General features: G+C 39.2%; 2 protein-coding genes across 3 annotated transcripts in view; one reads left to right on the forward strand and one right to left on the reverse strand.

Moving 5' to 3' along the window:
- Positions 1–21,496, forward strand: part of LOC128694655 (zinc finger protein 830) — a 247,741-nt gene extending 226,245 nt beyond the window's left edge. For both annotated transcript variants that reach the window (XM_070081596.1, XM_070081591.1), the window contains one exon: positions 20,027–21,496. In XM_070081596.1, coding sequence (XP_069937697.1) covers positions 20,027–20,165 — 139 coding nt within the window. In that variant the 3' untranslated portion in view covers positions 20,166–21,496. The remainder of the gene's footprint in view (positions 1–20,026) is intronic.
- Positions 21,497–66,736: 45,240 nt separating this feature from the next.
- Positions 66,737–121,017, reverse strand: Rae1 (ribonucleic acid export 1). The gene is made up of 4 exons (XM_053775815.2): positions 120,811–121,017; positions 100,407–100,589; positions 80,890–81,084; positions 66,737–67,874 (listed from the first exon to the last, which is right to left on the reverse strand). Exons 1-4 carry the CDS (start codon positions 120,958–120,960, stop codon positions 67,791–67,793), a joined length of 612 nt encoding a protein of 203 aa, XP_053631790.1. The 5' UTR covers positions 120,961–121,017; the 3' UTR covers positions 66,737–67,790.
- Between the last annotated feature and the right edge of the window lie 23,162 nt (positions 121,018–144,179).

The following is a 144,179-nucleotide window of genomic DNA, read 5'->3' on the forward strand; positions in this document are numbered from 1 at the left end:
ACAGAACTAGAAACATAGAACTACACTGACACAGAACTAGAAACATAGAACTACACTTACACAGATCTAGAAACATAGAACTACACTTACACAGAACTAGAAACATTGAACTACACTTACACAGAACTAGAAACATAGAACTACACTTACACAGAACTAGAAACATAGAACTACACTTACACAGAACTAGAAACAGAACTACTCTCACACAGAACTAGAAACATAGAACTACACTTACACAGAACTAGAAACAGAACTACACTCACACAGAACTAGAAACATAGAACTACACTTACACAGAACTAGAAACAGAACTACACTCACACAGAACTAGAAACATAGAACTACACTTACACAGAACTAGAAACAGAACTACACTCACACAGAACTAGAAACATAGAGCTACACTTACACAGAACTAGACATAGAACTACACTCACACAGAACTAGAAACATAGAACTACACTTACACAGAACTAGAAACAGAACTACACTCACACAGAACTAGAAACAGAACTACACTTACACAGAACTAGATTCATAGAACTACACTTACACAGTACTAGAAACATAGAACTACACTCACACAGTACTAGATTCATAGAACTACACTCACACAGAACTAGAAACAGAACTACACTTACACAGAACTAGAAACATAGAACGACACTTACACAGAACGAGAAACATAGAACTACACTTACACAGAACTAGATTCATAGAACTACACTTACACAGAACTAGATTCATAGAACTACACTCACACAGAACTAGATTCATAGAACTACACTCACACAGAACTAGAAACAGAACTACACTTACACAGAACTAGATTCATAGAACTACACTTACACAGAACTAGAAACATAGAACTTCACTTACACAGAACTAGATTCATAGAACTACACTTACACAGAACTAGATTCATAGAACTACACTTAAACAGAACTAGATTCATAGAACTACACTCACACAGAACGAGATTCATAGAACTACACTCACACAGAACTAGAAACAGAACTACACTCACACAGAACTAGAAACAGAACTACACTTACACAGAACTAGAAACATAAAAGTACACTCACACAGAACTAGGAACATAGAACTACACTTACACAGAACTAGAAACATAGAACTACACGTACACAGAACTAGAAACAGAACTACACTTACACAGAACTAGAAACAGAACTACACTTACACAGAACTAGGAACATAGAACTACACTTACACAGAACTAGAAACAGAACTACACTTACACAGAACTAGGAACATAGAACTACACTTACACAGAACTAGAAACATAGAACTACACAGACACAGCAGACAGAACTAGAAACATAGAACTACACTTACACAGAACTAGAAACATAGAAGTACACTTACACAGAACTAGAAACATAGAACTACACTTACACAGAACTAGAAACATAGAACTACACGTACACAGAACTAGAAACAGAACTACACTTACACAGAACTAGAAACAGAACTACACTTACACAGAACTAGGAACATAGAACTACACTTACACAGAACTAGAAACAGAACTACACTTACACAGAACTAGGAACATAGAACTACACTTACACAGAACTAGAAACATAGAACTACACAGACACAGCAGACAGAACTAGAAACATAGAACTACACTTACACAGAACTAGAAACATAGAAGTACACTTACACAGAACTAGAAACATAGAACTACACTTACACAGAACTAGAAACATAGAACTACACTTACACAGAACTAGAAACATAGAACTACACTTACACAGAACTAGAAACATAGAACTACACTTACATAGAACTAGAAACATAGAACTACACTTACACAGAACTAGAAATATAGAACTACACTCCCTAACACCCTTCTGACAAAAGTGAAGGTAAGGTCTATTATCCACAATTATGAATTTTTAGATAATTTATCATAAGTGTTCAGCATGAACATGGTAAACAATTGAAACTGGATATGTTCTTTATACTTGCTCATTTTTCAACATCTCAGCCATTGATGTCTTCTCAGTCATCTGTTTCCTCAGTTATCCACGTCTCCTCAGTCTTCTGTGTCACCTCAGTCATCTACGTCTTCTCAGCCACACTGAGGTTCAGAGATGAAATCTGCAGTATGGCTGGAAAACATTAGGACATGTTTCCTTAACTCTTTCAGGGTTTTTGACGTACTAGTACATCTTACGCACCAGGGTTATTGACATACTAGTATGCATAAATTCTAGCGTCCTCAAATCAAGCAGGAAAAGGCTGGTAGGCCTAGATGTGAGAGAATTGGTCTGCATGGTCCTTGTGTGCAGTACAAAAGAAATCGGGGACCCAGTGGTGCATTGTGTGAAAGCCATTTTATTACACCTTGTTCACCATGTCTAGCGCAAGAAACTCCTCACTCCTCGGCTAATTGGGGCTCTTTTGTTCCCAAGTGACAGTTCGAGCACAGATAGAAGTGTCAGTGAAGATGAATTTCATGGTTTTGAAAAGCTTGTGATGGAAAGCAATGCCCAGGAAACCAGAAGGAAGGAAGAGATGAGAGGTAGGAAGGAAGAATGGAAGAGATGGGAGAAAGGAAGGAAGAAGGAAGGTAGGAAGTAAGGAAGGAAGGAGACCATCAACCTAGGATAACCCACAAAAATTCAGACAGTGACTTATTTCCATGTGGGTTGGTGGGGTGGGGAGGAAGGGATGGGTGTTGACAGGCAGTGAGGGTGGTGAGTGATGGTGTAATTTGTCTTTGTGACATTATGCCAGTGTCCACCCACACACAGCAACTACAAGCTTACAGAAGCTATAGCAGTTCTGGGAAGTGTTCAGTCACTTTATATGTGTATATATGTGATAGAAAAATAGTAATAAACAACATTTTTTATTGTTGGTTTGTGTAAATATGTTTCGTAAACAATATAATGACAATGTTTGTGTGGCTGTTGTGTAGCATACAATGAGTGAATACACATTCAACATACCTTATATTGGTCTCACAGGCCAGAAAAGTTACTTGAAGAAAGGATGAAGAAAGGAGGGAAGGTAGGTAGGAAGAGATGAGAAGGAAGGAAGGAGGGAAGGTAGGTAGGAAGAAGGGAAGGTAGGTAGGAAGGAAAGAAAGAAGGTAGGTATGTGGGAAGGAAGGGATGTGTTGTGGAAGGCAGTGAGGTTAGTGAGTGGTGGTATGATGCATCTTTGTGACACAAGACATGCCGGTGACTCGCCATATTTACAAGTCCACCCCCACACTACTACAAGCTTTCACAACCTCTTGTAGTTACAAGAACCTGTCCTGTGACTCTATATGAGTATATATATGATAGAAAAATAGTAATAAACAACATTTTTTATTGTTGGTTTGTGTAAACATGTTTTGTAAACAATATAATGTCAACAAAGTTTGTGCTGTTACTGTGTAGTATACAGTGAGTGAATACAGTGGACCCCCGTTATTCGATATTAATCCGTTCCTGAGAGCTCATCGAATACCAAAAATATCGAAAAGCGAATCAATTTTCCCCATAAGAAATAATGGAAATCAAATTAATCCGTGCAAGACACCCAAAAGTATGGAAAAAAAAATTTTACCACATGAAATATTAAGTTTAATGCAGTAGAATAATTACAATAACAACAATAACAATAGAATAATTGACACTTACCTTTAATGAAGATCTGGTGATGATTGATGGGATGAGAGGAGGGGAGAGTGTCGAAGTTGCTACTGTTTAGAAGGGGAATCCCCTTCCATTAGGACTTGAGGTAGCAAGTCCTTTTGCAGGGTTACTTCCCTTCTTCTTCTAATGCCACTAGGACCAGCTTGAGAGTCACTGGACTTCTGTCGCATAACATATCTGTCCATAGAGGCCTGTACCTCTCGTTCCTTTATGACTTTTCTAAACTGATTCACAACATTGTCAGTGTAATAGTCACCAGCACGGCTTGCAATACCTGTGTTAGGGTGATTGTCATCAAAAAGGTTTGCACTTTAAGCCACATTGCACACATTTCCTTAATCTTTGAAGTAGGCAACTTCTTCAATTTCTCTATCCCCTCCTCCGAAGCAGTTTCCTCGGGTCTGGCCTCTCGCTGTTGAAGATGATCTAGCAGCTCATCAGTGGTTAGTTTGTCATTGTCCTCCTCCACCAACTCTTCCACATCCTCCCCACTAACCTCCAACCCCAAGGACTTCCCCAATGCCACAGTGGATTCCTCAACTGGCATAGGATTCCCAGGGTTAGCCTCAAACCCTTCAAAACCCCTTTTGTCTACACATTCTGGCCACAATTTTTTCCAAGCAGAGTTCGAGGTCCTCTTAGTCACTCCCTCCAAAGCCATACCTGTAAGATTTATACAATTGAGGATATTAAAGTGATCCTTCCAAAACTCTTTTAGAGTCAGTTGAGTTTCTGTGGTCACTACAAAGCACTTTTGAAACAGCTTTTGTGTACAGTTTCTTGAAGTTGAAAATGACCTGCTGGTCCATGGGCTGCAGGAGAGGAGTGATATTAGGAGGCAAAAACTTGACCTTAATGAAACTCATGTCCCCAGAAAGTCGCTCTGCCAAGTCTGTAGGATGACCAGGGGCATTGTCTAATATCAGGAGGCACTTAAGGTCTAATTTCTTTTCAATTAGGTAATTTTTCACAGTGGGGGCAAATGCATGGTGTAACCAGTCATAGAAAAAGTCCCTAGTGACCCATGCCTCACTGTTTACCCTCCACAGCACACACAAATTAGCCTTGAGGACATTGTTTTTCCTGAACACTCTGGGAGTTTCAGAGTGTTACACCAATAAAGGCTTCACTTTGCAATCACCACTAGCATTGGCACACATCAACAGAGTAAGCCTGTCTTTCATAGGCTTATGTCCTGGGAGTGCCTTTTCCTCCTGAGTAATGTAGGTCCTGCTTGGCATTTTCTTCCAAAACAGGCCTGTTTCGTCGCAATTAAACACTTGTTCAGGTTTAAATTCTTCACTGTCTGTGTACTCCTTGAATTCCTTCACATATTTTTCAGCTGCTTTTTGGTCCGAACTGGCAGCCTCACCATGCCTAATCACACTATGTATGCAACTACGATTCTTAAATCTTTCAAACCAACCTTTGCTGGCCTTAAATTCACTCACATCAGCACTAGTTGCAGGCAATTTCTTTACCAAATCGTCATGCAACTGCCTAGCCTTTTCACAAATGATCGCTTGAGAGATGCTATCTCCTGGTATCTGTTTTTCATTTATCCACACCAATAACAGTCTCTCAACATTTTGTAACACTTGTGGTCGCTGTTTCGTAATCACAGTTGCACCTTTTGCAAGAACAGCTTCCTTGATTGCCGTTTTCCTGGTCACTATAGTAGAGATGGTTGATTGGGGTTTACTATACAACCTGGCCAGCTCCGACACACGCACTCCACTTTCGTACTTTGCAATTATCTCTTTCTTCATTTCAATAGTCATTAGCACCTTTTTTCTCGAAGGGTTAGCACTAGAAGCTTCCTTGGGGCCCATGGTGACTTATTTTGCAGAAACAAGAACCAAAAACAGTGATAATATGGAATGTACCGAATGTATCCTTAGATGCACGCACACTGCCTGGCTTGTAAACACTGGCACACATGGGGCAGTTCAGGCCACACATGGACACGTCTCGTACGAATCGCATCAAATACCGAGGCGAAATTTTTGCGTTAAAATGCATTGAATACCGGATTTATCGAATACCGGGGGTCCACTGTAGTAGTACAGTGGACCCCCGCATACCGTTGGCATCACATAACGTTAAATCCGCATAGTGATACATTTTATCACTAAAATTTTGCCTCGCATAGCGCTAAAAAACTCGCTCAACGCTATTCATCCAAGACGCGTCTATGTGAGGCCTGAGCCAGCCTCACATGTTCCGCCGGTGGCATTGTTTACAAGCCAGCCTCCGCGGTAACATCCAAGCATACAATCGGAACATTTCGTATTATTACAGCGTTTTTGGTGATTTTATCTGCAAAATAAGTGACCATGGGCCCCAAGAAAGCTTCTAGTGCCAACCCTGTGGTAAAAAGGGCGAGAAATATTATCGAAATACTGTGTTACCATGGTCAACTGCTGCTGCTGTAGCACTGTCAGCTGCTGCTGTAGCACCATCAGCTGCTGCTGCTGCTGTAGCACCATCAGCTGCTGCTGCTGTAGTACCATCTGCTGCTGCTGTAGCACCATCTGCTGCTGCTGTAGCACTGTCAGCTGCTGCTGTAGCACTGTCAGCTGCTGCTGCTGCTGCACTGTCTGCTGCTGCTGCTGCTGCTGCACTGTCTGCCTGCTGCTGCTGCACTGTCAGCTGCTGCTGCTGTAGCACTGTCAGCTGCTGCTGCTGTAGCACTGTCAGCTGCTGCTGCTGCTGTAGCACTGTCAGCTGCTGCTGCTGCTGCTGTACCACCGTCAGCTGCTGCTGCTGCTGTAGTACCATCTGCTCCTGCTGTAGCACCATCTGCTGCTGCTGTAGCACTGTCAGCTGCTGCTGCTGCTGCTACTGTAGCACTGTCAGCTGCTGCTGCTGCTGTAGCACCGTTGTTGGTGTGGCTTATTGAGAATACCAAGAAACAATTAACCCCAGAGGGTTAGCCACCCAGGATAACCCAAAAAAGTCAGTGTCATCGAAGACTGTCTAACTTATTTCCATTGGGGTCCTTAATCTTGTCTCCCAGGATGCAACCCACACCAGTCGACTAACACCCAGGTGAACAGGGAAAAATGCCTGGAACTAGTGCTTATATTGGTGAATTTAAAGCCAGCAAAGGTTGGTTTGAGAGATTTAAGAATCGTAGTGGCATACACAGTGTGATAAGGCCTGTTCTGGAAGAAAATGTGAAACAGGACCTACAGTACTCAGGAGGAAAAGGCACTCCCAGGACACAGTGTCTCATCAGCCATTGCTGCATCTTCAATAAAGGTAAGTGTCATTTATTCTTCATTTAGTAGAGTAGTACATGCACAATATATATTGTGCATGTACTACTCTACTATTGTGCATGTATCCTTCTCTTTGTGTGTAGGAAAATGTATATTTCATGCGGTAAAAATTTTTTTTTTCATACTTTTGGGTGTCTTGCACGGATTAATTTGATTTCCATTATTTCTTATGGGGAAAATTCATTTCGCATAACAATGAGCTCTCAGGAACGGATTAATATCGTTATGCGGGGGTCCACTGTTTGTCATTGATGTCAGCAAGGCCTGTATACCTTGTACATGTTTTTTTTTTTTTCCTTTCAACAAACCGGCCGTATCCCACCAAGGCAGGGTGGCCCAAAAAGAAAAACTAAAGTTTCTTTTTTTAAATTTAGTAATTTATACAAGAGAAGGGGTTACTAGCCTCTTGCCCCCGTCATTTTAGTCGCCTCTTACAAAACGCATAGCTTACGGAGGAAGAATTCTGTTCCACTTACCCATGGAGATAAGAGGAAATAAGCAAGAACAAGAACTAGAAAGAAAATAGCAGAAAGGCCAGAGATGTGCATATATAGTATATGCTTGTGCATGTATGTGTAGTGTGACCTAAGTGTAAGTAGAAGTAGCAAGACGTACCTGAAATCTTGCATGTTTATGAGAGAAAAAAGGACACCAGCATTCCCACCAATTACAGGCTTTCGTTTTACACTCGCTTGGCAGGATGGTAGTACCTCCCTGGGTAGTTGCTGTCTACCAACCTACTACCTATAACCTTGTACATGTACAGTGGACCCCCGGTTAACGATATTTTTTCACTCCAGAAGTATGTTCAGGTGCCAGTACTGACCGAATTTGTACCCATAAGAAATATTGTGAAGTAGATTAGTCCATTTCAGACCCCCAAACATACACATACAAACGCACTTACATAAATACACTTACATAGTTGGTCACATTCGGAGGTAATCGTTATGCGGGGGTCCACTGTACTTGTAGAAATAAAGATATTATTATTATAATTTTTTTTTTTTTAGCAAACTGACTGTATCTCACCAAGGCAGGGTGGCCCAAAAAGAAAAACAAAAGTTTCTCTTTTTAAATTTAGCAATTTATACGGGAGAAGGGGTTACTAGCCCCTTGCTCCCGGCATTTTAGTCGCCTCTTACAACACGCATGGCTTACAGAGGAAGAATTCTGTTCCACTTCCCCATGGAGATAAGAGGAAATAAACAAAAACAAGAGCTAGAAAGAAAATAGAAGAAAACCCAGAGGGGTGTGTATATATGTATATGCTTGTACATGTATGTGTAGTGTGACCTAAGTGTAAGTAGAAGTAGCAAGACGTACCTGAAACCTTGCATGTTTATGAGACAGAAAAAAGGACACCAGCAATCCTACCATCATGTAAAACAATTACAGGCTTTCGTTTTACACTCACTTGGCAGGACGGTAGTACCTCCCTGGGTGGTTGCTGTCTACCAACCTAATACCTATACATGTAATTTTTTTTTTTTTTTAACAAGTCGGCCGTCTCCCACCGAGGCAGGGTGACCCAAAAAATAAAGAAAATCCCCAAAAAGAAAATACTTTCATCATCATTCAACACTTTCACCTCACTCACACATAGAAAATACTTTCATCATCATTCAACACTTTCACCTCACTCACACATAATCACTGTTTTTATTGTTATTATTATTATTATTATTATTATTATTATTATTATTATTATTATTATTATTATTATTTCAACACACCGGCCGTATCCCACCGAGGCGGGGTGGACCAAAAGGAAAAACAAAAGTTTTTCCTTTTACATTTAGTAATACAGTGGACCCCCGGTTAACGATATTTTTTCACTCCAGAAGTATGTTCAGGTGCCAGTACTGACCGAATTTGTTCCCATAAGGAATATTGTGAAGTAGATTAGTCCATTTCAGACCCCCAAACATACACGTACAAACGCACTTACATAAATACACTTACATAATTGGTCGCATTCGGAGGTGATCGTTATGCGGGGGTCCACTGTATATACAGGAGAAGGGGTTACTAGCCCCTTGCTCCCGGCATTTTAGTCGCCTCTTACAACACACATGGCTTACGGAGGAAGAATTCTGTTCCACTTCCCCATGAAGGTAAGAGAAAATAAACAAGAACAAGAACTAGAAAGAAAATAGAAGAAAACCCAAAGGGGTGTGTATATATATGCTTGTACATGCATGTGTAGTGTGACCTAAGTGTAAGGAAGGAGTCAGGTGAAACATATCGACTTCTTTATTTTTCAACCGATTACGTTCATTTTTGGTGTACTATTAGAAGCTTATATAAAACCTCCTGTGCTGAAGTTTCAATCATATCGGCCAAAAACTAATGAAATATGCAAAATTTACGAAAAATTGCATTTGGCAGCGGAGTCCTACTCAGTGGTACTTGGAAAAGTGGTTTTGACACTTGCTGCTGATAGAACACCTCTAATTCCATCACGAATTACGTACCTATTCTAAAATAAACCTTATCTTCATGCTAAAAAAAAATAAGTTTCATAACTTTTTTGTCATATTGGAAGATGTCGGTCTTGTTGCCCACATAAATCTAAAAATATTTGGGATAGTTCAGAAAGGTACGTAATTTCTTGTAAATCAAATCATTCTCCTATGTTTGTTGTGAAAATCAAGTCAATTCATTCATAAATAAGGATGCAATCCCCCTAAATAGGTAAATAACTTACTTTCGAGATATAGGCCGAAGCGCGCGGCACCCCAGGTGCCCGGGAAATATTTTTTTCCCCCGAAAAATTCGCCTTATTTTACACTTTTTCCGCGACCTACGAGTGTTTATTACAGTTAACCATTGTAAATCCGTTTTCTCTCGTCACTGATGAGAGTGGGCGGACCCTCTCTTCACCTTCAGGGGAAATATCGATAGAAATTTTTTCCTCGGGGCATCATATTATGCTATATATTATTTTTTAAGGTGTACTTTTTATGTTTATATGCTATTATTATATTGCATTATGTCATAATAGATCAATTGTGATAGATAAATAAGCCTTATAATTGATATTAGCGTGGGTATGGAATATTTTGTTGGCTGGAGGTGTCGGCCATTTTATGCAATATACCCAGGGTACCTTGATTGGTTCCTTGATCATATTATCTCCGCCCACTCTGGCATGATCTCAGATGGTGAATTTGTATTATATTAGACATAAAGATATAAGAAAACGATAAAAATAACACGGGGAAAAACGTAACAAAAACGTAAACAAAGCCGAGTCAGCGCTTCTTACGCAATATGACGCGTCAGCACTGTCACCATGCCTGTTATAAATGGCTGTAATTCCTTTTAGAAACATCGTACGAGGATAATAATTATACCAGAGTGTAGCCAGAAAGTTCAGCTATTTTTTGGTAACAATAACTCCATTTTCATATTTTTTCTATTTTTTTTTCTTTGCACCGCGCGCGTGAACCTGAGGACTATTTTGTAAATATTCACTCTTTCTGTATTACACAATCACTGCACAAACACTGTTGTCATTATATAGTTTACAAAACATGTTTACACAAATGAACAAAATAAAATGTTGTTTATTACAATTTTTCTATATTATATATACAGTCACTGGACATGTTCTTAGAAGTTCTGCAGCCTGTGGAAGTCTTTGAAACATGGTGTCATGCACAATAATGTTTCACACTCCGCACACATAAAACGAGTGTCTCTGTATTGTTGTGGGCATTTTTTTGTATGTCCATAGACGTGACATCTCTTCTGAGCCTTTTTCCTGAGAGGTGATCGTTATGCGGGGGTCCACTGTATATACAGGAGAAGGGGTTACTAGCCCCTTGCTCCCGGCATTTTAGTCGCCTCTTACAACACGCATGGCTTACGGAGGAAGAATTCTGTTCCACTTCCCCATGAAGGTAAGAGGAAATAAACAAGAACAAAAACTAGAAAGAAAATAGAAGAAAACCCAAAGGGGTGTGTATATATATGCTTGTACATGCATGTGTAGTGTGACCTAAGTGTAAGTAGAAGCAGCAAGACATACCTGAAATCTTGAATGTGTACGATACAAAAAAAAAAAGACACCAGCAATCCTATCATCATGTAGAACAATTACAGGCTTCAGTTTTACACTCACTTGGCAGGGCGGTAGTACCTCCCTGGGCGGTTGCTGTCTACCAACCTACTACCTAGGATTGTTATTATTTTTTTTTTTTTTTTTTTAACAAGTTGGCCGTCTCCCACCGAGGCAGGGTGACCCAAAAAAGAAAGAAAATCCCCGAAAAGGAAATACTTTCATCATCATTCAACACTTTCACCTCACTCACACGTAATCACTGTTTTTATTATTATTATCTTCTAAGCCATCCATGTCTTCTCATCCCTGTGCATCATCTCAGCCATCTACGTCTTCTCAGTCATCTCCCCTCAAGGAAGGTTCCTTGATGTTGGTGAGGGGCTCTTGATTTAGGGAATTGGATCTGTGCTCCAGTTCCCCGAATTAAGCCTGAATGCCTTCCACATCCCCCCCCCCAGGTGCTGTATAATCCTCCGGGTTTAGCGCTTCCCCCTTGATTATAATAATAATTCTCAGTCATCTATTTTATTTTCACTAGTAGAACTTTACAGCTCATCTGACTCTGAATAAAAGAATGAAAGTTATCACTTCAATCACAGCAGTTTACACCTCATCTGGCCACCACAAATAGGTAAATAAAATTACTGTAAATTACATAGAGTACCATAAAATTGCTATACAGTACAGTACTGCATCATAGTACTACAGGTTACAACACCTGTATTCTTGGTTGTCGTCTGCATCATCAGACCAAGTCCAGTACTTCAGAAGACAACCAGGCGATTATGAATTATTAATTTCATAATTTGGGAGTTGTGGACAATCAGCATTATTGTACACCCCTTACTCTTATTAGTCCATTAATGAGAGGCATCACTATGGTACACTTCTAGTTCTTCGATATGAGAATAACTTTAGTGCCAGTGCAACGGATGAGTTATGTAAAACAAACTTTCACAATGTTGTGAATGAACTGAAAGAAACTCAGGAGAGAATTCAGCAGCTCAAGAATTCAGAGTGTAGCTGGTTTGTGAGCAGCAGAGAGTCTTGTAAAGAAAATCATGATGATGTAACAGGGATTGAAGCATGTGACAGGTTTGATGAAGATAAACGTTACGATGAATCTGTGGCCAGCATTCCTAACAGCAGCACAGACACCTTCCTTGGGATCCTTTTCCAAATCACAATAAGCTGCAATCAAAAATAAATGTGCCTGTATTTGTGTAACCTCAAACATGAAAGCAGAAATAGACAATTACAGTGGACTCAAATTTTGTAATTAATCTGTTCCAGAGAGTCTGACGAAAGGCGAAATTTATGAATGGCAAAAACCATTTTCCCCATAAGAAATGATGTGAATCCAATTAATCCATTCCAGACACCCAAAAGTATTAACAAAAATTATTTTTTTTATAGATTAAATATAGATTTACATACGGAAAAGAATCAGAAATCAAGTATAAAACAATAACATCACACTTACCTTTGTTGAAGACTCTTGTTGGTGTATGGAAGACAGGAGGAGGGGAGAGGGTTAAGGTGATGTTCCTTCACAAATGTTTGTACGTCACTCCACTTTGCACAAATGTCCTTAATCTTTGAAGAAGGCACCTTCTTCCCTCTCTCTTCCTCCTCCTCTGAAACAAGTTTCCTCAGCTGGTGTACATAAAAACATAAGAAAGCAGGAACACTGCAACAGGCCTGTTGGCCCATACTAGGCAGGTCCTTCACAAACCATCCCACTAACAGAATATTTGCCCAACCCAATTTTCAATGCTCCCCAAGCAATAAACTTTGATAATTCTATTCACTCATGCGCAAGTCCCACTCAAATCAAATCGTGTATGTGGGGAAGTACCCTGACTGGTTTGTGTGGGGAAGTACCCTGGCTGGTGTGTGGGGAAGTACCCTGGGTGGTGTGTGGGGAAGTACCCTGGCTGGTGTACGTAAGAACATAAAGCAGGAACACTGCAGCAGACCTGCTGGCCCATACTAGGCAGGTCCTTTACAAACCATCCCACTAACAGAATATTTGCCCAAACCAATTTTCAATGTTTCCCAAGCAAAAAGCTTTGATAATTCTATTCACTCATGCACAAGTCCCATTCAAATCAAATCGTGTGTGTGGGGAAGTACCCTGGCTGGTGTGTGGGGGGAAGTACCCTGGCTGGTGTGTGTGTGGGGAAGTACCCTGGCTGGTGTGTGTGTGGGGAAGTACCCTGGCTGGTGTGTTCTTTCTTGAATTCTATCTTGTTTCTCATCTTCTTCACCAAAGGGCTGGCACCAGTAGCTTTCTTTTGGCCCATGGTGGCTTATTTAGCAGTTGCAAGCAAAAAAACAAAGGATTAATATGAAATTTATCGTATGAACGCGTGGGGTGATGGTCACTCGCCAATAAACAAACAAGTTTTATTTCTTTGCAAGATTACATTGAGATTATGAAATTACAATAATGAGTTGCAGTGCAAAGAGAGCCACTATCATTCCTAGACATTATGGGCAGACTTAATTTAATGGCTCACAGACTGTTTAATGCTAAAGAAATTGATCATTGTTTAATAAGTTGTACATCTTTTTTTATTTATAGTAGACAGTAATTTACTCTAATTACAATAGTTTCAAAAATAAATATTGAAATTATATTATGGGAATATAACATTGTGAGTTGTTGAAAGTATGAGAATGCTACAATTGGATGTAAGGCAGTATTGTTTTGGGTAGGTATTTATACTACAATGTAGTATTAATAATGTATGAACCTTGGGCATCTAGATTTGAAGTTTTGAGATTTAGTTAATTAGAAGATTTTTGGTAAAGTTAATGCCACACTGACTGGGAATGGTGTGTGGGGCACCTTTGTGTGGCGTAGATGCTGGGAGGCCACTCGTATGTGTTCCGGATGAGTGACAAATACCAAGGCAAATTACAAACTGCGAGGCTATATTTTGACGAAAAAACTTGTCGAAAGGCGAAATTTATGAAGCGCAAGGCTTACGAAACTCGAGGGTCCACTGTATATGGCAATGGCATTATTGCACACAAAAGGAAATCCACTAGGGTAGTAGTAATTAAATATGATAGCTCTTCCATTTCTGGCAAACCTAGCCAATAAATATAGGAGTTCAATCATCCTTCCCTCTTCAATAGAGTAAAAGATTGTTCAACATTGGAGGGAACATCTACTCTCCTCATAGGAACAGTTTAACTTCCAAAACTGAGATGTTGGTGTTCTTCATGGGCATTGGAGAATTTTTAATTTTAGCTGTTGGAATAATGTAAGTATGTACATGTACAGTGGACCCCCGCTTAACGAACTTTTTTCATTCCAGTAGTATGTTCAGGTTCCAGTACTGACCGAATTTTTCCCCATAAGGAATATTGTGAAGTAGATTAGTCCATTTCAGACCCCTAAACATGCACGTACAAACGCACTTACATAAATACACTTACATAATTGGTCGCATTTGGAGGTGATCGTTAAGCGGGGGTCCACTGTATATTATTTTTAATTTCAGGTACTGTATTAGTATAATGTATGTTTTTTTTTTATTTTTAATGTTCTTCAGAATTTAAAATTTTAACCTTTAAACTGTATAATGAACGTATGTCATTTTATTCAGTTTAATGATGGAGATACGATGTTCAAGTTCTCAATAATAATTTTAGATTTTCCATTTTTTTCACATTTCAGAAAGTTTTTTAACCTTTTCAGGGTTGGTGCCGTACTAGTATGGCTTATGCGCCAAGGTTGGTGCTGTACTAGTACACGTAAATTCTAGCGGCTTCAAATTAGAGGGAAACGACTGGTAGGCCTAGATGTGAGAGAATGGGTCTGCGTGGTCATTGTGCGCGGTAGGAAAAAATTCAGGGACCCAGTGGTGCATTGTGGGAACGCCATTTTAGTACACCTTGTTCACCATTCCTCGCGGTAAGAAACACCTCACTCCTCGGTGAATTGGGACACTTTTGTTCCCCAGTGACAGTTCTAATACAGATGGAAGTGTCAGTGAAGAAGACTTTCAAGGTTTTCAGGAGGTTGTGACCGAAACTAATGACCATAATACCGGTAATAGTGAGGAAAATCCAGATGACCCTGAACCTTCCACCTCTGGTGCTGGGCCGTCTTGTTCACGTTCAGTTGTACCAGAACGAAAGAGGAAACTTATATTTTCCCATATCTTGGACTCAAATGTGAGAAATGGTGATGATAGTGATAGTGTATATGAACTCCAAGCTCTTGAAAACAGTTCCAGTAGCGAAAGTTAAGTAGAATATTCTCCAGTGAAGCATCAGTATATACAATGGTATTTGAGCTCTGGTAGTGTGCCATATACTATTCCAAGGGTAAGAAGTACATCTCGGAGTACATCCCGTGGCTGTACAACAGAAACGGATGGTGAAAATGAAGATGATGGTGTTGCAGTTGGGATGGAAAATGTGCATGCATTTGTTGGTGGTAGTGGTGGTGCCAGCCGTGAGGCACCAGCAGTGGGCCATGCTGCAACCCACGCCGCTGACTCAGCTGAACTACAACAAAGGCCACCATCCCCCACCCACCCACCACACCAACCTCCACAACCACAACCTCTACAACCACAACCACCTGTCAGTATCCAGTACTCACCAGCAGACCACACCTGGGTTTTGCAGGAAGCTGACAGTTTTGTTCCCAATCCCCATCACTTTGATGACAGTCAAAGTGGAATACGGCCATCTTGTACACTTGGGAACAATGCCACCGAACTGGAATGTTTTGAGTTATTCTTTGACGAACCCCTGATGGAAATTATTGTCAGGGAAAGCAACAGATACTTCGATTACACCATGGCAAACACAATACTTTCACCAAAATCATGCCTACACCAGTGGAAGGACACAACTGTGGCTGAGATGTATCTTTTGTTTGCCACAATAATTCTTATGCCACGTGTGTGTAAGCACAGTGTCAATTCATACTGGTCAGCAGACCGCCTGATTGCAACCCCAGGTTTCAGTGATATAATATCGGTGAATTGATTTGTGCTGCTGTTACGTATGCCACACTTCTCAGACAAAACCAGGCCTGACAGAAATGACAGGTTATACAGTGGACCCCCGGTTAATGATATTTTTTTACTCCAGAAGTATGTTCAGGTGCCAGTACTGACCGAATTTGTTCCCATAAGGAATATTGTGAAGTAGATTAGTCCATTTCAGACCCCCAAACATACACGTACAAACGCACTTACATAAATACACTTACATAATTGGTCGCATTCGGAGGTGATCGTTATGCGGGGGTCCACTGTATAAGATTAGGAATGTGTTTGTGTATCTGAAACAGAAATTCAATATGTATTTTTATCCCTTCAGGAAGCTTGTTATTGATGAGTCTTTGATTCTGTTCAAAGGAAGACTCTCATTCAAGCAGTATATACCAAGCAAGAGGAAATGCTTTGGTATAAAGTTTTTTGTGCCTTGTGATTGCTACAGAAGTCTTGTATTGGATATAATTGTGTACACTGGAAATAATACATTGCGAGATACTAGGAAGTTACTGGGTATCTCTGGTGATGTGGTTAGAACAATGATGGAACCATATCTTGGTAAGGGGCATATATTCTATACTGATACCTGGTACACAAGCCCCTTACTCAGTGATTTCTTGCGAGTGAACATGACAGATGTGTGTGGCATAGTGCATGGAAATCATAAACATATGCCCAGGTTTGACACTGGCACTTGTAGAGGTGAGGTACAGGCGTTTGCTGCCAATGACATCATGGCATTTCAGTGGCATTACAAACGAGATGTCACACTGTTGTCATCAGTTCACCCTAACGCAATGGCAGACACTGGCAGGCAGCATAGAGAGAGCAATGAACCCATTCTAAAACCTGCAGCTGTGATGGACTACACTCTCAATATGCATTCAGTGGACAAATGTGACATGCAGATTGGGTTTGCTGATTGTGTTCACGAGTTATAGGTGGTACATAAAGCTCTTTTTCCATATTCTGGACATTTCCATGCTCAATGCTTATAATATGTATAAGATGAGGACCAGAAACAAACCACCATATGGCAAATTTTGTTTGTCTGTCATCAGACAAATAATAATCAAGTACCAAGGAACAACACCTGCAATAGAAAACCGCCCACGAAATTAACAACAGCTACCTTCTCGTCTGAGGCCTGGTGATCACTTCCTAATGAAACTGCCTGCTACTGCTTTCAAGAAAAAGGCTCAGAAGAGATGTCACGTCTATGGACATACAAAAAAATGCCCACAACAATGCAGAGACACTCGTTTTATGTGTGCGGAGTGTGAAACATTATTGTGCATGACACCATGTTTCAAAGACTTCCACAGGCTGCAGAACTTCTAAGAACATGTCCAGTGACTGTATATATAATATAGAAAAATTGTAATAAACAACATTTTATTTTGTTCATTTGTGTAAACATGTTTTGTAAACTATATAATGACAACAGTGTTTGTGCAGTGATTGTGTAATACAGAAAGAGTGAATATTTACAAAATAGTCCTCATGTTGGTCTCACAGGCCATAAAAGTTACTTGAAAAGAAAAATAATAAAAAATAAAAGAAAAAGGTAGAAAAAACAAAATAAATGATTACCGGGTGACCGGCAATTGGCGATGTTGCCGTATGCGGTTCAATTTCTGTCAACTTCATGCCTCCATATCTCGGTAAGTATCGATGGCATTTTTTTTTTTTTTCCTATAAAATTTAGAAAAAAAAACTATCTTTTCATAAGAAAAAACAATTTTTTTTTTTCCAATATTTTTTGACCCTGAGAACAAGTTCAGGAGAGAGCCTGTCAACCCTGAAAGGGTTAAAAGCTTTAACCCTTTCAGGGTTTCTGGCGTACTAGTACGGCTTACGCACCAGGGCTTTTGACGTACTAGTACGCCTAAATTCTAGCGCCTTCAAATCTAGTGAGAGAAAGCTGGTAGGCCTATATATGAAAGAATGGGTCTATGTGGTTAGTGTGCACAGTATAAAAAAAAATCCTGCAGCACACAGTGTGTAATGAGAAAAAAAAAACTTTGACAGTGTTGTTGGTTTAAAACAGCGACTTTGCACTGTATTTTCGTATGGTATTTATGATGGTATTCTAGTTTTCCTGGTCTCATTTTTTAGAATGGAAGACATATTACAGAAATTGAGATGATTTTGATTGGTTTTACAATGAAAAGTACCTTGAAATTGAGCTAAAAGTAGCAGAAATCTTCGATTTTTGCTAAAGTTCAAAAGTAAACAAATTAAGCTACGCGTCTAATACACGTCAACTGGTGAGTCTAATATTCTTTCACAAATGCACTGATATTATTTATATCATTTCTACATAAATGCAGTAGTCTGCATAACAGTAAATCTTCTATTTTTTGTGAGAATAAAAATTCAAACTGGAAAGTAAAAGAATGTAAGAGGGGCGTGAGGACATGACTAATGAACAGAGGAAATGTTATTTTAGTGCCAGGAATGTCTTTCTTGTTTATTCTGGACCCTGTTTGGATATTGACATCTTTTGAAATTTGTGTGAAATTGGCAAAATTGCTAAATTCTGATCACTTTATTAGATAGCTGAAGTTGGTAAGTGGGTGGTTTCTTGTAAACATTCGATAGAAAAAATGAAGTTCTAGTGAAATAGTTATGATTTTTGTCAACTAGTACACTGGAATTGGCCGAAAATAGGGCTCAAAGTGGGCAAAATCGCTGATGCGTAAACATCGCAAGACTGCTTAGTTCATGAGAGCATAATTCTGTAAGTTTTCCATCAAATTTCATACTTTTGGTGTCATTATGATCAGGAAAAGATTGTCTATCTTTTCATAAGATTTTTTTTTTTTTTTTTTTTTTTTTAATTTGTCGACCCTGAGAACAAATCTGGTGGAGGGCCTGTCGACCCTGAAAGGGTTAAATAAACATTATTATTAGAGTGTTGGATGTTTTAGTTACGTGTTTAATATAACAGGAAATTATTCTGACATATTTTGTTAAATAATTTCTGATTATGTCTTCATGAGATTGCTAAATATGTAAATAGGTTCAGAAATTTTGTTTTCTTTTTTCAGTTCGTAAACTTTGCAGGAGAGCCTGTAATGCTTGTAATGAGTAATGATCTTGGCATCTCAGAGAAATTAGGCCACAGTATTTAATATTTAACATCCTTCGATTATTTAACAACTATTGAGCAATAAGCATTCCCTTATGTATTGACCGTAGTAATATAATTTTTTTTTTTTTTTAGTATCAGTATTGGCCTAATTCTGTACTACATAATATTCACACTGCCCACTGGTCTCAAATATGACCTCTCTTCTGCCTCTAGCCTCCTTGCTGCAATGTGTAAAGCCCATATCTCACCATAATAAGTGTGCTAATACCAATATACTCTGGTACATTTCTAAATAGATTAGCTACTTTCCACACGTGCCTCAGCACACCACCTGTGATCTTTTTTCCCTCATCAGTTTTATGGTTCACTTCATCTTTCATAGATTCATTTCCCAACATGTCCACTTCTAAATATCTAAATACATAAATTTCTCCCATACTTTCTCCCTCCAGGCTGATGTCCAGTACTTCACTGTCTAAGCTTTTTATTACTCTAATCACCTTGATCTTATCTATGTTTGCTTTTGATTATTAATCTTTCTTTTACAGGCATTCCAAACTCCACCAATCTCTGCAACTTCTCTTCAGAATTTCACACATCATTGGCAAAGAGTAACTGCAACAATTCCTACTTCGTATTACTTCTTTTTTTTTTTTTATCTTCCTTCCCACACTTTGCCATACCCTGGCATTCACTTCTTTTACAACCCCATCTATAAGTATATTGAACACAAATGGTGACATCATACATCCCTGTCTAAGACCTACTATGCTTTTACTGTAATGTAGTCCCATTCTCTCCACACCCTAATTTGAACATCACTTTCTGTATATAAATTTGCCTCTTAATTGTTATATACTTTTCTTCAGAGTCGTGGAACTGGATAAGAAAAAGACAACACAGCTTAAAGAAAGAGGAAATCAGAAAGCTGATTCAGATGATAGTGAAGATTCCAGTGATGAAGAATTTGCTCCTGTCATATGGAGAACAAAAAATTCTCTCATTTAATGACATTTAAATGCTCTATACCAAAACTATCAAGATTCCTTTCTAAAGTCTTGTAAATATTTTTCATATGTATCAGGACAGTGCATTGAAATATATATTTTGCAAAAGTCATTTATTTTATTTCTATATTTTTGTTTATATAATTTTGGAGGGCAATATCAAGTTGCTAATGCATACCTTTGTATGCAATAAGATAACAGTTAACAAGTAATATTACAATATGCAAAATAACCATAGTGAAAAAATAGTGAAATTCCAAGTGCTTGAGAATCACAAAAGTGGTTGGAATTTCACTTTCTTTTTCCTGGTTATTTTGCATATCTTTGTATATGTACATATACAAAAATAAAGCATGCATACCTGTGTATGTGGATTTTCACATACATTATTTAAATACACATACTTGGCCTAAATTGTATTGGCGCTTACAACCCAGTGATATCCTGTTGCCCAGGAATGTACAGTATCTGTTTTCACTTGCTCCATACCAGCCATGGCTCAAGTGATACAACTAATGCAATCCTTACTGGCAAGATTCCACATTCACATCCCATTTGGGACTAATATGTGTGTTTTCACTTACATCATTGAGCAGTCTAGTTTAGACTTATAAATTGGGCAGTCCATTTAGTCCAATCATTAGTTCTGTGGGATCAGCAGCATACAATTTTTTTACTTTTTTTTTTAAGTTGCTACTTTATTAGGTATCCCAAATACTGTATTATGAATGTTTTGTTGGAGGGAAATTAAACTTTCTATAATAACTAAGATAATTCTGGAAAAGTGAGGTTCTTCATTAAAGCTGTGTAGGGAGCAGCTATACTTTTTTCTATTTATACAGTATTAATGTAATCTTCCGTGACAGTATAATAATTGTATTTTATGAAATACTATATATACCATGTAGTGTCTTACATATTCTTCTATAAACATTGTTAATTTATAATTTACCTAAATTAATATAGCACATGCTGTATAATTTTGAAAAATTATTTTCAGTGATTGTAATAGTTAATTTCAAGTGTGCATCATATTGCTGGTCTGTTTAATTAAACCTGTTGGCCTCCATGACTACCTAACCTTCCTCTACCAGACAACTCATCATAGTATACTGCTCAACATTGCTTGCTTTTTCTCTTGTTCATGAATTTACTGCCTTCCTAAAATGATCCCCTCTGCTCAGGAATCATATATGTATTCTGTATAGAGAATGGGGTTCCAAAAATACACCCCAACCTTGAGTAAGAAATAAAGCTTCCATGGATTATGAGAATATATCTATATTATTGTCATATGTATTATTTTCTTTAAATAAAGTGATAAATGATTAATTTACCTGTTTTATCATGTTAATTACAGTAATTACAGAAGTCCAGTTGATTACTCATTACCTAATCAGTTACTGGCATTTAGTGCTTTCCCTCCTTGGGAAAGCATGAAACACTGTGGTGGGTGAGGCATTAACTCTTTTGGTGTTAGTCCCTTTGTACTATGCCTTTGAAGCCAATGTCGTTCCCATAGTACTACACCATGAACTCAGCTCACTCAGATTAGCTGTAAGCTGTAAATTTGGACCTAGATACAAGAGAATAGGTCTGTGCAGTAAATGTGCACCATATAAAAAATTCTGCAGTATACAGTGCATAATGAGGATAAAAACTGCGACTATGTTTTTCGTTTAAAACAGCAACTTTGTGATGTATTTTCATAAGGTTTTATGGTTGTTTTCTTGGTTTCTTGGTCTCATTTGATAGAAGGGAACATACGTTACAGAAATAGAGATGATTTGATTGGTTTTAGGACTGAAAATAGAAGGCTGAAGCTTCGCCTAGATGGGTTTGGGAGTGAGTGTGAGATGGTTGGTGCTAGTAAGGAGGAAAAGGAAACCAGCAGTGAGTTAAAGAGTTGTAGCCACTTTAACCCTTTGAGGGTTTTGGTCGTACTAGTACGTCTTACGTGTAGGGGTTTTTGACGTACGAGTACTCATAAATTCTAGCGGCCTCAAATCTAGTGGGAGAAAGCTGGTAGGCCTTCACATGAAAGAATGGGTCTATGTGGTCAGTGTGCACAGTCTAAAAAAAATCCTGCAGCACACAGTGCATAATGAGAAAAAAAAACTGACCATTTTTTTTTAATAAATCAGCGACTTTGCAGTGTATTTTCGTATGGTATTTATTGTTGTATTCTTGTTTTCTTGGTCTCATTTTATAGAATGGAAGACATATTACAGAAATTCAGATGATTTTGACTGGTTTTACAATGAAAGGTGCCTTGAAATTGAGCTCAAAGTAGCAGAAATGTTCGATTTTTACCAAACTTCAAAAGTAAACAAATAGTGCCAAGCGTGCAATACACGTCAACTGGTGAGTCTAATATTCTTTCACAAGTGCACCAATAATATTTATACCATTTTTTTACACTAATGCAGTAGTCTGCATAACAGTAAATCTTATATTTTTTGTGAAAATAAAAATTCAAAGTGGAAAGCAAAAGAATATAAGAGGGGCCTTGAGACGTGACTAATGACTAGAGGAAATGTCATTTTAGTGCCAGGAATGTCTTTCTTGTTTATTTTGGACCCTATTCGGAAATTGGCATCTTTTGAAATTTGTGTGAAATTGGCAAAATTGCTAAATTCTGACCACTGTACTGGATAGTTGAATTTCATAAATGGGTGGTTTCTTGCACCCATTCGATAGAAAAAATGAAGTTCTTTAAGTTGCAAGTGGTTCACAATTCAGGAAGAAGGAAGATAAGGAAGGTTAATAGAGAAGATAAGGTAGGGAATCGATTCTCTGTTCTCCAGGACAAGTGTACTTCAGTGGTTAGTGAGGTTAAAGGTACTACTGACTTCCCTGCTAATCAGGGTAAGAATATTCTAATTGTGGGAGACTCAGGTAAGATATATAAACCGTGCTTTTTGTAACAGAGATAGGAAGGTCAGAGGGTGTGCCTCCCAAGAGCTGGTGTTGGTGACATAGTCAGCAGGTTGGATAATATTATGTCAGGTAATGGGAACAAGCCCATTATCTGTCTTGGTGCTGGTGGAAATGACATCGGGAGGGGCAGGAGACAGGAGCTGCTGGATAAGTACAGGTCAGCCATAGAAGTAGTCAGGTCTGATCATATGAAGCATCTTGCCTAGATGGGGAGTGGGCAATGAATAGATGTCTAGGGCAGTTGGTATAAATTGCTGGCTAGACAGGTACTGCAAGGAACTTTCAATCCCATTCATTGATAAGCGGGACAAATTCTGTGGCAAACATGATATGTATGCAAGGGATGGGATTCATCTCTCTGGGGTTGGAGTGGTTGCATTAGCCAATTCAATTGATGGGGTCATTGATGACTTGCAAAGTAAAGCAAAGCTTTATTTCTTTGTAAAGGTTATAATATGTAATTACACATTTGGTTTGCTAAGTAGAAAGAAAGCCACTATCATGCTGGGGCATTTCAGGCAGCCTAATCCTAACACATAGTAACTACTTAAAACTAGGCAAGATGATAGTATATAGTAATTACTTGAAGCTAGGAATTTAAACTGATAGATTATAGAGGTATAGGTGTTTGTGGGAAACAATCAGGCTGTAGTTCTAGGGTTGAAAACAGCAGATATTACCAGGATACCCCAGGGATATGTTTAAAAGACAATGGTAGCAGCGGCATCCTACCAGCACTTATTCTTCAAGAAACCATCGCTCATCAAAGCTTGTGATGGCCTAATTGAAGGTATAACTACATGAAGCCATGTAGACCACAAAATGACCCAAGAATACTAAGAATGTAACCCAAATCTTGACAAAATAGAAGATCTAAGGAAGACAGCCCTGCTATCCCAAACACCACCTCCGCTGCCAGACGATCACTTAACCCAAGCTCATGGAAATAAAGCCTTCTCCATAGCTTCACAGTATCTATTTTAGTGATACTATGAAAGGAAACTGCAGAAGAAACAACAGCAGTAACAAAAGAATAACACCAAGGGCTCTACAACTCAACTTGTCTACCCAGCAGGATGCTGGTGTATCATCAACCCCCCCCTCACCACCGCCCAGGGAACATCAACAACAAACATAGCTGACTCCCCCTCCAACTCCACTCCCTTCAAAGGATTCACTCATGATCACCCAGGTATGATTATTCCTGACAATATTAGGGACTACATCGTCGCTCTAGAAAATGAAAACAAAGATATTAAAGCAACACTTGCGCGACACGAATCCAAGATAACCAACCTCGAGAACAAGAACCAAAACCTTGAAGAGAAGATTACATCGGGAAGTGCTGACACAGAAAATACTCTGAAAACAGCTATAGCCAGTCACACTGAGCAAATAACAACCCTAAATATGAAGGTTGAAGAAGCAATCAAGGACTGGAATCAGAACATGCACACTCGACTGAATGAATACCTTGATTTCCAAGATGACAAAACTGAACAAGATAAGTTGTCTGATGCAGTTAAAATAAATGACCCACACATTCCTTGTGGCATAACCCAAGCCGAGTGCAAAGAGACTGCTATCAGGATAATACATGAACACGTAAAGTTATCCTGCAAAACAATGAAATCAAAGAAACACGTTTGCTAGGAAAACAAGGTAGTAGACACAGTATTATGATCAGACTACATTCATATGACCCCTCAGGGAAGGTTCCTTGATGTTGGTGAGGGGCTCCTGATTTAGGGAATTGGATCTGTGCTCCAGTAACCCAAATTAAGCCTGAATGCCTTCCACATCCCCCTCCCCAAGCGCTGTATAATCCTACGGGTTTAGCACTTCCCCTTGATTATAATAATAATAATACATTCATATGATAAAAGAAAGGACCTAATTAAATCAGCAGTTACAATGAAAAATGAAGTGTTCATCAATGAGTGTCTAACAAGAAAACGTCAAAACCTTCTGTTCAGGTTGAGAAAACTTTACAGGAAAACAAAATACATCAGTGTTTCACTCGAGATGGGAAAATACTAATTAGGAAAACATCAACAGGACAACAATATACCATCTCAAATGAACATGATTTCTTTACCTTCCTTAGAAAAGCTGACATTTCCCTAACAGATTAGATAAGGGTCCTTAACACACATATACGTGTGGTACATATAGTGTACATTCCTATTACATTGTTGTGCATTATTGTGCATCTTTTTTACTAGCTAATACCAGCTACCTCAAATACTTTTTACTTCTTTTTAATTGCTATTAAATGCTCAAATTTTGTGTTGCAAGTCAAATCTTAGTCCTAAATTAATGTTATTCATGGTTGCTACCTGTCCATTTAATTTTGTTTACCACTACTTATTTTAGTCCCATTTATATGGTGTGGTGCAATTAGTGTATATTCCAATTACATTATTGTGCAATTCCCAGAACTATCATTTACTAGCTAGTACCAACTACCTCTTTTTTTTTTTTTTTACTTTTTATAGTGCCATTAATTGCTCAAACTTATTACATATTACAAGTCAGATCTTACTCCTAAATCAATATTATATCATAGTGACTATCTGTCCATTTAGCTTTGTTTACCATTACTTAGTTTAGTCCCTTGTATATTTTCTCCTTTATTTTAGCTTTAAATAACTTCCTTAGTTCATATATTCACAATTGTTAAAATAATCAAGGTGCTATTTTCTGGTGCTGAAGTGTAATACGTTCATTATTTTACTATTATATTCCTTAGCTCCCTTATTTGATTACCACTTTATTTGTTCACCAATACTTATTTTAGTCCCTTTTATATTGTCTCCTTTATTTTAGCTTTAACCCTTAAACGGTCCAAACGAATATTTTGAAAAAAAAAAAAATATTTCATAGAAAAAAAGGGGCACATTTTTTTAAGTGTTTTAGAATAAAAACAAAATTAGAGTCAGTACGTACTTACAGAGATATGAGGCCGAGAAGTTGGCACTGGATGCTCATGTGACGGCAACATGGAGTCCTGCCGCTTGCAGAAGTGTTGCCAATATACCTTTTTTTTTATTTTTCATATTTTATATAATCTTTATGTTCTGATAATTACAATTTGTAGTAGCTCTTGTCATTTCATAACCAACCTTCACTCTGACTCTAGTATTAGGCACTGAAATTGTACTCAAATTGTCACAAAAACATTGACAGGTGGACATTTACACCTGCCTTGGTCATTTACTATTGTCTTGGAATATAAACAAAGTATTTATAGGTCCCAGCAATGTTTTGGATATGTGGAAATATATAATAATAATGAGGAAGAGGAGGCGGAGAAGGAGGAGGAGGAGGAGAAGGAGGAGGAGGAGAATAGTAATAATAGTAATAATAATACGTAATAATAATAATGCCTAATAATAAGTTGCCTTGAAGCATGAAAAACAAAGTCCACCCCTGACAGTGACATGATAAGATGAGATAACATCTGATAAGAGCTGACGTTTGATGAGCATACACAAGGGTGGGGGAGGGTGCAGCTGATAAGAAAAGATTAGATGACCATCCCCCTGGCTTTGTTTTTGCTGGTACACAAACATTTCTGTCTATTTGTCTGTCTGTCAAGCTCCCTGTCTATCCGTCTAGCTCTCTGTCTCAGAGAGAGCCACAAGACTGCATCATCACCTTTACTCACATCTTCAGGCAGAGTATAGCACATTGTCTGGATTTTTGGGTTATCCTAGGTAATTTGTACTACGTATACTTGTATTTATGTGTACCTGTGAGACAGATAGACAAAGACAGATTGAAAGAGATAGAGACTGATAGACAAAGCCAGAGACAGACAGACACAGATAGAGATAGACAGAGATTGACAAACCCTAAACTTGGGGTTAACATCAGTTTCCTCTTAAAAGAGAAGTGTTAATATGACATTACATCAGTGAATCCTTGGTGTTTGCCGCACTGTTTGCCCTAGCTGGCGCTCAATATAACTGGCACTCCCACAAGGTACTAAGTGGTCCCAGATTTTTTTAATACTGCGCACACCGAGTGTTAAGATCAATTCTATGCTGACCAGGCATCTCAGGCCAATCGTGCCAAATTTGGAGGCAGGAAAAATAAAACGTGCATATACGTTTGGGACGCTACGTGTAAGAACGTATATATACGTTTGGACTGTTTAGGGGTTAAAGAACTACCTTAGTTCATATATTTACACCCCTCATGGAAGGTTCCTTGATGTTGGTGAGGGGCTCTTGATTTAGGGAATTGAATCTGTGCTCCAGTTCCCCGAATTAAGCCTGAATGCCTTCCACATCCCCCCCTGGGCGCTGTATAATCCTACGGGTTTAGCGCTTCCCCCTTGATTATAATAATAATAATCATATATTTACATTTGTTTAAATAATTCAGGTGCTTTGTCCTATACTTGAGTCTAATTATAGATCCACTATAAATCTTATGGTTACAAGCATTGATTCTGATACCAACCTCTTACTGAATGACTTAAATTAATCAAACAGTAACTGTAATTACTACACAGCAGAACAAACAAAGGCACTTCTCAGAGCCAACAACAACATAACTGTCTTTAACTACAATGTCAGATCTTTAAGCAAACATTACGATGACCTCACAGCATTACTAAATTCCCTGCATGCCAGTATATCCATCATTACTCTCACCAAAACCTGGCTAAAGCCAGATACTACAGATGTCTATGCCATTCCTGGTTACACAGCCATTCACAACTGTAGACCAGATCAACAAGGGGGTGGCACAGCTATATACTACTCAGACCAACTAGAATGTATCAATAATACTTGCACAAGGGATGAACATGGGGAATATATAATAGCTAAATTCAAACCCAAATACCTACAAAAAACCTCTCACAGTGATAAACATCTACAGAGTACCACAGTCAAACATTAGCCATTTTAGTGATAACCTAGGAAGTATGATAACTGATGCACATATGACTAAAGATCACTTGCTACTCTCAGGTGACTTCAATATAAATCTCCTGCAAGACCAGGACCCACACATTACTGAATTCACAAACACTATGAGCAACTGCTTGTTGCTACCAACAGCAACAAAACCTACAAGAATTACAGAGACTAGTGTTTCCCTGTTAGACCACATCTGGACCAACACCATATCCCCTTTAAAATCAGGCATAATCACAGATAATACCACAGACCACTACCCTACCTTCCTCATAACCAGTCTAGGTAAATTACCCCAAGGCACTACTAAAGTAACCTTCAGACTTCATAATGAGGCAGCCATTAATAACTTCACAACAGCTATGACAAACATCGACTGGCAAATTGAGCTAGAAATCTATACTGTTATTGACGAATGTATTAATAATTTTCCCAATACCTCTATAACAAGCACTGCCCTAAAAAAACAAACAGATCACAGCTAAGAGACTGAACAGTCCCTGGCTAACACCCAGCATTCTCAAATCCATAAACATAAAGCACCTATATGAAACCAGTACAGAATGGGTCACATAACCAGAGACCAAACAAAATGTTACTCATCATTCCAAACCAGCCTGATAAGAAAGGCAAAAAAAATTGTGTTATGAGAACAGATTATCCAACTTAAAAGGTGATATAAAAAAGACCTGGAAAACCTTATCTGAAATTCTAGGAACAAAACAGATGTCAGGAAACAGAGCAATCAAACTAACAAAACCAGATGAACCCCAACTCCCACCAACTGAAACAGCAAACAGACTCGATGTTTTCTCCACCATAGGAAAAAAACCTTGCCAATAAAATCCCAAGCTCAAATACCCCACCCGATGACTACCTCACTGGCAACTACCCGAACTCACTGTTCCTAGCTTCGACTAACCCAACAGAAGTCTCCCTTATTAGCAACACTAAAAAACAAGACAGGAGATTTAAATACCTTATCACCCTTTATATACAAAAAAGCTTCGCAAGTGCTGTCACCAATCATTGCAACACTTCAGCAAATCCATCGAATCCTCTACCTTCCCTACAGTTCTCAAAATAGTGAGGGTCTCCCCGATACATAAAGGAGGAGATCAAACAGACCTGAATAACTACAGGCCAATATCCAACTTACACCCTCTCTCTAAAATCTTTGAAAAATTAATTCATAAGCAAATCTATTCCTACCTCATCTCCCACAACATACTCAACCCCTGTCAGTTTGGGTTCAGGCCTAATAAAAATACGAATGATGCTATTATGCACATGCTAGCACAAATATACATTGCACTCAAGAAAAAAGAAGTCTCATTGGGGATCTTCATTGATTTACATAAAGCTTTTGATACAGTTGGCCATGATTTGCTGCACATAAAATTGTCACACTATGGTATAAGAGGGCACTCCCTCAACTACTTAAAGTCATACCTCAGCAACAGAAGCCAATATGTGTACACAAATGGAGCAAACTCTTCCACACAGCCAATTACAGTTGGTGTCCCACAGGGAAGTGTCCTTGGCCCTCTTCTCTTTCTCATTTACATAAATGACCTGCCAAATGCATCGCAACTGCTCAAACCCACACTGTTTGCAGATGACACTACATACGTCTTCTCTCACCCAAGCCCAGTCATGCTAGCCAATACTGTAAATACCGAATTACAGAAAATATCTACCTGGATGATGACTAACAAACTTACTCTCAATATTGACAAACCCTACTTCATTCAGTTTGGAAACAGAACTACAGATGTCCCTCTTAACATAATGATAAACGGATCACCTATCACGAAGCTCACAGAGGGAAAATTCTCAGGAATCCATCTTGATAATAGACTCAAATTTCAAACACATGTACAACACATTTCCAAGGAAATCTCCAAAACCGCAGGCATACTATCGAAGATATGGTACTATGTTCTACAGTCAGCCCTCCTGGTCCTATATCACTCACTCATTTACCCCTATCTCACCTAAGGAATTTGTGCATGGGGCTCAACAACAATAAACCATCTCAGACCATTAATTACCCAACAAAAGGCTGCAGTCAGAATGATAACAAATTCCAACTACAGGCAGCATACTCCACCAATATTCAAAACACTAAACCTACTCACCATACAAAACATCCATACTTATTACTGCACCTATTACATACATAGAACACTTAACTCAGATATAAACCCTCCCCTCAAACTTCTCCTTACTAACCTCAACAGAACACATGACCATAACACAAGGCACAGATCACTCTTTGATGTTCCTCGTGTCCATCTCACACTATGTAAAAATGCAATGCACATAAAAGGTCCAAAAATCTGGAATTCATTGCCTGTGAATATAAAAGAAATACTGTCTGTTTATCAATTCAAGACTCTTCTGAAAAACCACTTACTCACCCACAACTAAATAAATACTGAATAACTGTGTCTCTATCAAACTATGTTTTTTGTAATTACATTACTTAATAGAATACTCCATTCTCTTGAATGTACAGTAACTCATCAAACAACCATATGACCTATTTCTGCACTACAAATCATTGATTTTATTCGATTTGGCCAATTATTTTTTATTATTTTTTATTATCACACCGGCCGATTCCCACCAAGGCAGGGTGGCCCGAAAAAGAAAAACTTTCACCATCATTCACTCCATCACTGTCTTGCCAGAAGGGTGCTTTACACTACAGTTTTTAAACTGCAACATTAACACCCCTCCTTCAGAGTGCAGGCACTGTACTTCCCATCTCCAGGACTCAAGTCCGGCCTGCCGGTTTCCCTGAATCCCTTCATAAATGTTACTTTGCTCACACTCCAACAGCACGTCAAGTATTAAAAACCATTTGTCTCCATTCACTCCTATCAAACACGCTCACGCATGCCTGCTGGAAGTCCAAGCCCCTCGCACACAAAACCTCCTTTACCCCCTCCCTCCAACCCTTCCTAGGCCGACCCCTACCCCGCCTTCCTTCCACTACAGACTGATACACTCTTGAAGTCATTCTGTTTCGCTCCATTCTCTCTACATGTCCGAACCACCTCAACAACCCTTCCTCAGCCCTCTGGACAACAGTTTTGGTAATCCCGCACCTCCTCCTAACTTCCAAACTACGAATTCTCTGCATTATATTCACACCACACATTGCCCTCAGACATGACATCTCCACTGCCTCCAGCCTTCTCCTCGCTGCAACATTCATCACCCACGCTTCACACCCATATAAGAGCGTTGGTAAAACTATACTCTCATACATTCCCCTCTTTGCCTCGAAGGACAAAGTTCTTTGTCTCCACAGACTCCTAAGTGCACCACTCACTCTTTTTCCCTCATCAATTCTATGATTCACCTCATCTTTCATAGACCCATCCGCTGACACGTCCACTCCCAAATATCTGAATACGTTCACCTCCTCCATACTCTCTCCCTCCAATCTGATATTCAATCTTTCATCACCTAATCTTTTTGTTATCCTCATAACCTTACTCTTTCCTGTATTCACCTTTAATTTTCTTCTTTTGCACACCCTACCAAATTCATCCACCAATCTCTGCAACTTCTCTTCAGAATCTCCCAAGAGCACAGTGTCATCGGCAAAGAGCAGCTGTGACAACTCCCACTTTGTGTGTGATTCTTTATCTTTTAACTCCACGCCTCTTGCCAAGACCCTCGCATTTACTTCTCTTACAACCCCATCTATAAATATATTAAACAACCACGGTGACATCACACATCCTTGTCTAAGGCCTACTTTTACTGGGAAAAAATTTCCCTCTTTCCTACATACTCTAACTTGAGCCTCACTATCCTCGTAAAAACTCTTCACTGCTTTCAGTAACCTACCTCCTACACCATACACTTGCAACATCTGCCACATTGCCCCCCTATCCACCCTGTCATACGCCTTTTCCAAATCCATAAATGCCACAAAGACCTCTTTAGCCTTATCTAAATACTGTTCACTTATATGTTTCACTGTAAACACCTGGTCCACACACCCCCTACCTTTCCTAAAGCCTCCTTGTTCATCTGCTATCCTATTCTCCGTCTTACTCTTAATTCTTTCAATTATAACTCTACCATACACTTTACCAGGTACACTCAACAGACTTATCCCCCTATAATTTTTGCACTCTCTTTTATCCCCTTTGCCTTTATACAAAGGAACTATGCATGCTCTCTGCCAATCCCTAGGTACCTTACCCTCTTCCATACATTTATTAAATAATTGCACCAACCACTCCAAAACTATATCCCCACCTGCTTTTAACATTTCTATCTTTATCCCATCAATCCCGGCTGCCTTACCCCCTTTCATTTTACCTACTGCCTCACGAACTTCCCCCACACTCACAACTGGCTCTTCCTCACTCCTACAAGATGTTATTCCTCCTTGCCCTATACACGAAATCACAGCTTCCCTATCTTCATCAACATTTAACAATTCCTCAAAATATTCCTTCCATCTTCCCAATACCTCTACCTCTCCATTTAATAACTCTCCTCTCCTATTTTTAACTGACAAATCCATTTGTTCTCTAGGCTTTCTTAACTTGTTAATCTCACTCCAAAACTTTTTCTTATTTTCAACAAAATTTGTTGATAACATCTCACCCACTCTCTCATTTGCTCTCTTTTTACATTGCTTCACCACTCTCTTAACTTCTCTCTTTTTCTCCATATACTCTTCCCTCCTTGCATCACTTCTACTTTGTAAAAACTTCTCATATGCTAACTTTTTCTCCCTTACTACTCTCTTTACATCATCATTCCACCAATCGCTCCTCTTCCCTCCTGCACCCACTTTCCTGTAACCACAAACTTCTGCTGAACACTCTAACACTACATTTTTAAACCTACCCCATACCTCTTCGACCCCATTGCCTATGCTCTCATTAGCCCATCTATCCTCCAATAGCTGTTTATATCTTACCCTAACTGCCTCCTCTTTTAGTTTATAAACCTTCACCTCTCTCTTCCCTGATGCTTCTATTCTCCTTGTATCCCATCTACCTTTTACTCTCAGTGTAGCTACAACTAGAAAGTGTATTGTGCTACAAATTTGTACAACTATAAAGCTTCTTTTTTGAAATAGTACTCATTTGTACTTTATGCTGTAATTTGTTTACTGTAATTTTTACCACTGAATATATCATTGCTTAGTTAATCTTAAGTTAATTTTAAGCTGCCCACAATGCTCTGCATACAAGGCACTTTTGGCATGTATGCTCAACCACTGTATTTCTTTGTACAACTATGTATCATGTCCAAATAACAATAAATAAATAAATATTCAAAATAAAGTTGCTAGTAAAGGCAAAGCAATTGCTCAACAAACAAAAAGAGATAGTAGAGGGCAACAAGTGACTAGCTCTCTTAAGGTTTACTATACAAACAGTAGGAGTCGAAGAAATAAGATAGATGAGCCAAGATTACTTGCAAGTGCAGGTAATGTAGATATTATTGCTATAACAGAGACCTGGTTCAACATGAAAGATGGGGAAATGCCTTCTGAATGCAACATACAGGGTTATAAACTATTCCATACTGATAGGGTCAACAGGAAGGGTGGTGGAGTGGCGATGTATGTCAGAGATAATTTAAATTGCTGTGTTAAACAAGATATAAGATTAGAAACATTGGACACAGAATCTGTGTTAATGGGAGATTTTAACTTAAGACAAATTGATTTGAACAATGTGACAGGAAATTTTGAGTCTAGTGACTTTCTTGATATGGTTCAGGATTACTTTTTCAAACAGTTTGTGACAGAACCAACTAAAGGAAACAACCTGCTTGACTTGGTTCTTGCCAACAAAGAATTACTAGTTAATAATCTTGAGGTTAATGATGAGCTTGGAGAAAGCGATCACAAATCACTTAGTTTCAGTATATCATGGAATTACCCAGATAACTGCAATTAAGTCTCTGTCCCAGATTTCCGCTTGGCCTACTTCATGGGACTGAGAAATTACCTGGATGGGCTAAATTGGGATAACCTGACTATGGGTCAGGTAGCTGGTGTTGGATGCATTATGATATGTTTCAGAGCATAGTGCTAGCTGCCCAGACTTTTGTTCTGAGTAGGGAAATTAGATCTAACAAAAATGATCCCTAACCCCTTCTGTATATACATGCATTACTAAATTTAAGAGGAGAAACCTTTGTTTTTCCTTTTGGGCCACCCTGCCTTGGTGGGATACAGCCGGTTTGTTGAAAGAAGAAAAAGCAATCCCAAATAGATAAACCCTTTGACTGTTTCGGCCATATATATACGTCTTACGAGCCAGCGTTTTGGATGTACATGTATATACACCTACTATCCGACTTACGACCTGCTCGACTTATGACCACTCGACTTACGACCGTGTTTTTTATGCCAAATTTCTGGGAAATAAACAACTATTTGTGTTGTACACAGTGTTTATCCTAAACCTTACAGTATAAAATACAGTACTAACAACATAAAAAGTAAAGTAAAACATGAAATACCAAAATAAAACAATAAAATAAAGTCATTACAAAAATGTTTTGCTGATATTCAGTAGTAAAGTTCGACTTACGACCATTTCGACTTACGACCGGTTTCTCGGAACTGAACTCGGTCATAAGTCGGATGGTAGGTGTATATACTCAATAATTCCAGCAGCTTCAAATCAAGCAGGAGAAAGCTGGTAGGCCCACATGTGAGAGAATGGGTCTGTGTGGTCATTGTGCACTGTATAAAAAAATCCTGCAGCATGGAGTACATAATGAGAAAAAAAAGCTCCGATGTTCAAGAGTAAGCCAATCACACCACACGTCCAATACACGTCAACTGGGGAGTCACTAGTGCACTGATATTATTTATACCATTTTTACAATAATGCAGTAGTATGCGTAACAGTATATTTTCTATTTTTTGTGTGAATAAAAAATCAAAATAGAAAGTAAGAGTAGTATAAGAGGGGCCTAGAGACATGACTAATGAACAGAGAATATGTTATTTTAGTGCCAAAAATGTCTGTATTGTTTATTCTGGACCCTGTTTTGAAATTGGTATTTTTTTTAATTTGCATGAAATTGGCCAAATTGCCAATTTCTGATCACTTTAGTGGGTAGTTGAAATCAGTAAATGGGCAGTTTCTTGTACTCAATTGATAGAAAAAATGGAGTTCTAAAGAAATAGCTATGAGTTTGTTCGACTGGAACAATGGAATTGGCCACAAATATGGTTCAAAGTTGGTAAAATCGCCGATGCGTATATATCATCAAGATCGCTAACTTCGTGGGAGCGTAATTTCGTAAGTTTTTGATCAAATTTTGAACTTTTGGTGTCATTAACATTGGGAAAAGATTCTCTATCATTTCATAAGAAAAATAATTTTTTTTTTCCAAAAAATTTTCGATATAGAACACAGTTTCAGAAAGGGGCTTGTGACAGTCAAAGGGTTAAAACATCTCATTGGTCAAAAGAGAGGCACATATAGGCATATCAAAAGAGGGGATGGACAGTTAAGAAATCAATATACTCAATTAAAGAGAGATACAAAAAAAGGAACAAGAAAAGCAAAATGGGATTATGAGGTTAAAGTCGCAAGGGATTCGAAGACTAGCCCAAAAGGGTTCTTTCAGGTATACAGAAGTAAGATTAGGGACAAGATAGGCACACTTAAGAGTAACTCAGGTAACATCACTGACAGTGATAAGGAAATGTGTGAACTTTTCAATGCCTACTTCCTCCCAGTTTTTACTCGGGAAGATACTAGCGAAATTCCAGAAATAAATTATGTAGAACAGGACGATAATAAACTATGCACTATTGGGGTAACAAGTGACATGATCCTCAGACAAATAGAGAAATTAAAACCTAACAAATCCCCAGGCCATGATGAACTGTTTGCAAGGGTTTTAAAGGAATGTAAAAAGGAACTTAGCATACCTTTGGCTAATCTTTTCAATATATCACTACAAACTGGCATAGTGCTAGACAAGTGGAAAATGGCAAATGTAATACCTGTTTACAAGGCAGGCAACAGGTCCTTAGCTTTGAACTATAGACCAATAAGCCTTACCTCCATAGTTGGAAAATTTATGGAAGCAATAATTGCCAAAGCAATTCATAGTCATCTTGAAAGGCATAAATTGATTAATGAATCTCAGCACAGTTTTACAAAGGGGCATTCCTGTCTTAAGAATTTACTAAATTTCTTCACTAAGGTATCTGAGGAGGCAGATCATGGTACTGAACGTGATACTGTGTATATGGACTTCAGTCAGGCTTTCAACAGAGTTACACATCAGAGGCTATTGAGGAAACTTAAGGCACATGGAATAGGAGAAATTTTTTCCTGGGTAGAGGCATGGCTGACAAATAGGCAGCATAGAGTTTGCATAAATGGGGAGAAATCAGAATGGGGGCACGTCACAAGCGGTGTTCCTCAGGGGTCAGTGTTGGGCCCGTTGTTGTTCACAATTTACATAAATGACATAGATGAGGGAATAAATAGCAACATAAGCAAATTTGCTGATGACACCAAAATAGGCCATTCAGTTCATTCTAATGAGGACATTAGGGCACTCCAGGATGATTTGAATAGACTGATGCAGTGGTCAGAGAAGTGGCAGATGCAGTTTAATATTGACAAATGCAAAGTTCTTAATGTTGGACAGGAAAATAACTATGCCACATATAAACTAAATAATGTAGATCTTGCAAAAGTATCTTGCAAAAATGATTTAGGAGTTCTGGTTAGCAGTAATCTGAAACCAAGACAACAGTGCATAAGTGTTCACAGTAAAGCTAACAGAATCCATGGCTTCATATCAAGAAGTATAAATAATAGAAGTCCACAGGTTGTTCTTCAACTTTATGTATCTTTGGTTAGGCCTCATTTAGATTATGCTGCACAGTTTTGGTCACCATTTTAAAGGATGGATATAAATGCACTGGGAAATGTACAAAGGAGGATAACAAAGTTGATCTCATGTATCAGAATTCTTCCCTATGAGGACAGACTGTGGGCCCTGAATCTGCACTCTCTAGAAAGGTGTAGAATTAGGGAGGATATGATTGAGGTGTATAATTGGAAAACAGGAATTAATAAAGAGGATATAAATAGCGTGCTTAAAGTATCTAGCATAGACAGGACTCACAGCAATGGTTTTAAGTTGGAAAAAATTAGATTCAGGAATGATATAGGAAAGCACTGGTTTGGAAATAGAGCTGTGGATGAGTGGAACAAACTCCCGAGTACCATCTTAGAAGCTAAGACGTTGTGTAGTTTTAAAAATAAGATGGATAAATACATGAGTGGGTGTCGGTGGGTGTGAGTTGGACCTGATTAGCTTGTGCTACTAGGTCAGATACCGTACTCCTCCTTTAACGATATTTACGAATCGGCGATTTTGCCGACTTTGACTCCCATTTTAGGCCAATTACATTATTCCAATCAACCAAATTCTTAGCTATTTCACTAGTATTACTTCTATTCTATCGACTGAGCACAAGAAATCGCCAAGTCAACTGTTTCAACTACAAAATAAAGTGATCGGAAATTGTCAATTTGGCCAATTTAACACAAAGTTCAAAATATTTCAATTTCAAAATAGGGTCAAGAATAAACAATGTAGGCATTCCTGGCACTAAACTAACATTTCCTCTGTTCGTTAGTTATGTTTTGAGGCTTTACAAATAAATTCCATTTTGATTTTTTATTCACATAATGAATTTTTATTCACACCAAAAAATAGAAGATTTACTGTTATGCAATACTGTAATAATTGTATAAATATCATCACCATATTTGTGAATGTATATTAGACCCACCAGCTGGTGTGTATTAGACGTGTGAGGTCGTTTGTTTACTCTTGAATATCTGCAAAAATTTAACATTTCCGCTACTTTGAGCTCAGTTTCAAGCCATTTCCAGTGCTAAAACCAATCAAAATCATCTCTATTTCTGTAATATGTCTTCCATTCTATCAAATGAGACCAAGAAATCGCAAATACAACTATAAAAAACATACGAAAAAACACTGCAAAGTTGCTGTTTTAATCAAAAAATCATGATTTCAGTTTTTTTCTCTCATTATACACAGTGTGCTGCAGGATCTGTTTTATGTGGTGCACACATACCACATAGATGTATTCTCTCATATCTAGGCCCAAATGTACCACTCAGTGAATGTGGCTCAACTGACAAGGTTAAGGCATTGGTTTTAAGCCAGTGGAAGAATTGGACCTGCCTTGCATGGCCCAGTAGGCCTGTTGCAGCGTTTCTTCTTTCTTATATTCTTATGTTCTTATAATAGTAAATCTTCTATTTTTTGTGTGAATAAAAATTCAAAATGGAAAGTAAGCGTAATGTAAGAGGGGTCCAGAGACATGACTAAGGAACAGAGTTTTTTTTTTTTTTCAGTGCCAGGAATGTTTACATTGTTTATTCTGGACCCTATTTTTAAATTGGCAATTTTTTAATTTTGTGTGAAATTTGCCAAATTACTGATTTCTGATCACTTTATAATAGAAGGAATACTAGCAAAACAGCTATGAGTTTGCACGGCTGGGACAATGGAATTGCCCAAAAAATAGGGTGCAAAGTGGGTGGAATCCCCGGTGAATAAATATTGCTGAGACTGTTAACTTTGCTAGACCGCAATTCTGTAAATTTTTCCATCAAGTTTTATACTTTTGGTTTCATTACCTTTGGAAAAACGTTCTCTGTCATTTCATAAGATTTTTTTTTTTTTTTTTAAATTCTTCGACCCTGAGAGTAAATTTGAGATCAGGGGTTCCGACCCTGAAAGGGATAATGAAATGAGCTTTCAACACCATTTCTCATGAATATTATTACAGTAATAACCTTCCCGGCTCCAGACCATCCTTGAGTAGGATTCCAGCTTTTCCTAAAATACATTTGCACTGTGTGACCAATGAAGGTTTAGTACACATTTTAAATATTTTTTTTCAAGACATTGACCGTTTCCCACCAAGACAGATCTTGCAATATTCAGTACAACAAATCTTACTTAGCCACTGTAAGCACCGAATGGCCCATAAAGGTTAGATACTTTTTGTAAATATAATAATACAGTTGGTGGTTTAATACTTAGTTTTGATAATATATTTATAATAATAATACTAATACTAATAATAATAATAATAATAATAATAGTAATAATAATAATAATTTTTTTTTTCAACATACCAGCCATCTCCCACCAAGGCAAGGTGACCCAAAAAAGAAAGACACATTTTCATCATCTTTCACACATAATCACTGTCTTTGCAGAGGTGCCCAGATACGATGGTTCAGATGTTACTCCTAACAGCAAATATTCCAAACCCCTCCTTTAAAGTGCAGGCATTGTACTTCCTACCTCCAGGACTCAAGTCCAGCTAACCGGTTTCACTGAATCCCTTCACAAAATATTGCCCTGCTCACACTCCAACATCTTTTCAAGTCCTAAAAATCATTCATCTCCATTCACACCTATCTAATATGATCACACATGCCTGCTGCATGTCCAAGCCCCTTGCGCAGAAAACCTCATTTACCCTCTCCCTCCATCTCTTTCTTGGATGACCACTACCCCTCCTCCCCACTGATTTATACACCCTCCAAGTCATCCTATTTTCCTTCATTCTCACTAAATGACCAAACCATCTCAACAACCCCTCGGAAGTCACCGCGATCATAAAGTCACTTAAAAATAACTCTGGGAATCTGTCTCACGTCCCACCATTATTGTACAAGTGAGCGGCCCATGTCCTTTCACATGTTATTACATTATTTTTTAACAAGTGACTAGACACTAGCACTTTCCCGACACTACTCAAGACAGCAAGGGTTACACCATTACATAAAGGTGGTGACCCTACAGATGTAAACAACTATAGGCCAATATCAAACTTACCATTGCTATCCAAAATCTTCGAGAAACTCGTGCACAGGAGACTATATTCATTTATAACGTCACAAAACATACTCAACCCCTGCCAATTTGGATTCAGGGAAAATAAAAGCACTAATGATGCAATTATAAAAATGCTAGACCTGCTTTACACAGCATTGGAAAATAAGGAATATCCGCTAGGAATTTTTATTGACCTAAGAAAAGTGTTTGACACAGTAGACCATGGCATCCTACTCCACACACTTGACCACTATGGTATAAGAGGCCATGCACTTGCATATTTTAAATCCTACCTTTCTAATAGATATCAGTATGTCACCATTGAAGACACAGCCTCATCAATATGGCCACTTGATACTGGAGTTCCACAGGGAAGTGTCCTTGGACCCCTGCTCTTCCTCATTTGCATCAATGATCTTCCAAACATATCCCAACACCTTAAACCCAATCTCTTTGCTGACGACACGAGTTATGTCATCTCTCACCCTAATCTTGCCACCCTCAACACCATTGTTAATGAGGAGCTGCTCAAAATATCGACTTGGATGACAGCAAATAAACTTACACTTAACACTGGCAAAACCTACTATATTATGTTTGGTAGCAGAGCAGGTGTTGCGCAACTTAACATTAAGATCGACAACACTCTAATTGCCAAACATAATGAGGGCAAATTCCATGGCCTATACCTTGACAACAACCTAAATTTCAGTCCCCATATCCAACACATAACAAAAAAAGTATCCAAAATGGTGGGGATCCTCTCCAAGATACGATACTACGTGCCGCAAACTGCCCTTCTCACACTATACCATTCACTTATATATCCATACCTCACCTATGCTATCTGTGCTTGGGGTTCAACTGCAGCAACACACCTAAAGCCAATAATAACCCAACAAAAAGCCGCTGTAAGAATAATCACTAAATCCCATCCCTGGCAACACCCCCCCCCCCTACTCTTCATAGATCTAAACTTACTCCCTGTTCAGAACATCCACACTTACTACTGTGCAATCTATATCTACAGGACCTTAAATTCCAATATTAACCTTGGCCTAAAATGCTTTCTTGATAGTTGTGACAGGATCCACAGGCATAACACCAGACACAAACATCTCTATGACATTCCCGGTGTTCGACTAAACCTTTACAAAAATTCAATGTGTTTCGAAGGACCTAAAATCTGGAACACCCTACCTGAAAACTCTAGAACTGCAGACACATTCATCACTTTCAAAACTACAGTTAGAAAACATCTTATCTCCCTGATACACCCCGACAACTAACTACATGATAACCACCTGGTGGTTCACAAATACACTCACTCACCCACTGACTATAAACCCAGAAATACTAACCTTAATCTTAAAATAATAAATCCTAACTAGTCATAAGTTTGCCTATGATACTCCAATATAGACACTTTGTATTGTGCCAAAACAAAAGCATTCACATTGCTAAACTCACAAATTATGATTCAAATTCAAATTCAAAGTTTATTCTCTATAAGCATTACAATGCTGAGTTTACAGAATTTGGTTATTGTGTGGTTTACATGTAGTAAAATAATTATTACAAAGTGTACCACTAGAACACCTAGCATGGCTAGGCATTTCAGGCAGACTTAGATTAAATCTTAAGTTTAAAATATTACAAAATTATGAGGTAAGTTGGTATTATGGCTAAGTGACTAAATAGTAGTTTGTGAGTTTAGCAATGTGAATGCTTTTGTTTTGGCACTATACATAGTTTCAGTATTGGAGTATCACAGGCCAACTTATGACTAGTTAAGATTCATTATTTTGAGATTGAGATTGATATTTCTGTTTATGGTCAAATGGGTGAGTGAATACAAGTGTGAACCACCAGGTGGTATTCGTATAATTAGTTGACAGGGTGTATCAGGGAGATAAGATGTTTTCTGATGGCAGTTTTGAAGGTGATGAATGTGTCTGCAGTTTTAGAATTTTCAGGTAGGGTGTTCCAGATTTCAGGGCCTTTGACATACATTGAATTTTTGTAACGGTTGAGTTGGACACAGGGAATGTCATAGAGATGTTTGTGTCTGGTGTTGTGCCTGTGGGTTCTGTCATATCAAGGAAGGTCAAGGTTAATATTGGAATTTAAGGTCCTGTAGATGTAGATTGCACAGTAGTAAGTGTGGATGTTCTGAACAGGGAGTAAGTTTAGATCTATGAAGAGTGGGGGGGGTGTGTTGCCAGGGATGGGATTTAGTGATTATTCGTACTGTGGCTTTTTGTTGGGTTATTATTGGCTTTAGGTGTGTTGCTGCAGTTGAACCCCAAGCACAGATAGCATAGGTGAGGTATGGATATATAAGTGAATGGTATAGTGTGAGAAGGGCAGTTTGCGGCACGTAGTATCATATCTTGGAGAGGATCCCAACCGTTTTGGATACTTTTTTGGTTATGTGTTGGATATGGGTGCTGAAGTTCAGGTTGTTGTCGAGGTATAGGCCTAGGAATTTGCCCTCATTATGCCTGGCAATTAGAGTGTTGTCGATCTTAATGTTAATTTGCGCATCTCCTGCTCTGCTACCAAACATAATGTAGTAGGTTTTGTCAGCGTTAAGCGTAAGTTTATTGGCTGTCATCCAAGTCGATATTTTGATCAGCTCCTCATTAACAATGGTGCTGAGGGTGGCAAGATTAGGGTGAGAGATGACATAAGTTGTGTCGTCAGCAAAGAGAATGGGGTTCAGGTGTTGAGATACGTTTGGAAGATCATTGATGTATATGAGGAAGAGCAGGGGACCAAGGACACTTCCCTGCGCAACTCCAGTATCAAGTGGCTGTGTTGTTGATGCTGTGTCTTTAATGGTGACATACTGATACCTATTAGTAAGGTAAGATTTGAAATATGCAAGCGCATGGCCTCTTATACCATAATGGTCAAGTTTGTGGAGTAGGATGCCGTGGTCTACTGTGTCAAAAGCTTTCTTAGCCTTAATACCATAATTTGTAAGGATTTAATATTAAGAATTAATCTAAGTCTGCCCGAAATGCCTAGCCATGCTAGGTGTCCTAGTGGCCCCCTCTGTAATTAGTATTTTATAACATGTAAACCACACAATACCCAAAACCTGTAGACCCCACATTTTAACCCTTATAGAGAATAAACTTCAATTGAATTGAATTGAATTTTATTAACTCCACACCTCCTCCTAATTTCCACACTACGAATTCTCTGCAAAATATTTACACCACACATTGACTGTAGACATGATGTCTCCACTGCCTCCAGCCTCTTTCTCACTGCAAGATTCACAACCCATGCTCCACACCCATATAAGAGTGTTGGTACCACTATTCTCTTTTACACTCCCTTCTTTGCCCCCATAGAAAATGTCTTTTGTCTCCACAGATACCTCAGTGCACCACTCACCTTTTTTCCTTCATCAGTTCTATGGTTAACCTCGTCCTTCATAAACCCATCTGCTGACAAATCTATTCCCAAATATCTGAACACATTCACTTCTTCCATACTCCTCCCTCCAATATGATATCCAATTTTTCTTTACCTAACTCGTTTTATACCTTCATCACCGTTCTCTTATCTATGTTCACTTTCAACTTTCTACCTTTACATGTCAGCAGATAGGTCTATGAAGGATGAGGTGAATCATAGAAATGACGAGGGAAAGAAGGTAAGTGGTGCACTGAGGAGTCTGTGGAGACAAAGAACTTTATCCATGAAAGCAAAGAGGGGAATATATGAGAGTATAGTTATACCAATGCTCTTGTATGGGTGTGAGGCATGGGTTGTGAATGTTGCAACAAGGAGAAGGCTGAAGGCAGTGATGTCATATCTGAGGGCAATGTGTGGTGTGAATATAATGCAGAGAATCTATAGTTTGGAGATTAGGAGAAGGTGTGGCATTACCAAAACTATTATCCAGAGGACTGAGGAGGGGTTATTGAGGTGGTTTGGACATGTAAAGAGGATGGAACAAAATGGAATGATTCTGAGATTGTATAAATCTGTAGTGGGGGAAAGGCAGGCTAGGGGTCAGCCTAGGAAAGGTTGGAGGGAGGGGGTAAAGGAGGTTTTGTGTGCGAGGGGCTTGGACTTCCAGTAAGCGTGTGTGTTCATGTTAGATAGGAGCGAATGGAGGCAAATGGTTTTTAGGACTTGATGTGCTATTGGAGTGTAAGCAAGGTAACATTCATGAAGGGATTCAGGGAAACTGGCAGGCCAGATTTGATTCCTGGAGATGGGAAGTGCAGTGCCAGCACTCTGAAGGAGGGCTGTTAATGTTGCAGTTTAGTAACTGTAGTGTAAGCATGCCTCTGGTGAGAGTAATGGAGTGAATGATGAAAGTTTTTCTTTTTCGGGCCACCCTGCCTTGGTTGGAAATGGCCAATGCGTTAATAATAAAAATAATAATAAAAGTACCAACCACTCCAAGACTATAATATCCCCATCTGCTTTTAACATTTCTGTCATGATCCCATCAGTTCCAGCTGCTTTATCCCCCTTTCCTTCTACCCAATGCCTCATACACCTCTCTCACACTCAGATCCAGCTCCTCTTCACTCCTAAAAGATGTTATACCACCTTGGCCAATGCATAAAATTTCTGCCTCCCTCTCTTCATCAATATTTAATCCTTTGACTGTCGCAAGCCCCTTTCTGAAACCGCCATTCTATGTTGCAAAATTTTTGGAAAAAACAAATTATTTTTTCTTATGAAATGATAGAGAATCTTTTCCCGATGGTAATGACACCAAAAGTACGAAATTTGGTCGTAAACTCACGGAATTATGCTCCTGCGAAGTTAGCGGTCTTGGCGACACATACGTATTGGTGATTTCGCTGATTTTGAGCCCTGTTTTTGGCCAATTCCGTTGTTCCAGTTGACCAAACTCATAGCTATTTCTTTAGAATTCCATTTTTTCTATCAGTTGAGTACAAGAAACTGCCTATTTACTGATTTGAACTATCTAACAAAGTGGTCAGAAATTGGCAATTTGGCAAAATTCATGCAAATTTAAAAAGATGCCAATTTCAAAATAGGGCCCAGAATAAACATTGTAGACATTCTTTGCACTAAAATAACATATCCTCTGTTCATTAGTCATGTCTCTAGGCCCCTCTTATATTACTATTGCTTTCTATTTTGATTTTTTATTCATACAAAAAATAAAAAATTTACTGTTATGCAGACTACTGCATTATTGTAAAAATGGTATAAATAATATCAGTGCACTAGTGAAAGAATATTAGACTCCCCAGTTGATGTGTATTGGACATGTGGTGTGATTTGCTTACTCCTGAACATTGGTAAAAATCAAACATTTCCACTACTTTGAGCTCAATTTCAAGGTCGTTTTCATCATGAAACTAATCAAAACCATCTCTATTTCTGTAATAAGTTCTCCATCTTATCACATGAGACCATGAAAATGAGAATACAACGATAAATACTATACGAAAATACACCTCAAAATCGGCGTTTTAATCCCAAAAAACGGTCAATTTTTTTTTCTCATTATGCACCACATGATGCAGAATTTTTTTTATGTGGTGCACACTGACCACACTGACCCATTCTCTCACATGCAGGCCTACCAGCTTTCTCCTGCTTGATTTGAAGCTGCTAGAATTTACGCGTATAAATACGTCCGGAACAGTGGCACGTAAGACGTATATGACCAAAACAGTCAGAGGGTTAACCCCTTGACTGTTGAAACCCCAAATCCTGAAGTGTCTCCTGGTGTCGAAAAATGTTCAAAAAAAAAAATTATTTTTTATGAAAATGTTAAGATTTTTTCTGATTGTTTTAGTCGAAAAAAACAAATTTTGCCATCAGTACTTACTGAGATATAGAGGCATGAAGTTGGCAGAAAATGAGCTGTGTGTGCCAACAGCAGCGACTGCCACTCACCCGGTAAACTTTGGTTTACTTGTATTCGAAGGTTTCTTGTTTTTTTCACTGTTTTATTTTTTTCACAAAACTTATATGGCCTGTGAGTCCAAAGTAAGGTGAAATGTACATATATACACTCGTTGTATACAACACAATAAGCGCACAAACATAATTACCAATATGTTGTTTACAAAACTTGTTTACACAAACAATACAAAAAATTGTTTATTACTATTGTTTTATAATATATGTATATATTTTTTTTCAACAAGTCAGCCGTCTCCCGAGGCAGGGTGACCCAAAAAGAAAGAAAATCCCCAAAAAGAAAATACTTTCATCATCATTCAACATTTTCACCTCACTCACACATAATCACTATTTTTGCAGAGGTGCTCAGAACACAGCAGTTTAGAAGCATATACATATAAAGATACACAACATATCCCTCCAAACTGCTAATATCCCGGAATCCCTCCTTTAGAGTGCAGGCATTGTACTTCCCATTTCTAGGACTCAAGTCTGGCTATATAAAAATAACCGGTTTCCCTGAATTCCTTCACTAAATGTTACCCTGCTCACACTCCAACAGAATTTATAGGTAGTAGGTTGGTAGACAGCAACCACCCAGGGAGGTACTACCATCCTGCCAAGTGAGTGTAAAACGAAAGCCTGTAATTGTTTTACATGATGGTAGGATTGCTGGTGTCTTTTGTCTGTCTCATAAATATGCAAGATTACTGGTATGTCTTGCTACTTCTACTTACACTTAGGTCACACTACACATACATGTACACGTTTATTTGTACACACGCATCTGAGTTTTCTTTGATTTTATCTTACTAGTTCTTGGTATTATTACTTTTCTTTTTATATCCATGGGGAAGTGGAATAAGAATCTTTCCTCCGTAAGCCATGCCTGCTGTAAATGTCAACTAAAATGCCGGGAACAATGGGCTAGTAACCCCTTTTCCAGTAAAGATTACTAAAAAGAATAATATATATATATATATATATATATTATTTTTTTATTATTTCTGCTACTCATACAATTTGCAATATGCCACAGCTGCCTTCATTCATCTTCAAAATCATACAAGCCTTTTTCAGTTCATAAATGGCCATAGTTACTTTGCCTTGTCTAAACATTGTTCATTATAGCAGCTCACTGTACTGTTCACTTGGCCTTTCAAAGTCTTCCTTGTGCTCACTGTTATCCGCCCATTTAATTTTCAATTTAATTTGTTGACATCTTCATTAGGCAGCACTAACATTTATCTCTCCCAGCAGTGCACTCTTCTTATTTTCTCTTGTTTTATACAAAGAATTATGTGATACTTCAAGCCACCCTCTGTAGCCTACTTCTTCCACATTTATGCCAAATATTGCACAATCACTTCCAAACATATCTTCACTCAGTGCTTAACATTTAGCCTATCTCATTGCCCAAGCACTTCATTTGTCACGGTCATTTTAATTTTCTTCATTACCAGCACTGGCTTTTCTCACCCTACAAGATGTTATGCTCTTCCTGCAGGAGAGTTTCAGTGGGGGGAAATAAATGGGATTAAATCTGGAGTATCTGAGAGAGTTAGAGCAAAGGAAGGGGTAGCAGTAATGTTAAATGATCAGTTATGGAAGGAGAAAAGAGAATATGAATGTGTAAATTCAAGAATTATGTGGATTAAAGTAAAGGTTGGATGCGAGAAGTGGGTCATAATAAGCGTGTATGCACCTGAAGAAGAGAGGAATGCAGAGGAGAGAGAGAGATTTTGGGAGATGTTAAGTGAATGTATAGGAGCCTTTGAACTAAGTGAGAGAGTAATTGTGGTAGGGGACCTGAATGCTAAAGTAGGAGAAACTTTTAGAGAGGGTGTGGTAGGTAAGTTTGGGGTCCCAGGTGTAAATGATAATGGGAGCCCTTTGATTGAACTTTGTATAGAAAGGGGTTTAGTTATAGGTAATACATATTTTAAGAAAAAGAGGATAAATAAGTATACACGATATGATGTAGGGCGAAATGACAGTAGTTTGTTGGATTATGTATTGGTAGATAAAAGACTGTTGAGTAGACTTCAGGATGTACATGTTTATAGAGGGGCCACAGATATATCAGATCACTTTCTAGTTGTAGCTACACTGAGAGTAAAAGGTAGATGGGATACAAGGAGAATAGAAGCATCAGGGAAGAGAGAGGTGAAGGTTTATAAACTAAAAGAGGAGGCAGTTAGGGTAAGATATAAACAGCTATTGGAGGATAGATGGGCTAATGAGAACATAGGCAATGGGGTCGAAGAGGTATGGGGTAGGTTTAAAAATGTAGTGTTAGAGTGTTCAGCAGAAGTTTGTGGTTACAGGAAAGTGGGTGCAGGAGGGAAGGGGAGCGATTGGTGGAATGATGATGTAAAGAGAGTAGTAAGGGAGAAAAAGTTAGCATATGAGAAGTTTTTACAAAGTAGAAGTGATGCAAGGAGGGAAGAGTATATGGAGAAAAAGAGAGAGGTTAAGAGAGTGGTGAAGCAATGTAAAAAGAGAGCAAATGAGAGAGTGGGTGAGATGTTATCAACAAATTTTGTTGAAAATAAGAAAAAGTTTTGGAGTGAGATTAACAAGTTAAAAAAGCCTAGAGAACAAATGGATTTGTCAGTTAAAAATAGGAGAGGAGAGTTATTAAATGGAGAGATAGAGGTATTGGGAAGATGGAGGGAATATTTTGAGGAATTGTTAAATGTTGATGAAGATAGGGAAGCTGTGATTTCGTGTATAGGGCAAGGAGGAATAATATCTTGTAGGAGTGAGGAAGAGCCAGTTGTGAGTGTGAGGGAAGTTCGTGAGGCAGTAGGTAAAATGAAAGGGGGTAAGGCAGCCGGGATTGATGGGATAAAGATAGAAATGTTAAAAGCAGGTGGGGATATAATTTTGGAGTGGTTGGTGCAATTATTTAATAAATGTATGGAAGAGGGTAAGGTACCTAGTGATTGGCAGAGAGCATGCATAGTTCCTTTGTATAAAGGCAAAGGGGATAAAAGAGAGTGCAAAAATTATAGGGGGATAAGTCTGTTGAGTGTACCTGGTAAAGTGTATGGTAGAGTTATAATTGAAAGAATTAAGAGTAAGACAGAGAATAGGATAGCAGATGAACAAGGAGGCTTTAGGAAAGGTAGGGGGTGTGTGGACCAGGTGTTTACAGTGAAACATATAAGTGAACAGTATTTGGATAAGGCTAAAGAGGTCTTTGTGGCATTTATGGATTTGGAAAAGGCGTATGACAGGGTGGATAGGGGGGCAATGTGGCAGATGTTGCAAGTGTATGGTGTAGGAGGTAGGTTACTGAAAGCAGTGAAGAGTTTTTACGAGGATAGTGAGGCTCAAGTTAGAGTATGTAGGAAAGAGGGAAATTTTTTCCCAGTAAAAGTAGGCCTTAGACAAGGATGTGTGATGTCACCGTGGTTGTTTAATATATTTATAGATGGGGTTGTAAGAGAAGTAAATGCGAGGGTCTTGGCAAGAGGTGTGGAGTTAAAAGATAAAGAATCACACACAAAGTGGGAGTTGTCACAGCTGCTCTTTGCTGATGACACTGTGCTTTTGGGAGATTCTGAAGAGAAGCTGCAGAGATTGGTGGATGAATTTGGTAGGGTGTGCAAAAGAAGAAAATTAAAGGTGAATACAGGAAAGAGTAAGGTTATGAGGATAACAAAAAGATTAGGTGATGAAAGATTGAATATCAGATTGGAGGGAGAGAGTATGGAGGAGGTGAACGTATTCAGATATTTGGGAGTGGACGTGTCAGCGGATGGGTCTATGAAAGATGAGGTGAATCATAGAATTGATGAGGGAAAAAGAGTGAGTGGTGCACTTAGGAGTCTGTGGAGACAAAGAACTTTGTCCTTGGAGGCAAAGAGGGGAATGTATGAGAGTATAGTTTTACCAACGCTCTTATATGGGTGTGAAGCGTGGGTGATGAATGTTGCAGCGAGGAGAAGGCTGGAGGCAGTGGAGATGTCATGTCTGAGGGCAATGTGTGGTGTGAATATAATGCAGAGAATTCGTAGTTTGGAAGTTAGGAGGAGGTGCGGGATTACCAAAACTGTTGTCCAGAGGGCTGAGGAAGGGTTGTTGAGGTGGTTCGGACATGTAGAGAGAATGGAGCGAAACAGAATGACTTCAAGAGTGTATCAGTCTGTAGTGGAAGGAAGGCGGGGTAGGGGTCGGCCTAGGAAGGGTTGGAGGGAGGGGGTAAAGGAGGTTTTGTGTGCGAGGGGCTTGGACTTCCAGCAGGCATGCGTGAGCGTGTTTGATAGGAGTGAATGGAGACAAATGGTTTTTAATACTTGACGTGCTGTTGGAGTGTGAGCAAAGTAACATTTATGAAGGGATTCAGGGAAACCGGCAGGCCGGAGTTGAGTCCTGGAGATGGGAAGTACAGTGCCTGCACTCTGAAGGAGGGGTGTTAATGTTGCAGTTTAAAAACTGTAGTGTAAAGCACCCTTCTGGCAAGACAGTGATGGAGTGAATGATGGTGAAAGTTTTTCTTTTTCGGGCCACCCTGCCTTGGTGGGAATCGGCCAGTGTGATAATAAATGTAGGCATACTATCGAAGATACGGTACTATGCTCCACAGTCAGCCCTCCTGGCCCTATATCACTCTCTTATTTACCCCTATCTCACCTATGGAATTTGTGCATGGGGCTCAACAACAAGTAACCATCTCAGACCACTAATTACCCAACAAAAGGCTGCAGTTAGAATGATAACAAATTCTCACTATAGGCAGCACACTCCACCAATATTCAATACACTAAACCTACTCACCATACAAAACATCCATACTTATTACTGCACCTATTACATACATAGAACACTTAACTCTGATATTAACCCTCCCCTCAAACATCTCCTTGCCAACCTCAACAGAACACATGACCATAACACAAGGCACAGATCACTCTTTGATGTTCCTCGTGTCCATCTCACACTATGCAAAAACTCAATGCACATAAAAGGCCCTAAAATCTGGAATTCATTACCTGTAAATATAAAAGAAACACTACCTGTTTATAAATTCAAGTCTCTTCTCAAAGATGACTTACTCACCCAAAACCAAATAAATACTGAATAACTGAACCTTATAAATTGTATATCTTAAATGTTTCTCACAATTATATCACATAAATGTTAAACCTAAAACCCAATCTAACTTTATTATTTTTTAAATACACTACCTAACAGAATACTCCATTCTACTGAATGTACAACAATGCATACAACCATATGACCTGTCTTTGTAATACTCACTTGTGCTTTATAGTAATCTGTTTACATTAATGTTTTATCACTGATTTCATCATTGCTTAGTTAATCTTAAGTTAATTTTAAGCCAGCCCGTAATGCTATGCATAGTATAAGTGGCTTTGGCATGCTGCTCTTATCTGTATTTTTTGTACCTCTCTATGTGTGCTCAAATTTTTAAATAAATAAATAAATAAATAAAACCGGCAGGCCGGACTTGAGTCCTGGAGATGGGAAGTACAGTGCCTGCACTCTGAAGGAGGGGTGTTAATGTTGCAGTTTAAAAACTGTAGTGTAAAGCACCCTTCTGGCAAGACAGTGATGGAGTGAATGATGGTGAAAGTTTTTCTTTTTCGGGCCACCCTGCCTTGGTGGGAATCCGCCAGTGTGATAATAATAAAATATAAAAAAAAATATATATATATACAGTGGACCCCCGCATACCGATTTTAATCCGTGCAAGAGGGGTCATTGTTATGCGAAATAATCGGTATGCGAATGAATTTTCCCCATAAGAAATAATGGAAATCAAATTAATCCGTGCAAGACACCCAAAAGTATGAAAAAAAAATTTTTTTACCACATGAAATGTTAATTTTAATACACACAAACTGAAAAAGGCATGCACACTTACATGACACTTACTTTTATTGAAGATCTGGTGATGATTGATGGGATGGGAGGAGGGGAGAGAGTGTGTTAATGTTTAGAAGGGGAATCCCCTTCCATTAAGACTTGAGGTGTCGAGTCCTTTTCTGGGGTTACTTCCCTTCTTCTTTTAATGCCACTAGGACCAGCTTCAGAGTCACTGGACTTCTTTCGCACAACATATCTGTCCATAGTGGCCTGTACCTCTCGTTCCTTTATGACTTCCCTAAAGTGTTTCACAACATTGTCAGTGTACAGGTTACCAACACGGCTTGCAATAGCTGTGTGAGGGTGATTTTCATCAAAAAAGGTTTGCACTTCAAGCCACTTTGCACACATTTCCTTAATCTTTGTAGTAGGCAACTTCTTCAATTTCTCTCTCCCCTCCTCTGAACCAGTTTCCTCAGGTCTGGCCTCTTGCTGTTGAAGTTGATCTATCAGCTCATCAGTGGTTAGTTCTTCATTGTCCTCCTCCACCAACTCTTCCACATCCTCCCCACTAACCTCCAACCCCAAGGACTTTCCCAATGCCACAATGGATTCCTCAACTGGCATAATCCTCTCAGGGTTAGCCTCAAACCCTTCAAAATCCCTTTTGTCTACACATTCTGGCCACAGTTTCTTCCAAGCAGAGTTCAAGGTCTTCTTAGTCACTCCCTCCCAAGCCTTACCTATAAGGTTTACACAACTGATGATATTAAAGTGCTCTCTCCAAAACTCTCTTAGAGTCAGTTGAGTTTCTGAGGTCACTACAAAGCACCTTTCAAACAGAGCTTTTGTGTACAGTTTTTTGAAGTTTGCAATAACCTGCTGGTCCATGGGCTGCAGGAGAGGAGTGGTATTAGGAGGCAAAAACTTGATGTTAATGAATTTCATGTCCCCATAAAGTCGCTCTGCCACGTCTGTAGGATGACCAGGGGCATTGTCTAACACCAGGAGGCACTTAAGTTCTAATTTCTTTTCAGTTAGGTAATCTTTCACATTGGGGGCAAATGCATGGTGTAACCAGTCATAGAAAAAGTCCCTAGTGACCCATGCCTTACTGTTTGCCCTCCACAGCACACACAAATTCTCCTTGAGGACATTCTTTTGCCTGAACGCTCTGGGAGTTTCAGAGTGATACACTAATAAAGGCTTAACTTTGCAATCACCAGTAGCATTGGAACACATCAACAAAGTAAGTCTGTCTTTCATAGGCTTATGTCCTGGGAGTGCCTTTTCCTCCTCAGTAATGTAGGTCCTGCTTGGCATTTTCTTCCAAAACAGGCCTGTTTCATCACAATTAAACACTTATTCAGGTTTCAGTCCTTCAGTCTCTATGTACTCCTTGAATTCATGCACATATTTTTCAGCCGCTTTGTGGTCCGAACTGGCAGCCTCACCATGCCTTATCACACTATGTATGCCACTACGCTTCTTAAATCTCTCAAACCAACCTTTGCTGGCCTTAAATTCACTCACATCAGCACTAGTTGCAGGCATTTTTTTAATTAAATCCTCATGCAACTTCCTAGCCTTTTCGCTTATGATCGCTTGAGAGACGCTATCTCCTGCTAGCTGTTTTTCATTTATCCACACCAATAAGAGTCTCTCAACATCTTCCATCACTTGCGATCTTTGTTTCGAAAACACAGTTAAACCTTTGGCAAGAACAGCTTCCTTGATTGCTTTTCTGGTGCCCACAATAGTAGCGATGGTTGATTGGGGTTTCTTGTACAACCTGACCAGGTCGGCGATACACACTCCACTTTCATACTTATCAATGATCTCTTTCTTCATCTCTATTGGAATTCTCACCCTTATTGCTGTAGGGTTGGCACTAGAAGCTTTCTTGGGGCCCATGGTCACTTATTTTCCAGAAAAAGCACCGAAAACACTGTAATAATACGAAATATTCCGATTGTATGCTTGGATGTTACCGCGGAGGCTGGCTGGTAAACAATGCCTCCGGCGGCACGTGAGGCTGGCTGAGGGCGCACATTGGACGCGTCTCGGACGAAAATCGGTGAGTGGGTTTTTAAGCGGTATGCGAGGCAAAATTTTTGCGATTAAAGCAAGCGGTATGCGGATTAATCGTTATGTGATGCCATCGGTATGCGGGGGTCCACTGTATATGCATATAAATGTACAGTCACTGGACATGTTCCTAGAAGTTCTGCAGCTTGTGGAACTCTCTGAAACATGGTTTCATACACAATGGTGTTTTACACTCCTTACACATAAAACGAGTGTGTCTGTATTTTTGTGGGCTTTTTTTTTTATGTGCAAACAACAAACACCTAGTCTGAGCAGTTTTCTTCAAAATATTAGCAGGCAGTTGTGTTACATAGTTATCCTAGGTAAATGGTCGTGTGTCATCATTCCTTCCTTCCTACCTTCCTTTCCTACCTTTTATTTATTTATTTATTTTATGTCTTTGCAAACAGTACATTGAGATTTTATATTTACAATAGTGGGTTGCAATGCAGAAAGCCTCTATTATGCCTAGGCATTATGGGTCAACTTAACATTATTGGCTTACAGTCTACTTAACACTAAGGAGTATATCATAGTTGTACAGTAGGATAGTAATTATTTCATAGTTGTACAGTAGAATATTAATTATAAATGAATCAAAATTTGTATAATACAAAGATATATTTATATTCGAAAATACTTTTTGTGAAAACAATGATTCAATTATACTGTATTCCTGTCAACAATGGATAAAAGGTTCAATGTGATTGTTTCAGTTATGATGTGGGAGTACATAGGTGAGTAAATGTGTACTGAGTATTTAGCATTTAGTCTAGGGTGATTAAGTGGCTTTTGAGAAGAGTCTTAAATTGATTTTCAGACTGAGTTACTTTAATATCTTCTGGTTATGAATTCCATATTTTGGGGCCCTTTATGTGCATAGAGTTTTTACACAGTGTGATATGGACGCGAGGTATATCAAAAAGAGATCTGTGTCTTGTGTTGTGGTCATGTGTCCTGTTTAGGTTGGTGAGGAAAAGTTTGAAAGGAGGGTTTACATTTGCGTGTATTGTTCTGTGTATGTAGTAGGCACATGAATAAGTATGGATGTTCTTAATGGTGAGCAGATTCAGACTTTTGAAAATTGGTGGAGTATGCTGGTGGGAGTGGGAATTTTTTATCATTCTTACTGCTGCCTTTTGCTGGATTATTAGGGGTTTTAGATATTGTTGATCCCCATGCACAAATTCCATATGTAAGATAAGGGTATATGAGTGTATGGTACAGTGCCAGGAGAGCTGATTGTGGAACGTAGTACCATATCTTTGATACCTTCGTTCCTTCATCTTTCCTTCCTTCCTTACTTTTTTCCTTCCTTCCTTTCATCTCATCCTTCCTTCCTTCTTGCCTTCCCTTCTTCCTTCCTTCTGGTTTCTATAATATGTATACACATATACATGTATAGTCATTGGATACTTTCATATAACTGCTGTTATCTTCATTCAGCAAGCTTGTGTTGTGTGAGTGTGTGGCTTCTAATTGTTTTAAGTCAGGGTAGCAGCTGTCAAAATGACATATTGTCTCATTACTCACTCCCCCTACTGCCTGTCAGAACAATGGGGTTGTATGCTGACTTCCCCTCCATCCTATCTAATTATCTTTCTCCCTCATTCTCTCTCTTTCTCCTTCATTCTTCATTCTCCTGGTATCCTGGGCATTGCTTTTGGTCACAAACTCCTCAAAACCATGAAATTGATCTTCACTGACACTTCCATCTGTGTTAGAGCATCACTTGGGAAGAGTAGAGTCCCAGATTTGCTGGGGAGTCACATATTTCTTACCGCTAGGCATGCTGAACAAGGACTACTGAAATGGCATTCCCACAATGCACCACTGGCTCCCCAATTTTTTTTATATGGTGCACACCGACCAGGGAGACCCATTCTCTCACATGTGGGCCTACCAGCTTTCTCCTGCTTGATTTGAAGCCGCTAGAATTTATGCGTATTAATACATCAAACACGGTGGCTCGTAAGACGTATATATATGACTGAAACAGTCAAAGGGTTAACAGTTCATCAAATCCCCTACTCTGTTTTAAACTGTCAAAGCCATTTATTACCTAGGCTTCCTTAACATATTTATTTCACTCCAAAATTTTTTCTTATTCTCAGCCAAATTTCTTGACAGCACCTTATTCACTCTATCATTTGCTCACTTTTTGCACTCCCTGACCACTCTCTTCACTTCTCTTTTACTCGCCATATACTCCACCATTCTTATGTCACATCTGCTTTGTAAAAACCTCTCATAAGTGACCTTTTTCTCTCTTATCGTACCCTTTACCTCATCATTCCACTAATCACTCCTCTTTCCTCCTGCACTCACCCTCCTTTAGCCACAGATTTCTGCCCTGCATTCTAACACTGCATTTTTAAAACTATCCCACCCCTCTTCAACCCCCACACAACCTATACTCTTACTAGCCCACCTTCCTCCCAGTAGTTGCATATATATCACCCTAACTTCCTCCTTCCTTAGTTTATAAACTTTCACCTCTCTTTTACTTGCTGTTGCCATTTTCCTTTTGCCCATCTACCTCTTACTCTAACTGTAGCTACAACTAAATAATGGTCTGTCTGTTGCCCCTCTATAAATATGCACATCCATAAGTCTACCCAACGGCCTTTTGTCCACCAATACATAATCTAACAAACTACTTTCATTGTGTGCTATATCATATCTTTATACTTATTTATCCTCTTTTTCATAAAATATGTATTATTACCAAACCTCTGTCCATTATTGCTACTCTATCCTTAGCTCCAACTCTATTAGAAACCCCTAACCTAATCCCATTTATTTCTCTCCACTGAAACTCTCCTACCTCCTTTAGCTTTGTTTCACTTCCGAGCCAGAACAGAACATCCAGCTTCTTCTCATTCATAACATCCACAGTCCTTTCTTTCTTTTCATCTACACTACATTCTTGTATATTCAAACATCCCAACCTAAAGGTTTCCTTCTTTTTATTTTTAATAAGTTATACGGGAAAAGGGGTTATTAGCCCATTGCTCCAGAATTTCAGTTGACTTTTACAACACGAATGACTTACAGAGGAAAAATTCTTATTCCACTTCCTCATGGAATTGAAAAGAAAATGATAAGAACAAGAACTATTAAGAAACAATCAAAGAAAACACACACATGAGTGTATACATAAATATGTACATGCATGTGTAGTGTGACCTAAGTGTAAGTAAAAACACGGAGATATACCTGTTATCTTGTATGTTTATGAGACAAAAAAAAAAAAAAAAAAAAAAAGGCACCAGTACTCCTACCATCATGTAAATAAATGCATGTTTTTGTCGTAGACTCATTTGGGAGGACAGTAGTGCCTCCCTAGGTGGTTGCTGTCTACCAGCTTACTACTATAATAGTACTAAAATAATAATACATTAATAATAGCCATCAAAAGTATTAATGGATTACAGCACATTTATAATAGTCATCACGGCATTTATGGATTTGGAAAAGGTGTATGAGAGGGTGGATAGGAGACAATGTGGCAGATGTTGCAAATGTATGGAATAGGATGTAGGTTATTAAAAGCAGTGAAGTTTTTACAAGGATAGTGAGGCTCAAGTTAAGAGTATGTAGGAGAGAGGGAGATTCTTTCCCAGTAAAAGTAGGCCTTAGACAAGGATGTGTGATGTCACCATGATTGTTCAATATATTTATAGATGGGGTTGTAAGAGAAGTGAATGCTTGAGTGTTGACAAGAGATCTTGCATTAAAAGATAAAGAATCTAACACAAAGTGGGAGTTGTCACAGTTGCTCTTTGCTGATGACACTAAGCTTTTGGGAGATTATGAAGAGAAGTTGCAGAGGTTGGTGGATGAGTTTGGGAGGGTATGTAAAAGAAGAAAATTAAAAGTGAATATAGGAAAGAGTAAGGTGATGAGAAAAAAAAAAATAGGTAACGAAAGATTGGATATCAGAATGGTGGGAGAGAGTATGGAGGAGGTGAATGTATTCAGATATTTAGGAGTGGATGTGTCAGCAGATGGGTCTATGAAGGATGAGGTGAATCATAGAATTGACGACGGGAAAAAGGCAAGTGGTGCAGTGAGGATCTGTGGAGACAAAGAACTTTATCCATGGAAGCAAAGAGGGGAATGTTTGAGAGTACGTATAGTTATACCAACGCTCTAATATGGGTGCAAAGCATGGGTGGCAAATGTTGCAACAAGGAGAAGGTTGGGGGCAGTGGAGATGTCATCATGTCTGAGGGTGTGAATATAACGAAGAGAATTCGTAGTTTGGAAATTAGGAGGTGCAGGATTACCAAAGCTATTATCCAGAGGACTGAGGAGGGGTTGTTGAGGTGGTTCAGACACATAGGATGGAACAAAATAGAATGACTTCGAGAGTGTATAAGTCTGTAGTGGAGGGAAGGCGGGGTAGAGATTGGCCTAGGAAAGGTTGGAGGGAGGGGGTAAAGGAGGTTTTGTGTGCGAGGGGCTTGGACTTCCAGCAAGCATGCGTGAGCGTGTTAGATGGGAGCGAATGGAGACAAATGATTTTTAGGACTTGACGGTCTGTTGGAGCGTGAGCAGGGCAATATTTATGAAGGGATTCAGGAACACTGGAAGGCTGGAGATGGAAAGTACAGTGCCTGCACTCGGAATGAGGGGTGTTAATGTTGCAGTCTTATAACTGTAGTGTAAGCACGCCTCTGGCAAGACAGTGATGGATTGAATGATGGTGAAAGTTTTTCTTATTCGGGCCACCCTGCCTTGGTGGGAATCGGCCAGTGTGTTAATAAAAATAAGAAAAAAGCGCTTTTTTCATATCTCATGTTCATGTCCCTAATGTAACAATGATATGCATAAGCATAGCAATCCTTCAAGGAGGGATTGGGAGAGTACCTTGATGCTGGTAACTTGATCCAAGGAACTAGGTCTACCCTTCCCTTACCTTGGATCATTCCATTCCATTCCATTTCCCATGATTACAATTATCATCAAGCCAAGTTCCCCTAGGGGCTGGGCTAGATAATAATTGATGCTTGTGAGGGGTTCTTGATTCAAAGAATTGGACCTGTCCTTCCCTTGAATCGAACCTGATAGCCTGCAGTGCAGTATGACCCTTGTGAGTTTAGTGCTTCATTATTTATGAATTATTATGAATATAATAATGAATGACTTCCTATGAGTTTAGCACTTTCCCTTAAATATAATAATAATAATAATAATAATAATAATAATAATAATAATAATAATAATAATAATAATAAAACGCAGTGGGTGGGAAAGGCAGCCTGGGTTTGTGTAAACCATTTTGTAAACAAAATGATAAATGTTTGTGTAGTTATTGTGTTACATACAATGAGTGGATATATATACATTATGCATTGCATGCAATAAGATCACATAGTTCCTTGATAATGTGAGTAGTCACGAAAGCGCTTGGAATTTCTCTATTCTTTCAGAGTGGTTGTTTTGCATACATTATGCATTATATTGGTTTCACAGGCCACAAAAGTTACACTTAAAAAATATCAGAAATGAAAAGAAACAATAGCAAAAATAATTTTACTGAGTGAGCGGCAGTTGCCAATGTTGGCGTAAGCGGTTCACTTTCTGTCAAATTAATGCCTCTATATCTCAGTAAGTACTGATGGCATAATTTTTTTTTTCTTTTAAAACAATCAGAAAAATATCCTTGTGATTTTGGTAAGAAAAATAATTTTTTTTTTCGAATATTTTTCAACAGTGAGAGCAGGTTGTGATCAGAGGTCTCGACAGTGAAAGGGTTAAGTCAGAATCATCTAGCAACTTGACTTGGTCCTGTCCACTGGATATTTCATTACTTTTGTATATAATTTTTTTCTAATCACAATTTGCCCATCTTGCACAAAACACTGGTGAATCTTATCCTTTTATTCCAATGTACAGTGAACCTCCGCCTTACGATATTAATCCGTTCCTGAGAGCTCATCGTAAGCCGAAATTATCGTAAGGCGAATTAATTTTCCCCATAAGAAATAATGGAAATCAAATTAATCCATGCAAGACACCCCAAAGTATGAAAAAAAAAATATTTTACCACATGAAATATTAATTTTAATACACACAAACTGAAGAAGACATGCACATTTACTACTCTACTAAGAATAGAATACATGACACTTACCTTAATTGAAGATCTGGTGACGACTGATGGGATGGGAGGAGGGGAGAGTGTGGAAGTTGTTATTGTTTAGAAGGGGAATCCATTTCCATTATGACTTGAGGTAGCAAGTCCTTTTCCGGGGTTACTTCCCTTCTTCTTTTAATGCCACTAGGACCAACTTGAGAGTCACTGGACCTCTGTCGCACAACAAATCTGTCCATAGAGCTCTGTACCTCCCGTTCCTTTAAGATTTGCCTAAAATGGGCCACAACATTGTCATTGTAATAGTCACCAGCACGGCTTGCAATAGCTGTGTTAGGGTGATTTTCATCCATAAAGGTTTGCAGTTCAACCCACTGTGCACACATTTCCTTAATTTTTTAAGTAGGCACAATGGATTCCACAACTGGCATAGGCTTCTCAGGGTTAGCCCCAAACCCTTCAAAATCTTTCTTAATTTCCATACTAATTCTCACCCTTTTTACCACAGGGTTGGCACTAGAAGCTTTCTTGGGCCCATGGTGACTTTATTTTGCAGTTACAAGCACAAAAAACACTGGGATAAGGTGAAATGTACCGAATGTATGCATGGATGTGACCACACTGGCTGGCTTGTGAACACTGGCGCTGAGGCCACATGTGGGACGAGTCCCGGACGAATCACATAAGGAGAGTTTTTTATCGTGAGGCAAGGCAAAATTTTTGCATTCAAATGCTTCATATTGCGGATTTAACGTAACGCGTTGCGTTCATAAGGAAGGGGTCCACTGTACTTTTCTTCGCCTGAATAAAATAGTCGCTCTTTTTTATTTATGTAAGAATGGATGAAACTTTCTTTTCAAGTTCATTAACCCTTTGAGGGTCGACAGGCCCTCTCCGAAACTCGTTCTCAGGGTCGGCCAAATTTAAAAAAAAAAAAAATTATTTTCTCTTATGAAAAGATAGAGAATCTTTTCCCGATCATAAAGACACCAAAAGTTTGAAATTTGATAGAAAACTTACGGAATTATGCTCTCGCAAAGTTAGCGGTCTCGGCGATGTTTACGCATCGGCGATTTTGCCCACTTTGAGCCCCATTTTCGGCCAATTTCACTGTACTAGTCGACAAAAAACATGAATATATCGCTAGAACTCCATTTTTTCTATCGAATGGGTGCAAGAAACCACTCATTTATGAAATTCAACTATCCAGTACAGTGGTCAGATTATTATAATCAAGGGGGAAGCGCTAAACCCGGAGGATTATACAGCGCCTGGGGGGGGGGTTGTGGAAGGCATTCAGGCTTAATTCGGGGAACTGGAGCACAGATCCAATTCCCTAAATCAAGAGCCCCTCACCAACATCAAGGAACCTTCCTTGAGGGGACAGTGGTCAGAATTTAGCAATTTTGCCAATTTCACACAAATTTCAAAAGATGCCAATTTCCGAATAGGGTCCAGAATAAACAAGAAAGACATTCCTGGCACTAAAATGACATTTCCTCTAGTCATTAGTCATGTCTCAAGGCCCCTCTTATATTCTTTTGCTTTCCACTTTGAATTTTTATTTTCACAAAAAATATAAGATTTACTGTTATGCAGACTACTGCATTAGTGTAAAAAATGGTATAAATAATATTGGTGCACTTGTGAAAGAATATTAGACTCACCAGTTGACGTGTATTGCACGCTTGGCACGATTTGTTTATTTTTGAAGTTTGGTAAAAATTGAACATTTCTGGTACTTTGAGCTCAATTTCAAGGCAGCTTTCTTTGTAAAACCAGTCAAAATCATCTCAATTTCTGTAATATGTCTTCCATTCTATAAAATGAGACCAAGAAAACTAGAATACAACAATAAATACCATAGGAAAATACACTGCAAAGTCGCTGATTTATTAAAAAAAAATGGTCAAAGTTTTTTTTTTCTCATTATGCGCTGTGTGCTGCAGGATTTTTTTTAGACTGTGCACACTGACCACATAGACCCATTCTTTCATATGAATGCCTACCAGCTTTCTCCCACTAGAATGAGACACTGTGTCCTGGGAGTGCCTTTTTCTCCTGAGTACTGTAGGTCCTGTTTCACATTTTCTTCCAGAACAGGACTTATCACACTGTATATGCCACTACGATTCTTAAATCTCTCAAACCAACCTTTGCTGGCTTTAAATTCACCAATATGAGCACTAGTTCCAGGCATTTTTCCCTGTTCACCTGGGTGTTAGTCGACTGGTGTGGGTTGCATCCTGGGAGACAAGATTAAGGACCCCAATGGAAATAAGTTAGACAGTCTTCGATGACACTGACTTTTTTGGGTTATCCTGGGTGGCAAATCCTCTGGGGTTAATTGTTTCTTGGTATTCTCAATAAGCCACACCAACAACGGTGCTACAGCAGCAGCAGCAGCAGCAGCTGACAGTGCTACAGCAGCAGCAGCAGCTGACAGTGCTACAGCAGCAGCAGCAGCTGACAGTGCTACAGCAGCAGCAGACGATGCTAAAGCAGCAGCAGCAGCTGACGGTGGTACAGCAGCAGCAACAGCTGACAGTGCTACAGCAGCAGCAGACGATGCTACAGCAGCAGCAGAGGATGCTACAGCAGCAGCAGATGGTACTACAGCAGCAGCAGCAGCTGACAGTGGTACAGCAGCAGCAGCAGCTGACAGTGCTACAGCAGCAGCAGACGATGCTACAGCAGCAGCAGACGATGCTACAGCAGCAGCAGACGGTACTACAGCAGCAGCAGCAGCTGACGGTGGTACAGCAGCAGCAGCTGACGGTGGTACAGCAGCAGCAGCAGCTGACAGTGCTACAGCAGCAGCAGACGATGCTACAGCAGCAGCAGACGATGCTACAGCAGCAGCAGACGGTACTACAGCAGCAGCAGATGGTACTACAACAGCAGCAGCAGCAGCTGACGGTGGTACAACAGCAGCAGCAGCAGCTGACGGTGGTACAACAGCAGCAGCAGCTGACAGTGCTACAGCAGCAGCAGACGATGCTACAGCAGCAGCAGACGGTACTACAGCAGCAGCAGCAGCAGCTGACGGTGGTACAGCAGCAGCAGCAGCTGTACCACCAATAGTAGCGATGGTTGATTGGGGTTTATTATACAACCTGGCCAGCTCAGAGACACGCACTCCACTTTCATACTTATCAATGATCTTTTTCTTCATCTCTATAGTAATTCTCACCCTTATTGCTGTAGGGTTGGCACTAGAAGCTTTCTTGGGGCCCATGGTCACTTATTTTGCAGATAAAATCACCAAAAACACTGTAATAATACGAAATGTTCCGATTGTATGCTTGGATGTTACCGCGGAGGCTGGCTGGTAAACAATGCCACCGGCGGAACATGTGAGGCTGGCTAAGGGCGCACATTAGACGCGTCTCGGACGAACAGTGTTGAGCAGGTTTTTTAGAGGTATGCGAGGCAAAATCTTGGTGATAAAATGTAGCGGTATGCGGATTTAACGTTATGCAAGGCCAACGGTATGCGGGGGTCCACTGTATTATGATGTGCAAAGTGAAAAATTTTCAAAGACGGCCCAAGAAATTTTAAAAAATGCCAGAGGGCACCACAATTTAATTCACAAATATAGTCCAATATTGTACAGTCAAGTAATGTAACACAAAAATAATTTTGTAATTATTACTGTGTAGTCAAATTATTTAACCTTTTCACTGTCAAGACCCCTGCTCACAAACTTGCTCTCAATGTTGAAGAATTTTCATAAACCAAAAATATTTTTTCTTATGAAATGATAGAAAATCTTTTCCCAATGGTAAGATTAGATTTTGCCACCAAAGTGGCTAGTTTATTGTGCACCCCATATCCATCCTGTGGACGGTAGCGCAAGAGCATATGGATACACAAAAGACCTAGGAACTAGGCCCCAAAGGGTTAACAGGAGTGCACATGGATTTATATCTACATATCACCATGGTTGTTTAATTTATTTATAGATGGGGCTGTAAAAGAAGTAAATGCTAGGGTGTTCGGGAGAGGGGTGGGATTAAATTATTGGGAATCAAATACAAAATGGGAAGTGACACAGTTACTTTTTGCTGATGATACTGTGCTTATGGGTGATTCTAAAGAAAAATTGCAGAGGTTAGTGGACGAATTTGGGAGTGTGTGTAAAGGTAGAAAGTTGAAAGTCAACATAGAAAAGAGTAAGGTGATGAGGGTATCAAATGATTTAGATAAAGAAAAATTGGATATCAAATTGGGGAGGAGTAGTATGGAAGAAGTGAATGTTTTCAGATATTTGGGAGTTGACGTATCAGCGGATGGATTTATGAAGGACGAGGCGAATCATAAAATTGATAAGGGAAAAAAGGTGAGTGGTGTGTTGAGGTATATGTGGAGACAAAGAACATTATCTATGGAGGCAAAGAAGGGAATGTATGAAAGTATAGTGTACCAATACTCTTACATGTATATGGGTGTGAAGCTTGGGTTGTAAATGCTGCAGCGAGGAGGCAGTTGGAGGCAGTGGAGATGTCCTGTCTAAGGGCAATGTGTGGTACAAATATTATGCAGAAAATTCGGAGTGTGGAAATTAGGAGAAGGTATGGAGTTAATAAAAGTATTAGTCAGAGGGCTGAAGAGGGGTTGTTGAGGTGGTTTGATCATTTAGAGAGAATGGATCAAAGTAGAATGACATGGAGAGCGTGTAAATCTGTAGGGATTTAAATGAAGGTGGGGTAGGGGTCGTCCTCGAAAGGGTTGGAGGGAGGGGGTAAAGGAGGTTTTGTGGGCGAGGGGCTTGGACTTCCAGCAAGCGTGCGTGAGTGTGTTAGATAGGAGTGAATGTAGACGAATGGTATTTGGGACCTGACGAGCTGTTGGAGTGTGAGCAGGGTAATATTTAGTGAAGGGATTTAGGGAAACCGGTTATTTTATATAGCCGGACTTGAGTCCTGGAAATGGGAAGTACAATGCCTGCACTTTAAAGGAGGGGTTTGGGATATTGGCAGTTTGGAGGGATATGTTGTGTATCTTTATATGTGTATGCTTCTAAACTGTTGTATTCTGAGCACCTCTGCAAAAACAGTGATAATGTGTGAGTGTGGTGAAAGTGTTGAATGATGATGAAAGTATTTTCTTTTTGGGGATTTTCTTTCTTTTTTGGGTCACCCTGCCTTGGTGGGAGACGGCCGACTTGTTGAAAAAAAAAAAAAAAAAATCTTGACATGTCACATAGGTTATTATATACTGTCTGTCTCTGTATTCCTCAATAAGTGACAATTAAGCACATAGTGTTCAAGACAGTGACCATATGCCTGATCACATAATTTTCATTTAGTTTGATCATCATCTGTGTGTCTCCCAAACTGCCAGAAGTACTTGTAACCAAGCCTAAGCTTGGCCACTACAACATCAGTCAATCTGTTCACATTGCAAGTTGCTCCATAAACATGCTTATCTATGTTCATGTTATCATAGTGGGTTATAGATCTACTCAGGCTTCTAACTGCATTCCTATAACAATCATTTTCATTATTTACTTCTCTCCTAATATTATTCCTAATGCTAAACACAGATATACCAAAGTTATTTTCTACATTCTCCTTCTGGGTACTCTTCTTGGCTAACATATCAACTTTATGATGGTAATGATGGAAAACTTATGGAATTATGCTCTTACAAAGCAGTCTTGGCAATATATAAGCATTGGCGACTTCACCCACTTTGAGCCCTATTTTCGGCCAATTCCATTGTTCCAGTCTACTGAACTCATAGCTATTTCGCTAGAACTCCATTTTTTCTATCGTTTACGTACAAGAAATCGCCCATTTACCTATTTCAACTACTGAATAAAGTGGTCAGAAATTGGCAATTTGGCCAATTTCACACAAATTTCAAAAGATATCAATTTCAAAATAGGGTCCAGAATAGACAATACAGACATTCCTGGCACTAAAATAACATTTTCTCTGTTCATTAGTCATGTCTCCAAGCCCCCCTTATATTACTCTTGCTTTCCATTTTGAATTTTTATTCACACAAAAAATAGAAGATTTACTGCTATGCAGATTACTGCATTATTGTAATAATTGTATAAATAATGTCAACCCATTCATGACTGTGTATTAGACTGGCCAGTTGGACACGTATTGGACGGTCACGTCATTTGTTTACTCTTGAACATCAGCTCTCCATTTCTGTAATATATCTTCCATTCTATCAAATGAGACCACAAAAATGAGAGTACAACCATAAATATCACACAAAAATACACCTCAAAGTTGGTGTTTTAGACCAAAAACACAGTCGGAGTTTTTTTTTCTCGATTATGCACTGCGTGCTGCAGGATTTTTTTTTAAACTGTGCATACTGACCACACAGACCTATTCTCTCACATGTAGGTCTACCAGCTTCCTCCTGCTAGATCTGGAGCTGCTAGAATTTTGGGGTATTAATACGGCACCAACACTGGCTTGTAAGCCATACTAATATGACACTAACAGTGAAAGGGTTAAATACAATAAAGAAAAATGGTTATCAGTATATTTAAACAAGTGGTAAGCACGAAGTACTTGGCTGCAAGATAAAATAAACCATAATTTATAATTAAATTTGAAGAACACTCCTTCAACATTACTGATCTGTTTGTGCCATATTTAAGTTCCCATACACAAGCAGCTTTGTTTGGGCTCATTGATCTATTACACTATGAATCCCTTTGTACAAAAATTTTATAAATTGTTTAACTGACTGAAAATATTTAGAATATATGTTTAGTAACTGTTCTTCTATACAGTGACTATGACAGCAATTGTCAACATATTTAACAATAGTTATGGGTAATTAATAAAACTATGATGTTTATTGTAATTATATTCAACCATTACATTTTGTGACAATGCCAGTAAAGAATATCTGTCTCTTCATCCTTTTAGCATTGGTAAAAAATAAGGCGAGGAGTATTCTTCAAAAAGCACATATCCTTACTCATGCTCTTAAGTTTAATTGTTCAATGAATACAATACTGTTAACAATGGAATGTACACAAGTTTTGGTAATCAGTTTTATTAAGAAATATTTTCTGACTTGTAAAAAAATCTAAAATTTTAACCACTTTTTCAGAACAATATTTTGATAATGTGGTCTTTAATAAACTAGATGACCATTTCATATGGTTATGTGTGATAAGACTTTCATATGCAATGTTAGAGATTTTCTGTACCTTAAACCAATAACTAATAAAATGAAGAGAGCTTAAAATGCTTAATCAAATCTGACCGTAGAGGTGTATGCAGTATAAAGTATTTGTGGATGTGTGTTTCTAAATAAGAGCGCAGGAAATTATATAATACAAGATATACTTATTGGCTTTAATAATCTCTATAAGCATGTAGATAACTGATAAAATAAGTAAGACATAACTTTTGCAAGATAGTAACATAACTGAATATTAATGCTAAATTAAGCTAACTGTATATACTGAATATTCACATAAATATGAATTTTAAGATTACTTACAGCTTTAAACTTGCTCTTTAAAATTAACAGAAATCATAGCACACAAGAACCAGAAATTATGTTGTCATGTGCCTACAGAATCCCTATAAGGTAAGAGTTATTACACATGCAATACTCCAAATCTTTTCTTTCTCCTGGGTAAACAATCTGTCAAACTCTATATTCATAGCTGAAAATTATTTTTTGTCCATATACATCATCAATAGATAATATAAAATTAGTGTCCCATCACTACAAGTGATATCAGTATTCACTGAAGCAAAAATGATAATATATAAAAAAATGAAGCCCAGCCCTTTATTAGTAGATGATATACACATTCTCTTTATCTTCACTTCTTGATTTAACCATCTATGGTCATCTTGGATAATATACTTCAGGCTTTAGCCTCTAATTAGCGACTCCGTGGCTTAAGTTCATCATAACAAGATCTTAGGAAAATGTAATTTTTCTTTTGTGGGCTAAAAAATTCATGACCCTGCATAAAAGAAAATGAAAGTACATTAATATTACATATATTTTAACATGGGACTAACTAACACTCTCATAATGGCATGTAGCTCAGGCAATTATGATGCCATGTTAACAAATACTGTTGGGACAAAAAAGTTAAGCAGAGACAGTCTCCTTGCTCACTTTCATGGAACACAGGAAATCTATCATTAAAAGTCTTCAGTTGAAAAAAGTGTGGATAGAAAGGAAATCTTTATTAAATGCTTACCCATCTCTCACTCTAGCGAGTTAAGTTGTAAAAACTAAACACAGTTATTATGTGCACTTATACTGTAAATGCATACAACTCCTTAACCCCTAAACGGTCCAAACGTATATACATGTTCTCTCGCGTAGAACCCCAAACTTACATACACCTACCATCCGACTTACGACCGAGTTCGGTTCCGAGAAACCGGTCGTAAGTCGAAATGGACGTAAGTCGAACTTTACTACTGAATATCAGTATCACATTTTTGTAATGACTTTATTTTATTGTTTTATTTTGGTATTTCATGTTTTACTTTACTTTTTATGCTGTTAGTACTGTATTTTATACTGTAAGGTTTAGGATAAACACTGTGTACAACACAAATAGTTGTTTATTTCCCAGAAATTTGGCATAAAAAACATGGTCGTAAGTCAAGTGGTCGTAAGTCATGCAGGTCGTCGTAAGTCGCGCAGGTCGTAAGTCAAATGGTAGGTGTATACGTTTTCTTTGTCATTCATTCAACATTGCCATGATAAGCCTGAGTCGCCTAAACATGAGAGAATGGGTGTGCACACTCACTGTGCACCATATTAAAATAATTGGGGATGCCTGGGTACCATATGCTCTCTTTTCCTACATATAAAAAAAAAAAAAAATTCTCAAAAAATTTGGGGCGCTACGCGAGTGAACGTATATAGTATACGTTTGGACCGTTTAAGGGTTAATAACACATGTTTGATGTGACATGATAAATGGGGGACTGCATAATACTTTTATATCAACAGTGTTAGTACTAAAAAGTGACCACCATTATTGAAGATTTTAATAACAAAGAAAAAGATATAATAGCCTAAACAGCAGGTCAACCAAAATTCTACAAATTTAATCATATCTTTTATATATCAGTACATTAAACAAGCGACTTGAGTGAGAGAAAGAATGCTCTTAATATTAGACCATTATAAATTATTTAAACTCACATGGGGAAGAAATTATGTTCTGTTGCATTTATTATATGTCACAGGGTATGAATTATGAGGACAAAGAAAATCACAAGTAGATTAAACAAGATATTAAGAAAAGGAATTTTTGTTTCTTTCAACAAGTCGGCCGTATCCCACCAAGGCAGGGTCACCCAAAAAGAAAGAAAACCCCAAAAAGAAAATGTTTTCATCATCATTCAACACTTTCACCTCACTCATACATAATCAGTTTTTGCAGAGGTGCCCAGATACAACAGTCAACTCCCATTATGTATTTGATTCCCTATAATTAAATCCTACCCCTCTTCCAAACACCCTAGCATTTATTTCTTTTACAACCCCATCTATAAATATATTAAACAACCATGGTGACATTACACATTCCTGTCTAAGACATGCTTTTACCAGGAAGTAGTCTCCCTCTCTTCTACACATCCTAACCCGAGCCTCACTATCCTCATAAAAACTCTTTACAGCATTTAGTAGCTTACCACCTATTCCATATACTTGCAACATCTGCCACATTGCTCCCCTATCCACTCTATCATATGCCTTTTCTAAATCCATAAATACAATAAAAACTTCCCTACCTTTATCTAAATACTGTTCACATATATGCTTCAATGTAAACACTTGATCTACACATCCACTACCCACTCTGAAACCTCCTTGCTCATCTGAAACCCTACTCTCTGTCTTACCTCTAATTCTTTCAATAATAACCCTACCGTGCACTTTTCCTGGTACAGTGGACTCCCGGTATTCGATAGCATCGGTATTCGATAAATCCGGTATTCGATGCATTTTAACGCAAAAATTTCGCCTCAGCATCCGATTGAAAACCTGGTATTCGATACGATTCGTACGAGACATGTCCATGTGTGGCCTGAACTGCCCCGTGTGTGCCAGTGTTTACAAGCCAGCCAGTGTGCGCACATCTAAGGATACATTCGGTACATTCCATATTATCACTGTTTTTGGTGCTTGTTTCTGCAAAATAAGTCACCATGGGCCCCAAGAAAGCTTCTAGTGCCAACCCTACAGCAAAAAGGGTGAGAATTACTATGGAGATGAAGAAAGAGATCATTGCTAAGTATGAAAGTGGAGTGCGTGTCTCTGAGCTGGTCAGGTTGTATAATAAACCCCAATCAACCATCGCTACTATTGTGGGTAAGAAAACGGCAATCAAGGAAGCTGTTCTTGCCAAAGGTGCAGCTGCTGCTGCACCACAGTCAGCTGTTGTTGTTGCTGCACCACCATCAGCTGTATTACTCGAAGATGTGGAGAGAGTGTTGTTGGTGTGGCTTAACGTGAAACAATTACCGAGAAACCATTAACCCCGGAGGGTTAGCCACCCAGGATAACCCAAAAAAGTCAGTGCATCATCGAGGACTGTCTAACTTATTTCCATTGGGGGTCCTTAATCTTGTCCCCCAGGATGCGACCCACAACAGTTGACTAACACCCAGGTGCACAGGAAAAAATGCCTGGAACTAGTGCTCATATTGGTGAGGGTAGTGGGGAGGATGTGGAAGAGTTGGTGGAGGAGGACAATGAAGAACAAACCACTGATGAGCTGCTAGATCATCTTCAACAGTAAGAGGCCACACCTGAGGAAACTGCTTCGGAGGAGGGGAGAGAGAAATTGAAGAAGTTGCCTACTTCAAAGATTAAGGAAATGTGTGCAATGTGGCTTAAAGTGCAAACCTTTTTTGATGAAAATCACCCTCACACAGCTATTGCAAGCCGTGCTGGTGACTATTACACTGACAATGTTGTGAAACACTTTAGGATAAAGGAACAAGAGGTACAGGCCTCTATGGACAGATATGTTGTGCGACAGAAGTTCAGTGACTCTGAAGCTGGTCCTAGTGGCATTAAAAGAACAAGGGAAGTAACCCCAGAAAAAGACTTGCTACCTCAAGTGCTAATGGAAGGGGATTTCCCTTCTAAACACTAACAAGATCAATGGTCTCCCCTCCTCCCATCCCATCAATCATCACCAGATCTTCAATAAAGGTAAGTGTCATGTAACTGTGCATGTCTTCTTCAGTTTGTGTGTATTAAAATTAATATTTCATGTGGTAAAATTTTTTTTTTTCAATACTTTGGGGTGTCTTGCACGGATTAATTTGATTTCCATTATTTCTTATGGGGAAAATTAACTTGACTAACGATTATTTTGATTAACGATGAGCTCTCAGGAACGGATTAATATCGCTGGTTGAGGGTCCACTGTATCTGAATACATTCACCCCCTCCATACTCTCTCCCTCCAATCTGATCTCCAATCTTTCATCACCTAATCTTTTTGTTATCCTCACAACCTTACTCTTTCCTGTATTCACTTTTAATTTTCTTCTTTTGCACACCCTACCAAATTCATCCACCAATCTCTGCAACTTCTCTTCAGAATCTCCCAAGAGCACAGTGTCATCAGCAAAGAGCAACTGTGACAACTCCCACTTTATGTGTGATTCTTTATCTTTTAACTCCACGCCTTTTGCCAAGACCCTCGCATTTACTTCTCTTACAACCCCATCTATAAATATAATAAACAACCATGGTGACATAGGTAGTAGGTTGGTATAGGTAGTAGGTTGGTAGACAGCAACCACCCAGGGAAGTACTACCGTCCTGCCAGATGACTGAGAAACAAAAACCTGTAACTGTTTTGCATGATGGTAGGATTGCTGGTTTCTTTTTCTGTCTCATAAACACGCTAGATAACAGGGATATTTTGCTACTCCTACTTACACTTTGGTCACACTTCACAGACACGCACATGCATATATATATATACATACATCTAGGTTTTTCTCCCTTTTTCTAAATAGCTCTTGTCCTTTTTATTTCTTCTATTGTCCATGGGGAAGTGGAAAAGAATCTTTCCTCCGTAAGCCATGCGTGTCGTATGAGGCGACTAAAATGCCGGGAGCAATGGGCTAGTAACCCCTTCTCCTGTATACATTTACTAAAAAAGAGAAGAAGAAAAACTTTATAAAACTGGGTTGCTTAAATGTGCGTGGATGTAGTGCGGATGACAAGAAACAGATGATTGCTGATGTTATGAATGAAAAGAAGTTGGATGTCCTGGCTCTAAGCGAAACAAAGCTGAAGGGGGTAGGAGAGTTTCAGTGGGGGGAAATAAATGGGATTAAATCTGGAGTATCTGAGAGAGTTAGAGCAAAGGAAGGGGTAGCAGTAATGTTAAATGATCAGTTATGGAAGGAGAAAAGAGAATATGAATGTGTAAATTCAAGAATTATGTGGATTAAAGTAAAGGTTGGATGCGAGAAGTGGGTCATAATAAGCGTGTATGCACCTGGAGAAGAGAGGAATGCAGAGGAGAGAGAGAGATTTTGGGAGATGTTAAGTGAATGTATAGGAGCCTTTGAACCAAGTGAGAGAGTAATTGTGGTAGGGGACCTGAATGCTAAAGTAGGAGAAACTTTTAGAGAGGGTGTGGTAGGTAAGTTTGGGGTGCCAGGTGTAAATGATAATGGGAGCCCTTTGATTGAACTTTGTGTAGAAAGGGGTTTAGTTATAGGTAATACATATTTTAAGAAAAAGAGGATAAATAAGTATACAAGATATGATGTAGGGCGAAATGACAGTAGTTTGTTGGATTATGTATTGGTAGATAAAAGACTACTGAGTAGACTTCAGGATGTACATGTTTATAGAAGGGCCACAGATATATCAGATCACTTTCTAGTTGTAGCTACACTGAGAGTAAAAGGTAGATGGGATACAAGGAGAATAGAAGCATCAGGGAAGAGAGAGGTGAAGGTTTATAAACTAAAAGAGGAGGCAGTTAGGGTAAGATATAAACAGCTATTGGAGGATAGATGGGCAAATGAGAGCATAGGCAATGGGGTCGAAGAGGTATGGGGTAGGATTAAAAATGTAGTGTTAGAGTGTTCAGCAGAAGTTTGTGGTTACAGGAAAGTGGGTGCAGGAGGGAAGAGGAGCGATTGGTGGAATGATGATGTAAAGAGAGTAGTAAGGGAGAAAAACTTAGCATATGAGAAGTTTTTACAAAGTAGAAGTGATGCAAGGAGGGAAGAGTATATGGAGAAAAAGAGAGAGGTTAAGAGAGTGGTGAAGCAATGTAAAAAGAGAGCAAATGAGAGAGTGGGTGAGATGTTATCAACAAATTTTGTTGAAAATAAGAAAAAGTTTTGGAGTGAGATTAACAAGTTAAGAAAGCCTAGAGAACAAATGGATTTGTCAGTTAAAAATAGGAGAGGAGAGTTATTAAATGGAGAGTTAGAGGTATTGGGAAGATGGAGGGAATATTTTGAAGAATTGTTAAATGTTGATGAAGATAGGGAAGCTGTGATTTCGTGTATAGGGCAAGGAGGAATAACATCTTGTAGGAGTGAGGAAGAGCCAGTTGTGAGTGTGGGGGAAGTTCGTGAGGCAGTAGGCAAAATGAAAGGGGGTAAGGCAGCCGGGATTGATGGGATAAAGATAGAAATGTTAAAAGCAGGTGGGGATATAGTTTTGGAGTGGTTGGTGCAATTATTTAATAAATGTATGGAAGAGGGTAAGGTACCTAGGGATTGGCAGAGAGCATGCATAGTTCCTTTGTATAAAGGCAAAGGGGATAAAAGAGAGTGCAAAAATTATAGGGGGATAAGTCTGTTGAGTGTACCTGGTAAAGTGTATGGTAGAGTTATAATTGAAAGAATTAAGAGTAAGACGGAGAATAGGATAGCAGATGAACAAGGAGGCTTTAGGAAAGGTAGGGGGTGTGTGGACCAGGTGTTTACAGTGAAACATATAAGTGAACAGTATTTAGATAAGGCTAAAGAGGTCTTTGTGGCATTTATGGATTTGGAAAAGGCGTATGACAGGGTGGATAGGGGGGCAATGTGGCAGATGTTGCAAGTGTATGGTGTAGGAGGTAGGTTACTGAAAGCAGTGAAGAGTTTTTACGAGGATAGTGAGGCTCAAGTTAGAGTATGTAGGAAAGAGGGAAATTTTTTCCCAGTAAAAGTAGGCCTTAGACAAGGATGTGTGATGTCACCGTGGTTGTTTAATATATTTATAGATGGGGTTGTAAGAGAAGTAAATGCGAGGGTCTTGGCAAGAGGCGTGGAGTTAAAAGATAAAGAATCACACACAAAGTGGGAGTTGTCACAGCTGCTCTTTGCTGATGACACTGTGCTCTTGGGAGATTCTGAAGAGAAGTTGCAGAGATTGGTGGATGAATTTGGTAGGGTGTGCAAAAGAAGAAAATTAAAGGTGAATACAGGAAAGAGTAAGGTTATGAGGATAACAAAAAGATTAGGTGATGAAAGATTGAATATCAGATTGGAGGGAGAGAGTATGGAGGAGGTGAACGTATTCAGATATTTGGGAGTGGACGTGTCAGCGGCACACATCCTTGTCTAAGGCCTACTTTTACTGGGAAATAATTTCCCTCTTTCCTACATACTCTAACTTGAGCCTCACTATCCTCGTAAAAACTCTTCACTGCTTTCAGTAACCTACCTCCTACATCATACACCTGCAACATCTGCCACATTGCCCCCCTATCCACCCTGTCATATGCCTTTTCCAAATCCATCAATGCCACAAAGACCTCTTTAGCCTTATCTAAATACTGTTCACTTATATGTTTCACTGTAAACACCTGGTCCACATACCCCCTACCTTTCCTAAAGCCTCCTTGTTCATCTGCTATCCTATTCTCCGTCTTACTCTTAATTCTTTCAATAATAACTCTACCATACACTTTACGAAGTATACTCAACAGACTTATCCCCCTATAATTTTTGCACTCTCTTTTGTCCCCTTTGCCTTTATACAAAGGAACTATGCATGCTCTCTGCCAATCCCTAGGTACCTTACCCTCTTCCATACATTTATTAAATAATTGCACCAACCACTCCAAAACTATATCCCTACCTGCTTTTAACATTTCTATCTTTATCCCATCAATCCCGGCTGCCTTATCCCCTTTCATTTTACCTACTGCCTCACGAACTTCCCCCACACTCACAACTGGCTCTTCCTCACTCCTACAAGATGTTATTCCTCCTTGCCCTATACACGAAATCACAGCTTCCCTATCTTCATCAACATTTAACAATTCCTCAAAATATTCCCTCCATCTTCCCAATGCCTCTAATTATCCATTTAATAACTCTCCTCTTCTATTTTTAACTGACAAATCCATTTGTTCTCTAGGCTTCCTTAACTTGTTAATCTCACTCCAAAACTTTTTCTTATTTTCAACAAAATTTGTTGATAACATCTCACCCACTCTCTCATTTGCTCTCTTTTTACATTGCTTCACCACTCTCTTAACCTCTCTTTTTCTCCATATACTCTTCCCTCCTTGCATCACTTCTACTTTGTAAAAACTTCTCATATGCTAACTTTTTCTCCCTTACTGCTCTCTTTACATCATCATTCCACCAATCGCTCCTCTTCCCTCCCGCACCCACTTTCCTGTAACCACAAACTTCTGCTGAACACTCTAACACTACATTTTTAAACCTACCCCATACCTCTTCGACCCCATTGCCTATGCTCTCATAGGCAATTTTTTCTTATTTTCATCAAAATTTCTTGACAGTGCCTCTCCCACTCTATCATCTGCTCTCCTTTTGCACTCTCTCACTACTCTCTTCACCTTTCTTTTACTCTCCATATACTCTGCTCTTCTAGTAACACTTCTGCTTTGTAAAAACCTCTCATAAGCTACCTTTTTCTCTTTTATTACACCATGTACTTCATCATTCCACCAATCACTCCTCTTTCCTCCTGCATCCACCCTCCTATAGCCACAAACTTCTGCCTCACATTCTAATACTGCATTTTTAAAACTATTCCAACCCTCTTCAACCCCCCTATTACTCATACTTGCACTAGCCCACCTTTCTGCCAATAGATGCTTATATCTCACCCTAACTTCCTCCTCCCTTAGTTTATGCACTTTTACCTCTCTCTGACATGGTGTTGCCATTTTCCTTTTGTCCCATCTACCTCTTACTCTAACTGTAGCTACAACTAGATAATGATCCGATATCAGTTGCTCCTCTATAAACATGTACATTCTGAAGCCTACCCATCAACCTTTTATCCACCAATACATAATCTAACAAACTACTTTCATTATGTGCTATATCATACCTTGTATACTTATTTATCCTCTTTTTCAAACCTTTTTCTACACATAGCTCAATTAAAGGCTCCCCATTTCTCATTTACCCCTGGCACCCCAAATTTACCTACTACTCCCTCCACAACATTTTTACCCACTTAAGCATTGAAATCCCCAACCAAAAGTACTCTCACACTTGGTTCAAAACTCCCCACACACTCACTCAATATTTCCCAAAATCTCTCTCTCTTCTCTATGCTTCTCTCTTCTCCAGGTGCATAAATGCTTGCTATAACCCACTTTTCACATCCAACCCTTATTTTACTCCACATAATCCTTGAATTTATACATTTATATTACCTTTTTTACAGCCATAACTTATCCTTCAACATTATTGCTACTCCTTCTTTAGCTCTAAATCTATTTGAAACCCCTGACCTAATCCCATTTATTTCTCCCCACTAAAACTCTCCCACCTCCTTCATCTTTGTTTCACTTAAAACCAGGACATCCAGCTTCTCATTCATAACATCAACAATCATCTCTTTCTTATCATAAATTAATATTTGAAAAAAGCAAAGTATGTACAATACAGAGATAGATAAAAACATTACTGAAGAATTCTGAAATATATATACATGTACATGAAAACAGAATCAAAAACTTTATTCTAAAATTTAAATCATAACGATTTAACAGAAGCTGGAAAGCCATGAGAAAGAAATTAAGAACTTGGAACTAATACAGGAAGTGCTTCAAGCCAGACACTTACCAGATTCACACAAGTCAGAAATTAATACACCAATTTAAGATAAGTGGAGAAAACTTTAAAGAAAATAATGATTAAGCATAAGATGCAGTCAAATCTCTTGCTCAGAGATCTGTAAAAAGCAAGCAGTCTGTGAAAGACATAATGCAAAGAATCACCAAATTGGAAAAAAATGTGAGAGAGACTAACTTTGAAGTTCCTGAATGTTCTATACAAGACATCTTAAATGAAGTGAATTTGAACCCCCCCCATCCCTCCTCCATAGTCAGCTGAAATGAAGATCATAAAATATATAATGGATATCAACAAAAGAAAAAGCAACAGGACCAAATAGGGCATCACCCTGGAAGTCTAAAAAAAAAAAAAAATGTGCAGGAGAACTAGACCTGTTATCTTCTCTAAAAAGTTTATGGAATTTCATTACATGACGATAAAATGGCAAACGTTATGCTAATAATAATAAAAAAGTGATAGGGAAGAATTAAATTTATGGAATTTCAGTACAAGAAGAGAAACAAGGATATAAGTGAAAAAAAAAGTGACAGACATTATGTTACTAATATAAAAAGGATGATAGGGGAAAACTTAAACTATAGGCGCGTTTAACTGACAGGCGCCCTGTAAGAGAGGTGTGCCCTGGTGCCAGTGAGGAGTTCTTGATCCAAGGAATTAGACTTATCCTTCATTTCCTTAAGATTGAACTGATGGTGCCATATGACCACTAGCACTTCCCACTGATTAAAAAAAAATACACCAACAAGCACTCTTCTTGATATGCTGGAAAACCCTATTAGAGAAAAATGGATAAAACACTAGATCAAGAATCTGCAGATAGGTATAAGAAAAGATCTGTGCATCAACTTTGCTACATTTCTATTAAAAGTAACAAATTATTAAGGAAACAAATGAATAACCAATTTATTTACTTAGATTTAGAAAAAATAGAGTTCCATAGTAACTGATATGGAAACTACTTAACACAGGACAAATAAAATTTAATCTACTAGTGGATGAGAGGTTTTCTATTTAAAAAGCTTGTGTAAAAAGTGGTAAGACAAAAAATATCCTCAAGAGAATGTCACCACTGGGGTCCTATCCAGATCAACACTTGCCCTGATAATGACTTAAGAAATCGTAATGAGTTTTGAGACTGTTGTTTCCCACTCTGCTTTGGTGGCATACAGCCGGTTTGTTGAAAGAGAGAGAAATTATTTCTCAAAATAAGAATGTCATACAAACATCTGTAGATGGCACAAACAATCCTATGTAAAATATATTCTAAATAATTAGTCAATACCATGTAAGGATTTAGATAAACTTAGCTAATGGGACATGATGATGACTAAAAATACAAAAAATGCCCTTACTGGTCAATAGAAGGAAATGTGATAATCATGTATAAGGTCATAAAACAATACTGGAAAATGGATAACAAAGATTTCTTAATGCCATCAACATTGTAAACTGTAAATAAAGCTGTGCTAAAAAGATAATGCAGGTTTTTTCCTTACAAATACAGTACAGTGGACCCCCGGTTAACGATTTTAATCCGTGCAAGAGGGCTCATCGTTATGCGAAATAATCGTTATGCGAATGAATTTTCCCCATAAGAAATAATGGAAATAAAATTAATCCGTGCAAGACGCCCAAAAGTATGAAAAAAAATTTTTTTTACCACATGAAATGTTAATTTTAATACACACAAACTGAAAAAGGCATGCACAATTAAATGACACTTACTTTTATTGAAGATCTGGTGATGATTGATGGGATGGGAGGAGGGGAGAGAGTGTGTTAGTGTTTAGAAGGGGAATCCCCTTCCATTAGGACTTGAGGTAGTAAGTCCTTTTCTGGGGTTACTTCCCTTCTTCTTTTAATGCCACTAGGGCCAGCTTCAGAGTCACTGGACTTCTTTCGCACAAGATATCTGTCCAAAGTGGCCTGTACCTCTCGTTCCTTTATGACTTGCCTAAAGTGTTTCACAACATTGTCAGTGTAATAATCACCAGCACGGCTTGCAATAGCTGTGTGAGGGTGATTTTCATCCATGAAGGTTTGCACTTCAAGCCACTTTGCACAGATTTCCTTAATCTTTGAAGTAGGCAACTTCTTCAATTTCTCTCTCCCCTCCTCCGAAGCAATTTCCTCAGGTGTGGCCTCTTGCTGTTGAAGTTGATCTAGCAGCTCATCAGTGGTTAGTTCTTCATTGTCCTCCTCCACCAACTCTTCCACATCCTCCCCACTAACCTCCAACCCCAAGGACTTTCCCAATGCCACAATGGATTCCTCAACTGGCACAGGATTCTCAGGGTTAGCCTCAAACCCTTCAAAATCCCTTTTGTCTACACATTCTGGCCACAGTTTCTTCCAAGCAGAGTTCAAGGTCCTCTTTGTCACTTCCTCCCAAGCCTTACCTATAAGGTTTACACAATTGAGGATATTAAAGTGCTCTCTCCAAAACTCTCTTAGAGTCAGTTGAGTTTCTGAGGTCATTACAAAGCACCTTTCAAACAGAGCTTTTGTGTACAGTTTCTTGAAGTTGGAAATAACCTGCTGGTCCATGGGCTGCAGGAGAGGAGTGGTATTAGGAGGCAAAAACTTCACCTTAATGAAGCTCATGTCCCCATAAAGTCGCTCTGCCACGTCTGTAGGATGACCAGGGGCATTGTCTAACACCAGGAGGCACTTAAGTTCTAATTTCTTTTCAGTTAGGTAATTTTTCACATTGGGGGCAAATGCATGGTGTAACCAGTTATAGAAAAATTCCCTAGTGACCCATGCCTTACTGTTTGCCCTCCACAGCACACACAAATTATCCTTGAGGACATTCTTTTGCCTGAACGCTCTGGGAGTTTCAGAGTGATACACTAATAAAGGCTTCACTTTGCAATCACCAGTAGCATTGGCACACATCAACAAAGTAAGCCTGTCTTTCATAGGCTTATGTCCTGGGAGTGCCTTTTCCTCCTGAGTAATGTAGGTCCTGCTTGGCATTTTCTTCCAGAACAGGCCTGTTTCATCACAATTAAACACTTGTTCAGGTTTCAGTCCTTCAGTTTCTATGTACTCCTTGAATTCCTGCACATATTTTTCAGCCGCTTTGTGGTCCGAACTGGCAGCCTCACCATGCCTTATCACATTATGGATGCCACTACGCTTCTTAAATCTCTCAAACCAACCTGTGCTGGCCTTAAATTCACTCACATCATCACTAGTTGCAGGCATTTTTTTAATTAAATCCTCATGCAACTTCCTAGCCTTTTCACATATGATCGCTTGAGAGACGCTATCTCCTGCTATCTGTTTTTCATTTATCCACACCAATAAGAGTCTCTCAACATCTTCCATCAATTGCGATCTTTGTTTCGAAAACACAGTTGAACCTTTGGCAAGAACAGCTTCCTTGATTGTCTTTCTGGTGCCCACAATAGTAGCGATGGTTGATTGGGGTTTCTTGTACAGCTTGACTAGGTCGGCTATACGCACTCCACTTTCATACTTATCAATTATCTCTTTCTTCATCTCTATAGTAATTCTTACCCTTTGAGGTGTAGGGTTGGCACTAGAAGCTTTCTTGGGGCCCATGGTCACTTATTTTCCAGAAACAGCACCGAAAATACTGTAATAATACGAAATATTCCGAGTGTATGCTTGGATGTTACCGCGGAGGCTGGCTGGTAAACAATGGGACGGAGCGGCACATGTGAGGCTGGCTGAGGGCACATTGGACGCGTCTCGGACGAAAATCGGTATGCGGGTTTTTAATCGGTATGCGGGGCAAAAATTTTGCGATAAAAGTAATCGTTATGCGGAAAAATCGCTATGCGATGCCATCGTTATGCGGGGGTCCACTGTACAATGGTATAATATTGAAATGGAAGATAGGGTGTACTAGGACCACTGGAAACTTTATCTTACCTTTGACCAGTCATATGACACAGCATATGCAAATATTTGGCCATTGTGGTTGAATGCACAACATGAGATGGGCTGTTCCATTGCTTCTGAGTTCTTCAGTTTTGTGCGAGCATCTTTGTCCCAAAAGCTAAACCTGCCATCAGAACCTACTGTAGCCAGTGTACCATGAACTGGATGAAATTTGATATCATTCACCTGTTGGGAAAGCATTTGTAGGTTGCTAAAAAAGAGTCTAAGCACTGACACATTTGCTCCAATTAAAAGTTCTTCTGTCATAATAAGATTTAAATAAATAATTTGCTTTAGTTACTCCATACTTCCTTATAATAGAATTGGATGACTGGTCAAATTACTAACTTTCCTCCAAGCCACTCTCATTAGACAATAAAAATGCCTTTCCTGTATGAACAAGGTCAACTGATGTTGCTAGACAGATGTCAGTATAACAGTTTAGTGCTTCAAATAACATGCTCAAATGCTGATTTTACTTAAATTAAGGAATATTTTTCATATAAATTTACATAAAATTTGTGTTCTTTTTTTTTTTTTACACACTGGCCATCTCCTACCGAGGCAGGGTGACCTGAAAAAGAAACACTTTCACCATCATTCACACTATCACTCTCTCTCCACAGGTGAGCAGCTGTGACAGTTTATATGTCACTCTAAACAGCAAATATCCCAAAACTCTCCTTCAACCCTTTGGGGGTCGCCAGGCCCTCTCAGAGACTTGTTCTCAGGGTTACCAAAATTTAAAAAAAAAAAATATTATTTTTTCTTGTGAAAAGATAGAGAATCTTTTCCCGATCATAATGACACAAAAAGTATGAAATTTGATGGAAAACTTACGGAATTATGCTCTCGCAAAGTTAGCGGTCACGACGATGTTTATGCATTGGCGATTTTGCCCACTTTGAGCCCTATTTTCGGCCAATTCCAATGTACTAGTCGACAAAAATCATGAATATTTCGCTAGAACTCCACCTTTTCTATCGAATGAGTACAAGAAACCACCCATTTACCGATTTCAACTATCCAATAAAGTGGTCAGAATTTAGCAATTTTGCCAATTTCACACAAATTTCAAAAGATGCTAATTTCTGAATAGGGTCCAGAATAAACAAGAAAGACATTCCTGGCACTAAAATAACAAGTTCTCTGTTCGTCAGTCACATCCCCAGGCCCCTTTTATATTTCTTTGGCTTTCCACTTTGAATTTTTATTCTTACAAAAAATAGAAGATTTACTGTTATACGGACTACTGCATTAGTGTAGAAATGGTATAAATAATATCAGCGCACTTGTGAAAGAATATCAGACTCACCATTTGATGTGTATTGGACGCTTGGCATGATTTGTTTACTTTTGAACTTTGGTAAAAATCGAACATTTCTGCTACTTTAAACTCAATTTCAGGGTACTTTTCATTGTAAAACCAGTCAAAATCATCTCAATTTCTGTAATATGTGTTCCATTCTATAAAATGAGACCAAGAAAACAAGAATACAACAATAAATACCATATGAAAATACAGTGCAAAGTCGCTGTTTTATTCCAAAAACACGATCAAAGTTTCTTTTTTCTCATTATGCACTGTGTGCTGCAGGATTTTTTTTATACTGCACACACTGACCACATAGACCCATTCTTTCATATGTAGGCCTACCAGCTTTCTCTCACTAGATCTGAGGGGGCTAGAATTTAGGTGTACACCCGTATGTGTCAGCGTGTCAGCATGCCTTGTTGTGCTCCGGGTTTTCTCGTGTTTTCACGGTCGCTCTTAAGTGCTAGAACTTCAATTTGTGCCATCAATCCTATACGATACATCCCTCTAGCGCCTGGAACCAATCTTGGGCGGAAAACATTATATAATGAGTCAAAAAAGGAGAATTAGTGTGCACTACCTAGCAGAGTTTACTGCCAGAGGGGAATCATAGGCCTGAGTGCCGTGTGCAAAATAATAATAGTAGAACTTTTCTTTGTCAGAGGAAAGAAAGTCTCCCTGATAACATTGTGTATATATAGTGTATAGTGTATACTACAGTGGCTCCCTAGAATATAGATGATAAAGGCTAAAGTGTCATTTGAAAACAGGTGAATTTGTAAATGAAGTGATAAGCCTATAGAGGCAGGTGCCAGAAGTCACCAGAAACTTACCACAGAGGTCAGCTGTTTTAATAATCTTCCTGCCTGCTAGTGTACACGCATATAATCTAGTGATACCAGTGAATAGCAGAATACAGTGTTGTAGTAGCAACTAACCAGTATTATAATGGTACTTAGTGGAGTGGAGTGGAGTGACTTTCATTAGTTTCTTTTTTCTTGAAATACCAGATCTTCCTGGCCTGCTAGTGTACATGCATATAATCTAGTGATACCAGTGAATAGCAGAATACAGTGTTGTAGTAGCAACTAACCAGTATTATAATGGTACTTAGTGGAGTGGAGTGACTTTCATTAGTTTCTTTTTTCTTGAAATACCAGATGTATACTATGAATCTCATATAACCTGTAGTTACCAGCAATATACACAACGAGAAGCAATTATTACTACAGAAAAAGCGTCCTTCCTCCAAAATTTCCACCAGTCAGCTATAGTGATAATATAGCATTTATTGTGGTGGAGACAAAAAAAAACCTAGAAAAGCTAGATACAGCGATTGATAAACAAGGGTTGAGGCTCGACTGTTCGTCATTGTAGGAGCTGCCAGCAATCACCGGTTCTTCAACACGCAAGTTATACTTTTGTATCAATCAAATCACATATTACTCGGGTAGATAATTTCAAGTAGATCCTTCATGTGTTAGCCCAAATCACCGACCAGTATGTTTTAAATAAGTGACCCACTGATCAGATCAGATTTTTTCCGAACCCTCGACTGGTCCGAACCCTTGACTGGTCCGAACCCTTGACTGGTTTCAAACGGATTCGTTGGACAATAAAGCAGACTGTAAACGGATGGGGTTGTAGGCGCCCTTATCAAACACAAACAATAAATATAAATCAGGAACGTATACGGTAAGCAGTCCAATATACAAGTACAGTTAGAAATAGAAATACAAATAGCTAGAGCCTCATTTAAGGAGGTTATTAATAGAGTATTCAAGAGGTTGCTAGTAGAATTACAGTAAATCAACCATTCAAATCATTATGAAGCTCTGTGTAGTCTGCAGTCAATCAAACAAACGGGCTTCCACATGGATAAATTGTCATTTTTGTGGAAATTGATGCCACGCCCCTTGTGCAGATATCCAAGAACTAGCTACAAGCAGTATTAAAACAGGGAAGTGTTTTTGCGTATGCCCAAATGAGATAAATCTGTGGACTAAAATCACAAGGATATTAAAAGAGGATAACATCAAAGCTGCTTTCATAGAAAACCTGAAAGCATTCTACAACAGATGGGAACATAAAAAGTCTGGGCTGAATGGTACTGCCCTTGATACTGGCCATGTAGTCAGAAACTGTAAGGCTGGAGGTGATGTCCTGGTAGTCAGTAAATGTGGGGCTGATAGTGCTGTCCTGGGAGACAGTAATGGTGAAGCTGGAGGTGCTGTCCTGAGAGACAGTAATGGTGAAGCTGGAGGTGCTGTCCTGGGAGACAGTAATGGTGAAGCTGGAGATTTTGTCCAGGTAGTCGGGAATTATACGCAGGAAGGAATACATATAAATGACCTAATAGGGGACAGGAGCCGTAGTGGGGAAACAAGTGTAGTCAAAGATAAGATAAAACCAATATTGCAAACTAGAAATACCACAGGAAATAGCAAACAAGAGGACTCCACTAGGAATAGTGAGGATATATTACCAAAAACAACTGGTGGGAGCTCCATTGTTGGTGCTAGGGAGGATAGGAATAAGACAGGGAAACATGCACCAACAGGGAATACAGTCACAGAAACCCAAGGCAAACGGAAACCAAGCCTGTGCACATACTATGCACTTGGTATCTGCAGACATGGGAAATCTGGAAAAACAGACGGGACGTGCAACTATGACCACCCTAGAAAATGCCGTGCCCATATGACAATAGGAAAATGCAAACTCCCTTCCTGTAAGCTTTTTCACCCTGAAATGTGTACCTCTTCAGTACAGGAAAGACTGTGCTATAACTTAAATTGCCAGGCACACCATCTAAAGGGGACAAAAAGATACAAAACATCCAGGCCATGGGAAAACCTGGGTAGCCACAGCCACTCAAGAGGGAGAGGTTTTTTAGTGCCAAGAAGGAAAAAAAGCTGGCAGGAAATGGCAGAAATCGTACACCAAATCCAGTCATTCCTGGAGTGGAACCACAGTCGATGGCCTCCACTCCAAACCAACAGATACAGATACTAATGCCGGAAAAAAAATCCCCCCCCAGTACCAACAATACCACCAGTCCGATGACATTCTTCTTTGCAAATATACAGGGTCTAAAGCCAGCAACAAACAACAAAATACCTTTCATCTGTGGACTGCTTGCAGAGGCAAAGGCAATGTTCACGGCTTTCACTGAGACCAACATAAAGAATCACTTGGACAACGAAATATGGATCCCAGGTTACAACCTATACAGAGGTGACAAAGTGAACAGGCAAAAGGGGGGGTTGGCCAGTACATTGCAGAGTCACTTGTTTGCACAGAACTGCTTAATGCCTCAAATGTTGTAGTGGAAGTTTTAGCAGTAAAGGTCGAGAACCAAAACCTAGTCATTGTGGTAGTCTACAAGCCTCCAGATGCAACATCCCAGCAATTCCAGGAACAGCTGTTAAAAATTGACCACTGTCTGGAAAATCTTCCAGCTCCTGCACCCAACATCTTGCTCCTGGGGGATTTCAACTTAAGGCACCTAAAATGGAGGAATATAGCAAATAATATTGTTGCAGTAATAACACCAGGAGGCAGCTCTGATGAAAACTCACACTCACACGAGCTCTTAAATCTCTGCACAAAATTCAATTTAAACCAGCAAATAATAGAGCCTACTAGACTGAAGAATACACTAGACCTCATCTTCACTAACAATGATGATGTGATAAGAAATGTCACCATATCAAAAACAATATACTCAGATCACAACATAATTGAGGTTCAGACATGTATGCGTGGAGCCCCAGACCGACATAATGAGATTAGTCACAAGGGAGCATTCATCAAATTCAGCTTCAATAACAAAAACATAAAGTGGGACCAAGTAAACCAAGTCCTAACCAATATAAGCTGGGAAGATATACTAAGCAACACAGACCCCAACTTATGCCTTGAACAGATTAACTTGGTGGCACTCAATGTATGCACAAGGCATATTCCTCTAAGAAAAAGGAGGAGTAGATGTAAAATAGAAAGAGACAGGCGCTCCCTTTACAGGCGACGGAAAAGAATAACAGAGCGGCTAAAAGAGGTCAATATATTTGAAATGCGTAGAGAGACACTGGTCAGAGAAATAGCAAGCATCGAACTTAAGCTAAAGGAATCTTATAGGAGTCAGGAATCGCGGGAAGAACTAAAAGCCATAAATGAAATCGAAAGAAACCCAAAGTATTTCTTCTCCTATGCCAAATCAAAATCGAGAACAACGTCCAGTATTGGGCCCCTACTTAAACAAGATGGGTCCTACACAGATGACAGCAAGGAAATGAGTGAGCTACTCAAGTCCCAATATTTTATTATTTTTTTTTTTTATTATCACACTGGCCGATTCCCACCAAGGCAGGGTGACCCGAAAAAGAAAAACTTTCACCATCATTCACTCCATCACTGTCTTGCCAGAAGGGTGCTTTACACTACAGTTTTTAAACTGCAACATTAACATCCCTCCTTCAGAGTGCAGGCACTGTACTTCCCATCTCCAGGACTCAAGTCCGGCCTGCCGGTTTCCCTGAATCCCTTCATAAATGTTACTTTGCTCACACTCCAACAGCACGTCAAGTATTAAAAACCATTTGTCTCCATTCACTCCTATCAAACACGCTCACGCATGCCTGCTGGAAGTCCAAGCCCCTCGCACACAAAACCTCCTTTACCCCCTCCCTCCAACCTCTCCTAGGCCGACCGCTACCCCGCCTTCCTTCCACTACAGACTGATACACTCTTGAAGTCATTCTGTTTCGCTCCATTCTCTCTACATGTCCGAACCACCTCAACAACCCTTCCTCAGCCCTCTGGACAACAGTTTTGGTAATCCCGCACCTCCTCCTAACTTACAAACTACAAATTCTCTGCATTATATTCACACCACACATTGCCCTCAGACATGACATCTCCACTGCCTCCAGCCTTCTCCTCGCTGCAACATTCATCACCCACGCTTCACACCCATATAAGAGCATTGGTAAAACTATACTCTCATACATTCCCCTCTTTGCCTCCAAGGACAAAGTTCTTTGTCTCCACAGACTCCTAAGTGCACCACTCACTCTTTTTCCCTCATCAATTCTATGATTCACCTCATCTTTCATAGACCCATCCGCTGACAGGTCCACTCCCAAATATCTGAATACGTTCACCTCCTCCATACTCTCTCCCTCCAATCTGATATCCAATCTTTCATCACCTAATCTTTTTGTTATCCTCATAACCTTACTCTTTCCTGTATTCACCTTTAATTTTCTTCTTTTGCACACCCTACCAAATTCATCCACCAATCTCTGCAACTTCTCTTCAGAATCTCCCAAGAGCACAGTGTCATCAGCAAAGAGCAGCTGTGACAACTCCCACTTTGTGTGTGATTCTTTATCTTTTAACTCCACGCCTCTTGCCAAGACCCTTCTCACATTTACTTCTCTTACAACACCATCTATAAATATATTAAACAACCACGGTGACATCACACATCCTTGTCTAAGGCCTACTTTTACAGGGAAAAAATTTCACTTTCCTACATATTCTAACTTGAGCCTCACTATCCTCGTAAAAACTCTTCACTGCTTTCAGTAACCTACCTCCTACACCATACACTTGCAACATCTGCCACATTGCCCCCCTATCCACCCTGTCGTACGCCTTTTCCAAATCCATAAATGCCACAAAGACCTCTTTAGCCTTATCTAAATACTGTTCACTTATATGTTTCACTGTAAACACCTGGTCCACACACCCCCTACCTTTCCTAAAGCCTCCTTGTTCATCTGCTATCCGTCTTACTCTTAATTCTTTCAATTATAACTCTACCATACACTTTACCAGGTATATTCAACAGACTTATCCCCCTATAATTTTTGCACTCTCTTTTATCCCCTTTGCCTTTATACAAAGGAACTATGCATGCTCTCTGCCAATCCCTAGGTACCTTACCCTCTTCCATACATTTATTAAATAATTGCACCAACCACTCCAAAACTATATCCCCACCTGCTTTTAACATTTCTATCTTTATCCCATCAATCCCGGCTGCCTTACCCCCTTTCATTTTACCTACTGCCTCACGAACTTCCCCCACACTCACAACTGGCTCTTCCTCACTCCTACAAGATGTTATTCCTCCTTGCCCTATACACGAAATCACAGCTTCCCTATCTTCATCAACATTTAACAATTCCTCAAAATATTCCCTCCATATTCCCAATACCTCTAACTCTCCATTTAATAACTCTCCTCTCCTATTTTTAATTGACAAATCCATTTGTTCTCTAGGCTTTCTTAACTTGTTAATCTCACTCCAAAACTTTTTCTTATTTTCAACAAAATTTGTTGATAACATCTCACCCACTCTCTCATTTGCTCTCTTTTTACATAGCTTCACCACTCTCTTAACCTCTCTCTTTTTCTCCATATACTCTTCCCTCCTTGCATCACTTCTACTTTGTAAAAACTTCTCATATGCTAACTTTTTCTCCCTTACTACTCTCTTTACATCATCATTCCACCAATCACTCCTCTTCCCTCCTGCACCCACTTTCCTGTAACCACAAACTTCTGCTGAACACTCTAACACTACATTTTTAAACCTACCCCATACCTCTTCGACCCCATTGCCAATGCTCTCATTAGCCCATCTATCCTCCAATAGCTGTTTATATCTTACCCTAACTGCCTCCTCTTTTAGTTCATAAAACTTCACCTCTCTCTTCCCTGATGCTTCTGTTCTCCTTGTATCCCATCTACCTTTTACTCTCAGTGTAGCTACAACTAGAAAGTGATCTGATATATCTGTGGCCCCTCTATAAACATGTACATCCTGAAGTCTACTCAACAGTCTTTTATCTACCAATACATAATCCAACAAACTACTGTCATTTCGCCCTACATCATATCTTGTATACTTATTTATCCTCTTTTTCTTAAAATATGTATTACCTATAACTAAACCCCTTTCTATACAAAGTTCAATCAAAGGGCTCCCATTATCATTTACACCTGGCACCCCAAACTTACCTACCACACCCTCTCTAAAAGTTTCTCCTACTTTAGCATTCAGGTCCCCTACCACAATTACTCTCTCACTTGGTTCAAAGGCTCCTATACATTCACTTAACATCTCCCAAAATCTCTCTCTCTCCTCTGCATTCCTCTCTTCTCCAGGTGCATACACGTTTATTATGACCCACTTCTTGCATCCAACCTTTACTTTAATCCACATAATTCTTGAATTTACACATTCATATTTTCTTTTCTCCTTCCATAACTGATCATTTAACATTACTGCTACCCCTTCCTTTGCTCTAACTCTCTCAGATACTCCAGATTTAATCCCATTTATTTCCCCCCACTGAAACTCTCCTACCCCAATATGACTCGGTTTTTAGCAAGCCGCTAACCAGACTGAGAGTCGAAGATCAATATTAATTTTTTATGAGAGAGCCACAGAATTTGGTTAACACAAGCCTATCCGATGTTATCCTGACGCCAAACGACTTCGAACAGGCGATAAATGACATGCCCATGCACTCTGCCCCAGGGCCAGACTCATGGAACTCCGTGTTCATCAAGAACTGCAAGAAGCCCCTATCACGAGCCTTTTCCATCCTATGGAGAGGGAGCATGGACACGGGGGTCGTCCCACAGTTACTAAAAACAACAGACATAGCCCCACTCCACAAAGGGGGCAGTAAAGCAACAGCAAAGAACTACAGACCGATAGCACTAACATCCCATATCATAAAAATCTTTGAAAGGGTCCTAAGAAGCAAGATCACCACCCATCTAGAAACCCATCAGTTACACAACCCAGGGCAACATGGGTTTAGAACAGGTCGCTCCTGTCTGTCTCAACTATTGGATCACTACGACAAGGTCCTAGATGCACTAGAAGACAAAAAGAATGCAGATGTAATATATACAGACTTTGCAAAAGCCTTCGACAAGTGTGACCATGGCGTAATAGCGCACAAAATGTTTGCTAAAGGAATAACAGGAAAAGTCGGTCGATGGATCTATAATTTCCTCACTAACAGAACACAGAGAGTAGTCGTCAATAGAGTAAAGTCCGAGGCAGCTACAGTGAAAAGCTCTGTTGCACAAGGCACAGTATTCGCTCCCATCTTGTTCCTCATCCTCATATCCGACATAGACAAGGATGTCAGCCACAGCACCGTGTCTTCCTTTGCAGATGACACCCGAATCTGCATGACAGTGTCTTCCATTGCAGACACTGCAAGGCTCCAGGCGGACATCAACCAAATCTTTCAGTGGGCTGCAGAAAACAATATGAAGTTCAACGATGAGAAATTTCAATTATTCAGATATGGTAAACATGAGGAAATTAAATCTTCATCAGAGTACAAAACAAATTCTGGCCACAAAATAGAGTGAAACACCAACGTCAAAGACCTGGGAGTGATCATGTCGGAGGATCTCACCTTCAAGGACCATAACATTGTATCAATCGCATCTGCTAGAAAAATGACAGGATGGATAATGAGAACCTTCAAAACTAGGGAGGCCAAGCCCATGATGACACTCTCCAGGTCATTTGTTCTATCTAGGCTGGAATATTGCTGCACACTAACAGCACCTTTCAAGGCAGGTGAAATTGCTGACCTAGAAAATGTACAAAGAACCTTCACGGCGCACATAATGGAGATAAAACACCTCAATTACTGGGAGCGCTTGAGGTTCCTAAACCTGTATTCCCTGGAACGCAGGCGGGAGAGATACATGATTATATACACCTGGAAAATCCTAGAGGGACTAGTACCGAACTTGCACACGAAAATCACTCACTACGAAAGCAAAAGACTTGGCAGACGATGCAACATCCCCCCAATGAAAAGCAGGGGTGTCACTAGCACGTTAAGAGACCATACAATAAGTGTCAGGGGCCCGAGACTGTTCAACTGCCTCCCAGTATACATAAGGGGGATTACCAACAGACCCCTGGCAGTCTTCAAGCTGGCACTGGACAAGCACCTAAAGTCGGTTCCTGACCAGCGGGCTGTGGCTCGTACATTGGTTTGCGTGCAGTAACAGCCTGGTTGATCAGGCTCTGATTCACCAGGAGGCATGGTCACAGACCGGGCCGCAGGGGCGTTGACCCCCGGAACTCTCTCCAGGTAAACTCCAGGTACGTCAAAAACCCTGGGGCGTAAGCCGTACTAGTATGGCCGAAACCCCCAAAGAGTTAAAGTGCAGGCACTGTACTTCCCAACTCCAGAACTCAAGTCCAGATAACTGGTTTCCTTGAATCCCTTCACAAAATATTACCCTGCTCACACTCTAACAGTTTATTAAGTCTCAAAAACTATTCGTCTCCACTCAGTCCTATCTATCAAGTTCCTTACTAGACAACCCACAAAAGGAAATACCTGGGGGCTTCCCCAGACAACTGCCCTTTTGTCTCTCATATTAATTCATCAATGCCCTCGGGGTTACAAGAATAAGTTACTAATTGGTTTTGCTGGATGATGTGGCATACTGTTGACAGATATGAAGACTGAGACAAGTTGCAGAATTAGCTTTTCCTGGAACAACATTTTGTTATGCGATAAAGCTCAACACAGTAGAGCTTCATAGCATAGTCTCAGTAAGAGTTTATTTTGCAACCTGCCTAGCTTCAACTGCTTTGCTGACATTTTCCCTGATGATAGTTTTAGGATATTTTCCTTAGAGATTATTTTTTTTTCAACAAACTGGCCATATCCCACTGAGGCAGGGTGACCCAAAAAAAACTGAAAGCTCCTTTTTTTAAATTTAGTAATATATAACAGAGAAGGGGTTACTAGCCCCTTGCTCCCGGCATTTTAGTTGCCTCTTATGACACGCATGGCTTACGGAGGAAGAATTCCGTTCCACTTCCCCATGGAGATTATTTAATATCCTTATACAAATCTATACAGGTCTCCCTCAACATTCATGTTTTCAGCTTTCGCGGGCTTCACACATTTGCGAATTCCCAACCGCCAAATTCCCAGCCACCAAATTCCCAGCCGCCAAATCATATTCAAGTTTCCCGCCACCTGCGAGTCCCTACTACTCTTCCACCGACCCCCACAACTGGCAGCCAGCCCTCCCACCACTCAGTGTGGTGAGTGTTTTGTTTGTTCATTATTTGCTATTAAACTACAGTATAAATAATGTAAACCCATTCATGAGTTCATATTGGAATGGCTATTCGGACAGGTATTAGATGGTGACATCATGTGTTTACTCTTGAACACAGCAAAGAATCAAACATTTCTGCTACTGCTAATAATAACAATAGTAATAACAATAGTAATAATAATAATAATAATAATAATAATAATAATAATAATAATAATAATAATAATAATAAATATGATATAATTGAAGAAGGAAGTTATACAAAAATACGAGGGAGTGGTTGACACATCGTCAGTGTGGCTTTGTTTATGCTGGAGTGAGCATTAGTCTCCCTGCTCTTCCAAACATTTCACAATACAGTGGACCCCCGCATAGCGACCTTAATCCGTGCAAGAGGGCTGGCTGTTATGCGAAATGTTCGGTATGTGAATGAATTTTCCCCATAAGAAATAATGGAAATAAAATTAATCCGTGCAAGACACCCAAAAGTATGAAAAAAAATTTTTTTTTACCACATGAAATGTTAATTTTAGTACACACAAACTGAAAAAGGCATGCACAATTACATGACACTTACTTTTATTGAAGATCTGGTGATGATTGATGGGATGGGAGGAGGGGAGAGAGAGTGTTAGTGTTTAGAAGGGGAAATCCCCTTCCATTAAGACTTGAGGTGTCGAGTCCTTTTCTGGGGTTACTTCCCTTCTTCTTTTAATGCCACTAGGACCAGCTTCAGAGTCACTGGACTTCTTTCGCACAACATATCTGTCCATAGTGGCCTGTACCTCTCGTTCCTTTATGATTTGTCTAAAGTGGTTCACAACATTGTCAATGTAACAGTCACCAGCACGGCTTGCAATAGCTGTGTGAGGGTGATTTTCATCAAAAAAAGGTTTGCACTTCAAGCCATTTTGCACACATTTCCTTAATCTTTTGAAGTAGGCAATTCCTTCAATTTCTCTCTCCCCTCCTTTGAACCAGTTTCCCCAGGTCTGGCCTCTTGCTCTTGAAGTTGATCTATCAGCTCATCAGTGGTTAGTTCTTCATTGTCCTCCTCCACCAACTCTTCCACATCCTCCCCACTAACCTCCAACCCCAAGGACTTCCCCAATGCCACAATTGATTCCTCAACTGGTATACTCCTCTCAGGGTTAGCCTCAAACCCTTCAAAATCCCTTTTGTCTACACATTCTGGCCACAGTTTATTCCAAGCAGAGTTCAAGGTCTTCTTAGTCACTCCCTCCCAAGCCTTACCTATAAGGTTTATACAATTGAGGATATTAAAGTGATCTCTCCAAAACTCTCTTAGAGTCAGTTGAGTTTCTGAGGTCACTACAAAGCACCTTTCAAACAGAGCTTTTGTGTACAGTTTTTTGAAGTTTGCAATAACCTGCTGGTCCATGGGCTGCAGGAGAGGAGTGGTATTAGGAGGCAAAAACTTCACCTTAATGAAGCTCATGTCCCCATAAAGTCGCTCTGCCACGTCTGTAGGATGACCAGGGGCATTGTCTAACACCACGAGGCACTTAAGTTCTAATTTCTTTTCAGTTAGGTAATCTTTGACATTGGGGGCAAATGCATGGTGTAACCGGTTATAGAAAAAGTCCCTAGTGACCCATGCCTTACTGTTTGATCTCCACAGCACACACAAATTATCCTTGAGGACATTCTTTTGCCTGAACGCTCTGGGAGTTTCAGAGTGATACACTAATAAAGGCTTAACTTTGCAATCACCACTAGCATTGGAACACATCAACAAAGTAAGCCTGTCTTTCATAGGCTTATGTCCTGGGAGTGCCTTTTCTTCCTGAGTAATGTAGGTCCTGCTTGGCATTTTCTTCCAAAACAGGCCTGTTTCATCACAATTAAACACTTGTTCAGGTTTCAGTCCTTCAGTTTCTATGTACTCCTTGAATTCCTGCACATATTTTTCAGCCGCTTTGTGGTCCGAACTGGCAGCCTCACCATGCCGTATCACACTATGTATGCCACTACGATTCTTAAATCTCTCAAACCAACCTTTGCTGGCCTTAAATTCACTCACATCATCACTAGTTGCAGGCCTTTTTTTAATTAAATCCTCATGCAACTTCCTAGCCTTTTCGCTTATGATCGCTTGAGAGATGCTATCTCCTGCTAGCTGTTTTTCATTTATCCACACCAATAAGAGTCTCTCAACATCTTCCATCACTTGCGATCTTTGTTTCGAAAACACAGTTAAACCTTTGGCAAGAACAGCTTCCTTGATTGCCTTTCTGTTGCCCACAATAGTAGAGATGGTTGATTTGGGTTTCTTGTACAACCTGACCAGGTCAGTGATACGCACTCCACTTTCATACTTATCAATGATCTCTTTCTTCCTCATTATTGGAATTCTAACCCTTATTGATGTAGGGTTGGAACTAGAAGCTTTCTTGGGGCCCATGGTCACTTATTTTCCAGAAACAGCACTGAAAACACTGTAATAATACGAAATATTCCGATTGTATGCTTGAATGTTACTGCGGAGGCTGGCTGGTAAACAATGCCACCGGCGGAACATATGAGGCTGGCTCAGGCCGCACATTGGACGCGTCTCGGACGAAGGGCGCTTCATTGTGTTTGGTGCTTGTAGATTGATTGCGACTGGAGTGGTAGAGGCAGTGGTTGAGGCAGCGATTGAGGCAGTGGTTGAGGCAGCTGTTGAGGCAGCGATTGAGGCAGCTGTTGAGGCAGAGATTGAGGCAGTGATTGAGGCAGTGGTTGAAGCAGCTGTTGAGGCAGCAATTGAGGCAGCTGTTGAGGCAGCGATTGAGGCAGTGGTTGAGGCAGCTGCTGAGGCAGCGATTGAGGCAGCTGTTGAGGCAGCGATTGAGGCAGTGGTTGAGGCAGCTGTTGAGGCAGCAATTGAGGCAGCTGTTGAGGCAGCTGTTGAGGCAGCGATTGAGGCAGCTGTTGAGGCAGCGATTGAGGCAGCTGTTGAGGCTGCTGTTGAGGCAGCGATTGAGGCAGTGGTTGAGGCAGCTGTTGAGGCAGCGATTGAGGCAGCTGTTGAGGCAGCTATTGAGGCAGCTGTTGAGGCAGCGATTGAGGCAGCTGTTGAGGCAGCTGTTGAGGCAGCGATTGAGGCAGTGGTTGAGGCAGCTGTTGAGGCAGTGGTTGAGGCAGTGGGTGAGGCAGCTGTTGAGGCAGCGATTGAGGCAGTGGGTGAGGCAGCTGTTGAGGCAGCGATTGAGGCAGCTGTTGAGGCAGCTGTTGAGGCAGCGATTGAGGCAGTGGTTGAGGCAGCTGTTGAGGCAGCAATTGAGGCAGTGGTTGAGGCAGCTGTTGAGGCAGTGGTTGAGGCAGTGGGTGAGGCAGCTGTTGAGGCAGCAATTGAGGCAGTGGGTGAGGCAGCTGTTGAGGCAGCGATTGAGGCAGTGGTTGAGGCAGCTGTTGAGGCAGCAATTGAGGCAGTGGGTGAGGCAGCTGTTGAGGCAGCGATTGAGGCAGTGGCTGAGGCAGCTGTTGAGGCAGCGATTGAGGCAGTGGTTGAGGCAGCTGTTGAGGCAGTGGTTGAGGCAGTGGGTGAGGCAGCTGTTGAGGCAGCAATTGAGGCAGTGGGTGAGGCAGCTGTTGAGGCAGTGGTTGAGGCAGCTGTTGAGGCAGCGATTGAGGCAGTGGGTGAGGCAGCGATTGAGGCAGTGGTTGAGGCAGCTGTTGAGGCAGTGACTGAGGCAGTGGGTGAGGCAGCTGCTGAGGCAGCGATTGAGGCAGTGGGCGAGGCAGCTGCTGAGGCCGCGACTGAAGCAGTGGTTGAGGCAGCTGTTGAGGCAGCGATTGAGGCAGTGGGTGAGGCAGCTGTTGAGGCAGCGATTGAGGCAGTGGGTGAGGCAGCTGTTGAGGAAGCGATTGAGGCAGTGGTTGTGGCAGCTGTTGAGGCAGCGATTGAGGCAGTGGTTGAGGCAGCTGTTGAGGCAGTGACTGAGGCAGTGGGTGAGGCAACTGTTGAGGCAGCGATTGAGGCAGTGGGTGAGGCAGCTGTTGAGGCAGCAATTGAGGCAGTGGTTGAGGCAGCGGTTGAGGCAGTGGTATTTAATAACATACATGTTATTAATAATAATACATGTTATTAATAATATGTACTATTATTATTTATAACATATATGTTATTAAATACCACTGCCTCAACTGCTGAATTTTTGTGAAATGTTTGGAAGAGCAGGGAGACTAATGCTCACTCCAGCATAAACAAAGCCACACTGACGATGTGTCAACCACTCCCTCGTATTTTTGTACAATTTCCTTCTTCAATTATATCGTATTATTATTATTATTATTATTATTATTAGCAGTAGCAGAAATGTTTAATTCTTTGCTGTGTTCAAGAGTAAACACACGATGTCACCGTCCAATACCTGTCCGAATTGCCATTCCAATATGCAGTCATGAATGGGTTTACATTATTTATACTGTAGTTTAATAGCAAATAATGAACAAACAAAACACTCACCACACTGAGTGGTGGGAGGGATGGCTGCCAGTTGTGGGGGTCGGTGGGAGGGTAGTAGGGACTTGCAGTGGTTGAGGAAGTGGTGGAGTCTGTGGTATTTAATAACATACATGTTATTAAAGCATAACATGTATATATTTAGTACAATTTATGATGTTTTCATGTATTTTATGATTATTCATGGTTCAACAAGTTAAGGAAGCAGTATTGTATTATATTTCCCTACAATACATTGGGGCACCAAACATTCACGGTTTTTCAACATTCGCGAGGCTCTTGATCCCCTAACCCTCGCGAATGTTGAGGGAGACCTGTATATGGTTAATGCCATGCAGCTTATAGATGCAATTACCATACCACTTTTGCATATTTAATTAAAATTTTAAAATTTGCTCATCCATATAAGTAAAGACTGTTTTACAGTGTTCCAGTGTAGCACAGGTGTTTCTCACAATTTCATTTACATGACTTTCTGGTGGCACTCCTTTTTTTTTTTTGTCAACTACTCTTAGGTTCCTTTCTTCCATTATTAGTGCAATCAGCTCTTCAAATTGTGTGTACTGCATTCTAAATTATCTAATTTTGATTATGTAACATTTTTGCAGAAGGGTCTCCATTTTGAATATTTGCAGATTTTCTGCGGTTCTTGTTTTGCTTTTACTTGATGCACGACACCTAAACTGAAAAACAATCATAGGATTTCTTTAACCCTTTCAGGGTCCGTCCAGTAGATCTATGGCTTTACGTTCAGGGTCCAAACCGTAGATCTACACCAAAATACTAGCGGCGCCAAATTTAGCGCGAGAAGGCTGGTAGGCCTACATCTGAGAGAATGGGTCTGGGTGGTCAGTGTGCACACCATAGAAAAAATCTGGACGCCAGCATGGCATTGTGGGAACGCCGGCAAAGTAGCTTTGTTCATTGTGCCTGGCGGCAAGGAAGCTCTCACTCCCCACTCACTCTCCGGGCGAATTCTGACTCTCCTCTTCACAACTTACAGTTCTAAGACTGATGGAAGTGGAGATAAAGACGAATTCTATGGTTTTGAACCATATGGTACCATTGTGCCATATGGTACAATGGTACCATATGGTACAAGGGTGCCATGTCATACAATGGTATCATATGGTACAATGGTATCGTATGGTAGAGTGGTACCATATGGTACAGGGTACAGGGACCCTAATGGAAATAAGTCTCTGACTTTTTTGGGTTACCCTAGGTTCTCCAAACATATGCTGCTAAGTATGATATTCTATGTAACTTTATTTGTGTATAACTAAATAAACTTGCTTATGATGCCACATGCACTTGAGTAAGTTTATTCAGGTGTACAGAAATACAATTACATAGATTATCATACATAGCAGCATACGTATAAAATCCTAGGATAACCCAAAAAAGTCAGGGTGACTTATTTCCATAGTTATCCCTGTATCTGTACCAAATGGTGTCCTGTACTGTATGGTACTCTGTACCATATGGTACCCTGTGCCATATGGTACCCTGTGCCATATGGTGTCCTGTACTGTATGGTACTCTGTACCATATGGTACCCTGTGCCATATGGTACCCTGTGCCATATGGTACCCTGTACCATATGGTACCATGTACCATATGGTACCCTGCACCATATGTTATCCTGTACTGCATGGTACCCTATACCATATAGTACAATGTACCATATGGTACCCTGTAACATATGATACCATGTACCATATGGTCAATAGGTGTTGGTGGCATGAGACACCAGCCAAGACTGAGTGAGTGGCGACGCAAGCTAGCTACTTACTCCGCAGTTTCCCAGTTTCTAAGACAAAGTGCTTTGTCATCCACCTCAAGGAACACGTAAAGTTCCTGTACACTTGTAAATATATAATAGAACATTACTAATATACAACATTTTTGAATATTTTTATTGTAAACAATTATTGTAAACAAAATAATGAAAATATTAGTGTGTTTATTGTGTTGAATACAACAGTACCATATAGTACAATGAACCATATGGTATCATTGTACTGTATGGTACAATGTACCATATGGTACCATTGCATCATATGGTACCATTACACCATATGGTACCATTGCACCATATGGTACCATTGTATATAGTACCATTGTACCAAATGGTGCCATTGTACCATATGGTACCATTGTATATGGTACCATTGCATATGGTACCATTGTATCATATGGTACCATTGTATATGGTACCATTGTATCATATGGTACCATTGTATCATATGGTACCATTGTATCATGTGCCATTGTACCATATGGTACCATTGTATCATATGGTGCCATTGTACCATATGGTACAATTGCAATATGGTATCATACTGTATGGTACAATGTACCATATGGTACCATTGCATCATATGGTACACCATTGTACCATATGGTACTATATGTACCATACCATTGTATTCATTGTACACAATAACCATTGCACTAATATTTTCATCATTTTGTTTACAATAAACTTGTAAACAAGTTTTGTAAGCAATATAATGATAAACAAATTAGTGCAGTTATTGTGTTGCAATACAATGAGTGTACACTTATACAATATACATTATACTGGTCTCACAGGCCACAAATGTTATTAGAAAAAGAAAAAACTTAGAGAAGAAGAGAAAAAAGTATAAAAAACGTAAAATAAAAAAAATGGGATTTTGCGGAAGTCACAGATGTTGCCGCCACCCGGTCATTTTGGGTCAACTTCCCGCCGCTGTATCTCGGTTAGTACTGATCAGAAAAAAAAAATTTTTGTCTTATTACCTTCACAAAAATATACTCTAATTCTGTAAGAATTTTTTTTTTTTTTTTTTCAAAATTTCTTGGACACTGGAGCACCACTTCAGATTTTGGCCTTGGACCCTGAAGGGGTTAAAAACTTACGGAATTACACTCTCGCAAAGTTAGTGGTTTCGGCAATATTTATGCATCAGCGATGTCGCCCATTTTAAGCCCTATTTTGGGCCAATTCCATTATTCCAGTAAACTATATTCATAGTTATTTCGACAGAACTCTTTTTGTTCTATTGATTGAGTACAAGTAACCACCCATTTACATATTTCAACTACCCAAGAAAGTGATCAGAAATTGGTAATTTGGCCAATTTCATACAAAATTTATGAAAGGCCAATTTCAAAATAGGGTCCAGAATTAACAATGCGAACATTCCTAGAACTAAAACAGCATCTTCTATGTTCATTAGTCACCTTTCCAGGCCCCTCCTACATTACGTTTGCTTTCCATTTTGAATTTTTATTCACTGTTAAGCAAACTACTGCATTATTGTAAAAATGGTATAAATAATATCAGCACATTTGTGAAAGCATATTAGACCCACCAGTTGATGTGTATTGGATGTGTGACATGATCTGTGATATTCATTTTCTTCAGGATTGCATCTCTGATTATACAGCACTGTATTATACAGCAAGTCTTCAAAAGAAATGGATTTTGCTTGACATTTTGGGTAGGTTTTGTTAAACTATCTCTGTTGTTATGCGAGAGATACCTGTATACATACTTAAATTCATTACACCCAAAAGTACTGAAACTGTAAGACTTACAGCATAAATGTCTTGAAAACCATTAGAGGTACCATTGGAGCGGTGACACTTGAAAGTAAAGTTGTCCCGGGGAGATGCTGTCACGATATACTGTATTGCCACCCGTCCCTCAACACTGCCCAGAGCAAAGCCAGCAGGAGCGCCTGCACCTTTCTTGTCTTTGAAGATTGCAACACATCGATGCTGGAAAAGACAAAGCAACAAAAGAAAAAAAGTTATTCAATAATTTAAACCATAGTACAGTGGAACCTCAACTTACAAGTGTCCCAACAAGCAAGTTTTTTGAGATACAAGCCGTTGCTCGGTCGATTTTTTTGCTCTGAGTTACAAGTTAGCTTCCCTCGCTTCCCCCCAACCCACAACCTGCACACCTCGCTTGTTTGGCTATGATTTCATGCTTTAATTCCATGGAAATCATCCTCACTTTCTTCTCAGCACTGTCCTTTACACTTATTTTCTTAGGAACCATGGTTTGTAAAAAAAAACTTGGCCAAATGACTGTAAAAAATGTAAGCAAAACATGAGAGAAATACTCCCACAGCAAGGTAAACAGTGCGCTGTGCCAACTAGTGATGGTGTTCTGAAGCTCCTATTATTATTATTATTATTATTATTATTATTATTATTATTATTATTATTAATAATAATTTAGGGAACTGAAGCACAGATCCAACTCTGTAGATCAAGAGCCCCTCACCAGCTCTTGCTAAATTAGTAATAATAATAATAATAATAATAATAATAATAATTCTAGGTAGTAAGTTGGTAGACAGCAACCGCCCAGGGAGGTACTACCGTCCTGCCAAGTGAGTGTAAAACGTAAGCCTGCAATTGTTTTACATGATGGTAGGATTGCTGGTGTCCATTTTTCTGTCTCATAAACATGCAAGGTTTCAGGTACGTCTTGCTACTTCTACTTACACTTAGGTCACACTACACATACATGTACAAGCATATATATACACACCCCTCTGTTTTTTTTCTTTCTATTTTCTTACTAGTTCTTATTCTTGCTTATTTCCTCTTATCTCCATGGGGAAGTGGAACAGAATTCTTCCTCCATAAGCCATGCGTGTTGTATGAGGCGACTAAAATGCCAGGAGCAAGGGGCTAGTAACCTCTTCTCCTGTATATATTACTAAATGTAAAATGAGAAACTTTCGTTTTTCCTTTCGGGCCACCCTGCCTTGGTGGGATACAGCTGGTGTGTTGAAAGAAAAAATAATAATAATAATAATAATAATAATAATAATAATAATAATAATAATTATAATAATACATTATACGTAATAATAATAATAAAGAACTTCAAAATGCTGCCAACAGTTGGCGCAGTGAATGCCAGAACATCCGGTGAGCAGTGCACATGTTTACCACTGTAGAGGCATTTCTCTCGTGCTTGCTTGCATTTTTTTATAGTCATTTGGGCAAATTTCTTTTTTCTAACCATGGGTCCTAAGAAAGTAAGTGCAAAGGACAGTGCTGAGAAGAAAAAGAAGATGATTTTCATGGAGTTAAAGCATGAAATCATAGATAAACATAAGCAAGTGATAAAGTGTAGCAATAAGAGTGTAACACATAAATCAGTGAGGAGTGAAGTGAAAAAAAGTAAAACAATTGTAGCAGTTAAGTTCAGCGATAAAATGTAGCAATAAGAGTGTAGCAAGTAAGTTAAGTGATTAAGTGATAGAAAAAGGATGAAACGAAACTACCTCCTCCATTGCTGTTGTTGGAGGTTCATAGGGCCACTGACATCATATGCTGCTCTACTCCACCCTCAACCACCATCTCTACTCCAAGTGTGAAAGTACACTTTATATAAACAGTTTATTTCTTTACATTCTCTATTATGTTTATGTTTTTATTAAATATTTCTTATTTATAAATACATTGTTTCAGAGTTTTCCATATGAAACTAGTGATCTAGTGCAGTTAGCCTCACAAACACTCAGTTCTCTCTTACAATAAGAGCATAGGAAGATACTATAGTCAGAGTGGGAGAGGGAATGGCCGCTGCCGCCACCACAACCACTCACCATATTATGGCCTATTTTATTCATTCTAGAGTATATATCATGTTTGTGTGTTAATTATTTTTTTTTTATTATCACACTGGCCGATTCCCACCAAGGCAGGGTGGCCCGAAAAAGAAAAACTTTCACCATCATTCACTCCATCACTGTCTTGCCAGAAGGGTGCTTTACACTACAGTTTTTAAACTGCAACATTAACACCCCTCCTTCAGAGTGCAGGCACTGTACTTCCCATCTCCAGGACTCAAGTCCGGCCTGCCGGTTTCCCTGAACCCCTTCATAAATGTTACTTTGCTCACACTCCAACAGCACGTCAAGTATTAAAAACCATTTGTCTCCATTCACTCCTATCAAACACGCTCACGCATGCCTGCTGGAAGTCCAAGCCCCTCGCACACAAAACCTCCTTTACCCCCTCCCTCCAACCTTTCCTAGGCTGACCCCTACCCCGCCTTCCTTCCACTACAGATAGATACACTCTTGAAGTCATTCTGTTTCGCTCCATTCTCTCTACATGTCCGAACCACCTCAACAACCCTTCCTCAGCCCTCTGGACAACAGTTTTGGTAATCCTGCACCTCCTCCTAACTTCCAAACTACGAATTCTCTGCATTATATTCACACCACACATTGCCCTCAGACATGACATCTCCACTGCCTCCAGCCTTCTCCTCGCTGCAACATTCATCACCCATGCTTCACACCCATATAAGAGGGTTGGTAAAAACTATACTCTCATACATTCCCCTCTTTGCCTCTAAGGACAAAGTTCATTGTCTCCACAGACTCCTAAGTGCACCACTCACTCTTTCCCCTCATCAATTCTATGATTCACCTCATCTTTCATAGACCCATCCGCTGACACGTCCACTCCCAAATATCTGAATATATTCACCTCCTCCATACTCTCTCCCTCCAATCTGATATTCAATCTTTCATCACCTAATCTTTTTGTTATCCTCATAACCTTACTCTTTCCTGTATTCACCTTTAATTTTCTTCTTTTGCACACCCTACCAAATTCATCCACCAATCTCTGCAACTTCTCTTCAGAATCTCCCAAGAGCACAGTGTCATCAGCAAAGAGCAGCTGTGACAACTCCCACTTTGCGTGTGATTCTTCATCTTTTAACTCCACGCCTCTTGCCAAGACCCTCGCATTTACTTCTCTTACAACCCCATCTATAAATATATTAAACAACCACGGTGACATCACACATCCTTGTCTAAGGCCTACTTTTACTGGGAAATAATTTCCCTCTTTCCTACATACTCTAACTTGAGCCTCACTATCCTCGTAAAAACTCTTCACTGCTTTCAGTAACCTACCTCCTACACCATACACTTGCAACATCTGCCACATTGCCCCCCTATCCACCCTATATGCCTTTTCCAAATCCATAAATGCTGTTATCATACTGCACTTTTGTTTCCAAATGGTCCATACCTTTCCTAATCCTTGTTCATCACCTAAAAACCTCTTTTAGCCTTATCTATAATACTGTTTTGCATACTATATAATGTTTCCCTCTTCCACATTTATTAAATAATAGCACCAACCACTAAAACTATATTCCTGGTCCACCCATCCCCTACCTTTCCTAAAGCCTCCTTGTTCATCTGCTAACCTATTCTCTCTCTTACTCTTAATTCTTTCAATAATAACTCTACCATACACTTTACCAGGTATACTCAACAGACTTATCCCCCTATAATTTTTGCACTCTCTTTTGTCCCCTTTGCCTTTATACAAAGGAACTATGCATGCTCTCTGCCAATCCATAGGTACCTTACCCTCTTCCATACATTTATTAAATAATAGCACCAACCACTCCAAAACTATATTCCCACCTGCTTTTAACATTTCTATCTTTATCCCATCAATTCTAGCTGCCTTACCCCCTTTCATTCTACCCACTGCCTCACGAACCTCCCCCTCACTCACAACTGGCTCTTCCTCACTCCTACAAGATGTTATTCCTCCTTGCCCTATACACGAAATCACAGCTTCCCTATCTTCATCAACATTCAACAATTCCTCAAAATATTCCCTCCATCTTCCCAATACCTACACTACATTTTTAACCCTTTGACTGTCACGGCCGTATATATACGTCTTACGAGGTACTGTGTTTGACGTATATATACTCATAAATTCTAGCGGCTTCAAATCAAGCAGGAGAAAGCTGGTAGGCCCACATGTGAGAGAATGGGTCTGTGTGGTCAGTGTGCACCATATAAAAAAAATCCTGGAGCACGCAGTGCATAATGAGAAAAAAAAACTGACCAATTTTTTAATTAAAATGCCGACTTTGTGGTCTATTTTCGTATAGTATTTATGGTTGTATTCTCGTTTTCTTGGTCTCATTTGATAGAATGGAATACATATTATAGAAATAGAGGTGATTTTGATTGATTTTACTATAAAAAGAACCTAGAAATGGAGCTCAAAGTAGGGGAAATGTTTGATTTTTGCCAATGTTGAAAAGTAAACAAATGATGCCATTGTCCAATAAATGTCCAACTAGCCATTCTAATATGCAGTCATGAATGGGTTGATACTATTTATACAATTATTACAGTATTGCAGTAGTCTGCATAATAGTAAGTCTTCTATTTTTTGTTTGAATAAAAATTCAAAATCGAAAGCAAGAGTAATATCATAGGGGCCTGGAGACATGACTGATGAACAAAGAAAATGTTATTTTAGAGCCAGGAATATCTGCATTGTTCATTCTGTACCTTATTTTGAAATTGTCATATTTTTTAGTTTTCATTGGCCAAATTGCAAATTTCTGATCACATTATTAGGTAGTTGAAATCGGTAAATGGGCAGTTTCTTGGACTCAATCGATAGAAAAAATGGAGTTCTAAAGAAATAGCTATGAGTTTGGGAGACTGGAACAAAGGAATTAGCTGAAAATAGGGCTCAAAGTGGGCGAAATCGCCGATTTGTAAACAGTGCCAAGCTCGCTAACTTCGCGAGAGCATAATTCCGTCAGTTTTCCATCAAATTTCGTTTTTTTGGTGTCATTACAATCGGGAAAAGATTCTCTATCATTTCATAAGAAAAAATAATTTTTTTTTTTTTAAATTTTGTGACACCAGGAGACACCTCAGGATTGGGGGCTGCGACAGTCAAAGGGTTAAACCTACACCATACCTCTTCGACCCCATTACCTATGCTCTCATTAGCCCATCTATCCTCATATAGTTGTTTATATCTTACCCTAACTGCCTCCTCTTTTAGTTTATAAACCTTCACCTCTCTCTTACCTGATGCTTCTATTCTCCTTGTATCCCATCTACCTTTTACTCTCAGTGTAGCTACAACTAAAAAGTGATCTGATATATCTGTGGCCCCTCTATAAACATGTACATCCTGAAGTCTACTCAACAGTCTTTTCTGTACCAATACATAATCCAACAAACTACTGTCATTTCGCCCTACATCATATCTTGTATACTTATTTATCCTCTTTTTCTTAAAATACGTATTACCTATAACTAAACCCCTTTCTATACAAAGTTCAATCAAAGGGCTCCCATTATCATTTACACCTGGCACCCCAAACTTACCTACCACACCCTCTCTAAAAGTTTCTCCTACTTCAACATTCAGGTCCCCTGCCACAATTACTCTCTTACGTGGTTCGAAGGTTCCCATACATTCACTTAACATCTCCCAAAATCTCTCTCTCTCCTCTACATTCCTCTCTTCTCCAGGTGCATACACGCTTATTATGACCCACTTTTCGCATTCAACCTTAACTTTAATTCACATAATCCTTGAATTTACACATTCATATTTTCTTTTCTCCTTCCATAACTGATCCTTCAACATTATTGCTACCCTTTCCTTAACTCTAACTCTCTCAGATACTCCAGATTTAATCCCATTTATTTCTCCCCACCGAAACTCCCCTACCCCCTTCAGCTTTGTTTCGCATAGGGCAAGGACATCCAACTTCTTTTCATTCATAACATCAGCAATCATCTGTTTCTTGTCATCCGCACTACATCCACACACATTCAAGCATCCCAGTTTTATAAAGTTTTTCTTCTTCTCTTTTTTAGTAAATGTTTACAGGAGAAGGGGTTATTAGCTGATTGCTCCCGGCATTTTAGTCGCCTAATACAACACGCATGGCTTACGGAGGAAAGATTCTTTTCCACTTCCCCATGGACAATAGAAGAAATAAAGAACAAGAACTATTTAGAAAAAGGAGAAAAACCTATTTATTATTTTTTTTATTATCACACTGGCCGATTCCCACCAAGGCAGGGTGGCCCGAAAAAGAAAAACTTTCACCATCATTCACTCCATCACTGTCTTCCCAGAAGGATGCTTTACACTACAGTTTTTAAACTGCAACATTAACACCCCTCCTTCAGAGTGCAGGCACTGTACTTCCCATCTCCAGGACTCAAGTCCGGCCTGCCGGTTTCCCTGAATCCCTTCATAAATGTTACTTTGCTCACACTCCAACAGCACGTCAAGTATTAAAAACCATTTGTCTCCATTCACTCCTATCAAACACGCTCACGCATGCCTGCTGGAAGTCCAAGCCCCTCACACACAAAACCTCCTTTACCCCCTCCCTCCAACCTTTCCTAGGCCGACCCCTACCCCGCCTTCCTTCCACTACAGACTGATACACTCTTGAAGTCACTCTGTTTCGCTCCATTCTCTCTACATGTCCGAACCACCTCAACAACCCTTCCTCAGCCCTCTGGACAACAGTTTTGGTAATCCCGCACCTCCTCCTAACTTCCAAACTATGAATTCTCTGCATTATATTCACACCACACATTGCCCTCAGACATGACATCTCCACTGCCTCCAGCCTTCTCCTCGCTGCAACATTCATCACCCATGCTTCACACCCATATAAGAGCGTTGGTAAAACTATACTCTCATACATTCCCCTCTTTGCCTCCAAGGACAAAGTTCTTTGTTTCCACAGACTCCTAAGTGCACCACTCACCCTTTTCCCCTCATCAATTCTATGATTCACCTCATCTTTCATAGACCCATCCACTCACATGTCCACTCCCAAATATCTGAAAACATTCACCTCCTCCATACTCTCTCCCTCCAATCTGATATCCAATCTTTCTTCACCTAATCTTTTTGTTATCCTCATAACCTTACTCTGTTCTAGTGGTACACTCTGTAATTATTATTTTACTACATGTAAACAATACAATAACCAAATTCTGTAAACTCAGCATTGTAATCCTTATAGAGAATAAACTTTGAATTTGAATTTTCTGTCTCATAAACACGCTAAGATAACAGGGATATCTTGCTACTCCTACTTACACTTTGGTCACACTTCACAGACACGCACATGCATATATATATATACATACATCTAGGTTTTTCTCCTTTTTCTAAATAGCTCTTGTTCTTTTTTATTTCTTCTATTGTCCATGGGGAAGTGGAAAAAGAATCTTTCCTCCGTAAGCCATGCGTGTCGTATGAGGCGACTAAAATGCCGGGAGCAATGGGCTAGTAACCCCTTCTCCTGTATACATTTACTAAAAAAGAGAAGAAGAAAAACTTTATAAAACTGGGTTGCTTAAATGTGCGTGGATGTAGTGCGGATGACAAGAAACAGATGATTGCTGATGTTATGAATGAAAAGAAGTTGGATGTCCTGGCCCTAAGCGAAACAAAGCTGAAGGGGGTAGGAGAGTTTCAGTGGGGGGAAATAAATGGGATTAAATCTGGAGTATCTGAGAGAGTTAGAGCAAAGGAAGGGGTAGCAGTAATGTTAAATGATCAGTTATGGAAGGAGAAAAGAGAATATGAATGTGTAAATTCAAGAATTATGTGGATTAAAGTAAAGGTTGGATGCGAGAAGTGGGTTATAATAAGCGTGTATGCACCTGGAGAAGAGAGGAATGCAGAGGAGAGAGAGAGATTTTGGGAGATGTTAAGTGAATGTATAGGAGCCTTTGAACCAAGTGAGAGAGTAATTGTGGTAGGGGACCTGAATGCTAAAGTAGGAGAAACTTTTAGAGAGGGTGTGGTAGGTAAGTTTGGGGTGCCAGGTGTAAATGATAATGGGAGCCCTTTGATTGAACTTTGTATAGAAAGGGGTTTAGTTATAGGTAATACATATTTTAAGAAAAAGAGGATAAATAAGTATACACGATATGATGTAGGGCGAAATGACAGTAGTTTGTTGGATTATGTATTGGTAGATAAAAGACTGTTGAGTAGACTTCAGGATGTACATGTTTATAGAGGGGCCACAGATATATCAGATCACTTTCTAGCTGTAGCTACACTGAGAGTAAAAGGTAGATGGGATACAAGGAGAATAGAAGCATCAGGGAAGAGAGAGGTGAAGGTTTATAAACTAAAAGAGGAGGCAGTTAGGGTAAGATATAAACAGCTATTGGAGGATAGATGGGCTAATGAGAGCATAGGCAATGGGGTCAAAGAGGTATGGGGTAGGTTTAAAAATGTAGTGTTAGAGTGTTCAGCAGAAGTTTGTGGTTACAGGAAAGTGGGTGCAGGAGGGAAGAGGAGCGATTGGTGGAATGATGATGTAAAGAGAGTAGTAAGGGAGAAAAAGTTAGCATATGAGAAGTTTTTACAAAGTAGAAGTGATGCAAGGAGGGAAGAGTATATGGAGAAAAAGAGAGAGGTTAAGAGAGTGGTGAAGCAATGTAAAAAGAGAGCAAATGAGAGAGTGGGTGAGATGTTATCAACAAATTTTGTTGAAAATAAGAAAAAGTTTTGGAGTGAGATTAACAAGTTAAGAAAGCCTAGAGAACAAATGGATTTGTCAGTTAAAAATAGGAGAGGAGAGTTATTAAATGGAGAGTTAGAGGTATTGGGAAGATGGAGGGAATATTTTGAGGAATTGTTAAATGTTGATGAAGATAGGGAAGCTGTGATTTCGTGTATAGGGCAAGGAGGAATAACATCTTGTAGGAGTGAGGAAGAGCCAGTTGTGAGTGTGGGGGAAGTTCGTGAGGCAGTAGGTAAAATGAAAGGGGGTAAGGCAGCCGGGATTGATGGGATAAAGATAGAAATGTTAAAAGCAGGTGGGGATATAGTTTTGGAGTGGTTGGTGCAATTATTTAATAAATGTATGGAAGAGGGTAAGGTACCTAGGGATTGGCAGAGAGCATGCATAGTTCCTTTGTATAAAGGCAAAGGGGATAAAAGAGAGTGCAAAAATTATAGGGGGATAAGTCTGTTGAGTGTACCTGGTAAAGTGTATGGTAGAGTTATAATTGAAAGAATTAAGAGTAAGACGGAGAATAGGATAGCAGATGAACAAGGAGGCTTTAGGAAAGGTAGGGGGTGTGTGGACCAGGTGTTTACAGTGAAACATATAAGTGAACAGTATTTAGATAAGGCTAAAGAGGTCTTTGTGGCATTTATGGATTTGGAAAAGGCGTATGACAGGGTGGATAGGGGGGCAATGTGGCAGATGTTGCAAGTGTATGGTGTAGGAGGTAGGTTACTGAAAGCAGTGAAGAGTTTTTACGAGGATAGTGAGGCTCAAGTTAGAGTATGTAGGAAAGAGGGAAATTTTTTCCCAGTAAAAGTAGGCCTTAGACAAGGATGTGTGATGTCACCGTGGTTGTTTAATATATTTATAGATGGGGTTGTAAGAGAAGTAAATGCGAGGGTCTTGGCAAGAGGCGTGGAGTTAAAAGATAAAGAATCACACACAAAGTAGGAGTTGTCACAGCTGCTCTTTGCTGATGACACTGTGCTCTTGGGAGATTCTGAAGAGAAGTTGCAGAGATTGGTGGATGAATTTGGTAGGGTGTGCAAAAGAAGAAAATTAAAGGTGAATACAGGAAAGAGTAAGGTTATGAGGATAACAAAAAGATTAGGTGATGAAAGATTGAATATCAGATTGGAGGGAGAGAGTATGGAGGAGGTGAACGTATTCAGATATTTGGGAGTGGACGTGTCAGCGGATGGGTCTATGAAAGATGAGGTGAATCATAGAATTGATGAGGGAAAAAGAGTGAGTGGTGCACTTAGGAGTCTGTGGAGACAAAGAACTTTGTCCTTGGAGGCAAAGAGGGGAATGTATGAGAGTATAGTTTTACCAACGCTCTTATATGGGTGTGAAGCGTGGGTGATGAATGTTGCAGCGAGGAGAAGGCTGGAGGCAGTGGAGATGTCATGTCTGAGGGCAATGTGTGGTGTGAATATAATGCAGAGAATTCGTAGTTTGGAAGTTAGGAGGAGGTGCGGGATTACCAAAACTGTTGTCCAGAGGGCTGAGGAAGGGTTGTTGAGGTGGTTCGGACATGTAGAGAGAATGGAGCGAAACAGAATGACTTCAAGAGTGTATCAGTCTGTAGTGGAAGGAAGGCGGGGCAGGGGTCGGCCTAGGAAGGGTTGGAGGGAGGGGGTAAGGGAGGTTTTGTGTGCGAGGGGCTTGGACTTCCAGCAGGCATGCGTGAGCGTGTTTGATAGGAGTGAATGGAGACAAATGGTTTTTAATACTTGACGTGCTGTTGGAGTGTGAGCAAAGTAACATTTATGAAGGGATTCAGGGAAACCGGCAGGCCGGACTTGAGTCCTGGAGATGGGAAGTACAGTGCCTGCACTCTGAAGGAGGGGTGTTAATGTTGCAGTTTAAAAACTGTAGTGTAAAGCACCCTTCTGGCAAGACAGTGATGGAGTGAATGATGGTGAAAGTTTTTCTTTTTCGGGCCACCCTGCCTTGGTGGGAATCGGCCAGTGTGATAATAAAAAAAAAACTTTTAATTTTCTTCTTTTGCACACCCTACCAAATTCATCCACCAATCTCTGCAACTTCTCTTCAGAATCTCCCAAGAGCACAGTGTCATCAGCAAAGAGCAACTGTGACAACTCCCACTTTATGTGTGATTCTTTATCTTTTAACTCCACGCCTTTTGCCAAGACCCTCGCATTTACTTCTCTTACAACCCCATCCATAAATATATTAAACAACCATGGTGACATCACACATCCTTGTCTAAGGCCTACTTTTACTGTGAAATAATTTCCCTCTTTCCTACATACTCTAACTTGAGCCTCACTATCCTCGTAAAAACTCTTCACTGCTTTCAGTAACCTACCTCATACACCAGATTTAATCCCATTTATTTCCCCCACCGAAAGTCCCCTACCCCCTTCAGCTTTGTTTCGCTTAGGGCCAGGACATCCAACTTCTTTTCATTCATAACATCAGCAATCATCTGTTTCTTGTCATCCGCACTACATCCACACACATTCAAGCATCCCAGTTTTATAAAGTTTTTCTTCTTCTCTTTTTTAGTAAATGTCTACAGGAAAGGGTTACTAGCCCACTGCTCCCGGCATTTTAGTCGCCTCATACGACACACATGGCTTACAGAGGAAAGATTCTTTTCCACTTCCCCATGGACAATAGAAGAAATAAAGAACAAGAGCTATTTAGAAAAAGGGGAAAAACCTAGATGTAGTATATATATATGCATGTGCGTGTCTGTGAAGTGTGACCAAAGTGTAAGTAGGAGTAGCAAGATATCCCTGTTATCTAGCGTGTTTATGAGACAGAAAAAGAAACAAGCAATCCTACCATCATGCAAAACAGTTACAGGTTTCTGTTTCACAGTCATCTGGCAGGATGGTAGTACTTCCCTGGGTGGTTGCTGTCTACCAACCTACTACCTATATGTATGTATATATATATATGCATGTGCGTGTCTGTGAAGTGTGACCAAAGTGTAAGTAGGAGTAGCAAGATATCCCTGTTATCTAGCATGTTTATGAGACAGAAAAAGACACCAGCAATCCTACCATCATGTAAAACAGTTACAGGTTTCTGTTTCACAGTCATCTGGCAGGACGGTAGTACTTCCCTGGGCGATTGCTGTCCACCAACCTACTACCTGATTCCATGTGTACATGCAATATATTTTGCATTATTCCAGTGTTTTTGGGGCTTGTAACTGCTAAATAAGCCACCATGGGTCCCAAGAAAGCTGTTAGTACTAACCCTGTGGTTAAAAGGGTGAGAAATACTATCGAAATACTATCATACCACGGTCAACTGTTGCTGTACCACCGTCAGCTGTTGCTGCACCACGGTCAGCTGCTGCTGCGCCACGGTCAGCTGCACTACTTGAAGATGTGGAGAGACTGTTGTTGGTGTGGCTGATCGAGAATACCGAGAAACAATTAACCCCAGAGGGTTAGCCACTAAACATAACTCAAGAAAGTCAGTGCGTCATTGAGGACTGTCTAACTTATTTCCATTAGGGTCCTTAATCTTGTCCCCCAGGATGCAACCCACACCAGTCGACTAATACCCAGGTGAACAGGAAAAAAATGCCTGGAACTAGTGCTCATGTTGGTGAATTAAAGGCCAGCAAAGGTTGGTTTGAGAGATTTAAGAATCATAGTGGCATACACAGTGTGATAAGGCATGGCGAAGCTGAAAAATTCCAACCCCAACAAGTGTTTAATTGTGACGAAACAGGCCTGTTCTGGAAGAAAATGCTAAACAGGACCTACATTACTCATTACTCAGGAGGAAAAGGCACTCCCAGGACACAAGCCTATGAAAGACAGGCTAACTCTCATGTTTTGTTGTAATGCTAGTGGGGATTGCAAAGTGAAGCCTTTACTCATGTATCACTGAAAATCCCACAATGTTCCAGAAAAACAGTGTCTCATCACTCAACAATACTCTTCGATAAAGGTAAATGTCATTTTAGTATTTATTTATGTATGTATTGGGCATGTCTCATTGTTTTCTGTGTAGGAAAATGTATATTTCATGTAGAAAAAAATTATTTTTTTTGTAATACTTTTGGCTGTCTGGAATGGATTAACTGGATTTCCATTATTTCTTAAGGGGAAAATTAATCTGACTAACGGCTAATTCGACTAAAGGCGAGCTCTCTGGAACGGATTAAAACCGTTGGTCGAGGGTCCACTGTATTTTGTCCTGCCTCCAGAGAGCAGAAATTCTGCAGAAACAGATTAACGGCATTTCAATTAATATAAAATGAGGAAAATTGATCTGATATAAGAGCAAATTGAGTTTCGAGCTAGGTGAACGGATTAAACTTGTAAGTCTAAGTTCCACTGTACAGTGGAACCTCAAAAATCGAACTGCTCCCAACACGACCAATTATGTAAGTGTATTTTTGTAAGTGCTTTTATAAGTGTATTTTTGAGGGTCTGAAATGGACTAATTTAATTTACATTATTCCTGATGGGAATAAATTCATTCGGTAAAGGCACTCGAACAGCCTTCTGGACCAAAGAAAGTTCGATATTTGAGGTTCCACTGTATATATTTTTATCTAAAACAATGAAGATTATTATACTATACAGAAGCATTACAGTAAACTGTATACAGTGGAACCTCTACTTGCGAACGTGTCCACGTGCGAGTTTTTCCAAATACGAGCAGTCGATGGGTCAATTTTTTGCTTCCATACACGAGCAAAATTTCCACAAGCGAGCAGACCTCAAGGCAGGTTCCTTGACACTGGTGAGGGGCTCTTGCTCTTGATCTCGGGAATTGTATCTCATTTGTTTGTTGGACTATCTTATTGAAACTTGGGCAATGTATGATGGAAAGATGCTTCTTAAGGTACACCAAAAATGAAAAAAATCTTGTCATAAATAATGGAGTTCGCTTCTCAGCAATTAGCCACCCTTTAGCAGTAATTTCAAATGGTTTTTATGGTTGTATTCTCGTTTTTTGGTCTCATTTGATAGAATGGAAGATATATTACAGAAATAGATATAATTTTGATTGCTTTCGTGATGAAAAGTGCCTTGAAACTGAGCTCAACCTAGGAGAAATGGTCCATTGCTTGGCTGTTTCAGAGTAAACTGTCCATTCCAATATGCAGTCATGAATGGGTTGACATATTTATACAATTATTGCAATAAGGAATAACAGTAAATCTTATATTTTTTATGTGAATAAAAATTACAAATAATTTATATAATAATAATAATAATAATAATAATTCTCCATGGGGAAGTGGAACAGAATTCTTCCTCCATAAGCCATGCGTGTTGTAAGAGGTGACTAAAATGCCGGGAGTAAGGGGCTAGTAACCTCTTCTCCTATATATATTACTAAATGTAAAAGGAGAAACTTTCGTTTTTCCTTTAGGGCCACCCCGCCTCGGTGGGATACGGCCGGTTTGTTGAAAGAATAATAATAATAATAATAATAATAATAACGATAATAATAATAATATGTATAATAATAATATTAACAACATTACATATGATAATAATAATAGTATAATACAATAATAATAATAATGATAATACGTATATGTATAATAATAATACATATACGTATAATAATAATGTACTACATATAATAATTATAACAATAGACGGCTTCAAAAGGCCGTCACTAGATGGTAGTGTTTACCACAACAAAGAGGGAGCGGTTGTGGCCACCTCTACCTGTTACATAATGACATATTTTATTCATTCTTGAGTATATATCGTGTTTCTATGTTATTTATATTGTCTGTTATGTCATATTAGATGAACTGTGATATATAAATAAGCCGTATAGATGATATTAGCGAAATTATTCATGAAGAATTTTGCCCGGTGTCCAGACAAACTCCCGTCCACCATTGACACCGCCCATACCACTACATGAATGACATATTTTATTCATTTTAGAGTATATATCAGGTTTCTATGTTATTTATATTGTTTATTATGTCATATTAGATGAAGTGAGATAGATAAATAAGCCATAGAGTTGATATTAGTGAAATTATTGAAGTACAGAATTCCACTGGAACGGATTAATCGCATTTCAATTAATTTAAATGAGGAAAACTGATTCTGCAAACGAGCAAATCCAGTTGCGAGCAAGGTCATGGAACGGATTAAACTCGCAAGTAGAGGTTCCACTGTACATGTATGTTCTATATAAACAGTACAACAATTATAAAAAAGTACACAACTACAGAGCAAATGATGTAGGTTGGTAGACAGCAACCACCCAGGGAGGTACTACCATCCTGCCAAGTGAGTGTAAAACTGAAGCCTGTAATTGTTTTACATGATGATAGGATTGTTGGTGTCCTTTTTTCTGTCTCATAAACATGCAAGATTTCAGGTACATTTTGCTACTTCTACTTACACTTAGGTCACACTACACATACATGTACAAGCATATATATACTTACATACACCTCTGGGTTTTCTTCTATTTTCTTTCTAGTTCTTGTTCTTGTTTATTTCCTCTTATCTCCATAGGGAAGTGGAACAGAATTCTTCCTCCGTAAGCCAAGCATGTCGTAAGAGGCGACTAAAATGCCGGGAGCAAGGGGCTAGTAACCCCTTCTCCTGTATATATTACTAAATGTAAAAGGAGAAACTTTCGTTTTTCCTTTTGGGCCACCCTGCCTCGGTGGGATATGGCCGGTGTGTTGAAAGAAAAGAATATGCACGTAATTTTACATGCTACATAATACTAAAATAATAATCATATTAACCCTTTGACTGTTTACGTCGTATAAATACGTCTTACGTGCCACTGTTTCTGACGTATTTAAACACGTAAATTCTAGCAGCTTCAAATCAAGCAGGAGAAAGCTGGTAGGCCCACATGTGAAAGAAGGGGTCTGTATGGTCAGTGTGCACCACATAAAAAAAATCCTCCAGCATGCAGTGCATAATGAGAAAAAAAAAAAAAAACTGACCGTATTTTTGGATTAAAACGCCAACTTTGAGGTGTATTTTCGTATAGTGTTTATCGTTGTATTCTCATTTTCATGGTCTCACGTGATGAAATGGAAAACATATTACAGAAATAGAGATGATTTTCATTACTTTCACAATGAACGTGACCTTGAAATTGAGCTCAAAGTAGCAGAAATGCTCGATTTTTACCAATGTTCAGGGGTAAACAAATCACACCACACGTCCAATACACGTCAACTGGGGAGTCTAATATTCTTTCACTAGTGCACTGATATTATTTACACCATTTTTACAATAATGCAGTAGTCTGCATAACAGTATTTTTTGTATGAATAAAAAATAAAAAGAGAAAGCAATAGTAATATAAGAGGGGCCTAGAGACATGACTAATGAACAGAGGATATGTTATTTTAGTGCAAAGAATGTCTACATTGTTTATTCTGGACCCTATTTTGAAATGGGCATCTTTTTCAACTTGCGTGAAATTGGCCAAATTGCCAATTTCTGACCACTTTATTGGGTAGTTCAAATCGGTAAATGGGTGGTTTCTTGTACTCAACAGATAGAAAAAATGGAGTTCTAAAGAAATAGCTATGAGTTTGGTCAACTGGAACAACGGAATTGGCCAAAAACAGGGCTCAAAGTCGGCGAAATTGCTGATGCGTATATGTCGCAGAGACTGCCAACTTCACGGGAGCGTAATTCCCTTAGTTTTTGACCAAATTTCGTACTTTTGGTGTCATTATTATCGGGACAAGATTCTCTATCATTTCATAAGAAAAAATAATTTTTTTTACCAAAACTTTTGCGACATAAAATGACAGTTTCAGAAAGGGGCTTGCGACAGTCACAGGGTTAATAACAATAATAATAATCTTTATTTCCTTCAAACATATATGGATATTACAGATTGCCTATGTACAAATTTTATATACAGTACCTCTCATATGCTTTTTCCTTGTTATGCAAAGCAATATGAGCAGATTAAATCTAATACTTAAAAACTATTTAATACAATAATACTTGGTATTTAGATAAGGATAATAGCATGTAATACAAGTTGTATGTGGCAATTAAGCATGAATATTTTCTCTACATTAATAAGGTGATTTATATTATAATATGTGATTTGGATTACAATAGGGAGGTAGCAGATGAGTAAGCTACCAGTTTAAAAAACAACTAATATGGTAAATGTTTATGATCATCATATGAAGTACAGGTCCACCATCACAAATCCGACATCATTGGGACCTGTAGTGCGCCGGTTTACTGAGTTTGCCGGATTACAGAATGGTTAGGTTGGTTAGAATACACTTAATAAAATTAACCAACTTGACTTACACAAAGTTCATTGAGCATCGGCAAAAATCAAACATTCCCGCTACTTTGAGCTCAATTTCAAGGTACTTTTCACCATGAAAGCAATCAAAATCATGTCTATTTCTGTAATATATCTTCCATTCTATCAAATGAGTCCAAAAAATGAAAATACAACCATAAAAACCATATGAAAATATACACAAAGATGCAGCTAATGGCTGAGAAGTGAACTACATTATTTATTGTCTGTTTTCTTTTCATTTTTGGTGTACGTTAAGAAGCATTTTTCCATCATACATCGCCCAAGTTTCAACAAGATAGTCCAACAAACAACCGAGAAAAAAAATTATTTACCAAAAATCATATATGGCAAGCCCAAGCCAGGTACTGGAAATAAGCCGCTTTGTCTGACATTTTTGGGTTATCCTAGGTTCTCTATACATACTGTACACTGCTATGTTTGATAATCTATGTACCTGTATTTGTATATACCTGAATAAACTTACTTATTTTCTTCTAATCTGTCGACTGAGTACAAGAAACCGCCCATTCACCAATTTCAACTACCCAATAAAGTGGTCAGAAATTGGCAATTTGGCCAATTTCAAAATAGGATCCAGAATAAACAATGCAGACATTCTTGGCACTAAAATAATATTTTCTCTGTTCATTAGTCATGGCTCCAGGCCCCTCTTATATTACTCTTGCTTACCATTTGGAATTTTTATCCACACAAAAAATAGAAGATTTACTGTTACGCAGACTACCGCATTATTGTAATAATTGTATAAATAATGTTTTGGAATTTGGACTGGCAGGCGCACACGTATTAGACAGTGACATTTGTTTACTCTCGAACATCGCTAAAGAATGGAACATTTTCGCTATTTTGAGCTCAATTTCAAGGTGCTTTTCCTTCTGAAACCAATCAAAATCATATCTATTTCTGTAATATATCTTCCATTCTATCAAATGAGACCAAAAAAACAAGAATATAACCATAAAAACCATAGGAAAATATACCACTATGGGGCCGCTAATGTCTGAGAAGTGAAGTCCGTTATTTATGGTCTGATTTCTTTCATTTTTGGTGTACATTAAGAAGCAGCTTTCCATCATACATTGCCCAAGTTTACATAAGATAGCCCAACAAACAACTAAGAGAAAATAATAATAATAATAATAATAATAATAATAATAATAATATCTTTATTTATTACAAGTACATGTACATGGTATACAGGCCTAGCTGACATCAGTGACATACTACTATATTAGAAAGCCCCTTATTATGCTAAGCATTCCAGGCAAATTAGGTCAGTGTCCCAGGATAAGACCCACACCAGTTCACTAACACCCAGGTACCCATTTGCTGATGGGTGAACATAGACAACAGGTGTAAAGAAACACACCCAATGTTTCTACCCTGGCTGGGAATCAAATACAGTGGACCCCCGGTTTACGATATTATTTCATTCCAGAAGTATGTTCAGGTGCCATTACTGAACGAATTTGTTCCCATAAGGAATATTGTGAATTAGATTAGTCCATTTCAGACCCCCAAACATACACGTACAAACGCATTTATATAAATACACTTACATAATTGGTCGCATTGGGAGCTGATCGTAAAGCGGGGGTCCACTGTGCTTACAAAAATCATACATTACTAGCCCAAGCTAGGTACTAGAAATAAGCCACTTCATCTAACTTTTTTGGATTATCCTGGGTTCTCTACACATATGCTGCTGTATGTGATAATCAACATAGAGAAAATAGCTTTTTTGTTTCAGCTTTATGGTGCAGTACGAGTGTATGTCACAGTTAGCCCTGTGCTATGTACTCCGTTTTCTCTAATATAAGCCCCCATGACAGAGATAGGAGAATGGTACTTGTATCCCATATCCCCTTCATACCTATGTAGAATTGCACAGTATTATGCCAAATATTATTTATTCTGGAGTATTTAACATGTTTTTATTTTATTTATATTGTTTATTATGTCATATTAAATCAATTGTGATAGGCAAATAAGCCGTAGTATTGATATTAGCATAATAATAAAGCATATTCCCCTGCATCATGAAACTGAGCTCATGGCAACAGACAGTGGCTTCAAAGCCACCTTATCTTTAATGGACAATGTACTGTGTAGGTGCTTTACACGAGAAGCAATTCTTTTATTCATTGGAACCATGGCTAGGGCTTAAATCAAGCAGGTTATAACAATAAATGGAGAAAAAGAAGCTGGAATAACTTATGCAGCAAGTAGCACCACCAAACAGTACCAGCAGGTTGGTGTGGCGGCCCTGGAAATTTGAAATTACGCTAGCCAAAATTAGTGCCGAATGCATCAAGTTTAGATGTTTTTTACAATGCTTTTGAAGTTACTGAAAAAAATGTTTTTATAACCATCAGGTAAACTGTTAAAAAAATTGTGTTGCACCAAGGCAGGGTGACCAAAAAAAAAAAAAATATACAGAATGTAAAAATGAGATGAATCATAGAATTGACAATGAAAAAAAAAAGGTGGGTGGTGCACTGAAGCATCTGTGGAAACAAAAAACATTATTCATGGAGGCAAAACAGGAAATGTATTAGAGTATAGTGATGCCAATACTCTTATGTGGGTGTGAAGCATGGGTTTCAAATGTCGAAGCGAGGAGGAGGCTGGAGGCAGTTGAGATGTTATGCCTGAAGACAATGTGTGATGTGAATATCATGCATTGAATTTGTAGCTTGCAGATTAAAAGGAAGTACAGGGTTACTAAAGGTATCATCCAGAGGGATGAGAAATGTTTACTGAGGTGGCTTGGATATTCAGAGAAGAAGGCGCAAAATAGGATGACTTGGAAAGTATATAATTATATCAATAGTGGAGGGAAGGTAGGGTAGAAGTCATCCTTGGAAAGGTTGGAAGGAGGGGGTACAGGAGGTACTGTACGGAAGGGGTTTGGATATGCAGCAGGTGTGTGTGACTGTGTTAGATAGGAGTGAGCGGAGGCAAGTTATTTTTATGACTTGACAGGCTGTTGGAGTGTGAGGAAGGTAACATTTATGAAGAGATTCAGGGAAAACCAGTTAGCCAATCTTGATTCCTGGAGGTGGGAAGTACAGTGCCTGCACTCTGCAAGAAGTATGGGAATACTGCAATTTGGAGGGGCATCTAAGCTGTAACATTGGCACACCTGTGACAAGACAGTGATGGAGAAACTGGTGGTGAAAGTGTTTCTTCTTTTTTGGGTCACCCTACCTTAGTAGATGATTGGTGTGTTAAAAAAATGTAAAAAAAAAATAATTTCAAAAAGCATAAAAGTAGGTGAAACACAGTTGCAAAGATATATACCTGATACTTGAGTGGTGATTCAATCTGTTTGAATTCTTGTGGCTGACCTTCAAGTTGATATACAATCAGGTGACGATTAGCAGTGCCAACAACTGCCATGGGGTACTCTACATCAGCACAGTAACACCTCTCTGGTAAGTTGATAGTCATTATCGGCTGTGGATTCCTTGTGTCCCAAAACTGTAATTATAAATATTGTCAAAGTACTAAGGAAACTACTACTTATGAAATGTTCTATGACCTGTCTTTGTAATACTCATTTGTATTTTATAGTTATCTGTTTACAATAATGTCTTATCACTGATTTCATCATTGCTTAGTTAATCTAATTTTAAGCCAGCCCGTAATGCTATGCATATAAGTGGCTTTGGCATGCTGCTCTTACCTGTATTTTTTGTACCTCTGTTTGTATGCTAAAATTTCTAAATAAATAAATTAAAAATAAATTCATAGGGTGATTGATATATCCTCAGTCTCCTAGGACTGCGTATGTATCCCTATGATTTCAGGATTTACAATATATAAATAAAATCATACAAATTAAGTGGTTTAACCCTTTCAGGGTCCGTCCCGTAGATCTACGGCTTTACGTTCAGGGTCCAAACCGTAGATCTACGCCATGAGCTCAGCTCACTCTGATAAACTGTGAGTGGTACATTTGGGCCTAGATATGAGAGAATACATCTATGTGGTATGTGTGCACCACATAAAACAGATCCTGCAGCACACTGTGTATAATGAGAGAAAAAAAATGAAATCATGATTTTTCGATTAAAATAGCAACTTTGCAGTGTTTTTTCGTATGTTTTTTATAGCTGTATTTGCGATTTCTTGGTCTCATTTGATAGAATGGAAGACATATTACAGAAATAGAGATGATTTTGATTGGTTTTAGCACTGGAAATGGCTTGAAACTGAGCTCAAAGTAGCGGAAATGTTAAATTTTTGCCGATATTCAAGAGTAAACAAACGACCTCACACGTCTAATACACGTCAGCTGGTGGGTCTAATATACATTCACAAATATGGTGATGATATTTATACAATTATTACAGTATTGCATAACAGTAAATCTTCTATTTTTTGGTGTGAATAAAAATTCATTATGTGAATAAAAAATCAAAATGGAATTTATTTGTAAAGCCTCAAAACATAACTAATGAACAGAGGAAATGTTAGTTTAGTGCCAGGAATGCCTACATTGTTCATTCTGGACCCTATTTTGAAATTGGAATATTTTGAACTTTGTGTTAAATTGGCCAAATTAACAATTTCTGATCACTTTATTTTGTAGTTGAAACAGTTGACTTGGCGATTTCTTGTGCTCAATCGATAGAATAAAAGTAATACTAGTGAAATAGCTAAGAATTTGGTTGATTGGAATAATGTAATTGGCCTAAAATGGGAGTCAAAGTCGGCAAAATCGCCGATTCGTAAATATTGCTGACACATCAAAATTCGCGAGAGCATAATTTCGTCAATTTTCCACCAAATTTCGTACTTTTTGTTTTATTACCTTCACAAAAAGATTCTCTACGATTTCATAAGAAAAAATAACAAATTTTTTTTTTTTAAATTCTTGGACACTGGTGCGTGACTCCAGATTTGGGCCTTGGACCCTGAAAGGGTTAAGACTGTTATTCACTGCTGCACTTTTGTTTAAAAATTTTGCCTACAATTTCATATGTAAATGTCTCTAATACAGTACAGCAGAACCTCAATATTTATATGTCCTTATATTCGTACAACTCAATATTCACCCAACTTTTTTCAGAAAAATTTTACTCAGTATTCAGACACTGCCTTGATATTTGACATAAACAAATCGGTCCATCTGGATGAAGTCCAACAAAACAGAGCATCACAAGCTCAGTCTTTCGTCAGCTTTCGTTCGTTAACCCTTAAACTGTCCAAGCAGATCTACGTTCACGTGCGCAGTGCACCAAAAGTAGATCTACGTATTTTTTTTACATATTTTCAAATATAACAAAAAAAAAGTAGATCGAAGTTTTTTACACATTTTCAAATGTAAAAAAAAAAAAAGATCTACTTTTTTTACATACTTTCAAATGTTGAAAAAACATAGATCTACATTTGGACAGTTTAAGGGTTAAGCAACGTTCATACAAGCTCCATAAAACTTTTTGGTATTTCATTGTTATTCTGTGGTGGTTTTTAAATATTTTCATTGAAAATAAGCAATCATGGCCCCAAACAAACCAAACAAGCCTAAAATGAAGGCAGTGAGAGCGACAATTATAGTGAAAAAAAAAACTCATTGCAATGTGGGAAAGTGGAACATGTGTGTCGGACCTGGCCACTCAATATGGAATGGTGAAATCTACCATATGATCCATATTGAAAAATAAAGAGGTGAAAGGAGTGAAAATTCTTGTTGTGAAAAGGTCACAGATAACTGTAGAAATGGAAAAACTTTCTTTAGTGTGGATTAACAAAAAACAATTGGCAGGTGACAGTGTTTCTAAAACAATAATTTCTGAAAACGCAAAGCAGTTATATATGTAGTGATCTTAGGCAAGACACCCAGGGAAACAGTGCTGAAAGTGATGAATTTAAGGCAAGTAGGGGCTGGTGTGATAGGTTTAAAAAGAGGAGTGGGATTCATAGTGTAGTAAGGCTTGGGGAAGCTGCCACTGCTAACTGAGTTGAGAATGAAAAGTTTGTTAAGGAATTTAAAACCTATGTAGACATCGAAGGAATTATTCCTCAACAAGTTTTTAAGAGAACCTACATCACACAAGAAGAAAAATCATTACCAGGATACAGGACCATGAAGACAGGCTAACAGTCTTGTTGTGTGGTAAAGCTAGTGGGGACTGCAAAATTATACTGTTGCTTGTCTTTCACTCTGAAAATCCAAGGGTGTTTAATAAAAATGTGATAAAAAGTAAACTCAGTGGAACACTAATAGTAAAGTTTGGATAACAAGGCAGTTCTTCATGGAGTGGATACATGAAGTGTTTGCCCCAAATATGAAGCAGTACCTTGTGGAAAGAACTTACCATTAACCCTTAAACTATCCAAGCATAGATTTACGTTTGCTCGCGTAGTGCTCCGAATGTAGATCTACATTTTTTACATTGTTTCTTATGGAAAAATCCAAGGTCGGAGCGCTACACGTGCAAATGTAGATCTACGTTTGAACAGTTTAAGGGTTAAGGGCACTTCTGGTAATGGACAATGCTCCTGGTCACCCTCCAGGATTGAAGGAAAATTTGGTGGATGAATACAGCTTCATTAAAGTGAAGTTCTTGCTCTCTAATACCACTCCTCTTATCCAACCCATGAACCAGTAGATAATTTCCAATTTTAAGAAACTTTACAAAAAAACACTGTTTAAAAGGTGCTTTGAAGTGACCTCTGGAACGGAGTTTGCCCTTAGAGAATTTTGGAAAAAAACATTTTAATATTATCCAGTGTTTAACCCTTTCAGGGTTGGTGCCGTATTAGTATGCATAAATTCTAGCGTACTCAAATCAAGCAGGAAAAGGCTGGTAGTCCTGGATGTGAGAGAATGGGTCTCCATGGTCAGTGTGCACGGTATAAAAAAAAATCGGGGACCCAGTGGTGCATTGTGAGAAAGCCATTTTATTACACCTTGTTCACCATGTTTAGCGGTAAGAAACTCCTCACCCCTCGGCTAATTGGGGCTCTTTTGCTCCCGAGTGACAGTTCAAACACAGATGGAAGTATCAGTGAAGATGAATTTCATGGTTTTGAGGAGTTTGTGACCAAAAGCAATCCCCAGGAAACCAACCTGAAGGAAGGAAGGAAGGAAGGAAGAAGGAAGGAAGGTAGATGAAAGGGAGGAAGGAAGGAAGAGATGAGAGGAAGGAAGGAAGAAAGGAAGAGATGTGAGGAAGGAGGGAAGGAAGGAAGGAAGGAGGGAAGAAAGGAAGGAGACCATCAACCTAGGATAACTCAAAAAATTCAGACAGTGACTTATTTCCATGTGGGTTGGTGGGGTGGGGAGGAAGGGATGGGTGTTGACAGGCAGTGAGGGTGGTGAGTGGTGGTGTTATTTGTCATTGTGACACTAATTAGGTTGATGACTCAGCATATTTACAAGTCCACCCCCACACAACAACTACGAGCTTTACAGAAGCCGTAGCAGTTCTGGGAAGTGTTCAGTCACGGCTTGGTTGTCCATGGCTAACCAGCACCATTCTGAAATCCATTGACAAGAAACACCAATATGAAAAGCAATATAGACAGGGCTTAATACACAAAGATATTCTTAAACACTATTCATCAGTTCTCACCAAAGTAATAAAGAAAGCCAAACAACTATACTACTCCAGTAGATTCACAGACACTAGAGGAGATGTAAAAAAGACCTGGAAAACACTCTCTCAGATTCTAGGGACCCACAAACTGAAAAAACCAAGAATATTGTCCTAACTAAACCTAATGAAACACCACTACATCCCACTGACACAGCTAACAAGATAAACGACTTCTTCTCAACCATAGAATCTAATCTCGCCAATAAAATCCCACATACCAATGCCCATGCCGGGGACTACCTAGATGGGAATTTCCCAAATTCCTTCTATCTTGCACCAACTGAGCCCAGAGAAGTCACCGAGATTATAAAGTCACTTAAAAATAACTCAGGGAATCTGTCTCATGTCCAACCATTACTGTACAAGCGAGCGGCCCATGTCCTTTCGCATGCTATTTCATTATTCTTTAACAAGTCACTAGAAACTAGCACCTTCCCGAAACTACTCAAAATGGCAAGGGTTACACCAATACATAAAGGTGGTGACCCTACAGACTTAAACAACTATAGGCCAATATCAAACTTACCATTGCTATCCAAAATCTTTGAGAAACTCATGCACAGGAGACTATATTCATTTATAACGGCACAAAACATACTCAACCCCTGCCAATTTGGATTCAGGAAAAATAAAAGCACTAATGATGCAATCATAAAAATGCTAGATCTGCTTTACACAGCATTGGAAAATAAGGAATATCCACTAGGAATTTTTATTGACCTAAGAAAAACTTTTGACACAGTAGACCACGACATCCTACTCCATAAACTTGACCATTACGGTATAAGAGGCCATGCGCTTGCTTATTTCAAATCTTACCTTACTAATAGGTATCAGTATGTAACCATTAAAGACACAGCATCAACAACACAGCCACTTGATACTGGAGTTCCCCAGGGAAGTGTCCTTGGTCCCCTGCTCTTCCTCATATACATCAATGATCTTCCAAACGTATCCCAACACCTGAAACCCATTCTCTTTGCTGACGACATGACTTATGTCATCTCTCACCCTAATCTTGCCACCCTCAACACCATTGTTAACGAGGAGCTGATCAAAATATCGACTTGGATGACAGCCAATAAACTTACACTTAACACTGACAAAACCTACTATATTATGTTTAGTAGCAGAGCAGGAGATGCACAAATTAACATTAAGATCGACAACACTATAATTACGAGACATAATGAGGGCAAATTCCTAGGCCTATACCTTGACAACAACCTGAATTTCAGCACCCATATCCAACACATAACCAAAAAAGTATCCAAAACGGTTGGGATCCTCTCCAAGATACGTTACTACGTGCCGCAAAATACCCTTCTCACACTATACCACTCACTTATTTATCCATACCTCACCTATGCTATTTGTGCTTGGGGATGAACTGCAGCAACACACCTAAAGCCAATAATAACCCAACAAAAAGCTACAGTAAGAATAATCACTAAATCCCATCCCTGGCAACACACCCCCCCCACTCTTCATAGATCTAAACTTACTCCCTGTTCAGTACATCCACACTTACTACTGTGCAATCTACATCTACAGGACCTTAAACTCCAATATCAACCTTGACCTAAAATGCTTTCTTGACAGTTGTGACAGAACCCACAGGCATAACACCAGACACAAACATCTCTACGACATTCCCCGTGTCCGACTAAACCTTTACAAAAATTTAATGTATGTCAAAGGCCCTAAAATCTGGAACACCCTACCTGAGAACTCTAGAACTGCAGACACATTCATCACCTTCAAAACTACCATTAGAAAACATCTTATCTCCCTGATACACCCCATCAACTAACTACACGAATACCACCTGGTGGTTCACACTTACACTCACTCACCCATTTAACCATAAACAGAAATATTAATCTCAATCTTAAAATAATGAATCCTGTGATACTCCAATACTGAAACTATGTACTGTGCCAAAACAAAAGCATTCACATTGCTAAACTCACAAACTAGTATTTAGTCACTTAGCCATAATACCAACTTACCTCATAATTTGTAATATTTTAAAATTAAGAATTAAACTAAGTCTGCCCGAAATGCCTAGCCATGCTAGGTGTTCTAGTGGTACACTCTGTAATCATTATTTAACTACATGTAAACCAAACAATAACCAAATTCTGTAAACTCAGCATTGTAATCCTTATAGAGAATAAACTTTGAAAAATAGTAATAAACAACATTTGTGACATTATGCCAGTGTCCACCCCCACACAGCAACTACAAGCTTACAGAAGCTATAGCAGTTCTGGGAAGTGTTCAGTCACTTTATATGTGTATATATGTGATAGAAAAATAGTAATAAACAACATTTTTTATTGTTGGTTTGTGTAAATATGTTTTGTAAACAATATAATGACAATGTTTGTGTGGCTGTTGTGTAGCATACAATGAGTGAATACACATTCAATATATACCTTATATTGGTCTCACAGGCCAGAAAAGTTACTTGAAGGAAGGAAGGAGGGAGAGAGGGAAGGAAGGAGGGAAGGAAGGAGGGAAGGAAGGAAGAAGGGAAGGAAGGAGGGAGGGAAGGAGGGAAGAGATGAGAGGATGGAATGAAGGAAGGAAAGGAAGGAAGGTAGGTGTGTGGGAAGGAAGGGATGTGTTGTGGAAGGCAGTGAGGTTAGTGAGTGGTGGTATGATGCATCTTTGTGACACAAGACATGCCGGTGACTCGCCATATTTACAAGTCCACCCCCACACTACTACAAGCTTTCACAACCTCTTGTAGTTACAAGAACCTGTCCTGTGACTCTATATGAGTATATATATGATAGAAAAATAGTAATAAACAACATTTTTTATTGTTGGTTTGTGTAAACATGTTTTGTAAACAATATAATGACAGCAAAGTTTGTGCTGTTACTGTGTAGTATACAATGAGTGAATATATACCAAATAGTCTTTATATTGGTCTCAGAGTCCATAAAGTTACTTGAAAAAATAAAAGAAAAAGTAGAAAAAACAAAATAAACTATTACCGGGTGACCAGCAGTAGGCGATGTTGCCGTATGCGGTTCAATTTCTGTCAACTTACGCCTCCATATCTCGGTAAGTATTGATGGCAAAAAAAAATTTTTTTTAGCCTATAAAATTTAGAAAAAACTATCTTTTCATAAGCAAAAATATTTTTTTTTTTCGAATATTTACCAACCCTGAGAACAGGTTTGGGAGAGGGCCTGCCGACCCTGAAAGGGTTAATGCTCCTCAGAATGATTATTATTGTGTTTTATTATTAGAGGTTGGCCATCACTAATACGGCATCACTGGGACCTGTAGTGTGCTGGATTAATGAGTTTGCCAGATTACAGAGTGGTTAGGTTACAATACACTTAATTAACCTATCAAGAGACTTTCTGCTACATTTTCCTCATTTTCATCACTGCTTTCTCCTCCACTGGCTTGTTGCTGTGGATTTACAACCATCTAAACAATTTCTGAGTCAGTACAGTAGGGCCCCGCTTTACATGGCGTTTTCACTTTACGGTCATTTCAAATTATAACCAAAACTCGCTATACGGCTCCCCCCACCTGACTTTCTAATACGGTCACCATGCCCCACCCGGTTTGTTTACATTCTATGTGAGATCCATAAGCACTAAGTCTCTCCATTATGTCTGGAAACTCCAAAATTTCATGTGTTTTTAAAAGTTATTTCATATTTTATATATATTCTGATAATTATACTTATGTATACCTGTACCTAAATAAACTTACATACTGTGCTGGCATGCAGGTACACATTAAAATCAGTAAGTGTGTCTTATATCTCAAGACCTCATATTAGTAATGATAATAATAATCACCGAGTCTCATTTAAATATCGTATATTACGTTAATATACACATTTTCATTAATCCATCTATGATATTTGTTCAAAATTATATAATAAACACGATGCATAACTTATAAAGATGATAAATACACCCCACAGTAGAATAAATAAACATAAATATGAGATGTGGTAGCCAGACGACTTGCACAAATGATGCCATATTAGAAATGATGATAATAATAATATAATAATAATAATAATAATAAAGCCGTAGATCTACGGGACGGACCCTGAAAGGGTTAATGAGACTCGGTGATTATTATTATTATTATTATTATTATTATTATTATTATTATTATTTTATTTATTTATTTTTTTTTTTTTTTTTTTATTATCACACTGGCCGATTCCCACCAAGGCAGGGTGGCCCGAAAAAGAAAAACTTTCACCATCATTCACTCCATCACTGTCTTGCCAGAAGGGTGCTTTACACTACAGTTTTTAAACTGCAACATTAACACCCCCCTTGAAGGAGGGGTGTTAATGTTGCAGTTTAAAAACTGTAGTGTAAAGCACCCTTCTGGCAAGACAGTGATGGAGTGAATGATGGTGAAAGTTTTTCTTTTTCGGGCCACCCTGCCTTGGTGGGAATCGGCCAGTGTGATAATAAAAAAAAAAAAAAAATAAAATAATAATAATAATAATAATAATAATAATAATAATAATCACCGAGTCTCATTAACCCTTTCAGGGTCCGTCCCGTAGATCTACGGCTTTATGTTCAGGGTCCAAACCGTAGATCTACGCCATGAGCTCAGCTCACTCTGATAAACTGTGAGTGGTACATTTGGGCCTAGATATGAGAGAATACATCTATGTGGTATGTGTGCACCACATAAAACAGATCCTGCAGCACACTGTGTATAATGAGAGAAAAAAAATGAAATCATGATTTTTTGATTAAAACAGCAACTTTGCAGTGTTTTTTCGTATGTTTTTTATAGTTGTATTTGCGATTTCTTGGTCTCATTTGATAGAATGGAAGACATATTACAGAAATAGAGATGATTTTGATTGGTTTTAGCACTGGAAATGGCTTGAAACTGAGCTCAAAGTAGCGGAAATGTTAAATTTTTGCCGATATTCAAGAGTAAACAAACGACCTCACACATCTAATACACGTCAGCTGGTGGGTCTAATATACATTCACAAATATGGTGATGATATTTATACAATTATTACAGTATTGCATAACAGTAAATCTTCTATTTTTTGGTGTGAATAAAAATTCATTATGTGAATAAAAAATCAAAATGGAGTTTATTTGTAAAGCCTCAAAACATAACTAATGAACAGAGGAAATGTTAGTTTAGTGCCAGGAATGCCTACATTGTTCATTCTGGACCCTATTTGGAAATTGGAATATTTTGAACTTTGTGTTAAATTGGCCAAATTAACAATTTCCGATCACTTTATTTTGTAGTTGAAGCAGTTGACTTGGTGATTTCTTGTGCTCAATCGATAGAATAGAAGTAATACTAGTGAAATAGCTAAGAATTTGGTTGATTGGAATAATGTAATTGGGCTAAAATGGGAGTCAAAGTCGGCAAAATCGCCGATTCGTAAATATCGCTGACACATCAAAATTCGCGAGAGCATAATTTCGTCAATTTTCCACCAAATTTCGTACTTTTTGTTTTATTACCTTCACAAAAAGATTCTCTACGATTTCATAAGAAAAAATAACAAATTTTTTTTTTTTAAATTCTTGGACACTGGTGCGTGACTCCAGATTTGGGCCTTGGACCCTGAAAGGGTTAAATGTCGTATATTATGTTAATATACACATTTTCATTAATCCATCCATGATATTATTTTCAAAATTTTATAATAAACACGATACATAACATATAATGATGATAAATACACCCCACAATAGAATAAATAAACATAAATATGAGATGTCGTAGCTAGATAACTTGTACAAGTTACGGCAAGAATAACATTTTCTCTAGTCTAACATAAGAGAAAATGTGTTGCTGGGGGTAACTGTAGAAAATTATTCCTTTCGTATGTATGTAAGTAAGTTTATTCAGGTATACACAAATACAGTTACATAGAGTATCATACATAACAGCATATGTGTAGAGAACCTAGGATAACCCAAAAAAGTCAGACAGAGTGACTTATTTCCATTGCTTTCACTCAGAGCGTCATTTCTTCTAAAAATGGTGTAACATGAGAATGGGAGTGTTCCTCTTTATTTATTCTACCGTATCAATGTAGAGACAACTTGTACACAATGCAACTTGTACACAAACCAGACGTGTACACTTTGTTTGTTTACAAAACTTACATTCGCCTGGTTTGTTTACATAACTCTGCACCTGTCCTCCCTCATGTACTCATTCTCTCTCTCTCATTTATTCGTTTTATCTCGTTTACTCACCCCTGACCCTACATTAAGACTACAAATATTTTAAGGTAAGTAATGAGTGAACTATATGCATTTTATTGCTCTGGGATGCTTAAATGTAATAGAATATTATTTGTAGGTGGGTGGCGTGGTATGGTAGCCCGGCTGACTACCATACATACTACACTTGATTTCTTACAATAAATACTACTCATCTCACCCTAGATTAAGACTACAAATATTTTAAGGTAAGTAATGAGTGAACTGTGTATGCATTTTATTGCTCTGGGATGCTTAAATATCATAGAATAGTATGTGCAGGTGGAATGGCCTGGTATGGTAGCCTGGCTGACTACCATACATACCACACTTGATTTCTTACAATAAATACTACTTGTCTCACCCTAGATTAAGACTACAAATATTTTAAGGTAAGTAATGAGTACACTATGTGTGTATTTTACTTTTTTATTGTTTTTTGATGCCTAGTTCTATTAACTTAATGTATGCTATTGTAAACTTGTTATACAGTATTTGTATGCATTTATAAGGGGAAGAAAAGGGTGTTCCACTTTACGGTGATTTCTGCTTTACGGCGGTAGCCTGGAACCTAACCTGCTGTATAAGTGGGGCCCTACTCTATAATGATGAATTTTTGATGATGAAATTTGAGTCAGTATAATGATGAAATTTGAAATTATGCTAGCCAAAGCTGCCGGATTACCGATGGAACCAGATAACTGATTGCCAGATTAGTGATGGCCAACCTGTATCATTATTAACAGGCATCCTTAAGACTAATAAGACACTCTTAGTGATTTTAATGTATACCTGCATACCAGCACAGTGTGTAAGTTTATTTAGGTACAGGTAAACATGAGTATAATTATCAGAGTACAGAGGACCCTCGGTTATCGACCGCAATCCGTTCCAGAAGGTCTGCCAAAAACCGAAATAATATTTCCCATAAGAATTAATGTAAATACAATTAATCCGTTCCAGGCAAAAATATTAAAAAAAAAAATAATTTTTTTAACAATTATATAAATATTACATACCTTTATTGAAGGTTAATGCTTACTTCTGGAAGACAGGGAGGAGGAAAGTGGGAGGAGCTAGTGTCTGTAAGGGGAATCCATTTCCATAAAAACTTTAGGTAGCAAAGCCTTCTCTGGGGTTACTTCCCTTTTTTGTCTTTTAAGGCCACTGTCCAGAGTGCTCTGTTTCTGGCATCTCTTTAAGATTTCCCTGAAGTGGGACAGGGTTTTGTCTCTAAACATAATGCAGATATGGCTTGTTTCAGCATTGTCAGGGTGGTACTTCTCGATAAAAATTTGCACATCATTCCACTTTGCACAAATGTTCTTAATCAATGAAGAAGGCACCTCCTTCACTCCCTCTTCCTCCTCCTCTGAAGCAAGTTCCTCAGCTGCAGTCTATTGCTGTTCAAGTTGAAGCTCTTGCATCTCTTCAGTGGTTAGCTCTTCCCTGTGGTCCTCCACCAACTCTTCCACATCTTCACCACTCACCTCCAAGGGACTTCCCCAGTGCCACAATAGAGTCCACACGGTCGGCAGGGTCAGGGTCAGCTTCAAACTCTTCAAATCCCTCTCTTGGACACAATCTGGCCACAGTTTTTTCCAAGCAGAGTTCAAAGTCCTGTAAAGTTTATGCAATGGAGGATAGTGAAATGATTCCTCCAGAACTCTCTTAGGGTCAACTGAGTGTCTGAGGTCACTTCAAAGCACTTTTGAAACACTGCTTTAGTGTAGAATTTTTTGAAGTTAGAAATGTAATAATGTTGGTAGAATTACCAACAATATGTAAAGTAAAAGGACACAAGTGCAACTAATGTGACATTTTATTGTGGCAACGTTCCGCTCTCCAGGAGCTTTATCAAGCTGTTACAAACAGTACATGGACACAGAGGGTATATATAGGCTCAGAGTGAGGTGCAATACTAGTAGTAGTAGTAGTGATATAAGTTGTAGTAGTAGTAGTAGTAATACAATATGGCAGAACAATTAACTTGCACATGAGTAAAAGGATATAAAAGCTGTATCTTGGGTAACATAAAAATAGGTTAGACAAATATAGACTGGATAAAGGCTTGTTTCAGTGCTTTGTGTAGTATTAACAGGAGAGACTATGTGATGGCAGGGTCTACTGTTTTCAGGAGGAGTCTTGCTAAGACTTGCTGTTTCGAATACAAACAAACAAAGGCCGCTTCACCATCTCTAAATTGGCCGATGCATAAACATCAAGACCGCTGACTTCGTGAGAGCATAATTCCATAAGTTTTCCATCAAATTTCATACTTTTGGTGTCATTATGATCAGGAAAAGATTCTCTATCATTTCATAAGAAAAAATAATTTTTTTTTTCTAAAAAATTTTCGACCCTGAGAAAGAGTTTAGGAGAGGGCCTCTCAACCCTGAAAGGGTTAATCCACAATAATAATAACTTTTCCAGCTCTTCCAATATTGGTGGCCTTTGTTTAGTTAGAAAAGTTACTCCTTTTGCAACATTAGTGTCTTTGCTTTGTTCTTTCTTTGCCAGGATGGATGTAATTGTTGATTTATTCTTGCTGTACATCCTGGCAAGTTCCACCACCCTCATAAAACTCTAACTTTTCTATCACTTCATACTTAAATTCCATGGTGTTTCTCACTTTCTTTACCACAGGAACTTACTTTGGAGCCATGGTTACTTATTTCATAGTTGCACTGCAAAAATAACACAAACTACAATGGGAAATAAGCAAAATGTTTGGATGTATGAGCAGAAGCTTCCTCAGCCACTGAGACAGAGCCAAACTGACGTTCAAGTGGCCCCACCCAAATAGCCGATCACCAAATTAACAGCCGATAACCAGGCACCAAAAAACCGGCCGATCACCGAGTTGGCCAATAGCAGAACCTGCCGATAACCTGGAGTCTACTGTATATATAAAACATGAAATAACTTTAAAACACTTGAAATTTTGGAAAGTTTTCAGACATAATGAAGAGACACGTTGCTCATGGAGCTCACAGAGAATGTAAACAAACCAGGTGGGTGCAGTGATTGTATTAGAAAGTCAGGTGGGGAGCTGTATAGTGAGTTTTGATCATAATTTGAAATATCTGTATTAGTGGAACGCCGTAAAGCGGAGCCCTACTGTATACAACACACTACTGTATAAACATTTAAAAATATACTAAAAATGTTGTAAAATGTGACATTAAAACAATAATAAAGATGGTTGATACAAACCCGCTACCACTATAGTATGCTCCTCACTTACCGATGAATTCATATACAGTGGAACCTCTACTTGCGAGTTTAATCCGTTCTATGACCTTTCTCGCAGCTGGATTTGCTCGTTTGCAGAGTCAATTTTTCTCATTTAAATTAACTGAAATCCAATTAATCCATTCCAGTGGAATTCTGTACTTCAATAATTTTGCTAATATCAACTTTACAGCTTATTTATCTATCTCACTTGATTTAATATGACATAATAAACAAATAACATAGAAACCTGATATATACTCTAAAATGTATAAAACATGTAATTCATGTAGTGGTATGGGCGGTGTCGGCGGTGTCTGGAGACCGGACAAAATACTTCTTGAATAATTTCACTAATATCATCTATACGGCTTATTTATCTATCATAGTTCATCTAATATGACATAACAAACAATATAAATAACACAGAAACCTGATATATACTCTAGAATGAATAAAATATGTCATTATGTAACAGGCGGAGGCGGCCACAACCGCTCCCACTTTGTTGTGGTAAACACTGCCATCTAGTGACGGCCTTATGAAGCCGTCTATTATTATAATTATTATTATGTAGTACACCATTAACGCTACAATTATCACTGGCTGGCACTATAGCCTTCATTGACTCATGCTGCTGTAGTATCGTACATATTGCAGAATTACTGAATCACTGAAGGAGGTACATTCTCCCCTCTCCCTTCCTCCTCCACTTTGGCACTTTGCTACGAGTTCTTTCTTGAATTCTATTGTGTTTCTCACCTTCTTTACCAAAGGCCTGGCACTAGGAGTTTTCTTTGGGGCTATGGTGGCTTATTTAGCAGTTCCAAGCACTAAAATGAATGGAGTACAGTGTATTTATGTAAGTGCATTTGTATGTGTATGTTTGGGGGTCTGAAATGGACTAATCTAATTCACAATATTCCTTATGGGAACAAATTCGGTCAGTACTGGCACCTGAACATACTTCTGGAAAGAAATAATATCGTAAACCGGGGGTCCACTGTATTATGAAATGTATCGTATGATTGCGTGGGATCGTCCTCACTCACTGATAAACAATGGCACAATGGCACACTGGCTGTGAATGGAGTGTGGGGCCACTCAGGGCCATGCGTATGCGTCTTGGACAAAAGACTATTTGCGAGTCAAACGACGATTCGCAAGTCAATATTTTGACGAAAAAAGTTATGATTTTTTTAAATTACGACTTCCGATGCCTATGAAAAACAAGGGTCCACTGTACATTGAGGGAGCACCAGTTCAATTGAGTGCCAGCTAGAGCAAAGAGCATGGCAAACACCAGGGATTCACTGATGTCACGTCTCATTAACCTGTAAACTGTCCAAACATAGATCTACATTTACTTGTGCACCGCTCCGAATATTTTGAAAAAAAAAAATTCCTTTTTAACCCTTCAACTGTCCCAACGTAGATCTACGTTCATGTGCATAGCGCTCCGGACATAGATCTATGTTTTATTTTACATGTTTTCAACCTTGGCACGATAGGCCTGAGTTGCCTAGACATGAGAGAATGGGTCTCTGCACTCAGTGTGCGCAGTATGACAAAATTCAGGGACACTGGGAAAAATGCGCTCTTCATTTTAAACAAACAAAAAAAATTTTCCACAAAATATTCAAAGTGCTACGCAAGTGAATGTAGATCTACGTTTGGACAGTTTAAGGGTTAAAGAAGACAATTTTCTGTGTGTTATTAGACCCAAAAAAAATTTTGGGACCAGTACTTACCAAGATGCTCACCTGACGGCAACATTGAGTCCTGCCGCTTGCAGAAGTGTTGTCAATATACCTTTTTTTCTAGTTTTTATTTTAATTTATATAATTTTAATGTTCTGATAATTACAATTTATAATAGTTCTTGTGATTTCATAGCCAATCTTTGATCTGATACTAATATTAGGTACTGAAATAGTACTCAAATAGTCACAATCACACCAACAGGTGAACATTTACACCTGCCCTGGTCATTTACTATTATCTAGAAATATATACGAAGTATATATAGGTCCCAGCAATGTTTCAGACATGCTGGAGTATATATGAAACTTCTTTAAGCATGGTGTTTATGATGAGTGTCACTAAACTGCTGACAGAGTAGGCAGTGGAGTGACACGATGATGGTGCACTGCTGCAGGGAAACCTGGCTTTATTTGTTTTCACTGTTACACACAAACATGTCTACCTGTCTGTCTATGTAGACACCCATTTCTGTCTGCTAGTTTCATATTCCGTGGCACTCCGGTGCTGCCCTGTCTAGGCCTGCCCAGGTCAGTGGGACGCTGGGCCCACTCTCCCTCACTTCACGGCCTACCCACTTGAGTTCAACAGCTCCCCTCTGTGGACTGGCATTCGGTCATTCCCTCACTTTGCCCATTGTGTACTCACTCCTTTCCAATTAAAGCTAAACAAGTCCACAGCCGTATCTTTGCTACCTATGCTACCCCCATCGGCACTAAACTGCTGTTCAACAGCAAGAACAGTAATAACATCTATCTGTCTGTCTGTCTATCTGTCTAGCTCTGCTTATCTTTTCTCTCTGCCTGTGTGTCTCGGTCTTTCTGTTTGCCTGTGTGTGTCTTTATGTCTGCCTGTGTGTCTCAGTCTTTCTGTCTGCCTGTGTGTGTATCTTTCCGTCTGCTTGTCTCTCAGTCTCAGAGAGCAGCTCGTAAACCAACAGGTATTACACACATTGCAGTAGTCATGTCTGATTCCCGATGAAGTGAAAATGCATATTACTTGCCACTGAGTTACCAGTCATCCTCATTATGTCTTATATCTACAAGCACTGTATAGCACTTTGCCTGCAATTTTTGGATTATCCTAGGTAATTTACACTATGTATAATACAGTAGACCGTTATTTAGCATGGTAGTTACATTCCTGAAAATGCCATGTTAGGTAAAATCGCGTTAAATGAACTGAAGAACTTATGGGAAAAATGAGGTGGATGGTTGTTGGTTGTTGACAGAAGTGGATGGTAGAGGTTCTGGTACTGAAGTCGATGGCTGTATTGGAGTGTGCATAAATTCTGTAATGGATCTCTGGGTTCTTTTACCCTGAAATACATTATACAACTGATGTTAAGGCATCATCAGCTGGTCTAGACCCCATTTCGAAGCACTGCTTCTAGATTTGTCAGGTTCCTCTTCAGTGAAAAAGTCTGCTAGTTTAGCAGCAACATGGAACTGCTCATGTAACTGCTGCAATGTTAACTGTTTTTTTTTTTCAGGTTCTTCTTCTTCTGTCATCTCCCTCCCTTGTTTCTGTCATCTCCCTCCCTTGTTTCTGTCATCTCCCTCCCTTGTTTCTGTCATCTCCCTCCCTTGTTTCTGTCATCTCCCTCCCTTGTTTCTGTCATCTCCCTCCCTTGTTTCTGTCATCTCCCTCCCTTGTTTCTGTCATCTCCCTCCCTTGTTTCTGTCATCTCCCTCCCTTGTTTCTGTCATCTCCCTCCCTTGTTTCTGTCAGTCATCTCCCTCCCTTGTTTCTGTCAGTCATCTCCCTCCCTTGTTTCTGTCAGTCATCTCCCTCCCTTGTTTCTGTCAGTCATCTCCCTCCCTTGTTTCTGTCAGTCATCTCCCTCCCTTGTTTCTGTCAGTCATCTCCCTCCCTTGTTTCTGTCATCTCCTTCCCTTGTTTCTGTCATCTCCCTCCCTTGTTTCTGTCATCTCCCTCCCTTGTTTCTGTCATCTCCCTCCCTTGTTTCTGTCATCTCCCTCCCTTGTTTCTGTCATCTCCCTCCCTTGTTTCTGTGCATCGAGCACTGCTAACATTTCCTCTGGACTTCTGTCTTCATTTACTTATTTATTTTTATTTATTTATTTTTTATTTGGACATGATATATAGGTGTACAAAGAAATATAGTGAATGGGTGTACATGCCAAAAGCCCCTTGTATGCAAAGCATTATGGGCAGGTTTAAAATTAACTTAAGATTAACTAAGCAATGATATATTCAGTGGTAAAAATTACAGTAAACAAATTACAAAATGAAGTACAAATGAGTATTTCAAATAAAAAGCATTAAAGTTGTACAAATTTGTAGCATAACAATGAATAACATAATCGAATCAGATCGAGTAAAATCAATGATTTGTAGTGCAGAAACAGGTCATATGGTCATTAGATAAGTTACTGTGCATCCAAGAGAACGGAGTATTCTATTGGGTAATGTAATTAAAAAAAAACAGTTTGATAGGGTCACAGGTTATACATTTATGAGAGTCAGTTATTCAGTATTTATTTAGTTGTGGTTGAGTAAGTGGTTTTTAAGAAGAGTCTTGAATTGATAAACAGACAGTATTTCTTTTATATTCTTTTATATTCATCATCATCATCTTCTAAGAGCTCATTCACATCGTCTTCATTCATATCTTCAAAACCATCACCTGGTAATCTCCTTGCCAGCTGAACAATTTCCTGAACCTGACTCTCAAGCAAGGGGAAACCAGTGAAAGAATTAATCACAGAAGGCCATAACTTTCCCTAGCCTGCATTTAATGCTGATTGAGGCACTTCATTCCATGCACTTCTAGCATAGCTGATAGCATCTGCAATGTTAAATTTATTCCAGATGCTTGGTACTGCCAAGTTGGTATCAGAGTCCATTGAGGCAACGTTTTTTCATAACATTTTTTGTGTAGTTGCATCTGAATGACTTAATAACTCCCCGATCCAGTGGTTGCATTAACCCGTAAAAGGTCCAAACGTATATACAGTAGGGCCCTGCTTTACAGTGTTTCACTTTATGGCATTCCACTAATACGGTCATTTCAAATTATGACCATACATACAGTCACCGTGCCCCACCCGGTTTGTTTACATTCTCCGTGAGATCCATAAGCACTAAGTCTCTCCATTATGTCTGGAAACTCCAAAATTTCAAGTGTTTGATATTTCATATTTTATATATACAGTGGTCCCTCGTTTTTCGTTCCTGGAGTTGCTACTATTATCGAAATCTATGATTTGCGAATCAATTTTCCCCATAACAAATAATGTAAATACAATTAATCCATTCCTGACATCCAGAAGTATTAAAAAAAAAAATTTTTTTACATGAAATATACATGTAGTACATAAACAATACAATGGGAAATGATGAATGAAACATTAACAGAATAACACTTACCTTTATTGGAGATTCTTCTTAGTGTATGGGAGACTGGAGGAGGAGAGAGATTGGATTGTTTACAGTTTGGAAGGGGAATCCCCTTCCAGCAACACCTCAGGTACCAATTGCTTTTCTGGGGTTGCTTCTCTTCTCTATTTCTTAATGCCACTAGGACCACCTTGAGAGTCACTGGAGTCCTGTCTCGCAAAATAACTGTGGAGAGAGCTCTGTTTCTGGCGTCTCTTTAACACTTCCCTAAAATGGCCCAAGACTTTGTCACTGTACATGTTGACAACATGGCTTGCAACAACCTTGTCAGGGTGATGTTTCTCCGTAAAGCTTTCCATCTTACACCACATAGCAAAAATCTCTTTAATTTCTGAAGAAGGCACCTTCTTCCATCTCTCTTCCTCCTCCTCTGCAGCAAGATTCTGAGCTGTGATCTGTTGCTGTTCCTGCTGAAGCTCTTGCAGCTCCTCAGTGGTTAGCTCTTTGTTGTGGTCTTCCACCAACTCTTCCACATCCTCCAAACTCACATCCAACCCCATGGAACTCCCCAGTGCCACAATTGATTTAATAACAGATATAGGCTCATCAGGGTCAGTCCCAAACCCTTCAAAATCCCTCTTGTTGACAAAATCTGGCCACAATTTTCTCCAAGCAGAGTTCAAAGTCCTGGTAGTCACTCCCTCCCAAGCCATACCTATAAGGGTTATGCAATGGAGGATGCTGAAGTGTTCTCTCCAAAATTCCCTTAGGGTCAAGTGAGTGTCTGTGGTCACAGTCAAGCACCTGTGAAACATTGCTTTGGTGTAGAGTTTTTTAAAGTTTGCAATGACCTGCTGGTCCATGGGCTGGAGGAGAGGAGTGGTATTCGGGGGCAAGAACTTTACTGTGATGAACCCAAACTCCTCGAAAAATAGGTCATCCAAGTTTGGAGGATGAGCAGGTGCATTGTCCATTACTAGCAGGCACTTGAGATCCAATTTCTTTTCCAGGAGGTAATTCCTCACACTAGGGCCAAACACTTCACTGAACCGCTTGACGAAAATTTCCCTCGTGACCCATGCCTTATTATTAGATCTCCAAAACACACACAATTTACTCTTCATAACATTGTTTTTCCTGAACACTCTGGGATTTTCAGAATGGTACACTAGTAATGGCTTCACTTTGAAATCCTCACTAGCATTAGCACAGAACATGAGCGTCAGCCTGTCTTTCATAGGCTTGTGTCCTTGCATTGCCTTTTCCTCCTGTGTAATGAAGGTCCTCTTTGGCATTTTCTTCCAAAAGAGGCCTGTTTCGTCACAATTGAACACTTGTTCAGGTTTCAGTCCTTCAGCCTCTATGTACTCCTTGAATCCATGCACATATTTTTCAGCTGCCTTGTGGTCCGAACTGGCAGCCTCATCATGCCTTACCACACTGTGTATGCCAGTACGGTTCTTAAAGCTCTCAAACCAACCTTTGCTGGCCTTAAATTCACTCACATCACCACTAGTTGCAGGCAATTTCTTTACCAGATCGTTGTGCAACTGCCTAGCCTTTTCACAAATAATCGAAGTCATAAGAGTATCTCCTGCTAATTGTTTCTCGTTTATCCACACCAATAATAACTTCTTAACATCTTCGAGTACTGGTGATCTCATTTTTGTCAGCATAGTTACCCCCTTTGCAACAACAGCGTCCTTTATTTCCTTTTTCTTGGCCACTATGGAACATATGGTTGTGTATCGTTTCTTATACATCCTGGCCAGTTCGGCTGCACTTGTGCCACTTTCATATTGTTCAATGATGTTTTTCTTAAATTCAATTGTATTTCTCACTTTCTTTACCACAGGGTTGGCACTAGGAGCTTTCTTTGGAGCCATGGTAGCTTATTTAGTACTTGCAAGCACTAAAATGTGTGGAATATTATGAAATATTTCGTAGGAGCACGTGAGGGGACCTTTGCTCACTGGTAAACAATGCCAGACTGGCTGGGTAGGGAGGCCGCCTCAGCTCACACCGTGCGTACGCGTCCCGGACGAACTACTATTCGCGAGTCAACCTATATGAAAATATCCCTATGATTTCCAAAATCTATGATTCCTGAGAACTACGAAAAATGAGGGACCACTGTACAGTGGACCCCCGCATACCGATGGCACCACATAACGATTAATCCGCATACCGCTTGCTTTAATCGCAAAAATTTTGCCTCGCATACCGCTTAAAAACCCGCTCACCGATTTTCGTCCGAGACGCGTCCAATGTGCGCCCTCAGCCAGCCTCACATGTGCCGCCCGTGCCATTGTTTACCAGCCAGCCTCCGCGGTAACATCCAAGCATACAATCGGAATATTTCGTATTATTACAGTGTTTTCGGTGCTGTTTCTGGAAAATAAGTGACCATGGGCCCCAAGAAAGCTTCTAGTGCCAACCCTACACCAATAAGGGTGAGAATTCCAATAGAAATGAAGAAAGAGATCATTGATAAGTATGAAAGTGGAGTGCGTATCGCCGACCTGGTCACGTTGTACAAGAAACCCCAATCAACCATCGCTACTATTGTGGGCACCAGAAAGGCAATCAAGGAAGCTGTTCTTGCCAAAGGTTTAACTGTGTTTTCGAAACAAAGATCGCAAGTGATGGAAGATGTTGAGAGACTCTTATTGGTGTGGATAAATGAAAAACAGCTAGCAGGAGATAGCATCTCTCAAGCGATCATAAGCGAAAAGGCTAGGAAGTTGCATCAGGATTTAATTAAAAAAATGCCTGCAACTAGTGCTGATGTGAGTGAATTTAAGGCCAGCAAAGGTTGGTTTGAGAGATTTAAGAAGCGTAGTGGCATACATAGTGTGATAAGGCATGGTGAGGCTGCCAGTTCGGACCACAAAGCGGCTGAAAAATATGTGCATGAATTCAAGGAGTACATAGAGACTGAAGGACTGAAACGTGAACAAGTGTTTAATTGTGATGAAACAGCCCTGTTTTGGAAGAAAATGCCAAGCAGGACCTACATTACTCAGGAGGAAAAGGCACTCCCAGGACATAAGCCTATGAAAGACAGGCTTACTTTGTTGATGTGTTCCAATGCTACTGGTGATTGCAAAGTTAAGCCTTTATTAGTGTATCACTCTGAAACTCCCAGACCGTTCAGGCAAAAGAATGTCCTCAAGGAGAATTTGTGTGTGCTGTGGAGGGCAAACAGTAAGGCATGGGTCACTAGAGACTTTTTCTATGACTGGTTACACCATGCATTTGCCCCCAATGTCAAAGATTACCTAACTGAAAAGAAATTAGAACTTAAGTGCCTCCTGGTGTTAGACAATGCCCCTGGTCATCCTACAGATGTGGCAGAGCGACTTTATGGGGACATGAAATTCATTAACATCAAGTTTTTGCCTCCTAATACCACTCCTCTCCTGCAGCCCATGGACCAGCAGGTTATTGCAAACTTCAAAAAACTGTACACAAAAGCTCTGTTTGAAAGGTGCTTTGTAGTGACCTCAGAAACTCAACTGACTCTAAGAGAGTTTTGGAGAGAGCACTTTAATATCCTCAATTGTGTAAACCTTATAGGTAAGGCTTGGGAGGGAGTGACTAAGAAGACCTTGAACTCTGCTTGGAAGAAACTGTGGCCAGAATGTGTAGACAAAAGGGATTTTGAAGGGTTTGAGGCTAACCCTGAGAGGATTATGCCAGTTGAGGAATCCATTGTGGCATTGGGAAAGTCCTTGGGGTTGGAGGTTAGTGGGGAGGATGTGGAAGAGTTGGTGGAGGAGGACAATGAAGAACTAACCACTGATGAGCTGATAGATCAACTTCAAGAGCAAGAGGCCAGACCTGAGAAAACTGGTTCAGAGGAGGGGAGAGAGAAATTGAAGAAGTTGCCTACTACAAAGATTAAGGAAATGTGTGCAAAGTGGCTTGAAGTGCAAACCTTTTTTGATGAAAATCACCCTCACACAGCTATTGCAAGCCGTGCTGGTGATTATTACACTGACAATGTTGTGAAACACTTTAGGGAAGTCATAAAGGAACGAGAGGTACAGGCCACTATGGACAGATATGTTGTGCGAAAGAAGTCCAGTAACTCTGAAGCTGGTCCTAGTGGCATTAAAAGAAGAAGGGAAGTAACCCCAGAAAAGGACTCGACACCTCAAGTCTTAATGGAAGGGGATTCCCCTTCTAAACACTAACACTCTCTCTCCCCTCCTCCCATCCCATCAATCATCACCAGATCTTCAATAAAAGTAAGTGTCATTGTAAGTGTGCATGCCTTTTTCAGTTTGTGTGTACTAAAATTAACATTTCATGTGGTAAAAAAATTTTTTTTTTCATACTTTTGGGTGTCTTGCACAGATTAATTTGATTTCCATTATTTCTTATGGGGAAAATTCATTCGCATACCGATTATTTCGCATAACAATTACCCCTCTTGCACGGAT

Source organism: Cherax quadricarinatus, chromosome 6 (assembly GCF_038502225.1).
Source record: "Cherax quadricarinatus isolate ZL_2023a chromosome 6, ASM3850222v1, whole genome shotgun sequence".
Taxonomy (NCBI): Eukaryota; Metazoa; Arthropoda; class Malacostraca; order Decapoda; family Parastacidae; genus Cherax; species Cherax quadricarinatus.

Coding starts and splice junctions, on each gene's coding strand:
- Rae1 (XM_053775815.2), bottom strand. CDS start 120,960: ATGACTATCAACTTACCAGAGAGGTGTTACTGTGCTGATGTAGAGTAC. Junction 100,590..120,810: donor AATCACCACTCAAGTATCAG/GTATATATCTTT, acceptor TGTCTTTTCCAG/CATCGATGTGTTGCAATCTT. Junction 67,875..80,889: donor TGTCATATGACTGGTCAAAG/GTAAGATAAAGT, acceptor TCTTTTATGCAG/GGTCATGAATTTTTTAGCCC.